Genomic DNA, 144,179 nt, shown 5'->3' on the forward strand with positions numbered 1-144,179 from the left:
CACGTCTGATACCGACTTGGAGGATTTGGAGGGGTCCCCAAGGTCCCCCTCCGAGGATGTCTCTTTTTCAGACGTCCTTGATATCCTTAGGCAGAGGAGGAACGGGATTGCCCTTAATCCTTCCGAAGACGTGTCGGTGTACCTGGACACATTTGGTTCTCGCCTTCCACCTCCTGGGTGTCTCCACCTTTCGACCCACTCATGGAAGTGGTGGCTCAGAAGGCGTGGACAGCCCCGGACACAGTGGAACCAACTCCCCGCAGGCCCACTTAGTTCATTACAGCCCCATCTGACAAGCAATTCCTGACAAAAGGTGTTCCTGTTGATGCCATGGTGGTGACAGCAGCCATTAAGAAGGAGTTGGCTAACCCGTCGGTGCCTGTCCGTCCACCTAATAAAGAATCTAGGACAATGGACAGGTACGGGAAGCGGATGTTTTCTTCAGCGACCTTTTCCATGCAATCGCTGAATTATCTGTGCCATTTCACCCGCTTTCAAAGGGATCTTCTCAAGGAACTGGGTGATACCCTTCAGGATCCATCAGTTGCGGGGTCTCAGGATAAGATTAACTCCTAGCTGGCGACCCTTAACTCTATAGTCAACTCCTCCATGCGGCTCATTTCTTATGCAGCCGATGGGGCGAGTTGGGCCGCAGGTACAGGCGTGGCTTTGAGAAGACATGCCTGGATGCGGTTATGTAACTTTGCTGACCCCTTTAAGATGTCCTTCACCAATACCCCCTTTGACGGTTCGGCTTTGTTTGGACCACAGGTGAAGGATACCCTTACCAGGTGTGAGCAGGAAGGCAAGACTCTCTCTGCCGTGGGAGTCAGTTTTTCTACTCTCTCTAGACCATACCCTAAAGGTCAGAAGAGTGGAAAAATGTGGTTTCGGAAACCCCAGGGAGTCGTGCCTGACACACGTGGCGAGTTTCCCTCCAGGGGTAGAGGAGGAAACAATAATAGACGCCGCCCGAGGGGCAGAGGGGGTCCGCAAAATCAGGGTAACAGAGAATTTTTCTCTGACAAACCCTTTCAGCACCCCTGAGGGGCTGCCTGACTGTCCACCTTCGGAGGCAGTCGGGGGAAGATTGTCACTGTACCCAGAAGCCTGGCAACTCCTCACACAAGACAAATGGGTACAGTCTATCATATCCAAGGGTTACAAAATACCCTTTGTCCACACCCCTGTACAAACAAGCAAGTCCCTTCCAGATGTTCCACCCGGTCTAAGGGAACAAGCAGTACTAGAAATTTCAAAACTGCTAAAAAAAAGGGGCCATCCAGCCAGTCCCAGCAGACCAGCAAGGATCCGGGATTTACTCCAAGTTCTTTTTGGTACCAAAATAGACAGGGGACTGGAGACCCATTTTGGATCTCAGCAGTTTAAACAAATCTGTTCAAAGAACGAAGTTCCGGATGGTCACGCTTCAGTCTATTCTACCCTTTTTGGGTCAGGACAATTGGATGTGCTCCATAGACCTTCAGGATGTTTACTACCATATCAAAATGGACAAACGCTCCAGAAATTTTCTCCGCTTCTGGCTGTGAGCCAGTCACTATCAATTCAGAGCCCTGCCCTTTGGTCTCACCACAGCCCCCAGGGTGTTCACCAAATGCATGGCAGTGGTTACAGCTCACGTGAGACGGCGAGGATTCCAGGTGTTTCCATATCTAGACGACTGGCTTCTAACTGCTTCCACCAGGCATCAGCTACTGCGAGCCAGGGATTATACCATCCAAACTTGCTCTGAGCTAGGTATGTCTATAAACTTTGAAAAGTCTGCATTGTCGCCTTGTCAATCTATAACCTTTATAGGCGCAAGATTAAATAAAAAAGAGCTGTCCGCAAAACTTCCCTTAGAAAGAGTATCAGACATTCGCCGACATGTCCAGACCTTACTACAGTGCAAGAGAATTCAGGCCAGATTTGTACTGAAAACCTTGGGTCTCATGGCAGTAGCAATCACATTACTTCCCCTGGCTCGTTTTCACATGCGGATTCATCAATGGATGCTTTTTACCCAATGGTCATTTCAACAGCTTCCGATGTTTCACAACATAATAATCACCCAATCATGCAAAGACCACCTTTCTTGGTGGATGGTCTCCTCTCAAGTACTTCAAGGCAGACCGTTTGTTCTTCCTCCTCCTGTTGCCACGGTGACAATGGATGCCTCCCTGATCAGGTGTGGGGGGGGCATTTTCAGGCAGGACTGTCCAGGGCACTTGGCAACCTCTAGAGTACCACCTGCACATAAACGTCTTGGAGATGAGAGCGGTACTTTTAGCGTTGCAAGCTCTTCAGGACTCTCTACCCACCAGGACTATTGCAATTCAGATGGACAGTATGTCTGTAGTGTGGTACATCAACAAGCATGGCGGAACCAGGTCCTATCCCTTATGTCGAGAAGCACTCAGACTCTGGCAGTGGGCGATCTCCTCTCAACGGTTTCTGATAGCAACGCACATCCCTGGGAAGTCCAACATCATAGCGGACAAGCTGAGCAGAGCTATTCTCATGCCTCACGAGTGGTCTCTCAATCAGTTAGTATGGACAAAATTTTCCGCAGATGGGGTCAACCTTGCTGCGACATTTTTGCGACCCCTCTAAACACCAAGTGCGATGATGTCTTCACTCTCTTGCCCCCTCCCTGGCCACCCCCCCAGAGATGCTGTAGTTCACGATTGGCCCCAGGGTCTTTTGTATGCATTCCCACCTTTTCCCTTAATTCCCAAACTGATTCAGAAAGCGACCGCATTGGGATCCAGGATGATCCTCATTACCCCTTACTGGCCTCAACAAAGTTGGTTCCCATTCCTGCATCGTCACCTGCTGGAGCAGCCCTGGAATCTGGACCCAGTGCCAGACCTCTTGGTCCATCAATCGGGCGGGCTGCACCAATCCCTTCAGTCTCTCAACCTCACAGCTTGGTTGCTCCACTTCCAACCTTAGCCAGGCTTCCACATATTTCTCAGCCAGTGCGTGAAATCATCCTTTCTTCGCACAAATCTACTGCTAGAAAGACTTATGCTAGTAAGTGGAAACGTTTCTCTTTCTGGGCGGAGGCTAGAAATATAGACCGTTTTACAGCCCCTGTCCATCACGTTCTAGATTTTTTGGCAGAACATTTTCGAGCAGGTTCCTCATCTGCCACCATTAGAGTCTAGTTGGCTGCTATCGCTAATTTCCACGCCGGCCTGTCAGAAACCAGCATCATGTCCCACAAACTTTGTAAAGCCTTTCTTAAAGGGACTATTTTACTTAGACCCCCGATTAAAGATCCCCCGCCTCCATGGGATTTAAACCTGATATTAACTTCCTTGATTCTCCCTCCTTTTGAACCTGTGGCCTCCTGTTCCTTAAAATTACTCTCCTGGAAGACTCTCTCCTTAGTAGCCATCACCTCAGTTAGAAGAGTGTTGGAACTTCAAGCCCTATGTATTCGTCCTCCTTATCTTGTGTTTCACAAGGATAGAGTTTCACTCAGGACTAATCCTTTCTTTTTACCCAAAATACCTTCAGAGACAAACCTGAATCAAGCTATTGATCTTCCTGTCTTTTTTCCTAACTTTTTGAATAGAGCTGAACAAAAGTTGCACCAATTGGACATTCACAGGCAATTACATTTTTATTTGGATAGGACTAAACAAACTAGGAAATCGGACCAACTCTTCCTGTCCTATGCTGAGGGCAAGCAGGGCCTGCCAGTTTCTAAAGTAACCTTATCCAGGTGGTTGGCCTCTATTATTACTTTGATTTATCAACTGAGACATAAAGAACTCCCTACAAAATCAAAAGCTCATTCCACCAGAGCATTAGCTACGTTGGTAGCTTTTCAAGCAAGTCTACCAATGGATTCTATTTGTGCTGCAGCCACATGGGCCACTCATACTTTTATTTCACATTACAAGTTGGATATGGCCTCCAGGAGTCGAGCTGATTTTGGTTCCAATGTGCTCAAGAGTCTGTTCTGATGAGCCACCCAGGGCTAAGGTGCTAGGGACGCTGTCCCATCCAGCAAGAATGAAGGCAAGATAGACAACTTAACATTAAGAAGTTATGTACCTACCATAACGTTTCATGTTAGTTGTCTTCTTCTCACCTTCTTTCTTGCGTCCCACCCTCCATCCCTCTAGCCTGGACAGACCAAGAAGAATCCCTTTTGAGGCCCTCTTCCTCTGGTTGACTCTTTTTCTAGGTTATGTCCTCTGTTTTTAGCACTGTAGGTAAACCTTGTAGTTTGGACAGGTGTCTCCAAAAATTTGTTTTTTCCATGGTGATAGCTCTGCCAAACGAGATCTGGATATCTGACGCCTAGCATTGTGGGATATGGGGAGGCCTCGAGCCGGTAAATAGCTCACGAGCTTTAGTAGAAGGCCGACTCGGAGCCGAGGATCTGCTCCGAACCCATCCAGCAAGAAAGAAGGCGAGAAGAAGACAACTAACATGGAACGTTATGGTAGGTACATAACTTCTTATTCTATCAACTTTCTAAGTTTGTAAGAGCAATATTTAAAATCTGTCCCCCCACCCATCATTTTAGGCTGTGCCCAGTTTTTTTTTTTTGCTCTAAGAGGCTGAGAGGTATGGATAGATAAGTAAATAACAGTAATAGAAATTGTTACTGAGGAATGAGTGCAGAACAAAAAAAACTTTAACTGTTTACATGGTAGCTGCCATTTCATCAGCCTGTATGCGAACCTGGAAAAATGTACTCCCCTGTATGAAATGGCCCCACTTATTTCACAATCAGCTACTTTTGTTTGTTGTGGCCCTGTGGACAGGAGGAGTATGGTTAAGCAGTTCCTTAAGGGAGTTCTGTGGTTCTGACCGCTTTTGAAGAATCACTCCTTTTCATGGGATGTGAACTTGATTTACAGGTCTGCATGCCTTCAGTTTGAGCTTGCAGGTTAAATAGCATTAAATGCTTTTCTTTGTAGCCAAATCGAATCTTAGGCCAACTGAACCTATTTGGTCCAATAAGGTCATGCTCCCAGAGGGGGGTCCCACTTGAAGTTATGATAGTCATTTGGCCTTATGTGACCCACAAAACAAAGTTCAATGTATTTTCTATTTTTTTGCTTCTGTAATAGCTACAAGACTTGTTAGTGGAGCAGACTACATTTCCACATGCATTGTAGTATTGGCTAGACTAGTATTAATATTAATTGTACTATAATTTCTTGCCACTTATGACTTTCACTGTTAACTGCTCATGTTCCCAAAGTTTTTAGCTGCTGTTGCCAAGTGCTCAACAGGCTATTCATCCCAAAACTGTGGCTGGGGGTAACCAACTGGTTTTGTGTATCACTGCATTTACTGTCGTGGGAGGTAAGACTGTGTGAATACGGACAATGATACTGTGTTTTCCTTTGCTTCACTTGCTGATGTGGGTTATATGCTTGTGTGCTAATGAGTATAAAAATATATAATGGTGAGGTAGTCAGCCTCAGCCACTATGAAAACAACACTAGTAATCACAAACGTGAAAATGAAATGGTATTGTGATGTGAGGTAACCTCTAATCACCACAACCTGTGACATAATGGTGCCAGTTCAATGATATGGCAGAGGAGACTTGCAGTAGTTTCAGACAGAAAGAAAATGTGCTGTGTGTGTTGAGTGGTGGAAGGTAGATTTGGATGCAGAATTACTCCAGTTGTGTAAAAGAGATAAAACAGTAACAAATGGTTTGATTCTTAAATGATAATACTATAGTTCGACAGGCACATAATAGAATGTAGTACAAATTATGTGGGTTTTGCATTTTTTTTCTTACAGCCACGAGTTTCCTTTGGGCATTCTGATTTCCTCACATCTGCCAAAACATACTGTGTAGTGGCTACTCTAAATTATCCCTTAATGTAGTCTTAACGGTTACTTCTGTGGCCTGGGATATAGCTGGAAATGATCTGCAGTCATTAGTCTCCTTATTCATTTTTTAAATAAGTACATACAAACTTACTGAATGGGCTGGTGTGCTAACAATGCCATTTCTAAGGAGTGGCTTGAGATTATTGTTGTTATTGTTTTTTTGAGTATTGTGAGGAAGTTCAACATTTTTATGTGGATTTGTGGAAACCCACTGACTGTAAAAAGGTATTAAAACTAACTGGGTAAGAGACTTTAGGAGCTACAGAAAGTGATGAAGCCCATTGGAGGAAAATAGGAAAGAAGTAAAGCAAGTAAAGCTTCAGCCATAACATTTGAAGGCTTTTTTTGCAGCATGTGGGGTGTCTTTCCTTTTTACTTAGATATTCAAAGTCCACAGTTACACAACAGTTAAGAAAAAAAGAAAAGCCACAAATCTTTGTATCACTGCCAGTGGGCAAGTATTCTGACAGTGATTCCCTGCGGAATACCACTGATCTGAAAGTTGGACATCAGGCCTAGAAGATCAATGAGTTTGAGCTGGTCTACTTTGTCCTTCCACATGTAGGCGAATCATCTTTTGTCATCATGGTGTTGGTCAGGCTGCTCACTGCTCATTCCACCATACTAGAGATGTGGCATTTTCCATTGTTTTAAAAATGTCTTCATTGTAGACATTTGTGCTGTGACTCCTTAATCGTCATTTCATACCTTCATCAAGTTTGGACTACAACTCCAAGAGTCAGGTTTAATTTGGTACTTAAGGGCTTAGTTTTCTGGTTCAGTTGCCTTGTAATTATCTTCTACATCCTTCCAACTTAGTAGATTTACTATTTGGGATTCTGCTTAGTCATAAACCCACTAAGGAAGCATTTCTGATGTTGGATAGAAAAGCATTGTCTCCCTGTGCTTGGATGGCACTTCATGTATGTTAGTCAGTTATGTATTTAAATTTTACAACAGTGTAGCTGTCAAACTTTCCCTTTATTTAGTATTTGTAGATTTGCAGGAAGTATGATCATTAAGATGGTAGTGAACTGATAAGCTCGAGGCTTGGGCACATTCTCCTACTGTGTTGTGTGATGTTACCATGGGCATTGGCATAGGCATACTTAAACATTGGTGTTTTGAAGTAAAAAAGGTGAACGGAAACAAAAGAGAAGATGTACTTGTCTGATCCATAAAAGGAGAGGCCCTTCATAGATCACTGGGTACAGCAGGAAAAAGTTAAGAAATGCTGTCAATGGTCAACTAACAGAAAATACAAAGACACTGGAACACAGATATGATGCAATACCTTTTACTGGACCAATATAGGTTTTGCAATTACTTGACCTTTTGAGCTGGAATGAACTCTGATGTGCTTCCTTTCTAGGCACAAGTGTATATTTAAGCACTGTATATAATATTAGTAACTTAACATATGACGAAGGATTCGTGCCAGCTTGAAAGTTTGATTAACCTCTTTTGCTCCAATAAAAGGTATGTTCTATTGTCCATGTTTTTTGATACAGTAGGAAACTGTTATTATGGAAGCTGGAGGTATTTTTTTTTATAGTTCTTTGTTCTGATGAGCTTTAGGGGAAACCCTTCCATCCTGGACCCAAGTGATCTCCGTGCATTTGTGGTATACAAAGAAAATCAGGATGCCTCCATTTCATTCGCTTTTATTTTTTCTTGGTTGTGGGAGTGGTTTTGTACTCTGGATCTCGAAAATTCTTTGCACGTTCCAATCCTGTCTTCTCACAGTTTGTAAGATTTATCGTCAGGATGGGTGTGTTTTCAGTTTCATGCTTTGTTGTTTGGATAATTCACAGCATCATACATCTTTACTAAGTGCTTGGCTGTCAAAGTGGCTGTCTTGTGATGAGAAGGTACTTGGTGTACCTGTATCTGACAACCGGTCCATCATTGTCCTTTCAGAAATAATGTTTCACTGCATGGTGGTGTCCCTGTTGAGTTTCTTTCAGATTCTCATTAAATCCATTCACATTAACTCTGATCCTGTAGTGCAAGTGCAAAGCATCTGCTTGCACTATTGGTGACTCAGTATTAAGCGCCGACATACAGGAGAAAAAATACTCAAAAGTCAGGAGAACGAATAATGAACATCACTCTTCTCCTTTAAACTACAGTTTTGCAGGAGGGCACCCTTCTATACCAACTCTGAAATCATCATACCTCAGAGAAAAGTGCCTGTTCCTGTCATTTCTTATAAAAGGGCTTCAGTTCAAAGGTTCTTCCCAAGGTATGCTTTGAGTCTGTCCTCACTCAGACCATCCATTTTCTAGTCTTTTATCCTTCTGCACATACATGACAACAGGATGGCTATCAAACAGGGCTTGGCTTGTGCAGCTTCAATGAGGCAAGCCAAACAGCTGTTTGTCTTGTTTGCTTCATGTGGACATTTTTAAGCAAAGCATATCTCCTTTATTATCTCAATTTTCTAGTTGTATAAATACTTTCTAGAAAAGCAGAGCTAAAATGTTTTTTAGTCCTTTTCTACCAAGGATGTCACAGCATCTACTATGCTTCAGAAGTCTCTATGAAAGATGTTTGTGACCACTATCTAGTCCACAGCTTCATATCTTTTTTAAACATTATAGCATAGATGCTCAATCTTAGAGTAGGAACATTTCTGAAAGGGATGTGCTCCTATGACTGCAACTTAAGCCCCTCTGCCCTGTAACTTTCTTGGGTGGCATAAGTCAGGGAACCTTGTTGGCTAGGCTTACTTAGGCCCTTGGGCCAATAGCCTAGTACCTACCTATGGTATACTGCTTGTGGCTCATTCAGAAAATGGTGAGCAGCTGGTCAGGAGGAGTCCATAGAAGATCTTGAATTATAGTAGTGCCTACATAACAGGCATTTTTTTGAGTGTCTGATTTCTTGTAATTACCACATTTATCCAATTTGTAACCTGGTACATATTTCATTTGCATACTTATGGCTGTGTTCATTCATACAGAAAACACTGTTTTCATTTAATAGCATATTCACCATTACAAAGATTCAAGCTCAGTACTCTGTAATTTTCAATGGCGTGCAGTGGCAGTGGGTAATTTTCAAAGAATACCCCCCCCCCCCAATACACACACACACCTTTTAAGGACCATGCTTAGAGGAACATATTCTTTTGGCTTTACTTTCCTGATTGTTTCAAATTATGTTTATTGTTTTAAATTTGTACTGTTGAATATTTTTCGTCAAGAAATGAAATAAAATGTCTAGCCATTAATAAAATTATCACAGTTCAGCCATTAAAGACCAATTGAACTGCTGTTGCTGCAACCCATCAATGTCCTTATTTATCAGTTAGATAAACTTTTAACAATGTATACAGTGGATATAAAAAGTTTACACACCACTGTCAAAATGCCAGGTTTTTGTGATATAAAAAAACGAGACCACAATAAATAATTTCAAAACGTTTCTCATCTTTAATGTGACCTATAACCTGTACAATTCAATTGAAAAACAAATCTGTTAGGGGAAAACATATATAAAAAATAAAAAACGTGCTATAAGCTGGTTGCGTAAGTGTGCACACCCTTAAACTAAGATGTTATTGAAGCACCTTTTGATTTAATTATAGCATTCATTCTTCTTGGGTGCACACCTGCCATCAATTAAAAAGGCTCTGATTAACTCCAAATAAAGTTCAGCTGTCCTTGTAGGATTTTCCTGATATTTACTCAGTTGCCTACTATAGCAAAAGCCATGGTTTGCAGACAGCTTACAAAGCATCAAAGGGATGTCATTGTTGAAAGGTATCAGCAGGAGAAGGGTACAAAAAATTTTTCACAGCATTGGATATACCATGGAGCACTGTGAAGACAATCATTAAAAAGTGGAGGAAATATGGGACAACAGTGACGTTGCAAAGAACTGGACTTCCTTCCAAAATTGAAGAAAAGACAAGATAAAAGCTGGTCAGGAGGGCTGCCAAGAGACCTACAGCAACACTGAAGGAGCTGTAGGAATTTCTGTCAAGTCCTGGTTGTGTACTACATGTGACAACAATCTCCCGTATTCTCCATATGACTGAACTATGGGGTAGGGTTGCAAGGTGGAAGCCTTTTCTTACACAGAAAAACATCCAAGCTTGGCTAAAATTTGCAAAACAATACATCAAGACTCCCAAAAGCATGTGAGAAAATGTGTTATGCTCTGATGAGACCAAGGTTGAACTTTTTGGCCACAATTCCAATAGGTATGTTTGACGCAAAAACAACACTTTGCATTACCAAAAGAGCACCATCCCCAGGATGAAGCATGGTGGTGGCAGTGTCATGCTTTGGGGTTGCTGTTCTTCAAATGGAACTGGGACTTTAGTCAAGGTGGAGGGAATCATGAACAGTTGCAAGTACCAGTCACTTTTGGCCCAAAACCTTCAGGCATTTGCTAGAAAGCTGAAGATGAAGAGGAATTTCACATTTCAACATGACAATGACCACAAGTATACATCCAAATCAACAAAAGAATGGCTTCACCAGAAGAAAATTAAAGTACTGGAATGGCCCTGCCAGAGCCCAGACCTAAATCCAATAGAAAATCTGTGAGTTGACCTGAAGAGGGCTGTGCACAAGAGATGCCCTTGCAATCTGACAGGTTTAGAGCACTTTTGCAAGGAAGAGTGGGCAAATATTGCCAAGTCAAGATGTGCTATGTTGATAGACTCCTACCCAAGAAGACTGAATGCTGTAATTAAATAAAAAGGTGCTTCAATAAAGTATTACTTTAAGGGTGTGCACACTTATGCAACCAGCTTATTGCACATTTTTTATTTTTTACCCTAACAGATTTGTTTTTCAATTGAATTGTACACGTTATAGGTCACATTAAAGGTGGGAAAAGTTTTGAAATAATTTATTGTGGTCTAATTTTTTATATCACAAATACCTGGCATTTTAACAGGGGTGTGTACACTTTTTATAACCACTGTACCTAATGAGTGAATGTAATAAAAAATGGCCACAGGAAATTATTCTAACTTGTTTTACACAAATGCATAGTAGTCCTGAAAAGCCAGAATAATTAATGTTTTAACCTGGCAGTGTGATCAGTCATTTTCATCAAAAGGCAGCACCTGTATGCAGCAATTATAGCCACATTGTCTTCTATGTGCATCTTCAATATCTGATTTTGCTAAAAGAAAATAATAATGAACACAGTAATATATTTCAAGCTAGTTTCACACAGTATAATATTCCAAATTACTTCACATAAGTTCAGACAAGTCCTGCAAAGGTAGATTGTAGACTGTTTATAATGAACAGATAACTTGCGGGCAAGTTCACCCACACACAGACCCTCCAACCACACCGACAGTGTTATAGCCACTCTGCGTATACAGTACACATCATATGACTGATTATGATAAAAATAATGTCCACAGTAATGTATTTCAGATTTGTTTACACAAACACAGTATAACTACAGAGTATGTATTCTGTCTTAACTTTGCAAGGCTAGCATGCACTTGTGTAAAGCTTGATTAAGGACTGTTTAACATGAGCAAATTACAAGAGCAAAAAGTACATTCATCCACAGACCGTCCCTTACTCAGCACCTTTGGCCCCTTGGTTGAGTGTGTACACCTCGTATGTCTGATGGTGATACAAATAATGACAATGGCAATGTTTTTCAGGTTTTAGACAATGGCCATAGTGAGATATTCAGCTTACTTGACAGAAATAAACACTAGTCCTGCAAAGGCAGATTAAAGACTGTTTTAAAATAAGCAAATGGCAACAGGGTAAGTTGCATTCATTCAATGATTGACACCCCCACCTCATTTTACCTTGCAGTTATAACCACCTTTTGAGTTTGTGTACCACAAATGTCTGATTATGGTAAACAATGGCAACAGTAATAGTATTTCAGCTTTGTTTTACACACACAGTAGCCACAATAAAAGTATTACCACTTGATTCACAAAAATGCCATTAGTCCTGCAAACTCAAAAGAATGGCCAAAAGGTAGAAGTCACTCATTTTCATCTGCCGATAGTCTCTGAACCCAGTAGTTATAGCTACTTTGTTGTCTGTGCACATCTCAGAAGTTTGAGTGTAATAAAATAAAATAATGACTGCGCAATGTATTTCATCTCTATTTTTCACGACCCCCTCAGAAAAGTACTGGCCTAGTAAAGCTGGCTATAGCCCATATCTCATTGCCTGCTGAAATACAAATGCCCTGTACTGTAGTCATTGCTGCCATTCCTGGACTTTCTGCTCCTTGCTGTCTCATGATTTGTGAGTTGGAAAATAGAAAGTTTATGAACTGATTAGCCAAATGCACCACATCCCCATAGGGAACCTTAGCTGAAACGTCTTTGATTAAGGGTGCTTCAGGCTGATTGTTTATTTTTAAAGTAAAGAACTGTGACATTTCTTTATTTAAAAAAATGAAATGGATAAATTGCTCATATTGTTCTTGTTCAAAGTAGCCTCATATGTGGATCCCTACTCCTGCTCTGGGCACTGTGTGATCACACAAATTGCCACTGTTATGATCTACCACTTATGGAGAAATACATTATAGACAAAATATAAAATGTAAAACACCAGTAGCAGATCATGGATGTGACACTGCACTCGCATGTGTGGTTGGGAATCCTTTTCCCACTTTCCAATGGATGTCTTCACACCCCTGATATTACCAGCAGGGCTTATGAAATGGCAACATCACTGGCATGTCCCCATATCTTCCTCCCAATAGAAGGCATGCAGGCAATTCTTCAGCATCCATATTCCTCCAAATCAGTTCCAGCAGGTGTCAGAGTCACTAATCAAACCTGGATCACATGGTTTATTGGGCTTTATCCCTCTACTCCAATTGAGCTGGCAAGTAAGCTCCCATTTAATGTTTGCCCCCCCCCTTTTGCGGTTGTATACCTGCTGCTAAGTGCATTCATAAAGAAGTGTTATATTTTTCCCCATCTTAATAATGTTTGGGCTTGCCAGATCCCTCTCCCCCTACTGTCTTACCTGTATTTACATTAGTACTTCTCTACAGAAGATGAGTCATAGCCTTTGGGTGGTGATGGTTGAAGGGATGTTAACCTTAAAGGTTTAGCAGTCTTGAGTGCTGTTTTTCAGTCTTGGATGAAGGAGGCATGCAGCAAGCCATCCGGCTTTGGGGTGTGATGTGTTTATACAGCATTATAGGCACATATGTGAATCCTCATCCCTACATGGTCCCACAGGTAAGATGACAAAGGAGGTGTTGCTTTTGGTGCACTGGACATGTCTTTGCTCACTGAGCCACTGATTTGGGCTTGGAAATAGATTTTGGTCATGGGGGGAGTAAGTGTTTCATGTTCCAGAAGACAGTACTTCACTGAGAGAGATGCAGGTCAATGAAGTTATTTATTTTACATTTGTTTACTAATTAGTACAGCCGAGGGGGTCTTATTTTAGGTGGAGTCAAAGGGAAAACTCTATCCAAATAATAATAAGTAATGTAATTGCAGTCAATAAAATGACAGACATTATGTATATCAGTATGTATTTTTCAACATACAAAACAGTAATAAGGAAGAATCAAGACAGAAAGTGCCATGAAAGTGACATTAACAATTAACAGTATGGCAGTTTGCTGCCTGTCCTAACTTGTAGATTCTCAGCTTAGATGAAAGTCTGAATAAAGCACCATTTTTGCACAGATTGTAGGGGTCTATGGAGTGTACTTGTAACTCATGTGGCAATGCATCATGCCTGGAGAAAACATCCTAATGATATGATTCAAACACAATGGGAAGGAAGGTGGGTTTACAGATTCCTATATCACTAGACCACAGTAAACAGAATTTCTGTCTGGATTGCCACATCTTGATATAATACCCCTAGTTAATTTAATTTGTGACCATTTCATTATGACTTTGTTGTAGCAGAGTATGATCAAATAATGGGGTAGGGTGGGCAGGGGTGATACTGAGTCCATAATGTTCCTTGGTGAAATCCTCCTGAGTGAAGCATATGATGATGGAACAGATGGAAGGGAAAAATCCTTGGTAGAAAAAAAATTAATGCAGTGGTTTCCAAAATGACTTTCTGGTCATTCTCTCACACCATATCAGGCTAACACTGCATGAATCTGTAGAACACTAACAGAAGTCTAGTTTCATTCAACTAATTTTAAGTTAAGTTAAACTCTGTGTTACGAACATTTCTTCACTTGGAAAAGTTTTTCTAAAAAAACAAGAAGCCTGTAAATCATTTTTTTGTCGAACCATTTTTAATTAACAGTGTGTGTTTTAGTGAACATTTAAAACATACAGTTAAAAGTAAAATACAAATATGTTTATTTACATAGCAGCATGCTGAACTTTCTTTATACAGAAAGAACAATTATTCTCTCCTGTCTGTGCTGGAACCCTGCTTAATTTATGTATACATTTATTTTTGTCTATGCAGACACTTTAAAACAGTGTTACATATTTCTGCAAAAGCAAGAAGTTGGTTAGATTCCACTTTTATGTGTTGCAACCTTTCACAAGTTCAGTTTTGTGCATTTAGACATTAGTCCACATTTCTGCTTTGTACAATTTGCATAAGATGCTTTAATTATTTCATGATGCAAGTCTTTGGAAGGATATAATTTCATTTTTTATGCAAAGACTGATGCTGTTATTCATATTTGTATGTACAGTTAATGATGTGTACATATAGCAGCGCTGTTCCATTTCTGTTGTGATGAAATAAAAATCACTTGACAGTGCAGATTGGTACTGTGGTCATTTTGCTATTTCAAGTCCTTCCAGAAAAGTCACTCATATATAGTACACCCAGATCAGAAATGGGCAACATGTAGCAGCACATTTTTTAAGCAATGCGCTCCTTTAACGCAGTTCAGTACTTAAACAGGCAGTCCCAAATCAGTGTGTGCAGTGCTTTTGGGGATGGGGGGGGGGGGGGTGTGACTGTGATTGGCAGTCTTATTGCTGTATTTGCCTGGAAATGGGGAACAACACACACATACTGATCAGAATGTATTTGTATCCATGGAACTGGATCTTTGCTGTCTTCCTCTGGGTTGTGATTGCCGCAACAAAAAGTTAAAACAGTTTACTTAGTGGGTGAAGTTCTTTTTAACTGGATAACCATTGGTTCCTACTTTTACTGACAATAGAAAGTGATGGCATTCTGTTGGTTTCCTCGAATGAGTAGCACAGGTGGATTTAAACCATGTGACAATGTCTCAAGCCAGGCCATGTAGAGGGTGCTTGGGCATGCATCTCTTCTTGCAACTGGTAAGCTCCTGCAAGGAGTGGAAAGAAAAAATGGAAACAAAGTTTATATATTTGTAAACAAGTAAATCAGCTTAGATACATTCATATTTCAGTCTTTGGAAAAGTTTCAGTTTTATGACACAGATTAGTAAAGCAGTGTATTTCAGCATCCGAATGCCATCAAGTAGCAGAACTTAGTCACTACTGGCCTTGACTCTCCAGTCAACAAGCTCTAGGGGTTGGAGGCATTTTATTACAGAAGGAAAATGTTTTTCATTGACTGTATTAAAACAAAAATGGGGAATGGTATCAAGGCAGTGGTTTAGTGCAGTTTTTCATCTTGCCAAATTATCCTGTTGTCTCTAGTAAATCAAAGGTATTAGAAGTTCTATGATGTCCAGTTTCATGTCCTGTCTCAGCACTGTATCTGCCTACAGTGGAAGTACGATACTGTACACTTAAAACATTTTTGTTAAAATCAAATGTTTTGACATTTCCCCAAAAGTATGCTTTATAACTTGCTTTGTTTCCCACCCCACAATCTGAAGGATACTCTGTATGGCCTTTGAGGGTGTCAGTTATACCTCTCTCTAAGTACTTTCTCTACTATGATAGTAATCGACCTTGAGTATTTCTTCATGTGCCTGTTGTTAGGACAGCACTGCTGTTTCCATCATGTGGTGCTCTGTTTCAGACCACATAATATGCTTTCACAATAGTGATCTTCAGAGCTGCATATCCTTTGCCTAGGCTTCAAATGAGAGCTGCCATTTATAGTTAATTTTACAAGTGTGAAACCTTTTGTAATGTCTTGAGTCATGAGTGTTACATTTAATAGTCATATATACTGCAAGCTTTGTTAAGAATTAAACAGGCAAATATTTTAGAAGTAACAAATATTTTAGTGTTCTATTTACAGGGCAGATGTTTGTCACATTTTAAGTGGTAGGCAGTCTTGATGTAATACAAAATATTTTATCACCATATAGGAGTCTGTAGGCAGTCCCTGAAGTTGTTTTCATCTTGTATCTCATTAATATGGGAGTGTTGGTTGTAGGCATTACTTCGGTGACTTCATAAACACCTTGGTAAGCCTTATGAATGCAGTACTTGCCTGCTATTCTGCAGTAGTAAGTCGGTCTTGTCAGTGTCAGAAAACAGACTTGTCTTCATTTTTCTGTAGTTGTGCATCAGTCTTCAATACCACCATATAAGCTAAGTTTTCTTAAAACAGTACCTGTACTGTGGAATATACTACAAAGTCTGACTTTCATATTTTATTTATATATAAAGGTTCATAGGTCGGTACTAGGCTATTGGCCTTAGGGCCTATATAGGCCTAGCCAAACGGTACCCTGGCTTTTGCCACCCAAGAAAATTATTTTCCTGTGCCCCTGTCAAGCAGAGCCACAGACGTGATCCCCGGGGTGAATTTCCTATTTCCCATTTAATCTTCAAGATTTTTCTTGAAGAGTGCTAATGAGGAGCTTTGTTTGATATAGATAGGTAGTTTGTTCCACAGTATGGGAAGTCTCTGGGACAGGAATCTATCCCTCCAGCATGTTCTCTTTATTGTAGTGACAAGGTTTAGGTCCCTAGAGCATGTAGCTCTGAGGGATTGGGATTTCTTTAAGTGGAGCATGTCTAACAGCTCTGGGTTTGACATAGCTTTGTATGTTAGGCAGAGATCACCTCTGAGTAGGTGATATGCAACAGAGTAAAGCTGGAGTTTTTTGAGATGATCTGAGTAGGGCATCTGTTTGAGGCCGGTACTTCTGTGGCCTTTCCAGTTGTAGATGCCTTGTGAGGTACATACCAGAAGGGGGCATTGTACTTTATAATGGATCTAATGAGTGATGAGTAGAGGGGAACAATGACCTCTTTTTCCTGAATGAGAAACCTTTTGTGATGAGCTGTGCCACGTAGAAGGATTTCCTGACTACTGTGGCAATGTGATTATCAAAGGAGAGACTACTGACCACCTGTGTCCCAAGGTCTCATCACACTTTCGGTGTTAAGTAGACTGCTGCCTATGTGGTAGTTCATGGGTACAGAGTTTTTTACCAAAGGGGATGACAATGCACTTTTATATATATATATATACATATATATATATATATATATATATACACACACACACAGTGGATATAAAAATTGTACACACCCCTGTTAAAATGCCAGTTTTTATATATAAAACAATGAGACCACAATAAATCATTTCAGATCTTTTCCCACCTTTAATGTGACCTATAACCTGTGCAATTCAATTAAAAACAAACAAATCTGTTAGGGGGAAAAATATAAAAAAATAAAAAAAACGTACAATAAGCTGGTTGCATAAGTGTGCACATCCTTAAACTAATACTTTGTTGAAGCACCTTTTGATCTAATTACAGCATTCAATCTTCTTGGATACACACCTGCCATCAATTAAAGAGACACTGATTAACCCCAAATAAAGTTCAGCTGTCCTGATAGAATTTTCCTGACATTTACTCAATTGCCCGTTACAGCAAAAGCCATGGTTCACTGAGAGCTTACAAAGCATCAAAGGGATCTCATTGTTGAAAGGTATCAGTCAGGAGAAGGGTACAAAAAAATTTCCACAGCATTGGATATACCATGGAACACAATGAAGACAATCATCAAAAAGTGGAGAAAATATAGGACAAGAGTGACTTTGCAAAGAACTGGACGTCCCTCCAAAATTGATGAAAAGGCAAGATGAAAACTGGTCAGGGAGGCTGCCAAGAGACCTACAGCAACACTGAAGGGGCTGTTAGAATTTCAGGCAAGTACTGGTTGTGTACTACATGTGACAACAATCTCCCGTATTCTCCATATGTCTGGGCTATGGGGTAGTGTTGCAAGACAGAAGCCTTTTCTTACACAGAAAAACATCCAGGCCCAACTAAAATTTGCAAAACAATACATAGTCTCCCAAAAGCATGTGGGAAAATGTGTTATGGTCTGATGAGACCAAGGTTGAACTTGTTGGCCACAATTCCAAAAGGTACGTTTGGCGCAAAAGCAACACTTTGAATCACCAAAAGAACACCATTGCCACAGTGAAGCATGGTGGTGACAGTATCCTGCTTTGGGGTTGCTTTTCTTCAACTGAAACTGTGGCTTTAGTCAAGGTGGAAGGAATTATGAACAGTTCCAAATACCAGCCACTTTTGACCCAAAACCTTTAGGCATTTGCTAGAAAGCTGAAGATGATGAGGAATTTCACCTTTCAACATGACAATGACCCCAAGCATACATCCAAATCAACAAAAGAATGACATCACCTGAAGAAAATTCAAGTATTGGAATGGCCCAGCCAGAGCCCAGATCTAAATCTAATAGAAAATCTGGCCAAGTCAAGATGTGCCATGCTGACAGACTCCTACCCAAGAAGACTGAATGCTGTAATTAAATCAAAAGGTGCTTCAACACAGTATTAGTTTAAGGGCGTGCACACTTATGCAACCAGCTTATTATACATATTTTATTTGTTATATTTTTCCCCTGACAGATTTGTTTGTTTTTCAATTGAATTGCACAGGTTATAGGTCACATTAAAGGTGGGAAAAGTTTTGAAATTATTCATTGTGGTCTCATTTTTATATCACAAAAAGCTGACATTTTAACAGGGGTGTGTAAACTTTTTATATCCACTGTGTATGTGTGTGTGTGTGTATATATATATATATATATATACACACACACACACACACACACACACAGTCTGGGGATTGGGCATACGTCCTCAGACCTTCCATTAAGCCTCAAATTCCATTTGATCACCCTTTGGAGAAACAAAATAAAGACTTTTTGAATAAGCAGTTAGCCTCAGAGGAATCCTTCAGCCAGCTGTACAGTTTGCAGTAGGTACATGAAGTTTTGATTTTAGGACAGTGTAAAACTGTAAACTTTCAAGAAAGTTTTGAAAATTATTTTCTGTCTTTCAGTCACATCTTGAAGATCTTATTTTGAGGATTACAATCACCACCCTCATTACTCTTCAGTCTCAGGTCTACTTGTAGTCTCATTGTTGCTAAATTTCCTGTCTTTAGCTTGCTTGATTCTTTCACAGGTTTCATTAACACCTTGATAATTCCTCACTTCTCTATCCAGGTTTCTGTAGGAAGTCTCATTTTAATAATAAAGGCATAACTCTCAAACTTTTAGCGAAGGAAATTTAGACGTAGGCTGAAATAATGGGCGGGGCGGGGCAAAGGCCTAAACATAGGGACAGATTTTAAATATTGCTCTTATAAGCTTAAAAAGTTGCTAGAATAGGATTTGTGTTGGCATGCATTTTCTAAAGCGTATGAAGTCTGAAACTCAAATGTATGTCATTATTTAGTGACTTCAATCCTCTGTGATTTGCCAGAAAACCACAAATTTTATGAAGAACAGATCAGAAATATGAGGCAAAAAATCTGGACAGTTGAGAGGTATGATTAAAAGCTGTATGAAGCACTGTCAAGAATAATGACTGACTTGTTAAGTGACACACTCAAGAGTCGCATCATAGGTAAAACCACTGAGGGAATTGAACCAAATACTACAGGAAGAAGCTCTTTAGCAGCTCACAACCTGACTTATCTGTGAAAAACTGGAAGATGTTATTTAATACTTCTTTAGTCACTGATCAACAAAACATTTGTTGTTAGAGTTCTCTATCCAGCATGTACTTTGAAAGCCTTCAGCAAGTGAAATTACAGTACAAGGATAAGAATTTCATACCTGTTAGCTTTGTTAATACGCACACCCCCTAAAAATAATACTGACTCCGGTGTCACCAAATCAAGACCGCAAATTCATATATAGTAGGTGAAAGTATCTGATCATACAAGAAGTGCCTAATATATATAGATATATATATAGTGCACATACATTATCAGATTAATTCTATCTCATGTTTTATGGAACGTTATGTGAAAAACAGAAATACTTACATTACAATGAGGGCAGCATCCTGGGAGTTCTCTTTCATAATCTCATTAAGTCTGGCCTGCTTTTCTGACTGTAAAGATAAAAACAATTGTTCATAGATAAAGAGGTACTGATTTTCAGCTGCTGAAAAGTAAATCTGGTTCGTATTACTAAAGGATATTATTATTTCAGGTCGTTTCTAACCTACAGCCTGTTCAGACATGTTTCAGTAAGAAATCATTTTGCACTTGCATACTCTGTTCCTTTTCTTGTATTAACCACCTAATTTTAACTCACTGTGCTCATGCTGGTGGACTTGCATTACATTTATCTTATTTTTTACAGATGGGTGCACCTTGGGGTTTGTTGTATTTAAGCTGAAGATAAGGGGAGGGGGTTCTGCCTGGCAGTTTGTGTGTTTGGGGGGTGATTTAACCTCCATAAATGAATCTTTTTAATTTATAGCTTTATTTTTTGGATAAATTATGTTGCTGTGCTTGTTACCTTCTCTGGACAATACCACATAGCTTTCATAGCTTGGCATTTATGAATCAACATCCAAGTCTTAGTCAGACTCATGTATTCTTGTAATATACTCCCATAATAACTTCTCATTAAATATATTTGCTGATATTACTTTCCTTCTTCTTAATGAACCTCACCTCAGATATGTGCGTCTCACTCAGTCACTCTCCCTCTGTCTATATATAAATGTATATATATATTTATTATTTATTTTACATTTGTTGACCGGGATAGTCCAACTGGATACATGTCCATTTTCAGCGAAGGCCCGGGGAGGAAAGCTTCAAGATAATAATACACATTGAGCATTTAGTAAATGCTAGTTTCAAGCAGATTACAATCATAAGCAATACCAGCATTTAGCAGATATAGTACTTACTTTACAAAACATAACATTGTTTTCAAAGTTAGACATACATAACATTACATTCAGGTTTAAGATGCACTGAGCAGCAGTTATACAATTGACCCTTCCTGAAATGGAGTGGTAGAAAAAAGTTAGAAGTAGTTGAAGGTAAGGCACCTAAGAAATAGAGAGGTCACTAGTTGGGGTTAGTGCAAGGACATAACCAATGAACAAAAATGGTACAATGTATGGTACAACATCAAAGTGGTGAATGTTATTTTATAATTTGTTCTGCTAGAAAATGGCACAGTGTAGGGCTTATGGACTGCCGTGATCTAGATTTCTAGCTGCGGGTTCATGTTCACAGAATGGACATCATGTCTCCACAATATTGTACCATTTTTGTTTTCTTTCTCCAGCATTTTCTTGTTCCATTATCTTAGGTCAAGATTCATGAAATGTTGAGGTCGGCTCCTCCATAATAGTGTTGGCCTAATGGGCAGTGAGGGAGGAGTCTGGACAGGGACTGCATTATGGTAGGCAGCTTGAACCTTGCTAAGCAGCCAGAACAATGTTTTGAATGTGCAGTTCCTGAACAGAACCATTAATCACCTCATTAACATAGGGACAACAGATCACTGTTGGATGTCCAGCATGGTTGTCCTGCATTTAGGAGATGACTGACTCTATGGGACCAGTTACAGTAGGGTCTGAACTTCTTGCCGACATCTGGAGTAGCCTGTGTTGAAGGTAGTTGCAAACTGTCAGTGACTTGCCATTTGTGGATGGAGAGAAGGAAATCACTGTCCCTTCACAGGACAGTACTTGCAGGACTACATTTTGAATATAGCATTTGGGATACTAACAGGGCAGCTAGTCTGAGAGAAAGGCAGTGTCTGTTGTGAGAGGAGAGTGGCAGGCATGGCGGGATCTCTGTTTGCAGTTAAGAGTTATAAGGTGGTGGATGCTGTGGTGCAGAAGGGAGCAGCCACTGATTACTGACATGCAGGTGGAGGGAAGGCAGAATGCTTAGATTATTACTTGGGAGTTAACAAAGTTAATGACTGCCTCTAAGCACCACCTGGATGTATGGAAGTAGGGGATCTGACCTCTTTCAGGTGAGGGACAGCACATCAATCAATGCTGAGTTGATTGGGGTACTAGGTGTAGTGATTATTTTAGTGTATGTCCTTGAGGATCATCCAGCACATGCTGTCACTGTGAAAAGGAATGGTTTGCACTGGATGCAACTGATTACCAGGATGTGTGTGTGTGGGGGGATGGAGTAGAGTTAATCTAAGTAAGTTCTACCATTTTTCTCCATAAACAAGACCTAACCAGAGAATAAGGGCTAGCATGGTTTTCCAGGGTGGTCATGATATAAGCCTTACCCCAAAAATAAGCCCCAGTTAAGATCGTCAACATCACATGATGGACGTATTGAATTATAAAATAATAATATTATTGACACCTGTTGACTGAGGTTATCGTACTCTGCTCGCCATTTTCAGACCATTCGAACACCCAACTTCTTCTCTTTGCAGACAGTCGTAAGATTCTTTCCCCGGGAGTCCTCCATGATTCTTACTGTAACCCTAATCCTCACTCACACTTGATGGTTGAGATCCTTGGCCCATAAACATTGGAAAGTGTACTTTGATTGGTCAAAGTACAGACAACGCACGTAAAACATGCGCACTTGCTAAAACGAACGGGTGTGGTTGTGTCTTAACTGTCGCCATTTTGTGTTGCCACTCCTGTCTCGTAAGTCTTCAATTAACCCCCCCCCCCCAAGACAAGATGAGTGCTAAAAGAAAGAGCTATTCCATCAAGTACAAGAAAGGAATCATGGAGGACTCCCGTGGAAAGAATCTGATGCCTTTGTGAAAAGAGAAGAAGTTGGATCTCTGAGTGGTCCGATAATGGTGAGCAGCGTACAATAACCTCAGTCAACAGGCAGATGAGGGAAATGCTAAAAAGTGCAAGTGTGGATCAGGTCAACAACCATTATTTCCTGAGCTGGAAGACATCTGTGAATGGATTGCTAACAGGAGAGCAAAGGCTGTGGTTGTGTGATCTAGATGATACACTTTTTGGCATTTAGCTTGAGGCCATGGCTCTGGCACCAGTTGTCTGTTTCTATGAGGCCCTTTTGGAGGATGCTTGTTTTGGCTGGAGAGTCTATTATAGTGCCCAGTTTGCAGTCATCTGCAAACTTGGTCAGCCACAGTCCTTCTGTGTTGGCCTGTACCTCCAAGAAATATATACTGAACAAGAGAGGTCCCAGGACTGAGCCTTGTGGGATGCCACTTGTAACTGGTTTGGAGTCTGATATGGCTCCAGCAATTCTAACCATGTGGGTTCTGTTCTTGAGCCAGTTTGCAACCCATCTAGTGACATAGGTGTTTATATTTAAGCTGGTGAGCTTATCTATAATGCCCGAGTGGGGTATTGTATCGAAGGCTTTTGCGAGGTCCAGGTAGGCTGTGTGGACCACCTTCTCCTCGTCAATGGCCATGGTGACTGTTTCAAAGAAATTGACCAGGTTTAAGAGGCAGGATCTGCCCTTAACAAAGCCAAACTGGGTAGGATCCAGTGTCTGTAGGTCCCCAATATCTTTATTTATGAGGGCCATGATGATCCTTTCCATAGCTTTGCAGACCAAGCTAGTCAGGCTTATGGGGCGATAGTTTCCAGGATCCGTTGAGGCACCACCTTTGTGGAGAGGGACCACTGTTGCTGTACGCCACTCTTTGGGTACATATCCTGTAGTAAGGCTGAGACTGAACAGTAGTTTTATGTTTGGGTTTAGCTCTTCTTGGAGTTCATGTAGGATGCAGCCGGGACACTGTCTGGTCCCATTGATGCTGTGTTTTTTTTGCTTTGGAGAGGGCGTCTCTTACCTGAGCATCTGAGATGTCAGGGGGCAGCACTCTGCTGGGATAGATATTTGCCCTTTTGGTGGGGGGGGGGGAGTTTGCGCTGAACCCGTCAGCTAGGATTTTGGCAATGTCTGTGGGTTCAGAGTATTTTTTGTCATTTTGGAATAATTCTGAGAATATCTGGGAATTCCCACCCAGGTTCCTAACATAACTAAAGAAAGCCTTGTGATTATCCTTAGTGTCCTGTGCAATTTTCTCTCGAAGCTGGCCTTAGACGATTTTATGAGTGCCCGTAGTTTTTGCTAATACTGATCAGAGATGCCTTCCCTTTTTGGGATTTTGCTCTATCATGTAGTAGCTTCCTCCTTCTATTGTATAGTTTGTTTATGGCTGGGGTCCACCAGACAGGACGTCTGCCTTTGGAGGATTGGGTCTTGGTTTTATTTGGGATTGCATGATCCATGCATTCCTGAAGGTGTTCATAGAATGCATTTATAAAGGATTCTGCAGTCTGAGCCGTATTTTCCACAGGCCCAGGGGCTTTGAAGGATTCCACCTTGGTTTTGAGGAGTGTGAAATTTTCTTTAGAGAAGTTTTTCACTGTGGTTTTCTGGGCAGGGGTGGGGTCGGGATGTGAATATCCAGTGAGATTAGTTTATGGTCTGATCTTACCAGTGAGGGATACACTTCTGGTCTGGAGCATAGAGTCCCCATGTTGGTGATGATCAGGTCCAGTATGTTTTCCCCTCTTGTGGGAGTGGTAACAAGTTGTTCCATAGCATTTGAGTTTATAAATTCTAGGAACCTTTGGGCTAGGGTGTTGGAGTTAGAGTAATGCTCCCAGTCTATGTTTGGGTAGTTGAAGTCGCCCAATATAATGGTGTTTGGAGAGACCTTCATATTTTTCAGTGTTCTCAGGAAGGCTGAGTGGGGTTCCTGGGTTTGGGAGGGTGGTCTGTAGCAGGCTATAAACTGGAAGGCAGTTTTACCCACTGTTAGTTGCACATGGATAGTCTCTGATGCTTCGTGCTGTGCCACCAACCTGGAGGTGTGGGTATCTTTGACGAATATTGATACTCCCCCCTCCTTTTGTGGTTCGGTCCAAGTTATGGGGCCGAAAAGCATGGTATGAGGTATAACCTGGTAGTGCTGGGGTGCTCTCGGGAGCCTTGAACCAGGTTTCTGTTACTGCACAGATATCGATGTTCTCCATGCTAAGGAGAGTTTCGAGTGTGTGCATCTTGAGGTTTAGACTTCTGGCATTGAGTAGCATTACTCTTAGTTTCTTATCCCTTGTGATACCTATGGAGGTGGGTTTGTCTTTTGAGCCTTGCCTAAAAAAGGCACTATGGGGGTAGCAAGAGCCTTTGCCAATATCCGAAAGCCCAGGGGTGACAGGTGCAAGCCGTCCGTAACGAAGCATCGTGGCTTGTCGAGCATGTCATCCCAGGCTGACAGGCATTGGATCCCCTTTGAATGACACCAATATTTAAGCCAATTGTTGAAATTGATCATCTTGTCTTCATATTGTGGTATCAGTCTTGGTGAGGGTAAGATGCTACTCAAGGTCAGGGTCATACCGGCCTGGGCTACATGCTCAGAGAGCTCCTCTATGTCTCTTTTCATGTAGTTCAGGCAGGTACGTCTCAGGTCATTCACACCAGCATGGACAATGACTGAGTCATATTTGTACTTGCCTTGGAGTGACCTGAGTGCTTGTGTTATGTGGCAGATCCTAGCGCCCGACAGGCAGCTCACCGTGACCTTCTCCTTGTTCAGCCTGGTGAGCGGGATGTCAGTGTGCCTGACGATAGAGTCACCTATTACAAGTGTATCAGGTGTGTTGTTTAGCCTTAAGGGCTGTGACTGTTCAGCACACTGGCTTTGTGAGCTATGTGTTGCACGTGTTTTGTTTTGGGGTAGCGGTTGCTTGGGTGTCTGCTTTGGAGGTCTCTGCTGCTTAGGCAGATTTTTATTTAGAGCCTCCGAGTATGTTTTTGTGTGTTTATGTGTTTGGTTTGCTGTCGTGGTAGGTCTATGTGAGACTGGAATTGTAGTGAGTGTGGTTTCCTTCTCCTCTTGAGTGGTTACACCAGTACTGAGTTGAGAGAGCTTAGCCTCCAGTTTGGCTATATGGTTGCATCTCTCACATATGTTGGAATTTGTTGGGAGGAGGAGAGGGTTGTCTGTGTACATGAGGCAGTTGTAACATTGCCTCAAGATTCCCAGATTCACAAGCTGGACTGGAGAGGAGATTGACAACTGACCTTTGGACATGCTAGAATAGTATTGGGAATTCCTTTATAATTGAAAAAATGGCCAATGGGGAACAAGGTACTCAAGGGGAGTTTATGAGGGTGTAGTGCTTTTAATTTTTTAGTGCTGACTTAGTGAGCAAGTGCCAGGTAACTTAAATGCAATGTGTTACAGGTAACTTAAATGCAAAAATGACAAACAGTAACTTTCTTTCAAGTGAAACAAAGAAATAAGTACAGTAAGCAATTTAGATATCACTAGGGATCCACAGAAGCGCTGAAAAGCCGTGTTTTAGGTGGAATTAGCATTTCAGGGAAATAACAAGCAAACAAACAACAAGCATACAAACAAAGCTAGATTCAGCTGGCCTGGATCTAGTCTATGCTACAGCAGACAAGGTGTACCAATTTCAGTAAGAAACAGTTCAAATATGCAGGCACTATAAGCCTATAACCAGAAATTCCCAGCTCAGAAGGGCAGAGTCCAGCCTCTCCTCCCACAAGAGTGCAGACCACGAACCTTCTTAATGTAAAATAACTGGCCTGAAGCCCAAATGCTTAAACTAGAACTAATACACTTTTAGAATAACAGACACTGAGCCCTCAATCAGCAGTTCCCAACTTAGAAGGATGTAAGCTACCTGTCCTGCCACCACAGTGCAGGCCACAAACCTTCATAATGTAAAACAACTGGTCTGAAGCCCAAGTGCTTAATCCAAAAGACTTAGAATGTTAGCTACACTTTAATCAAGTTACTACCCAGCAGTAATAAATACAGTTGAATACTTTAAAGAATGCCTGGATTAGTGCTCAAGTTATACAAACAAAGCTAGATTCAGCAGGCCTGGATCTAGTCTATGCTACAGCAAACAAGATGTACCAATTTCAGTAAGAAGCAGTTCAGATATGCAGGCACTATAAGCCTTTAACCAGAAATTCCCAGCTCAGAAGGGCAGTGTCCAGCCTGTCCTCCCACAAGAGTGCAGACCACGAACCCTCTTAATGCAAAATAACTGGCCTGAAGTCCAAGTGCTTAAACCAGAATTAATACACTTTTAGATTAACAGACACTGAGCCCTCAATCAGCAGTTCCCAACTTAGAAGGATGTAAGCTATCTGTTCTGCCACTACAGTGCAGACCACAAACCTTCTTAATGTAAAACAACTGGTCTGAAGCCCAAGTGCTTAAACTAAAAGGCTTAGAATGAGTTACACCAAGCAGTAATACTCAGAAAGAAATACCTAGTGTATTTTCTTCCTTTTTTTTAATACTCAGGGAAGCTATGAAGCTCCTGGCTATTTTAATTGTAAATCTTCAGGAATAATTTATGCGGCATCATGTTTATCTTATGATGCATTCTGTACAGGGCATATTCAGTGAAGTCTATTTAAATGTGTTTATGAAGAAAATTATGCCATAAACCCGGATAATGAGAAGAGCACATTATTCAAACATTCTGTTAAGTGTCAGGAATTTAAGAAATTTATTTTTTATGTTTTAGATTCTGTGGAACTAAATCCAAAGATGCAAAAGATTAAATTCTAAGGAATATTATTGGCAGGTTCTTCTGAATGCAAAATTATGCCATGTAATAAATAATCACATTAATTTTAAAGTAGTTTTAAAAAATGAGGAAGATTCTTTATTAAAATTTAGTCATGATATAATGAAACTATTTAAATTGTTTGTTATGCCAGTCTGATAAAGTCACAGTTGTGGAGACAAAAGCACTATCTGGTCATTGTAATATAGAAATATTTTACCAGGTAACCACTTAAAAGGTCAGGACCCACTATAGTGAATCCCAAAACATGGAGACTGAATGACTAAAAGAACAGACTTGCATATACTAAGTCCGAGATGGCCATTTCTCAGAGTATTCCCCTTTTCTCTGAGGTGTGGTAATCTCGGAGTTGGTATGTATACATTTTGGGGGTGGTGCTTTTCCCCCACATTGGACCTGCAAAAAAGAAGTTTGAAGGAGAAGAGCAAGCTTTAAGATTCGATCTTCTCTTGAGTTTGCAATCCTTTTTTTTTTGTCTGTTGGCACTTGGCGTTTCAAGTGCAGACATTTCAGTTGGGAGCCATTTCAGCACTAGCTTCCATTTATATCATTCAGTTTTTTCATGAGTGCGGTAACTGTTATTGAAAATGTTGGTAGGTGTAAGCAGCAAGTTTTGTGATAATTACCTTCTTAACAAATGGGCGCCGGGCTGGCAACTCGACACCGTAAAACTCCGGGAAAAGCCGAAAGAAGAAGAAGAAGAACAAACGGTGGTGGTTACCTTTTTTATATTTATAAGAATGTGTGTACCTGTGACTGAGAGCTTGAAACTCTGGTGGAGAGAATAGTATTTGCACAATCCTGACTTCTCTTACTCTGTGTTTAGCACTATGTCTGACCTAAACCTTTAATAATAATCACTTCTAAATGCAATAATTCATAAATAATTCACAGATACCTTTTTAATGTGCCATAGCAACTCCTGATCAGAAATCTTCCAGGGGTTCTCACTCTTCAGCTCTTGCACTGTGCTATCTGCTTTCATCCCATCATTCAGTCTGTAAGGGGCTACTAGGTCTTCAAATACCTTCATGCTGTAGGAAGATGGGAGGGGAAAAATAGAAAGTTAGCAATCCAGATGAGAACAGCAGACAGTCATTTTATCTGTATAATGCAGAAGAAAGAAAGATGGGGTGAGTGCATCTTAAATTTGATATGTATGTTTGTGTAATAAATTGCTTCTATTAATTAAAACAGTAAATCTACTTCTTACTGCTTTATACAACATGCATTGACTTGTTTGCCAGGCAGTTGCTGTTCCCTTCAGGTCTGCCTGTTTCCTCTGACCCCACCTCCCCACTCCCTTACTGCCCTGTTTGCTCTGACCCCACCTCCCCACTCCCTTACTGCTTTCCTATTTTTATTGTTGTTACTTGCAACCTGGATTCATGTCTTATGTTATAAATAAAGACAGAATGACAATCGGACCTAAGCTTGTGCAGTGTTCTGTTACACAGCCATCTGATGCCACACACTATAGATATGCCAGCTTGCCCTATCCTTTTAATCTGTAAACCACATTTCCATATGCATGCCTTCTCTAACTTCTTGTAGTGCATTTGCTAGATGTTTGAGGGATACTACAACATCCCAAACATTTCTAGTCACCTTTTCAATATTTACTGCAGACTTCCTTTCTCTGTTCTAAAAGTTCATGGTCTGGATTGTTCCTATCACATGCTCCTTAGATGCAAATATTACTGTTATATGCACTATTACACACTATCCATGGTTTTCTGTTCTGTAGTCCTCCTGTATGTGTCATATGGAACTAAATCAAAGGCTTTAAACTGTCGGGATAAACTGAATAATTTGATTAAAGCATCTCCCTGTAGGTAAGCAGAGGGCTATCCCTATATATGAAGATGCCAACAAAAAAGTCTTGCAATCTTTTGATTACACATGTATTGCAGTTAGCCCTTATATGGCTATACCACCCCTTTCTCTGTTCTGTCCCAGAGATCTTTGAATCTCCTCGAAGCTGATAGCTAACACAGTACCCCTGTCCCAGATAAAGTAATTAAAATAATGTGTAAGAAGCAATCCCAGTTTGTGAACCCAACAATAACATTAAAAATAAGCACCCAGGTAAAATACATGGTTAAAACCAAACTTCAAAGCTCGGTTTTAAGTTAATTCTTGAGTCCTACCATCCTCTCTTTCAAGTAACATTTTCTCAAGTCTCTCTTGATATGTCCACTTTTTAGCTGCCTTCCAGATTCACTTAGTCTTTTTTGTCCACTTCCTTTCTGCCGGTCATCTGTTTTATTCTATGATCATCTGCTCTGAACTGATGGGGTTTTAATGGTGGTGATGTATTTTGAATGGTGGTACAAAGACCTACTAAATGAAAAGTATCAGATCAGAATTGCTTTTTAAGTGGACTGCAGCTTGAGTAGCTTTTGCTTAGGATGTTACCAGTCCATGTTGTACACCTGATACTTAACTCTGTTCCATGTCCCTTTATAAGCTTCAGAAGTAGAAGTACTTTTCATGACAAGTACATATCATTGACAAAGTATATTCTTTCCCTGACACAACCTAGGTGCTGCAAAACAAAATGGAGTGGGGAGATGTGCTACATATAAACAGAGTGCACTCCATGCACTCCAAGCAGTTAATTCATACTTTTATGAGTTCAGTGTTAATCTAATAAACACCAGCAAGACAACAATTTTCTTCCTGGATCTTTGTGAAAACATTGCTAATAACTTGACAGTACTAATATGAGATTGTGGTGTGTCTGGAAAAAGGGGGCTTCATAAAAATACTATTCAAGTATATTTTCTTTTTTGTAAATATAGAAATAAATAAATTAAATTCTCTGTGTGTGACACACACACATACATATGTGTGTGTGGATTAGAACAGCTGTTCTTTTAGGGGCTTAATGGGAGTTTGAAGGTCATAGGCAGCTTTATAAACAAACCAAAGCTGGCATACATTATATTCTTTAACAAACCAAAGTTATGTTAATAGTTAGTAATAATGCTGTTTTCATTTTGATTTGAAATTACATGCTGCTCCTTCAGACATTATAATTTCCACTGGGTCAGACCTTGGCTGCCATTATAGTCTGGGGCTTAAGTGGTCATATTTCCAATGTTGGGCACTATCTGTCTTTGATAGGGCCTCGTATTTCCTTCATTGCATAGTATGGCATTATTTCATGAGCATTCAGTCATGAGGCAACCTCAAACAGAGTCAGCTGTGTCTTTTAAGTAGTTGAGATTAAAGAAAAAATCATACACTGAAAGAGTGTCACAGCAGCTAGTCCTTGGCTAAAAATTAAGAACATTGCTACTTTTTGGCTGACTGATGAATCAAGGGATTCCTTTTCCTTTGACGTGCAGCAGCCTTAGTTATAAATAAGTCTAGGGGATATTGAGGTCATAGCTTCCATCCTGGAGGGTGGTGTGACTTTACCACTCCATGAAATATGGGAGTTGGTATGTTATATGTTCAGTTTTAGTTGAAACTTAATTGGAGTCTTGCTGTATAGTGTCACCCTTTCCAACTGTCTTAGAAACAAACTGACTTCATACCTAGAAAGGATGCTTCTTTGAATCAGTGCCATCACAGGTAAACAGTTTTGGCAATGTACACAGAGAAGCCCAAATCATGGAGCTGAAAACCACATTGTCTCTTACCTTTCAGGATGAGGCTTTTGATCAGTGTCTGTGAGCACCACAATTTCCTTGAACCGAAGACGGAACTTGCTGAGCAAGGATTTCATGCTGGGAAAAAAAGAGAGAGGTAAGATGTGAAACTTTAAGAAATTATTTTTTTTTATTATTATTATTATTTTAGAGTATCTGCAATTTCATTCTTTTCTGAGTGCTGTATATCAAATGTATAAAGAGAACTGGTTGTGGTAGTTGATTATCCATTTGTAAAGGGTGTCTTTTGTAAAGATAAATATTCTTTCTTTTTTCAAATGATATTCCTGGGCTGATAAAATGGTAACTCCCCCAAAGTAAGACAACCTAGAGTGACAGTGTGATCTGCCCATAGAGATCTTCAGGAAACATCAAAATATCCCTGATTAGCTGATGAGCAGTGGGACGGTTTAATCTTGCAGTCTGACTGGCAGCATTTGGAAGTTGTGTGGCTGGTTTGTGTAAGCTTCAGAGTTATTCCTGCAGTATATGAACATTGGTGCAGGTAAGAGTGGGATACACTAATACATTACTGGCACTGTTATAGAATGTAGTTGGCAAATAGCACAGAAGTACTGGTGAAATCTTCTATAAACTCGCTAGGGTTGTGTCTGTAGGAAATGGACAGAGTGTAGGACAGAGGCAGGGATGGAACATAAAGTGATGATATAAAGTGTGCACGCAACAATTGCCCACTGTGCTGCTGTGATGTCAGGAGTACACTGCATGAAATATGTAATATTACACAAACCCCCCCCCCCAAATGTATTGTGTGCTGCTGTGATGCAGGGGCACAGAGGTACTGTAGTGTGTGTAGTATGTCGCTACACACACACACACACACACACACACACACATCCCAAGTGTGTTGTATGCTGATGTGATGTGGTGTGCTTTCTGACTTTCTAACCCCGTCCTGAGTGCCTGGAGTTTACCTACAACTGTTCTATAATCTGTTCCATGTGACAGGAGTGTAGTTATACAGTACAACCCACAGTGGGACAATAGTTACATGCCCTACTGTTACTCCTCTCTAACCCCCTCCTGAATGTACTCCAGCTCAGACTGCCACACTGCTGTTTGCCCTACTACTGCTCTGTAACCTCTTGTGGGTGTTTGGAGTGCAACTACACAGTACAACACATGATGTTACACCACTCTCCCCTTCTACTAATGCTGTGTAATGCCTCCTGAATACCTGCACTGTGATTACTTTGTACAGCACAGTCTGTTGTTTCAATGATTGTGGTGTGTATTGAGCACTGGTGGACAAGTGCAAAGTTGTGCATGTCACAAGCTGCAGTGCTGTTAGTTTGGAGTGCACATGGTAACTCTGAACCTTGTCTCACTGTAAAAATGGCAGATTTCCTTCATCATGTCCTGAAGTTCAATAAGTAAAAATCCTGCTGAATCAATAAACTCAAGCATTTAGCTTCAGTCATAGCATAATAAACAATTGTGAATGAACATTGTAGGCAAGAATGACAGTTTGGTTGAAGACTGACATAGATGTGGTAAAAATTTAAAATAGTAAAACTGTGCAGTATAAAAAAGTGACACCATATACCTAACCAAAAAATGTGGTAAGCAGTGTTTACCATGTATTAAACAATATCCAAATGATGATAGAAACTGCAATTAAGGAATGAAAGAAAAAAATGACAATATTGTGAGCAATATCAAAGACAGTTGCAGATAATTTAATAAGTGTGTCAGATACACAAATGAAGGAATTTTGAAACTTAAAAACTGTTCATTCTATTTTCTACTCATTTTTAAAAATAATAGTAAAGAATACCAAAGCCACAATAGTCAAACAAAGACTACATTGCTGCAATATTGAAAAGTAGAAGCATCATTGACTTTTGTGTTCTAAATCACTGTTTAGTAGAAGGGGCATTCATTATTCAGAGTGATTTTATTTTGTTCACTTAGGAAGTCCAACACATTCTATGTAGTCCGTTGATTGTCTGATGTAGACAGGTTTACTTTTTTAGACAGATGTACCAGTTTGTACTTCCATAACCATGTGTCATTTAGTCTTGTTATGGGGCCCTAGCACCACCGTGTGTCATTTAGTCCTGTTATGGGCCCTAGCACCACCGTGTGTCATTTAGTCCTGTTATGGGGCACTAGCACCACCGTGTGTCATTTAGTCCTGTTATGGGGCTCTAGCACCACCGTGTGTCATTTAGTCCTGTTATGGGGCCCTAGCACCACCATGTGTCATTTAGTCCTGTTATGGGGCCCTAGCACCGTAAGAATTATTATTATTTTTGCCTATTTTTCATCCTCTACCGTTGCAGGCTACCATGGTGGGGCCGGGTCCACTTTCACCATTTGTTCCCCTTTTTTGGGTAAGAGGACAGCTATGGTATGGCAGTGCTCCAGGTACTGATCACTGGGGTTTTCTTTTATATTGAAGTGTGTCATCCACATATGTGAGTGATAAAAACTGTGAAAGGCTCTACCCTTGCAGCATGCACCTGCATGTGATCTCTAGTCTCCACTCGAGATTCACACATGGAAAATGCAACTCCGCCCCCAAGAGGTGAGCCCTTCCCTCTTCCGCTGCCAACTGCTATCCTTAAGTTTAACTTGTTCCTGAATGCTAGAAAACCGATGACAGCGATGTGTGTATTTTTAAAAAGAGACAGATGATCCAGGGCTAAATAGATACAGATTATGCAAACATCTTTGGTAGGCAAAGAACTCACTAAAGGAGAAATTAATGAGAAGTCCTTGCCATCTTTTTCAGTCAAATATAGTTGAAGGACCACCACTAGTAAAAGGATGAATAGCTTTTGACTGCCAGGATCTCCACTGAACCCTGAGACTGGTTATATATGATTTGCAATGCAGGGGCTGTAATCTATTCCTCTGCTTTATTTATTGAGTAGCTTTACTGAAATTGCAGTGGGACAAAAATCGCTTGGATGGTGAATGCTGGTCATCAGACTTCTAGAGCAGGTACAGGAAGATGAGCATGGTAGAGTTCTTTTCTGACATCAGCCATTGCATTTCTTTCTGAGGCATACTTACGCTTCTTTCTCCTGATCACTCTTTTCTGTGCTTGTGCTGATAAACACACGGACCTTACAGTTGCCCCATCTCTTCCTGCGGGACAGCAGGTATGGAACCAAAATGGTGAGACCTGTGGGTATGAAACAAGCACAGAATCAATGTGTGTAAAACCACATGTGAACAGCTAAACAATACAGAATCTCCTGCTAATCTCATCTACTTATAAAACAGCTTTTTCTTTGTAGATATCATTCATTGTAATGCAGCAAACTTGGTTTTCAACACTGCATGCAAGCTCCACTTAAAATAAGCAGATGCACAGGTACTGATATTCTAGAAATCTCCTAACCTTGGGTTCTCCCTCACAATTTTGTTTATATTTTGTACTCAATTTTACATGCAATTATCAAATGGAGGTAATCTATGGTGCAACTTCAGAGGGGGAATATATAAATAGGAGTACCTTTCAACTTCTTTGCTTGAGAATTCTAAACATAGTCAAAAACAACAGGAGGACAAATGTCCAAAAATCAAGGACAATTTTTAAATATTGCTATAATTCACCTAAAAGGTTAATAGGGCAACATTTTTTGTATCAACACACATTTTTGGAACTCTAATATCTGCAGTTATTGGTTGACTGGAATCCTCTGACTTTTTACCAGAAAATCAAATTTTTTATCGTGGACTGGGAAAATATGAGGCGAACTCAAGAATATTCTGCAAAATGAGGGCGTTTAAGAGGTATGTAAGTAGGAGATGTGGAGGTTACAAAATCATACATTTCTAGTTGGGGAGCTTAATTTCCTTTTAATGTAATATGATTGTTTCATATTTACAAAACTTAATATTAACACCAAACTACAACACATTACTCACACTGGCTTTAAACAGGTAAACTAGAATTAAAGTATACAAGCCAGTTATGCAAGTCCCAAGATGCAGGAAGTAATCACTTTAATAGCTAAAACTGAAAATAAAAATCCTGATAAGCACTTTTGTCTTACAGCAACTTTCATTAAGACTTTATCAGAACCTCTTGACACAATTTACCATTTCCTGTTTTAAAAGGATTAATCACATAGCATGAAATCAGCTGACACTGGTTGAATGTTCTTCAAAGCTTTTTAAAAGTACAAGTCTTAAATGTCAAAAAATGTGGTTAATTTAAATTCATTAAAAGACAGTACTTATACATAAAATAAAAATATATGATACTCATGATGCACTGTGGTTTTGGCTCAGATGATATGTAATGAGACACCTAGTGGTGAGACCCAAGAGGTACTTTGACATGATATCCTGTATAAGGAGCTGAGTGGGTGTAAGTGAAATTATGTAACACAAAACAAGACGCTTGTGCAGATGTTAAAGGTACTTTTTCCGTGTGTGACAAAGCATATTTGAGTGGAGTGATGCAGTGTGGGGTGGAAGTCTTTTCTGAAAGGAACTCTGAATGGATTATATGGATGTTATATAATCTGCTGTCAACCACTCTGAAGTGTGGAACAGTTTGTGAGCAGGCAGAGGGACACAGAAAGCTGCAGTGTGCTTATTCCTGCATTGAAGAGACAATACTTTTGTTTATAAGCACTGTAGGACCTTGCCTTATGAGGAGGCAAATACTCTGTATCACTAGCAAGATAATATCCCAACTTCTTGGGGAATTTGGAACATGCAGGTCCTTATTCTGATATGTGGGTGGTCATGTTGTCCGTGTTGGAATGGGTCTGTAGCATGAAAGGGACATACTGGATTTAGAACTGTTTTAATACAGTACAGGCCTCTGCAGTATCTTATCCACATGCTTGACTGCTGTAGGTGGTAAATAATGTCCCAGCTGTGATACTGAAGAAATGTACTACTTCCACTGCAGAGAAAGGGCAGTATCCCTTCTTTGTTGCAAAGCTAACACTCTGCTGTAATCAGAATCACAGCCTTATGTTTTGGGCTATTTAAAACATATAATGCCTTACGTAATTTTGCCATGTTTTGGGAATGCTTTTCCTGAATGGGAATAAGTAAAGGATTGTATTTTGTTAGGGAGCACACAAAGGAGATTAGTGTTGCAGCATTGCAGAAAGATTCTGGGAGAACATGATGCACACTTACCTCCATCATCGCACAGCCAGTAGATGTCTATGTATTTCTTGGCCTGTTTACACTGGAAAATGCTTCTGCTCTCTCCATCTACAACTGGGTATTCTGGAGCATCTGTAATATGGGTAGGAGATTCAGCAGTAAGAATGTGTTTCTCAAAAGCTGCGGTAATAATTGCACTTTCACATACTCATTTCAAAACATATTTGCAGGGAGCATATTTTTAAATGCTTGTGAGCTTGTAGTTCAGTGTTTTAAGTTAATCATTTAAATAATTGGATGGAAAATTCCAAATCCTGTGAGGTGGTTTTCTAAGACTTTGGCTAAATAAGCCTTCAAAACAGCTATTCCTCTACAACAGCAGGGTGACAGTTCTGGTTACGCTGATTTTGTGCTGTTGCCCACATAATTAGGTATTTTTCCACTGAATCTCCTTCATCTAAGGGTTCTTCCCTGTCTTCCACTTAGCACATGCCCTTTGGCTCTATTCTGTCTTCAAAGGCTGAAATTTATTTATTCATATTTGTTTACAGGGAAAGTCCGACTGGGTCAGAAGCCCCTTTTCAGTGGAGGCCTGAGGCAAAAAGCTCCTCAGAAATATAAGCAAAATACAATAATTAGGTAGTACAATAGTATACATACAGTAAGATGGAGAATACACATCCTCTAGCAAATCTTATTGGGGGTAGGAGCCCACCATCATTATTATGTGATCACTGGTAAGCCTGCAAATATAGATTAAAATAATTTATTTTTATTTATTTATTTTACATTTGTTTACTGGGAAAGTCCGACTGGACACAGATCCTTTTTCAGTGGAGGTCTGGGGAGAAAAGCTCCGAGAAATTGTACACAGTGAAAAATTACAGTGAAAGAAGAAAAAAATACAATAGTTGACAAAAAGTACAATTGTATCTTAAAACATAATAGTAAGGTGCAAAGTGCAAGTAATATAATCAATGATAATATGAATAGTTGAAAAAGCTATGGAAGACTTTAACAAATATGATGTATCTATAAGGAAGACTTTAACAAATATGATGTATCTATAAGGCTGAATAAAAAAATCAAAGGTGAAATACAATATATTTATTTTATTTTACATTTGTTGACCGGGATAGTCCGACTGGATATATGTCCATTTTCAGCGGAGGCCCGTGGAGAAAAGCTCCAGATAACACAGATAGAACATAACAGATATGAGTCCAACATGTTTACAAAGCCCTCTAGTTGGTACTCACAATATACACAGTGTGTAATAGTATACAAAAACAACAGGTTGCAGCAAGCTATTATGAGCAAGAGATGTGTACAATATTAACTTAAATAAGGCATTGAATAAGTAGTACACATTTTCTGGATGATACAGGTGAAACTCTTCTGTGTGGAAGCCCACTTTTAGGGCAAAAACAGATCTGTACCAGTGTCAAATACAGCATAGATTCCATTTGCAGAGAGAAGACAGTAATAGAACATTTATGGTGTAGGCTTCTTAGATTATGTTTGTACAAGAACTAGCCAGGACAGGAACATGAGCAGAGCCAAGTTTTGTGTGATTTTAGAAGTTTTTTGAAATGGTACTATAATACTGCTACTAATAATAATAAAACCGATCTGCCTTGCAGCACTTCCTAATACCTTATCCCTCTGTAATGCTTTACTATTGCTGCTCTAAATGATGCTTTTGCAAACATTTTTAATGTAAGGAATCTAACTACAGACACAGTGCAGTCACTATGTAGATGGGTGTGGTACTCCACAGTAACACACCACAATATCTCAGGATTATACTGCCTGTCCTGAGCTCAACATAACAAAGTGTGTAAAGAAGTCCACTTATACAATATTTAAAAAGATAACACTTTTTTAATAATGCCACTGTATAATAACAGCTGACCTATCTGGTCAATCTGCTCCTACTGATCATTGGGGTCAGTTATACTAGTACCGTTCCAGATAGGTGTTGGCTTTTCAGCTCATATTATCTTTCTCAGCCTCTGTTTAAGCCTCTCTTGCTTTCACTGTCTCTTGCATGATGTGTGGTTAACTTTTTATTTCACCTCACATATAACGGACTGCTTTGTGTGGATTAAACTATTCTTATTGTACTATCATCAATTTCACCACTTTTAAAAATAAATACGTCAAATAAACCTTTGTACATGTTTTGCTTGTGTTTTAGGTATATTAGTTCCAGTGTGTGCTGGAGCATATATGCATTTATATATATATATATATATATATATATATATATATATATATATATATATATATATATATAGGTCTACTAACTTGCATTGACAGACTCAAATGCCGACAGTCATAACATTGACCACAAAATGTTGATAGACAACTCAGTGCATGCGATTTAAAAAAATAAATAAATAAAACCCCCACACCCCCTGCTAATTATATGTACTAACTCCAAGATCACACAACCCGCAGGGAAAGAAATACCCCCCCCACATTTGAATTGTCTGTTTCACATATCTGTTTACCATCATCATACATGTGTTATATATACTGGTCTATGTCAGATGATTGACATTTCGGAAACTCGAAAAAAATATCAGAGAGGCCGACCATATGATCAAGTTTCCAAAAACTCGAAAAAAATCTCGCTCTCTATATACACACACACACACACACACACAGACATATATATATATATATATATATATATATATATATATATATATATATATATATATATATATACACACACACACACATACATATAAAATCTGTGTGTATAATAATATAGTGTGCAGATAAATAATGAATATTATGCCACAAATACCCAAAACTGTAATGAGAACATCAAACACATTTGGTGAAATATATTTTTTTTTATTTGAGGAGCTGTTCCCCTTCACCCCTTATAACTATCACTTCTTGAGACAGCTATCACTTAAGCAAAGGCAATTTTTTTTTTCATAAACTATTAAATATTTGCCTTTCCTGTTTGTTGAGCAAATTGAGAAGAACACCATTTTCAAAACCTGGTATTGAATTTTGTCCAATTCAAACACTTGTGTTTTGGCAAAAGCCACAATTCTAATTCTATCCTCTGCCTTTGTTTGTTGGTAAATTAAACCATTCTACAGATGCCTATGTAGAAGGGTAAAAAACTGAGTGCCTATACATTACATTTCAGACTTCTCACCTTCTTTTGTCTGAAAACCAACTCACCTGCAGTGCACCGAGAGGAACTCTCTTTGTAGCTGTCTTTTGAGAGATCTTCATCAGACTGGAAGGCTTCATTCACTGAAATGAGACATTATTTAGCATCATTGTAGTAGAACATAATAAGGATATTCAGCAGTCTAGAACATTGCACATCATTGCCCCTATTTGTTTGTTTTTTTGAGGTTTCAGATATTTTATGAGTACCCCTCCCTCCCCTGGAAAACTAGATCTGTCCTTGCTTTTTATAACAGTTTGTTTGCGATAATATCTCATCAGGAACACAAGTCTGTAGAATCACTTTGAATCAACATAAAATAGCTGGTGGTCTGTATTAAAGTTCACAAAGTCTATTTTTTGCAAATAGATGAAACTAACTGAGACAGTGTTGTGCAATGCCACAGGAGACACCAGTGTACTTACTGAAATTAGGTCTCCAGTGGTGGCCTTAGTAGCATTTAGAAATTCCTGGAAAATGAGGATGGAAAGCTAGATTTTATTTAATGATTTTAAACCCCAAGTTTGCTGACAAAGAAGGGACAAACTTGCATAATATCATATGAGCTGGTGGCATATCTATAAGGGTTGCTGTTTCCCTACAATGCCTAAACAATAAGAATTCTGGTGTGGTTAGTATTCTGAGTAGATATTATACTGTAACATTTTTTAAAAGGGTTCATAGGTTAGTTGCCCTTGCGAGCCATTGGAAGCCTAGCCAATTATCCCTTGTGAGACTCAAACCCTGTACCTTGTGTTTGTAAGGCAAACACCTTAACCATTAGGTTACCTTCCCAACCCCTAAGTAAGTGAGTTGGTCCGTAGACCCTTTTCAGCTATGACCTAAACCACAAAGTCAAGGGTAAATATAAAATATAAATCTATGGATAATTTAGTGAGGCCAGTCAACCAGCACATTTTTTGGTGGTGGGAGTAAACCAGAGTACCCCCTAAAAAATCCATGCAGACACAGGGGAACATGTAACCTCTACAAAGACATTGCCACCAGATAGGATTGAATCTTGTGTTTTCTAGCTATGAGGCAAAGATTTTCCCACTGAGTCACCATGCTGTCCAAAAACCCATAAATACTTGGACATCAAATTAAACTCATTTGGAGCCCGGGATCACCCATACCATGTTTTACTGGGTTGAAGTGATGCTTACAGTAAATATATTTTTCCTGTTTTTAAAATGTGAAACAAAACATAGCAATCTAGACAAACAGCAGGAGTCTGTTTGCAAGACTATTAGTGTAGCCTAAATGGAAAATATATTACTGGAAAAAGGATTTGTGATCCATCTAGCATCCTGTATCAGCTACTCTTAGATCCCACCACTTGCTAAACCCACAGGTGAATGCACCTGGGTTCTTTTACTTCTCATCTCCACCTAACCTGAACCGCAACCAGGTAAAACAGGACTTGGGTTCACCACCGCCATATCCTTTCTGATAGCTTACCATGAATCTCCATCATTCTGGAAATGTACAGCCCTTCCTTCATCCTCAGGATACATACAGCAAAATTACAGTCAAATGCATCCCTGTAAAGAAACATAAGAAACATCAGGAGATTAGAGGTGTTCATATAAGAACAAGTATGTTCAAAACAAATGGATCATATTTTTATTAAATGATTCATGCTTTGATTACTGTGATGCATTCTGGATTCAGATCCATTGTTGGTGAAGGCCAGGAGAGAAACACTCCACATAGTAATCAACATTTCAACATTTCTAACACAAGTTAAGCAAAGGCTAAAAAACGTCTGAATATGAATTCAAGCATGAAATTGCTATGAACATTCTCAGTTGCAAGAACTATATTTCTTCTGTTCCTTATGAGCATTTTAGAATGTTGCCCTTGCCAGAGGCATCATTGATACACCTGTAATGACAATCTGCAACAAAAATAGATACAACAAACATTCTTGGACAAAATAAAAGGGAACCTACAAACGATATTTAAAAATGTTATAAAAAGAGTGCATTAGACAAAATGGACTGTATAGGTTCATAGGTTGGTACTAGGCTATCGGCCCAAGGGCGTACGTAAGCCTGGCCAACAAGGTTCCCTGGCTTATGCCACCCAAGAAAGTATAGTAATCAATTGCTTTTGAAGCTAGAATTACTACAAAGCATGCCTCATAAAGTACATGTATATTCTCTTGATGACTACTCCACAATACCTTTCTAATAGTCAAACAAGAATGCCACATTATCATTAGGCTTGTAGGTCAGCTATTCAAAAATGAAGGGACTGGAAATTTGCTTCATCACATACAAATGTCTTTCACCAAATAAAACAAAACTGAAATTGCATTCAGTGAATAAAAAAAAAGCTAAATAAAAACTCGTTTTATGTAGAAATCACTCTTCTTCTACCCTGCAGAGGGTTAGGGGGGTTATGCCTTGTGACCTCCAAGGTTGCTGCATATTGTAGAAAAGGGCAAACTTCTAACATACAGTGACAATGGATTCTGTGCAACTTTGTAATCACACATTCTGTTCTTTAACAAGGCTAAGCTGCCATAAAACATTTCAATGCAAACTTATAGTGGTGAACACCAAGGTGGCTTGTTGCGGAATCAGCTATTAGAACTTTGACATTGCATTACAAACTAAGTGGAAGCAAACAAATCACTATGACAACATGACTATATAAGAGATTTCTGTAAAAAGTTCCTAAGTGCCTTAAAATTATTTTCGTGACACAAACAACAAATGGCATGTCACAGCAACCAAAAATTCCACTGGTGGGAAATGAATTCTGTTATGGGAAGAGGGAGACATATGCCAGCAATTGTAGTATGTCACAGTAACAAACTGAACAGCAAGCAACCATGTGCACATTTTCTAGCAGAGACATTTTCTGTAACATCTACCACAAAAAGTCCAGTGCACTGCCAAAATAAAGACCCTACCAGAATATCCCACTCTTCAATGACTCCCCCTTTGCAAGCTATTATTTTAAGTAAGATGTATAAATCATCAACTAAATATCAAGAAAAAAACATTAATGACAGCTGAACCCAAACATTTAAAAATCCCAGCAGACTTTGTTCCAATGATAATCACACATATTCAGTCTTTCTATAATGAGTAAGAACCTTCCCTCATAATTGGAAGGAAGCTATTGTGGTTCCTCTACCATAATTACAAATGCATAGCCCCATGGTGTACTACATACGAGTACAAATGTAACCACAGTAGTAAAGCTACATGAAAAACAGTTCTTAACAGAAATGTTAAGAATACCCTGATAAATGCAACATTGTTACCAAGAAATGGCATGGCTTTAGGTTGTGCAGAAATACAACAGTGGTTCTCTGGCTGATTCTAAATTGAATGTCTTTTGGCTTTTCTCGCTTAGGGGTCGCCACAGTGGAACTCCATCCGCTAATGATTGGCAGTGGATTTTTGCAGTGCCAAGGTGCCAGCCCGGCACCCAACCTTCAAAGAAGGCACACCCATTCACGCACGCACCTACGTGCTTGTCTTGGTTCTCTGGCTGATTCTAAATGCTGTTTATAACAGAATACCCTGATAAATGCAACATTGTTACCAAGAAATAGTATGACTGTAGGTTGTACAGAAGTACAACAGTGATTCTCTGGCTGATTCTAAATGTTGTTTATAACAAACACATACTTAGGGCTGATTACAGGACACATCTCTATGACTCTAACAAAATCTTCTGAGACATTGAGTCACTCGTATCTAATTAAAGTTTTAGCATCTGCTTGCATGGCTCACAAGTAAAAGAAGCCATTTCCTTCCCCAATAATACTAGTACTGTTGTGTTTAAAACCATTCTTTGACCCCAATATTTATTCATTCATTCATTCATTGTTTGGTGACCTGCTTTATGCAGTTCAGAGTCATGTGGGAGATAAAGCCCAAGGTAGCACAGAATATGTGGACGGCAATGAAACTAATCCTGGAAAGTGAATCAGGCCATCACAGGACCTGCACTTATACTCAGTTGCCCAAATATGGCAAGCACACCTGCAGGTAGTTCAAATGATCTTTAATTCATCTATAGAACACTTCCAAGATGTGGAAGAAAACAAGACCACCTAGGAAAAATCCACACAGACACAGTGAGGGCATGCAGACTCCACATTGAAGGTGCCCCAGACAGTGAGGGCATCTAGGCTCCAAATGGAAGGTGCCCCAGACAGTGAGGGGATTTAGACTCCACTTGGAAGGCACCCCAGTTGAGAACCATACTGGAGAACCAGGTGTTGTGAGGCAGCAATGCAAGCCGCTACTCCAAGATACTGCTTCTTTTTTTCTGTACAAGTGGTCCTTCACAATGTATACTCAGGTGATATTGCTATGGATACTTTATTCATTAGGCCAATGAAGGGACAGGATCCAGAAGGGTTAACCTACCTCCTTAGTCAAAAAATGAAATACTGAAAAGTAATGGAGCAATAGAATATGTATTTTGTCTTAGAGGTTAACATGGGAAAAAACAATGGACTGAAGAAGAAAATATTGTATAGTACTAATTCTGTACTCACTGGATGACCCCAACGTAATTCTCCAGGTTTTCAAGGGAATCTTCTTGCCAGTCATTCTTGAATCCCATTACAATGGTGTTTGGCTTGAGCTTTCCAAGTCCTGATGCCTGCAGAAGAGAAAAAAAAAAACATTTGGAGGAAGCAGAATATGTAATCTTTAAAGAGCAGGTAGCCCTCTATATTTTCTTATGAATGAAAAAACATATTATTTCTAGGGTAGTCATAGCTAGACGGTATAATATGGTTGCTGTTTAAAAACTGTGTTCATTTTAAAATGAAATTTCAACATAACTGTTAAATCTCAAGCATGTGACTCAAGAATCTTAAGTATGATGTAATAATTGCCATGAATGTGCTTGTTAAACCTCAACCATATGCCACGAGTCTTAAATACAATGTATCAAATTGCCAGTAGTATGAAATTATTAAATCCTAAAGATACAGTATCTGCAAGAAATATATCATCAAACCTGAAATATATGCCTCAGTAGTCTAAAATAGGACAGTAAACTGGACAAAGAAAAATAATGTTAAACCTCAAACGTACATATGGCATACATAATACATTGTAACAACTGTAAGAAGTATGACATTGTTAAATCTCAAACACACACATTTATATATGTGGCATAAATACATTGTAACAACTGTATGAAGTACAACATTGTTAAACCTCAAACATACAATTACGGAATCTTAAGTACATTGTAACAACTGTCACAGTGCTAACTGCTGAATGTGCCTTTTGTTTTCTAGTAGAACAGTCAGATATTTGATTAATAAAATTGTGAAAATAAAATGTACATTAAATTACTAACAGTAGTTAAGTCAGATAGGCACCAAATAAATAGTAAATCCATGCTCCTCACATGATAGCGTTTGGGAGCTGCCCCAAAACTATCCAGTGACCAGAATAAACTCAGGGATGGAGCTGGGCCCTGGACTAAATAGAATTATTTCCTGGGTTTCATAATTATACAATAAACCATGGCAGGATGTGAGTAATTCATATTGTACCCACTATGAGAGGCATTGTTTGGTAACACATACTGTGTAGAAGTCCTTCACTACAAGTATATACATGACTTGCCCATGACCTGTAATGGAGCATTGCTATTGTGGAAGGACAGTATATTTTAGAAACATTGGTCTTACTTTTATAAGTAATGTCATTGTTTAAAGTGAAGTCCATACAGTGCCCTTGTATTTGCAGTGATACAAGGCTGCCGGGATGAATTAATGATGTTCTCCTCATGTGCACACCAAAGAATCTGGTGGTACTTTTGCAGTACATTGTGCCGAGGCAGTTTGTGCTATTATTTTATTTTTATTTAACATTTGTTTACTGGAAAAGTCTGACTGGGACAGAGCCCATTTTCATTGGAGACCCACGGAGAAACACTCCAGACGTATTATGTCTGGAATGTAGGAGGAAACCGGAGCACCTGGAGGCAACCCACACGAACACAGAGGGAGGACATGCAGACTTTGCACAAAAGGCATCCCAGCCAAGAATGCAACTGGAGAACCTCTTGCTGTAAAGCGACAACACTAACCGCTGCACTACTGTGTCACCAATTTGAAGGTTGTTTGCTTGTCTTTCGGTTTTTCCCGGTTAGGGGTCGCTACAGCGGAACTCCAGTCCGCTAATGATTGGCAGTCGCTTTTTATGGTGCCAAGTTGCCAGCACGATGCCCAACCTTCAGCGAAGGCATGCTCATTCACACATGTCTTTTGGAGGCCACTCAACCGCAGGGAGGATATGCAGATTCCACACAGAAGGCACTCCAGCCAAGAATCGAACAGGAGAACCTCTTGCTGTGAGGCAACAGTGCTACCGCTGTACCACAGCAGCTACAAGATATGATACCAAAAGGAAAGGTAGTTATGTTGTTTTCAACTTACAGGATAGCTGTTGTGAATTAAATAAAGTAAATTCCTAGTGTGAAAATGGAGATGGAATTAATAAAAACAAGTTTTACACATATTTAGAGAGAAGAAATGGCCCCCATGGGTACACAAGTGATTACACTAATCAACATTTCAGTGTCACTACCAGACTTTCTTTATTTTTTGGAATGGACTACTGGCTGTTATCTCTTGTTTAGTGTGTTGTATATTTTACTAGGAGGTAAAACTTGTGCAATGTATAATTTCACTTCAAGCCACTTACTGTTTATCCTATACAATTCCGTAAAGCCACTTTTGTTTATATGAATGCTATTCTTTAAAATGGCTTTTGAAGAGTCACATGGTAGTCTTTTAAGACAGTATTCTTGATGTGAAGAAACATCAGAATAATGAGAGTTCAGTATGACATCATATGCTTCATGCGCTAATAATGTTGGTATTATGACAGCACTGTAAAACAGGGGACACTAAGATTATTGTTTCCTCTTGTACATTACTGTGTGACGTATGGGTCTCTGTGTGTAAGTGTGGTATTACAGGTTTAGGTGATTACTGTGAGGGGGTCAGCCTATATCACATGGCTTACATAATTAAGCTAGGCTGTTGTCATGGTGACCACAAGTGCTGAAAAATAGCAGTTAAGTAATTCCTGTCTATCATTTTTTACAAACATAGGTATTAGTTTGCTCACATTATCAAAAACAGTGTTTGTTTCCATATGTTATAATGAGCAACATTGCAGTCATTTGACTCGAATGAAAATTCTGTCTGCTTTTGCGTCAGACCAAAGTTAGTGGAGCACGCAGGTCATTTTGGTGCCATGATGTACCCCACTTGGTGTAGCAACAAAGTGACTTCACAATTAGTGTATAATACAATGTTGTGTCTTTTTCTTTCGGCTTTAGCAGGCAGAACACAGCAGAACTCGGTCTGTAATTGATTTTTTAGTGATTTTTACGTGCTGAGTTGCGCACAACCTTCAACAACCTTCAATGAAGGTACCACACATTCACACACATGTCGTAGATAGTTAGTTTGAGAGTTGGTCAGACTGACAGCCACTTGTGAGGCGGCATCGCCACCGCAGCACCACCACCGTGAGAATTAGTGTATAATACAATATGAAAGATAAATATTTGGGGTTGCTATTGTCAATCTAGAATTATTTAAAAATATGTTTCCAAACATAGGAGTCTTGGTCAGCAAACCTAAATGAAACTGTTTTGATTTTGAGATTAGTTGTAATCCTTACTCTGAGCCTTCTTTGGAGGCAGACAGATTGGTTCATAAACCTATTTTCATTATTTATAATCCAGAATGAAAGTGCTTCTCTATGTGGTTCTGGGATCCCAGATTTTGCGTTTGTAAGTAGAAATGGTTTGTCTACCTTGAGACACTTTTTGGAGTGGGTATAAACTGTGCTTTGTTGGAGTTACCTTGAGACATTTTCTGGAGTGGGTATAAGCTGTGCTGTGTTGGCATTACCTTGAGACATTTTCTGGAGTGTGTGTAAGGTGTGCTGTGCTGGAGTTTCCTTGGGACACTTTTTGGAGTGGGTATAAGCTATGCTGTGTTGACGTTACCTTGAGACACTTTTTGGAGTGGGTATAAGCTGTGCTGTGTTGGAGTTACCTTGAGACACTTTTTGGAGTGGGTATAAGCTCATGAAGACTTCGCTGTGTTGGTGTTGTTTGCCTTCATCCTGCACACTTAATGAGCTGATTGAGGAAAATCTGTTCTCTAGTTTAGGTTGACTAAGATAGTTTTATGATATGATCTTCCATTTGAACTCTACACTAAAGCTTAAACCTGAGCTTCACAAAAGCTGGACTTTTGGTTACTTCTTTTAAGATAGTTTACTCTGGAAATTTCAAGTTTTCTCCCTGAAAGGACCTTTTTTTTTCTTTTATCTAGGACTCCCAGTCAGAAATTTGCCTAAGTGTTTTGCAAGAACGAAGTCTTCATGAGACAACTGTAGGGTAGTCTGTGTGGTCCCCTTTGAACAGTTTATTATTCTTCAGTCAGTTCTGTGGAGATGTAAAGTAGAATTGAATGGCCATTCCGTTTTCTAGATTTGTACCAGACATTCTGGTTCATATCCAATAAGTAAGAAGGATTTCTGCAAGTCTGTTAAGTTGTTTATATTACTTGCTCTGGGCAGAAATTGCAAGCAGCAGACAGACAGAAACTATCCAAGTGACTCACCAGCTCTATCATTCTGTCACAAAATGTTGTGTCAGTCTCTTTTTTATGTGGCAAAGGTAACAACCCTGAAGTGATGCCTGCCTTTAGTTTCTGTTTAAAGAATTTGCCCATGACAGGAATCTGTGCTTTGGCCATATAGCCACTGGTGCAGACATTTATGGGGCATTCAGAGATCAAAGCATTGTTTGGGAGGACCACTCGTTCATTATCTTGGCAGGTCTGTTGTTTTCTAGAACTTTTATTTAACATTTTAAATTTATTTATTTGTTAAATGGGTAAGTGGACAAATTGTTCTTGCAGTATTTCCATACACAATTCAGGCCACAAGGGAAGAATAAATTATGTATCTATCTATCTATCTATCTATCTATCTATCTATCTATCTATCTATCTATCTATCTAGCAAAACAAGTAATCTTCGTGGTATCCCCAAAGTCTCAAACAACCCACTAAACAATTATAGTGGGTCCAAAAAGCAAAACAGTGTAAGAAACTTCTCTGTGTGGAAGATTTTCAGTTCATATATATCTAGTTAATCACTGTATATTAATAAGATCAGATAATGGTAGTAGAAGCAGCGAACTTAAACTCGTATTAAGTCAAAAAAAAATAAAAAATATAATTGAAATATTATACAGAATTACTAAGTATTCAAAAGTAATTCAAGCAGGGTAGACGGTCTGTTTCCAGTGTGCTTAATAAAAGATTTTTGACTGGGCACAGATTGTCTACCCTGCTTGGATTACGTTTGAATACTTAGTTTTTCTGTATAATATAATATTTCAAATTATATTTTTTTACTTGGGATGAGTTTAAGTTCACTACTTCTGCTAACATGTCTGATCATAATTAATATACAGTGATTAAATAGATATGAATTGATTTAAAGCAGAGGTCTTCCCTAACCCTATTCAAGTGTATCCAGGACCAGTGGATAGGAAATTGGAAATTCACCCCTGGTTTGTCACCTGTGTCTTTAATGGACAGAGGCAGCCTGTAAATGCTTAACCATCTTGTCCTACCTTACATATACCTCTTAAAATAACATCTAGTTCAACAAAATTTGACAGATACATTTGGAATGCATGGCTAGACTTGAAAGGCCCTTGTGGTCGTTAGTCTGGTATACACCTATGGACCTATACTAAACTATCCTATACTATACTGGGTCTACTGTAAAACACCAAAAATCCACTTGTTCGAAAACGAACAGTGGATCCTCTGTTACGCGAAAGTGCACTTAAGTGAAAGTGCACTTTTGCGAAGTACGGTTCAACGAGCCGTTAAGGAACACAGGTGCCAAAGCACACTACAGTGGGGAAAGGGAATTTACATGTTTCCCCACTGTAGTGCGATCTCGGAGTTGGTATATTCAAGTGGGGGGTGTGTGTGCAGGGGGGCTTGCCCCCCTGCAAAAGCAGTGTTTCTCTGTTCTTTATTGGTTTGTTGAACTGATATCCACAGAAGTGCACTTTTGCGTAACCGTGGGTCTACTGTTTATTTTCGAAAAAGTGAGTTTTCAATTATATACAGTAGACTCACTATACTATATCATATCATATCATACCATACCAAACTATACTATACTATACTATACTATACTATACTATAGAAACTGCCCCCAGTATTTTGAGGTATGCACATGGTATGTTGCATACATTTCAATAAAATAATGTTATAGTGTAGTACAGTACAATAGTGCAGTAATACAACATTGCCATTAAGTATTGTTGCTAGTGGCAAAGTGTCATCATTGCTGGGATGCTGGCAGTGTTTTATGAAAAGTGGATATTACCCAGCTGTGTAAAGCATTTTATTGTAAACTTATATAGTTGCAGGACTGCTGCACCTTCTGCAGGTACTATGAGAATCTCCACATGCTTGGTTGGTACAAGATGGGCATCTTGCAACTTTTCTGGAATCAGATAGTGCCATGACAGTTCATGAAAGAAGGGGTTTGAAGGAAGTTTCTTACCTGCATCAGGTAAGCTGCTCCTCTTCTCAGATTTGTTGCCCTTATATCAGTGTAAAAGGAACGTATCTTTCTCTTCTCCAGCCACTTGGTGTGCCCCTTCCAGCTTTCAGATGCTGTTGCTGTGATTTTACTAGTTTCCTGTAAATTAGAAAGCATTATCCACTTAGTCACAGGGTTCAAAGCTTATGGTATGATTGTAACAAACCACAGATAATGAAGCAAACATCCCTGAATGCAATTAGCTAACAATAAATAAAATGAAACATAATGAAATTGAAACAATAATGTGCTACACAATCACACTATATAAATAACATTTACAGTAAGCCCCCCGCACTGTTTTTGGATGAGTTTCCCACTCACCTTTGCTACTAATAACTCCAATATCGTAGAATTGCATAGCTGATAGCGCTCAACCTCTTAGAGCAAGAAATCTGGACTAAGCCACAAATAATGGTGGGGCAAAGGCCCAAAAATAGGAACACTTTTTAACTATTGCTCTTACAGACTTAGAGAGTTAATAAGAGTAAAATGTTTTGCATTAGCATGAATTTTCTAAACTATATGAAGTCTGAAACTCAAATGCCTGCCTGTATTTTCTGACTTCAGTCCTCAATAATTTGCCAATGATTAGCTAGAAAGCCACAATTTTATGAGAAACAGGCTGAAGATACAAGGTAAAATTTTGGACAGTTGAGAGGTATGCGTAGAAGCTCAAAGAAAATAGAGTAACGTGTGTGTGTGTGTGTGTGTGTGTGTGTGTGTGTGTGTGTGTGTGTGTGTGTGTGTGTGTGTGTGTATAGATAAATATAATCTGTTTCTTGGTGACTAAAGTGTCAAAATGTTATTTCTTAGTGTTGAGCTAACATTTCTGACAAAGGCTGGTGCAGACTGAACTTTTCTTTTTCTCACAGTAATAGGTGTATATTTACAGTATGTATTTTTTTGTTGGAGGATGAGTGACTTTTTCTTGATTTGTCTGGTCTACATTTAATCACAGTTTTATGAAGTATGATTTGAGCATTAGTTACATATGCCCTTTCCACTCCTTTCTTTCATGGTATATTCCATGGTGCACCCAAGTGTTAAACCATTATGGCTACATTGATATGCCAAACACCACAGTGTGGCGTAGCATACTTCCACATTGCCATTTCTTCAGTGATAAGGTCATCCGCATAATCCTGTCCCAGGACCAGCGCAAAAGTATTGTCATAGGTCCTTCATTATAAATGCTATTCAAAATGGCATCATTTCTGTCCTACTTTTCTGTGGTTAGCTTGCTGCTGGATTACATTGCAGATAGAGCACTTAAGAAAGAGGGTAATTATCTCCTTGCTTCCACCACAGTGAGGTGGTGATCCACCTTTTTAATAGGTCTGTCCTATCCATGTTCAGGTTACAGTTTCAGCCCCTCCTTTGTGCAGTACATAACAATTCTTCTGTCACTTAAATTATACATGTATGTAGAAGGTCACATGCTCCCAGGAGCTTAGAACAGTTCAGAACAGTTTTCCTGTTACTAGCTCAGCAGGTCGACTGTTACCAGCCCTTACTCACCATTACAACATTTCCGCAGATCATCAGGCTTACTTTCTTGGTAAAGGTGCCAACAAAGTCGACCAAAGCTGGACGCAGGTTAGGTGGGCCTGTTAGTACCAAGCACTGAGGCCTAAAATCATGAATGAGAAAAGAACAAATATATCAGCTTAAGAAGAAGTTGAGAAAACATTTGAATGCAATGCAAAAATCAGTGTAGAGGTTTTTTTTGTTTGTTTTTTTCTGGTCCCATTTCACCCCTTTGTGGACTTGAGTGCATCCTAACTTCTGTCTGCTAATGCTAACACTGCCATTGCCCCTGATACCAACTTTACCCATTCTCTTACCCAAAGCCCTTTCTCTAATACTGCCACTGTTAGGCAAATTATGTTTGAAGGGTTTACTCTCTTTTTGCAATCATCTAAGTTTCAATCTTTTTTTGATGTTGATTTTTGACATGTAGAAATCAATGTAATGTCAATTTAAATGAATAGATGAGGGTGTTTTGTTACATGTTCTGACAGGTTATTTCTGTTGTTAAAATGCATTCACAGGCTGTGTTGTTTCATATCTCTAGTATACTAATTACTATGAGTTTTTTTGGCTTGTCACCGATAATACCAGCTTTCATGAAAAAAAATCTCCTCATACAACCTGAGACAATACTGACAAACCACACCAACTCTCATTACCCCCAGAAACAAACTCCGCAAAACTGTACATGCATTCTCCTCTCACGCATCTACTCTGAGCTCCCCCCAATCAACACTTACTCCAAGTTCAGATTGCAACTCAAAAAGCACTTCATTACCCCTAGAAAGAAACTCCACAGCATTGTGCATACATTCTTCTCTCAGGCATCTACTCTTTGGTAAGCTCCCCTGAATCAACACTTATTCCAAGTTCAGAATGCAACTCAGAAAGCACTTCATCAAAAAGCCAGGATGCATCACCTAACCTATTTCCTTTCTGAGTCTCTCCTCTAAAGGTTCACTGAAGATTGACCCACTTTAGAAACTAATGTATATATTGTACATTATACTCTGATTGTACATTGCACTGTGCTTGTTCACTGGAATGTATATACTTACTTTTTCTATGTTTTTAGTCTGAACTACTCTGTCATTCCTTAAATTTCTGCCTTTTTTGTGAAATGTATTATATTTCACCCAGGCTGAGCTTGAAATTGGTCAGTATTGATCACTACATTACCCTGGTAAACAAATGTAAATAAATTAAATAAATAGAATGCATCTTTCGTAATTTGTCAGTATAATGAGTGACATGAATCATTTTGTAGTTGCATGTGCCAACAGATGTTGAAGAAACAACACAGTTGCACTTTCCAGACTAGACTCTTAGCTACACTATGAACCACAATGCACTCAGTTATTTTTCTTGTATAGAGGACCTTCAACAGCCCAAAAAATCGATAACTTATGCTGGCAAACATGCTGATGTCTGACTGTTAAAGTACTAGTGCAAGAAACTCTTTTGAAAAGCATCTGTTAACCTCACACAGTTGTACTTTTGTTTTTTGTTCCTACCTTCTCACACAGCTGTACTTCTGTTTTTTAGTTCCTTTTACTGATTGCAGTTTTCCTATACCTCTCATAAAACTTGGAATGATGGCGTTGCAAAGAGAGTTGCATCTGACTCCTGTAGCAACCCCGTGAATAGCTGTTACTATGCACAGAATTTACTAAGCAAGTAAGGAATGTTAGTAGATTGCCAGACTTTTCTTCAGTACAATCTGCACGTCAGATGCACATGTATGGACAATTTAGAATCGCCAATCCACCTACTGCATATTTTTGAGATATGGGAGGAAAACGCAGTACTTGGAGAAAAAACATGTGAGCACACATGGCGGTCATACATATTCCACACACAAAGCTTCACGTGTGAAAATCAAACTGGAGACAGTCTTGCTGTGAAGTGACAGTACTACTCACCAGAGTATTGTGACTCCAAAGAGAACTACGCTTTAAGAAATAAGTACTACTGAAGCATTATCTTGTATACGTTCCCTGACTACTGCTGTGTAAGTGTCAAGCATGCAGCGAGAATTATTACCTGAAGTTCTTAACGTGGTCTTCCACTCCACTAAGGCTGAGAGAGTAGGTCAGAGCCATGTTGTAGGAGCCAGCTTGTACCGATGAACCCCAATTCACATCTGTAATTAAAATATACAAAGTGTAATGCTCTCATTAACTAGTTGCACTATAGTTCTGACGTTTAATTTTATATTGTCAGTCCTTTCCTACCCTGTTTGAATAAATCAGATCATGACCCCCCCCCCTCCCCCAAGGTAATGCTTTTTGCACTCTATGGCTGGAATTCAGTGTTCTGAATGAACTGGCACCATATATCTGAATTGCCGTGTTATGGGAAGAAGTATTATTACCCTGCCCATGTAGGTCGGGCACATTCTTTTATGTACCCTGCTGCAGTGTGAGTACAAACCCAGCAATCATGCTAAAAGCAGTCTCTGTAGTTCATCGCTTCTTCTCTCTTAATAACCATTATATTATGGAGGAAGATTCCTGTATGTGGATGGAGGGGAGAAGGAGAATCATATAAGAACCAGGCATTTGAAGAAAGGGAGGAGCTTTAACTTACTTTTCCAGGTGATTTTGTGCCACTAGATAACATTTCTGGTGTGAACCATAGCAGAATAGTCAGTGTTAGAGTGGTGTGTAAGTGCTATAAATTATATGATTGTGGCGCAAGGCTGACTACTTATCACCACTGTCCTGATAAATGTGATAATGCTGAAAACAAATAAATAAGTGTAATAGAAGATGGATCTGTTAGTACATACTGGGATTTACAGAATCTGCACAATGTGCACCTTACCAGGCTTTAGTTAGTCCACCTCTGTCTTTCTACATGCAGTTTATACATTAACAGATGACTTTAGCTCAGTGACACTCCTTCATTAGGGTGAGGTGTAATTCTGATTCATTAACCTGTCCTCAAATAAGTGATGAAATCAGCTCTAGTTGTTATGTGGTTAGCTAATTACCCACAGACATAATTCCTGTATGTAATGCTGGCAACCCAGATTGGATTAATAGTGATGGAAATAACTAAAGTAGACAGAAGTCAATGGATTCTTCCATCCCTGGGAATAGGGGGGTGAGATTCGTACTCTGTCTGACAGATCACTCTGAAAGAGACAGGAAGGGTCTGTAGCAGTCAGTCAAGTGCTGAAGAAATATATTAATGAATTACTAAGGCAGGACATATGTATAGCATCATTAATGTGAATGCCTTCTATATATCTGGGGGACTACATAGTATAATATAAAAAAGTCTCCAGCCTCCCCACTTTGAAACTGCTTAGAACCTGCAATATGGATTTTCTTCCCTGTGACAGGAGGAAATGGGTAGCAGGAAGTGTTGGGGATTTGAGAAATTTAAGGTCTGTCAGAAGGGTGACTAGCAGGGATACACATACCTGCATACATATATTTATACATGCAAATATATATATATATATATATATATATATATATATATATATATATATATATACACACACACACACACACACACACACACACATACATATATAACATCTACACACACACACACACACACACACACACACACACACACACACACATATACATATATAGGGTCTATGTTAAATGTTCAAACATCTAAAATGTCGAACATTACATGGTTGAGACCAAATGTTCGACATTTGGATGTTCGAACATAAAAAAAAAAGAAAACACAGAAAAAAACACTTTAACAGTGTAGGCGGGGGGCAAGCCCTACTGCACCCCACACACCCACCCTACTTAAATATACCAACTCCGAGACTGCACTTCAGTACAGAAAAGGGAAATTCTCCCTATTTGCACTGTATGGTGCCGTTGAAAGTCCATCTTCGAGCACTCAAATTTCAAATGTTTGGTCTCGACCACATAACGCTCGAAATTTTGAGCGTTCAAAGATTTGACAGGTACCCCATATATAACACATACTACACCAATAGCTGTAGCAGTACAGCATGCTTGCTTCTGGCTTCCACCAAATTCTATTACATTATATTACCAGAAAGGCTGCCTAACTTCTGCATAATTAAGGAAAAGAAACAGTCTTGCAGCTGAAAAGGCATAGTTCAGACAGCTCAAAATATGATATGGCACTTTTCTTTGTTTTCTTACCTGGTTTCTTGTATGTCACATAACCCAGAAGGAAGACAATGATGCCCACAGCAATGACAGCCGCCCACCAAGTCAAGAGAAACATGATGACCACCGATATTCCTGCACCAAGCAGTGCTATCCACTTGTTGTAATAGTGGAATGAGGGCCGCCAACCTGTGAGGGGGAGGGGAGAAGGAGATATGACAGAAAAAGCAAAGGGCATAAACATAACACAACAAACACATCACTGCCATACAACAGTTCTAACTGTCATCATCTGGCCACTGAAAGTATGTTTTTTATTCTTGTGAGAGATTATGAAGGCTTTTCTTAACATGTAGGACAGCAGAACAAGTCATTGCCAGCTGCTTATAAATAGAAGCAAATTATAGTATACAAACCTGTCGGAATGCATGTACTCTCATAAGCAGATCTGCATGTATGCAAATATTGCGGAGAGATGTAGGAGTGTGGGCCAAGATGTGAACCCGATGTATTAATAGAGTTCAGGTGGTAAAAGGCAGGACAGAGGATGATGATGATGCAGATAGTCGTTAGAAGTTCAAGTATGACCTGTGGAAGCTTTTTTTTTGTTTTGTTTTGTTGGTGTGACATCTGACCCCATTACAAAACTGGAAAAAGGGTAGTAATCCTGATGGTGATGCTAATGAAAAGTGCAATGAGTCTGAGTGCATAACATCTTGTTACACATAATATACAAAAGGAGATCATAGTAAATTGTTGATTTAAAACTAAATAAACACAATTTAAACATATTTGAAGGAGGAAGTTTCTATGCATTCTACAGTGATGCTAAATCTAATGGTTTTGAGGTCATTCAGCTATGGTTATCAACAATGAACTTAGCATGTTTAATACATGTATTAATACATGCATGCAAACAGCAACTGATGCTATGAGTTAGACAAAACTGAACTTAATACAAAGTGCTGAGGATGACAAGCTAGGCTGACAAAATTCAGTGGGGTTTGAGATGGGTGAAATATGGGGAAGAGAGAGAAAAAGTGGGGCTGTTTGCAGTAGATGTGCAGATCTGCTTGAGCTTTGGTCGCCTTACATTGACTTGTTCATGGACACAGGATGAGCGCTGTAAGATGTCTAAATGTGAACATTTCGGCAATATGCAAACACTGAAGTAAGTTTTCCATAACTACATTCAGCAGTAGTGGAGTTTGTTTTTTTTCCTCCACTGTTGTGTGATTCAGAAGTTGGTCTATACAAGTCAAGGCATATGGGGGTGTCCTCCCCAACATGGGAAAGTCCCCCTGCAAAAAATACTTTCCTCAGGACATTTACTGAAGGCAGTTTCAGCAAACATATTTCAATGTTTCTACATTTGCAGATACTGCCTTTGGTGAACTGACATGAATCCATCTAAATTCAAACAAGAATGTGTACATACATACATACATACATACATACATATAGACTTTACAGAGGATATGTGAAAAATAGTGTTATATGCTAACTGTGAATTTATAAAATGAGTTGCAATTATTCCTAAGAGACTTCATCATAAAGCAGTGCTCATTCAATAACTTGACCAGTTTATCATATGACCTTTAGTGATTTGTCTCTCTCTCTTGTCCCTGAGTAACGCTGACAAGTATAGAGGGCAGACTTTCCAGGAATTCTGTAGCCTGACCTTCCTGTAAGATCTTTCACGTCAGCAGTATTGGCTAAGTTGTGTACACCATGTGTACCCTCTGGGGTAACCTTTATGATTCCAGTGTGTCTGTGCTGCCAGTGGCAGTTCAAGAACAAAATATTTTGTTATTTGCTTCCCATATTTCCCAGTCAGAGAGCCAGGACCTCTGGCCAACAAAGTTTGCAGATGATTACAAAACTAGGGGTTGTTTTTAAGTCAGCCTATGATAACCAGTCTACCATCTACAATAAAGTCTTGTATCAGAAATGGACTCAAACGAAATGCTAAGACTTGTTTTATCATTGCTTTTGATATACAACCTCTCCATTCACCATGCAGTCTTGACTACACACCTCTACATAATGAAAATATAGAAAGGGTCCTAATTATTTGGGTTGATATCTCAGTCTCTCTTGACCTTTATGTAACAAAGGTCATCAGGAAATCCTTACATTTATGCCAGTAAATTGCCAAAGAGCTATAATCAAGGTCTGAAGAGGTAATCAGTTCTTTATACAAAGCACTAATGAAGTCAATTATGGAATGTAATGCCCCCTTTGGGTTGTAACTCACTAATCATATCAAACAGTTGGAAAAACCTCAAAGGTTCCTCCCCAGTAAAATCATAGACCTAAAGTCCTCAAGCTACCAAGAGAGGCTGGAAGCTGAATCCTTTAATTCAGTATCTTACAGACTTTTGAGGGAAGACCTCTGTCTTGCTTACTGTGTCATTACAGACCCAGTTGTCCTGAGCTTCTGGTTTCACCACAAGTCCAGTATTTCTACCAGTAGTAGAACCAGCAACTTAGATACATAAAACACAGTGGAGGGGTGGGTTTGTAACCACTGTGTCCCAAACCTCTGGAATAAACTTCCCCTACATGTTAAGCAGTGTGACTCTCTATCTGCCTTTAAACATTAACAAGATGACTGGATGGGTATCCACAAAGTTAGTCTGGGATTAACTGGTACTGCCCTCTTGGAGAAAGGAGGTGTATCCTGAAGGAGGGTACTGGCAAGCTGGGAATGATCATGAGACTTAGTGGCCTTGGAATATCTATGCATCTATGAATCTAAAATCATTTGTCACTACTTCTGACCTAACCAGATAGGTGGCTATATAGTCATTGGTCTTTTTTTCTGCTATCATTATATAAGGTGATGTTTTCTCCACCGTAGTGCACTCTGTCCAACTTATTCACTCATCTAGAACTTCATAATCTCTCTTTTTCACTTAACCATTGAGGATTGCAGTTACTAAATAATGATAGACATTTTCAGATTCAGACTACATATCCTTCAGAAAATGCATACTAAGGCAACAACTGATACTCTAATATCTTTCTAAGTTGATAAGATCTAATTTTGGGACTTTGTGTGTCCACTCCCCATTACTTTTGGCTTTGTCCAGGACTCTTGTGTGAAGGGGTTGAGAGATATGTGTCTGTGCTTATCTGTGCTTATATTTTATATATTAGTAAAGTACTAATATAGACATAATTCTTTTTAGTTTGTCAAATTAATTTAGCACTTGCAGCTAAACATTTGAAATTTTGGATTATGTGCTTGACATAATTAAATATTCTCCATTTATCATATTTGCCTTACCTTCTTATAGATAGAAAAATAAACTATTAGTGTTTTGATCCAACAATTTCATTATCTGAAATTCTTCCTCCTGCATTTTTCTGATCATGTGGTAAATGGGCTGACTGCATAAACTGATAACCAGTGGAGTCTCATGCTGCAAAACATCTGCATACACTGACAGGAGTGCATCATGACAGTAGAACTGAACCAAATTTCGTAACGCAAGTGAAAAAGGAATATAGCCAGAGACAAATTACTGATTCGGATAGTTAGTACGTAACAAAGATACAACGGGGCATTTGCACAGACTAACAGACAGACCTTAACTCATCAAATAAATAGCAGAGTGGATTAATGTGATTTTACATCACTTATGTGAGTATTTTTGTTGAACTGTATCTTTCCCATTACCCATATATCTACAAACACAGTATAAAATTAAACTGTATGTAGAAGTTATGATGCAACTAAGTAGCTTAATCCCGTTAATGGTGCAAAAGGCAAATGAAGTACTCTGCATCAATTTTACCAGTTTAATTTCTCCAAGTTTTTTGGGTTTCTAATACCATGATGGGAATGGACTCCATTCCTAAGTCAAAGCATGATTAAAGTTTGTGAAATTAGTATTGTTTCAGTATTTGATATTAGCCAAAAGTTCTACCTATAGGAATAAGTTTCATTTTATCAAGTTTTTCAATCACCATTTATACTGAACAGTGAGTGGTTGTACAGTAATACCTAAAGCAACTGATAATTTTAAGAAATACCATTATTTCCAGGAAGCCATTCTGTGCCTTTATGTGTCTTTCTCAGGATTTGCTTCCTTCCCTCATTTTTCACTGTGATTGACCCCCCCATATAGTAAATAGTTATGACGAGATCTCATTGCATTGAGGCCTTTTTTACAAAAAAAAAAAAAAACAGAGGTTATCTGTTTAGGGCATTTATACAGATGATCAGGAGGCTGTCTGTTTCCTGTCGTTCTTAATACAGTACAATAATGGAGTGATAAATATCTACTAATGCATAAGTATCTTTTATACTGTAAGAGTTTCCTTTATTTCATGTGAATGTAATCTAATTATCAAAAGAATGTGTAATTGTTAATGCATATTATTTAATGTCTGTTCATAAAAAAAAAATACATATTACTGAATGTCTGTTTAAAAATGTTCATAGTATTTTGTAGCTTTTCTTCCCAGCCCACCGCTGAAAAGTGTTTTTTTGACAAACCCCTTAAACAAAATCAAAATAATAACAAAATAATAAAACAATATGTAGTTGTCCAACATACCTGGGGAGTTGGTAATAGATGCATGGAAACAGCTGAAGTTAATGAGGGCGTAGGAGCACAGGAAGAAATTGGAGATGATTGGAGCAATGGTGTTGAGTTCCGCTGGAAAAGATAAAAAAAAGTCACATGACTGTCTGGTCATTTGGGTTTTACGCACAAAGCATTAATATAGCAGATCATTATAAGTAAAAACTAAGAGCTCATAAAAATCATCCAAGGCAAATTTTGAGAGAAAAAAAATCAAGGAGGAAAAGACAACAATCATAAGGCCTCTTAGCTATGTTAGAAACCTAGGAGAATCGTCTCAAATCAAAATGAAAATTACTGAAACTACACACATTGCTAACATACTGGCTGACAGGTTCAGTGCAAACTTCCCCCTCCCCCAAAAGGAGAGGATTAGCCCCCCAAACATCTCCAACGCCCCAGGAGAACTGCCCTCACTAAAGGCAAAAACACAGCATCCATGGGACGTGATGGTGGTGTGCTGCTGGCTTCTTCATGAACAAAACGAACGAGGAAACCCACAGTTAAGCTGTTTTTAGCCTCACCTCCCTCAGGATACCTCACCCCAAGGTGGGGCTAGGTGGGCGACTGTGGTCCCACTTCATAAGGGCGTGTGCCCCCCAGACCCCTGAATTTACCGCCCATTAGCTTGACAAGCCTTATCTGCAAAAGCCATGGGAGGATCATAATGGAAACTCAAATAAAAGACATAGGAAATACATCACAAGATGGGGTTGCAAACAAACTGGCAACAGACAGGGGACAGTCAGAGTTGCTGGAGCCAGAGCTCCAGACTCAAAACAAAGTGGTGTCCCACAGGGCTCAGTCCTGGGTCCACTTGTTCATCTTCTCTTTTTGAAGTTTCTACAAACAAGGAAACACAGGAGGTGAAAAAAAGTTTGCAGATGACTGCAAACTGGGCCATAGTCGAAACACATCATCTGACAAGATATCCTCCAGACCATGGCCTGAAGCAAAAAAAAAAAAAATAGTCACTTCCTCGGAAAAACAAAGGTTACCCTAGCTACCATATAGGTGACAAGTAGTCTTGACTTGACACACATGTTAAGTAGTTAAGTAGAAAAAAGGAAAACCCTCTTACCTGATGATCATGAAGGGATTCACACATAGATCAAGGGAGAGGTCATCCTCTGTACTCATCTCACATTAGGACCTATGATTGAGTACAATGCCCTGCTCGAATGTTCTAGATCCAGAACCACAAGGCGGGAGACTTAAACCTTGGACACGGTTATAAATACCTTGTTCAAGAGGAATCTTGACCAATGGATGGGAGATCAGATAATACCCCTAGGATTACTTCAGTGTCACATAAATGCCCTTGGGCAGATAGCCTAGTATGAACCTATGAACCTATGAACCTAATACAAAGACTACAAAGCCCACTGTTTCTTTCCAACAGCAACTCATAAAATGGCATGCAAGAAAAGCTATATAAAGTTATTGTATCATATTCTAAGCATATAAATATATTGATCAGACATCTCCACATTTCCAGAACCCAGCATTTCATTTTCTATCTTTTAAATTTTACTTCTGCAGTTAGCATTTCCTCCTTGGACTAAAACATGTTAAGTTGAATAGCAGTTTAAGTTTTACCCTTATTTGTTTATATGCCAACAAACATTATTTTCTGTTTTTGAAGTTATAGGCTTAGTTTGTTAATTCATTCATTCTCTGAAACCCACTTTATCCTATTAATGGTTGCAGAGCCCGAGACTATCCTAGTACTCAGTGGACGTAATGCAGAACTAATTCTCGTTGGGATGTCAATCCATTGATGGGTGCATTCACACATATACATGTTGCAGACACACCTATGGGCAAGTTGGAGTAACACCAATTTATTTGCAGCATTTTTGGGGATGCAGAAGAAAGATGGAGAAATGCAGCAAAACGCCAACTGGTCACAGGGAAGGTATAAGACTGCAGAAAAGGTGCTCCAGTTGGAAAATGAAGCAGAGAACAATGACACTAACAACTCACTAATGTGCTGTGCTGGTGTGAACTTATTTTATTTGTTTAATTATTTGTTTGTTTTTATAAATTACAACAGTCTATTGGCCATAATTATCCTAGGTATCTGCTAAACCATCAGTTTCATCTATCCACAGAAGCTACAGCAGCACTGAGTTCATAATATTATCATACCTGTTAAAGCATTTATACGTGATCAAAAAGGGCAAATCAGTGTGAAAACATAAAATAAGAAAAGCAAACCCTATGGCTAACAGCTCTGAGAAGACTTCATTAATGAGTTTTACCAGTACTCAGGGCTTCCATAGGTTCATGGAACCAGGGTTCACATAGAAGGTCCAGTAACTAATTTGAACTGACTGAGCAGAAGGGGGAGTGAGTGCTTAGTGAGTATCCCCCACACACACACACACAGGTCAAGTATTGCGAGGCAGAGGTTATGGCAGCAGGCATCTTGCTGGGCAGTATGGCACAGCAATAGGTAATGCTGACATTTTTATAGAGTAAACATATACACATACAGACAAGGACAGTATGCATTGTACTCTGTGTCCCAAACTTTTCACCCATGAGTGTACTTAGCATGTAGAAAAAAATCCCCAGCTGTCATACATGACAACCAGCTTATGACAGCCCTCCCTTTACACTCCCTGGTAATAAAACTTATCTGGCCAACAATAAGGTAGACTTCCATCATGTAATGTGAGGTGTTTCTCCAGGGTAGTATGGAGAGAATACATTGGTCAGACTCATTCAGGCCAGGAAAGCTATAAGGTCAAGTTGTTGGGTATGAACAAAATATTCACAGAGTTGTACTGAGGTATGCTTCTTTTGTTTCTTGTCATTTGTGGCATCTACTTTCTCTAGTGAGCCATTAAATGTCCAGAGCATGTAAAGAAGTGGACAGTCACAAGTTGTTACTGAGCTGTATGTCATAGCAAGGACATTCTAAAACTGCAGGGCATGCTACTGAGATCAGTAACTACCACTCTCATCTTTTTCTACATCCCCTTGGATGTTTAAGAGTGAATATATTCTGTGAGATTCTGACAACTTTTTTGTTGAAATATATCACCTTCCTTGTTTGATGTTAAGCACACATTTATTAATACTTATAGTAAAACAGATAATTATAAGCCTTGTAATATGGGGTCATATTTACTTTGTTACATTGACTGAAGTTTGAGTTTTTTTTGTGTAACTTATATATATATATATATATATATATATATATATATATATATATATATGTATTTAGTTTCTTACACCTAAATATACACAATGGACAGAAAAAATATAATTTGCAGGGTCATGGGGTTCTGAAACCTGTGTTGGCACTCAGTAGGTACAAGAAGTGAAGCTCGTCCTCGCTGGGATGCCAGTGTATCACAGACTGTATATACACTCTCAAATACAACACACACACATCTATGGGTAGTTTGGAGGAATAACGATCTGCAAAAAGCCTCTGGGTTGTGGGAGGGAACTATAGTACACGTACAAAGTGATGGGGACATGAGAGGATAAACGGATTCTGTACAAAGGGTACTACTTGTCAGGAACCAAGCAAATGAGTACTATGAAGCAACAAAGTTCTGTTTCTTTGTTGTCATATTTGTTCTACTTAACAATGACAGTAACCTAAAGATGGAAAATCAACTTTTTTTCATTGAGATAATAAGTGATACATTTCTGGTTCATAAAAAGCAATAGCCTTCCTTCGAGGCAGAATTTTTATTTATTTATTTTTTTGAGAATGCACTCTTACACTTCTGTTTTCCTCCTCTTCTAGTTTACCTGAGAGTTTATGCTAATTATTTAAAAAAGATATTGCACGTATTCTACAGTCAAATGATAATCACGAGTCTGGCATTATTTGCTGACTGTATAAGGCTTAGTAATTTTTTTTGAGAGATTTCGGTTCCATTACTACAAGAATCTACACAGAAGTAGTTTGAAGACAGCAGGAGACATCAGCCTTAGAACATCAGAAATCACTTAAGATGTTTTAATATGCTCTTCAGGAACTACAGTTTTAACAACAGTATAAAACAGCTAATTCACAGTATTTATAAAGTACAATCGCTAGGCACACAACACATCTACCGTTTGTTTTAGGGGCTGTCATTGTGTAAGATAATTCACAGGAAAAAAAAAATGAAATGGACTTACCAATCAGAATGAACCCAACTGCAATGAGGAAAGCAAGTATGTAGCCTCTGATTGGCTCCTTATTTTTCCCATAACCTTTTCCAAAGAATCCGATTACAGGATACAGCTTGTCCTCACAAAGACACTGAAAGAAAACATAGAAGACAGCAAAGGAGTGTCACTTCTCATTTGGGGTAGTCATTGTAAATGCTTACACTTCATTTGGGGTAGTCATTGTTAATGCTTACACTTCATTTGGGGTAGTCATTGTTAATGTCAGCACTACCTGTACAAGTCTTTCTGCCTTCCTTTTTTTGAGATGAGGTTAATGGTTGGAAAAATGTGAAGGAAAATGCAACATTAGTAAAGAAAACTGCTTATTTCTAGACCACATATGGTTTATGCAAACAATTTAAGGCTCCCCACACTGTGATGCGCATCTTCTCATGAAGAATGAATGGTTTGCAATGCAGAAGACTAAAGTTTTATTTAAAGAGAAACAATCATTGTTAAAACACACAGCTGTAGTAATCTTTTTACTAGCTTGCACTGAAGGATGGGGGATTAGCAAGTACAGAGTGTGAGGAAATATAATTCAGCCTTACAGGTTTCACAGTGTGACACTGTTAACACAAACAAAAGATAGAAGTGTCACAAAACTGAATTACGATGTTTATCTCCATAGGAAATAGCAGTGAGCAGCAGACATCATCACAGTTTTTATACTGTGACTTGATTAGTGCTTGTGAAAGGTAAGGGCACTGCAGTTTAGAAAGTCCATGTACACTCGCATGCCAGGTAGTACTAATAATACTGAAAAATATATGGTACTTGAGTTAAATAATTTCTGTAATCCCATTGATATGGTAGTATATACTCATTGTCAATGTAGAAGTGTGAACATCTTTCAAGGGGGAAATTGCACATTCCAATGTCTCAAAGGTGCAGTGGCTTATTAAACAAGGTTGTACGGAGGCAAAGTTCACTGCATAGGGAGTTTGAGGGTGGGGGTGGGGGATTGCCCTCCATGGGGGTGGGTAGATTGCCCTCCGGCTGAAAACTAATCTTGCAATTACACTTTGAATTGTATTTATTTATTTGAGCAGAAATTGAAAATACAACATTCGTATCATATTATAAAACTAACCCATTGAAGGTAGGAAAGAAAACTTGCCCTTTGTTTAACAGACTATTCTTCTTCTTTCAGCTTTTCCCAGTTAGGAGTCACCACAGCAGATCATCTGTCTGCTCATGATTGGCAGTGGAGTTTTATGGTGTTGAGTTGCCAGCCCGGCGCCCAACCTTCCACAGAAGGCCCACACATGCACACACACTCACATCTAGGGCCAATTTGGAGAGTCCAATCCACCTACTGCATGTCTTTGGGATGTGGGAGAAAACCGGAGCACCCAGAGGAAACCCACGCTACCACAGGGAGGACATGCAGACTCCGCACAGAAGGCACCCCAGCCGAGAATCGAACCGGAGAACCTCTTGCTATGAGGTGGCAAAGATAACCACTGCACCACCGTGGCCACCCTTAACAGACTATTGATACCTGATAAAAAGTGAGTAGGGAGACACCCAAATTTATCACATTTGAAAGATTTCATAGTAATTCTGACAGTTAAGGTAACGTGTCTTACCTGGAACACTTTGGGGGCAGAAACAAGGCAGGCCAGAGCTGAGGAAAGTGTAGCTCCAAAGATTCCCGCAGTGATGAGAGGAGCGAAACCAGACACCATACTCATAGTCTGAGGACAAGAAAAGAAAAGTACTCATAGTAAATAAGCCAGTTTCTGTTATCACAGGGAAAATTGTGCATTTTTGTTCTATAAAATGATCAGAATTTTAACCCGAGAAACACACTGATAATTACGGCCCACAAATGTATGAGTAGTCTAAAAATACATTATGTCAAGAATATAATAGTACTATACTTGTCAATTCTTAGCTGAAACAGTAGAAAGGATAGACGTTTTCAAAATAAAGTGCTAAAAATTCAAATGGATAGTATATATCTGAAAGCTGTTGCTGTCTTTCACCGTTCATTGGAATTGCAATATAACACATTATGTACATTTTTTGAGAGCCATTGTGGAATAATAAATTCAGATATTTAGAAATCATCTCTCTTTATCAAGTAGATAGTGAAATATAAAAAAAAAAGTGAATGACCTTTGAATACATTATGGTGTAATGTTTCAGAAGCTTTTGGCAGAATGGGAAAACAAATTGCTGATGACTTACTTTTTTTAAAATTAACTTTTTAATTTATTAACAAGGCACTAATGTCTGTTCTATATGCACTTTAACTTAATCCATTTTGGAAACACAGAAATTGTATCTCTTCTTTAACTAATGATCACACATTTCCTCACAGTTTTTATTCAGCCATAGCCAAACAACCTGCAGTTACACAGCTATTTGACAGTTTGACCTTTTCATTTCAGCTTTACTTAAAAATGCTTTCTGTGTTCAGACTTGAATATTTTACAGCAAAAAGATGTCTAAATTGGCTGTAGAATATTCCAGACTTATACAAGATGCAGTTTAAAAATAAATCCCAAAGTTAACTACATTAGTACTTTATGTCAAGATTCTGACTGTCAAATAATTTGATCTCAGGGTTTCCATAAAAAAGTGACCTTTAGCTCAGCACAACACAGCTTGCGAACAAAATGGAAGTGATCATTCAGTTAGTCAATAAATCAATCTATAAGTAGGTCATTGCAGTTCTGCTGAATAGATAGTAGCCTAGGGCCTGACTCATTTATCATACATTTACGTGAGTTGAGAGACAGAATTACAGTCAGTGGTAGAACCGTCTAGCTTTAGTATGACAGGTAAGTACCTACAGATATGACAAAGGTGAATGACTAATGACCGTTTCTTGTACTATCACCACAGGCAATACAAGAATAATCAGTGCCATAATATGGACAAAAGTTACCTGATAGTAATTCATCAGTCCATACTGACAGTTCTCATTTGTTCGACAGTCAGTGAAATTCCAACCATAGTTGCACTCCAGTCCTTCACAGTCTGATGTAGCGTTGCCGATCGCTATGCCATTCAGCTCAGGTACCAGTGTCTCATTTAATGCAGCTTCCAGTGTGTCATTAATGTTCCCAGAGGCATCCCGCAGGACACATGAACCTTACGATAAAAACAATTCACTGTCAGTAACTTGTCAACCATAAATTAGGTAATTACGAAAATCATGTTAGGCGTGGGAAAGTAGTGGGGTACAGATTAAGGAGAGATTTCAAGGGAGCTTAGGAGAAGGGATATAGCTTTGCAGAAGAAACTACACAAGGGGCTAACTTCACAAGTAAGGCAAACTCAATAGATCCTATGTCTTCTTGTGTTGACAGAGATAAATGCATATGTACCACAGAAACTGCCATGTCATATCTACAGCACAGAAATGTTAACAGAGAATCTAATTATTTCATACCCCATCACAGTCATGCCAACTATCCTGAATGAGTTTTCTTTTATGAATCATCTTTCCTTTATCATCTTTTTCATGCTGACATCTTTAGGGATATCTCGGTCTTTTTTTGTCCTGACCCAGATGCATTAAACCCATTTAGAGTACTTCCTTAAGAAGGTTTGTCATTAGATTGCTTGCTGCATGGCTCTGTTAAGCTCACAGTGAGGCAAAATATGTTGTTCTGGGTCAAAAACAATGGCATTTTCAGTGGGAGCCCACACCAGACTCAAGCCAGTAGCCGGAACTCGCTCACTCTCCTAAAACCCAATGAAGGCTCTCACCACTGAAATCTACTGTGTGTACACTTTTTTATATTCTGTTAATATTAGGGAAAGAGATTTATAATTTGATCATAATGCATTGGTTTAACCTTATTTTATTGGTTTAACTGGATAGCTGACCCAATCCTTATTTTGTTTAACTGGATAATTTGTTTGAACCTTATTTTATTTACTTAACTGGATAATTAACCTGATCTTTATTTTATTTAACTGGATAATTTGGCTGAAATTAATTGTATTTATTTAACTGAATAATCAATCTGATAGTTGTTTTATTTGTTTAACTGGATAATTGACCTGATATCTTCCAAACCATTTCAGCCATGACCAAACCCACAAGACTAAATGCAATACATATGGAGAATTTGGGGCAGCCAATCAAATGGCATGTTTTGGAGAAGGGTGATGAAAGTAGAGCACACTCAACACCTAGAGAAAACTCAGACCTAGAAAAAACTGCAGACAGACAATGGAAGGTCAGTATTGAACCCCAGATCCTAAAGGTGCGGGACAGAAACTTTAACCAGTGAACTGGGGGTGACTTTGTGTGTCAAGTGGTAAATATGAGAAGGCCAAGTTGAATCAGATTTTTCATCTAAGTCAGTCACAACTTTGTTTCTGATCTGATAATTATTCGTACTATGCCAGTGAATATTATCTATACCCAAATGGCTAACTGTCCCCACATTTTTGTCCCTTTTAAGGTATGCTTTCAGTGCCTTCTACAATCCCTGCAGTCAGTATCACACCTGAGTAGGCAAAAATACAACTGGAATGACCTTCTCAGTGACTGGACTAACTAGCAGTTTGTATGCTAGTCACAATGGAGACAACTTGGCAAAATCTCCTGGGATATAAATACAAGACCTCTGTGCTTCTGCTGTTACACCTTGGCTGGCTACTATTATGGACTATGGACTATGGATCTTGTCTTGATATTTTAAAGTACTTATTTTCTAATTTCCATTTTCCTCATGGTTTCACATGTGGGCTTTGTTCATGAAGTCTTGTTAATGTATTGGTGAGTTTTGGAATTTACTATACAGTTTATTTTGTGTGTAGCACACCAAGGTGTGTAAAATTTTATAGCCTTTATTTTTGGGTCAGCTGCTCCTTGTGCTGGATCAATGCCTTGTTTATTGTAATACATCTATTAAAAGTCTTGTATTTTTTATTCATCCATGGACTTTCCATGGACAAGGGACACACGTGCTGCTCCCACTGAGTCATGTGACCAACAAAGAAAGTCTCTTTGTGCTGGGTAGTACAGCTAACAATTAATACTGTAATTTTTACAAAATGGGCTCTCTCTTTTCTGATATGAAACTGGTTGTTGTCATTCTGTAATGGGTATTTCTTTGCTACCTTTTAAATAAAAAGTACTGTTGATCTTTGCTCTGTCAGCCCTAGGCATGAAAAGCAGTCACATTCAAGATACAATGAACATTCAGCATAAAGCTGACCATTATTGTCACACCTTAAACCAAAAACATTATCTGGGCCCGGCTATAACATCTTTTCAGTTAAAGAAAGACAAAAAATATGATCACCTTTTTTCTAATTTTCACACTGATCCTTTTTTCAGATAAATTGGAAATACTTGGTAATGTAAACAGTATTAAATGCAACTGCTTTTTGATGAGTAGTTAAAAATCCTCTCATTACATTGTTATTGTCATCAAATTAAGACGGGGAGAATATGTTGTTATTCTACAAGTGGAATTCAGCAGACTTTTGAATTCATGCTTCCCTTTGGCAACTTTCCACACCCCAAAAATAAAGTAAACAGAACTGTATAACGTAAATGTAGATTGAGGATCAATTAAAATACAGTAGATTTAAATTATTATAAAAAATAAAGTAACAGATAGCATAGGAAAAATCAAACACAAACTGGTCCGAATCACTTCTAGTGCACATGAAAGCTAAATTTATGAATATTATGTTCTTGTTTTAAGGGAATTTAGTATCACCACATTCATACATCAGTATTACCACTTTAATACCAAACTGCTGTGTCACCTATTGATGATATGAAGTTGCCCTCATTTTAAGTGCCCATGAAGTAAGACCGGAGTGACCAGACTCCATAAATGATAATAATGATAATTATAATAATAATAATTTTGCATTAACAATTTCAATGTTTTATATGATAGCTCTCATTTTAGAAGTGGCATAACATCTTCCTTGGTCAGCTGGCACTGAGTAATAGATGACTTTCCAGGAGAATAACATCACTGAAGTGGATATTATTCTTCAGTACAGCCCACCCACTAATCATTGGTGCATATGCTGCAATTGAGAAGGCTTACACTCACCCTTCAAGCCATTATGCACATGTTAGCATACATTCTAAGACATGCAACCTTGAAGCCGTTATGCACGTGAGCATACATTCTAAGACATATGACCTTGAAGCCTTTATGCACATGTGAGCATACATTCTAAGACATACAACCTTGAAGCCGTTATGCAAGTGAGCATACATTCTAAGACATATGACCTTGAAGCCTTTATGCACATGTGAGCATACATTCTAAGACATACGACCTTGAAGCCGTTATGCACATGTGAGCATAAATTCCAAGACATACAACCTTCAAGCCGTTATGTACTTGTGAGCATACATTCTAAGACATACAATGTACATTAATGCACTATGCTTTTTGAACATACCTATTGTAGCTGAAACTGCCAGGTAGGATATTGTTGTCCAGAAGATTGCCAGTAGAGTTCCTTTGGGAATAGCAACTGCAGGATCCTAGAATATCAATAAACATAACACATAATAAGGGACCTATAACAGCAAACAAGACTTAAAATGAGGGTCTGTCCATGGAATAACAGCTTACAGAATATGAGTCACAGCCTATACCATTGGGGAAGCATTTTTGGGAAGCATCCTTACAATAAAAGAGAATGTAAAGGCCTGACAAAATAATGGATGTGAACATACATTTGCAGACTGGAAAACCTAGAAAATATATGTACAAAGAATTAAATGTGACACAACAATATCAGTTATTTTCAATATATAAACTGCACAGCAAAAAATTGCCATAGTTCAGAAAATAAACAAATTCATCTGAGGACTACCAAGGGATACTCAGTGCATGGCTATTCTAAGAATGCTACTAATACTTGTACATAATTTTAAAATATTTGCAGACAATTGTCGACTTCAGCTGTTAACCTAGTTCTAAATCTAGCTATATACACAGATAATAATAAATATCTCCATCACCTACAAGCAAAAAATGGAGGTAATCTTACTTGGACTATATCTTTGCATTATAAGGTGTGTGGTTACCAAATGTTTCATATCCTGTTGTTTCAGAAAGAATTTAACTTCAACCCATCATTGCTTTACAACAGTACCCTCATAATATAATGCTATAAACCAAATGGCCCACTTTAGTTTTTTATTTATTTATCCTTTGTTAATCGGGTTAGTCCTACTAGGCTAATGGCCTCTTTTCAGGGGAGAATTGGAGGTGGTATTTATGCTACTAGGGGAAATTTGGCCAGGGCATTGAGGAACTTTCCCAACTCTTTTCAGCAGGTGCCGTGGGTTCTTTTACATCCACCTGGGCTACCTACTACTTAAGTAGATGACACCTTGGTTTAACATCTCACCTGAAGGATGGGTTTCATTCCATGCTATAAGGAGATACTGTTCAGATGTTTAGCCATCTTATTTCCATCTTTAAAACATTGTCCAACTTTTAGACCTTTTGTCATTCGAAGAACTTGCTACACTTATCTTGTGCAGTGATCTGTACCTGTCCATATTGACACAATGCACTGTTACTGTTGTCTGATACCAATGAGCTTGAGCAGCTCCAAAGTGCCTCTGATTTTGTGGACAGCATGCTGACAGGGTCATTACATTCTGACCATATTAACCCATGTGTTGCGGAATTTATGTTGACTGCTGGCTACAGTAAGGTTGTTATTTACATCATATTCTTAACTTAGAGTCCTTCAGGACTTGAAGTATACCATATTTTATTTGTTAATTAAAAAATGGCAAGACATATTTTATTTGGTTGTCATATCTTTGATTGCTGAGACCCTCCATGCCCTTTGACCCATTCATTCCACTGGTTGACCATCATCACATTGCTATTAGCTGCAAGAGTTCACTTGAGGTGAGCTAGTATCCTTGAGTGTTCAGTTTTTTTAGGCTCTGCCCTTTGTTATTGTCCCACTGTCAGGATGTAGCATTCTGTAGAGAAACTGCTGGGTGCAGCTCCCATTGTTTGCAGAAAAGCTGACACCTCCACTGTCTACTATGGGTCGTGGCCCTTCTGGAAATCTCCTTCCCATTCTCCTGTGACAGGTGAGCTGGCAACTCATTCCTAACCCTCTTGCCACTGCTCAGAAACTCTAGAATCACGATTCTGCCTCCTGTGTCACAGTCTGACCTTCATCTTTATGGACCACAGAGTCACCCAATCTTCTGTCTGTCTTAAAAATATATTGATTCTCTGTCTTCTTATCTGTCATCTCCATTCATTGATGAGGGGCTGTACAAGTTTGGAGACCTCTGATTGGCAATCTCACTACCATGTGATGGTCCTATTGAATTCACAGCCTCACTGACTTTGCATCTGTGGCTTAGAAGTTGCTTTTAAGAAATCCCTTAAAACATATCTCTTCAAAAGGGATTATTGACTAATCTAAGACTGCTTTCAGCATATGTTTTCTAAGCTACTGTGTTGTCTTTATTCACTCATTATCTGGTAACTCGCTTAATCCAAATCAGTGTCTTGGGAGCTAGAGCCTATCCCAGCACTCTGTGCATATAAAGTATAGAAACTTATCCTGAATGAGGTGACAGCTCATTGTAAGATGCCCACACACTCACTTCCAGGTTATTGTTTTAATTTTTGTACAATATTTGATTAATGGCGAAACAGAACAAGCTGAAATACAAGTACATAACTGTAAGTGCCTTCTGTATCTACACAACAAGACAGCCTAAGCACAAAAAAAGAGAAAAAAATGTTTTCTTAGATGTTACTTTACCTTGAGGTCTCCAGAGATATTGGCTCCTGCCAGAATTCCAGTGGCTGATGGGAAGAAAATGGAGAACATGCCAAAAAAGGATCCACTCTCTCCTTGCCAGTGAGGGATGAAGTTTTCAGCAAAAATACTTGCTGTTAAATGAGAAATATAGGGTTAGATAATAGATATGGTTTAAAATTCATTACTTGCCACGTATTATTGTATTCTATTATATATTACTGGCAGAACATTTAAGGATCTGTGCTTTCAGAACTGTCATTTGGTCCTTTTTCTGAGATAATTTTTAGTTAGGCATATAGGTCAAAACAAAAACACTAAGGGAATTAAAAATGCATAGAAAAGACCTAGCATACTCACTTCAGGGGAGTAGGAACACAAATTGTAACTTAACTATGATTTGTAGCTTATACAATATGTAAGGGAATATGAAATGTGACTTCCTTGCAATCAAAGAGGCTGCAAGAGGAGACACAAGAAATCAAACCTAGAAATAGGACATGGCACCTCATTGCCCTAACTGAGCTAAAGTGCTTATTTTTTGGTAACTATAACTGTGAGAGTCAGCTGATTCAAAAGAACATTTCCAGCTACAGCCTGAATGCTTCAGCTTGTTACCTGGGTAGCGGAAGAGTCATTTTGGAAGATGGGCTGGGGCAGCTACTGCAGCACTATCATCACAGGTGAAAGGTGTGGGTTCTGGGTTTATTTCTCTGCACTACTGACCACTAACAGAAGCTGAAGGGTCAGTAATATGCAGTGATATAATGGAAACACAAACACTCTGAGCCCAGCACCATCCTTAGCCTGAAGGATGGGGTGGGGATGGACAACCATTTGACTGAGGTCATCACATCCCCTCCGTGGTCATGCCAGTACAGGCTCCAGTCTCAGAGTGGATGGAAGACTGTGCTGATGAGGTTATGTGGCAGGAGGGAGAAAGAGCAGGAATGCTGCAAATAAGGGGGCCAGTGCTGAAATGAAAAAATACACTTACATAAAACCATGGCTGTTTCAATCTGTTTAAATAGCACATACTTTGAATTAAGTAATACACTGATTGACATAAGATGGGAATAAAGACAAATGGCTGCTGCAGACCATCATCCCAGCCACCTTCTCCAATGCTAGAATTACTAGCTAACAAATATCACCACCTTTCCAGACTGGAGCAAACAGTGTAGCACCAGTGGTGCTGGGCAGACAAAAACGAATTTCAGAATGTCTGTTTTATTCATTTACTTGTTTATTCTGATTTCTGATAAGGCTAGAATGTAGTACAGCGGTGATTTCAAAGTGCATGTTTATGTGTGTGTGTGTTTGTTTGAATCTGTGAGATGATTCACTGTGTTTATGTGTGTGTGTGTATCTGAGTGTATGTGAAATGACTTGCTGTGTGTTTATTTGAGTGCATGTGAAATGATTCACGATGTTTATGTGTGTGTGGGTACGTGTACAGCTGAATGGGCCTTCTTAGGCACTTACTTTATGAGGCACAGTGGAATACCAGCATGCACCAACACAAAAATTGAAATCATTCCACTCTGTACCTATTTGTAACTTATTAAATATGGGCTGCAAATTCACAGCCTGTATTCTTCCCCGGCAATCTTTTTTATATAAGTGTGGCTAATTAAAAAGCTGTGGGAGGTGCTGATGAGGCTGTGGTTATTGTGGTAATGTTGATGTTTCATTTTTTTTTTCCAACATGCACGTTTGCCTGTTTCTTTGCTTTACCTTTGTAGTTGAAGAATCCCATTGACTGTTTCTCTTCTGTTGCTGGGATGACTGTGCCGATGGCATAGTTAACCAGGGATACCAGGATCACAAGGAAAAACACAATCTGAGCCTGTAAGAGAGGACAGATAGCAGGTCGTGAGGAGGTTTACACAAGTATCTAAGATCAGAAAGATAGTTTCAGATGGTGCATGCCTTGAGGTAAATGATTTTGTGTTATTGTCACTGAAATATCGCAATCATCATCAATTCTGCATTGTCTGACCCACCCAGTGCATCTATGTTTATACAACCACACTTACTGCCATCCAGGCTGCTTTGCCCTCTGGTCCTAAAAACTGCTCCAGGATTGACATGGTAATCTGTTTCTAGATGTCTGTGCAAAGTAATTTAAAAATGGCATGTGTATGTAACAAGGATCCCTTTGAATAATCTATTTTATGAGTACTTGTTTGCTGACTGTCTTTTATTAAGGCTTCCTTGAAATGAGTCCATGAAGACTGGAGTTATTCATGTATGTGTATGTCTGTGTCTGTCCATTATGCTCTAGAGGGATTAGGTAGGGAATCAATAGTCTTTACAGGTCAGCCCTTGTATATTGGTGTGACTGGTTAGAAAAAAATGTTTCTGCTTTCACATAGTTTCAGAATGAGTCACATGTTCCAGTCATATTCTCAATTAAGAGCCATACAAAGGAAGGCGCATGGACAAATAGTAAAATAAATGCCTATTGAAGCAGATCCAGAATCTCCAAATTCCTTTTTCTTCTTTCGGATGTTCCCATTAGGGGTTGCCACAGCAGATCATCTGTTTCCATTTCTTCCTGTCCTCTGCATCATGCTCTTTCACACCAACTGCCTGCATGTCCTCTCTCACCACATCCATAAACCTTATCTTGGGCCTTCCTCTTTTCCTCTTACCTGGCAGCTCCATCCTTAGCATCTGTTTCCCAATATACCCAGCATCCCTCCTCAGCACATGTCCAAACCAATGCAACTGCGCCTCTCTTGCTTTGTCTCCAAACTGTCCAACCTGAGCTGACCCTCTAATATACTGATTCCTAATCCTGTCCATCCAAGTCACACCCAGTGCAAATCTTAACATCTTTAATTCTGCCACTTCCAGCTCTGGCTCCTTCCTTTTTGTCAGTGCCACTGTCTCCAGCCCATATAACATAGCTGGTCTCACTACCCTCTTGTAGACCTTCCCTTTCACTTTTACTGATACCCGCCTGTCACAAATCACTCCTTACACTCTTCTCCACCCATCCCACCCTGCCTGTACTCTCTTCTGCACCTCTCTTCCACACTCACCATTACTCTGAACTGTTGATCCCAAGTACATAAAGTCATCCACCTTTACCAACTCTACTTCCTGCATCCTCACCATTCCTCTACCCTCCCTCTCATTTACACACATATATTCTGTTTTAGCCCTGCTGACCTTCATTCCTCTCCTCTCTAAAGCATATCTTCACCTCTCCAGGGTCTCCCCAACCTGGTCCCTACTCTCACTACATATCACAATGTCATCTGCAAACATCATAGTCCACGGGGCCTCCTGTCTGATCTCATCTGTCAACCTGTCCATCACCACTGGAATCTCCAAATTCCTATTCCTGCAAAACCTTGCAATATCTGACCCCAAACAAATAACTTAAATGTACTACAAAATGAGGCCGCAGGTCATCCTAAGAATGGTAATTTATTTAATTTGTGTAGCTCAGATTTGCACATTAGGTAAAGAAAAATTAGTCGAAATATTATACTAGAATGTAGCAGCATGGCTGTGTAGATGTAAGAGAGCTAATGCGTTAGGTAGCACATGCTGTGCCTGTCATGTCTCCCAACAGAATATACGTTTAAAGAAAAAAATGTTCCAAAAGCTTTTCAGTGAAAATCTCTATCAGAATGAGATGGGAGTGGGGGGCATATTGAAGACAGAGAGTAAGATGCAGTGGACCATAAATAACTTATCTTTTGCATGTGCTGTTTGTTATACACTAAACTGTACCATGAAAAGGAATGTCAAGTTATCAAGTTATTAAAAGGCACAGTTGAATAGTAAACAGCCAAATCTTGTGTGAGACATCAAGCATCTAAACTTTGAGGAACTAGGCATGGAAATGACTTTACAGCTGCAGAGGCTGTCATTGGCACTAGAAACAAACCTCCTTTAAAGAATTGCTACAAATATCAGGATACTTCCAGATAGGTCAAAGCAAATATAAATGCACTCTGGACAAAGAGTCATGTCCTGCAAGGCAAAGACTGCTGTTTAATTCATCTTATGGAAAAACACCAAAACTAATTCAAATCTTAATGCAATGCAAGAAACAAATTCAAAAAAGTATAACCTAGATAGCTTGCTTGTGGAAGAGGCAGGAAAGTGTGATGTGATAGCAAAATATGCAGTTCTCAGAACACTCATGTTGATGTAAATAGAGGAGGAAGAAAGTGAAATGGATCCATCACTGTAGAGGTGAAGCAGTACTGTGTCAAAAATACCGGATACAGAAAAGGTAAGGGGGTATATATTCCCCCAAACTTATGAGATATGAATGCTGCAAAGATGCCATCACCATTTCAACATGAGGAAGATACAGTTTTAAAAGCACAATGTTGTTAATTTCTGCTTCATTGTTAAAAGAGCCAGAGAGGTAGTAACTGAGCTTCAACAAGTCATCAAAAAAATAAATAAATAGTAAGAGTAACAAAGGTTTCAAATACAGCACTAACTTAACCAGACTGCTACCTCATTTACATTGTTTCTGCAATACAATGTCTGTTAATGCACACACTTTGTGCTCTGTAAGTTAAAAAACTGCCGATAGTGTTACCATAAAGGAGATATTTTATTCTGTTCCTCCATTCTCATTCTAGCTAAAGTAATTTGATTAAATAATAATAGATATGGTGGCACACATGGCACCATTACACTGACCTTGGCTTCCCACTCCATTCCTGCCAGAGAAATGGCCAGCAAAACAGTGACGGTGATCACCCCGATGATCCGGATATCATTGACTGGATCAACTATTGTGCAGTTGTATTCCTTGAAACAAAAGAAAGCAGGGGAATGTTACTCAGTTTATTGTAGAAATTTACAGCATTGTGGAGACAAAACCGCTGAAATCAGATTTCCCAAAACACACTGAACATATGCAAATATAGAACTTCCAAAATACAACAGCAAACCACTCAGCACGTATTTGTTACAGGGAGCTGTATCAGCTAAACTCCTGCCTTCATCACATATACACACACACACACTCTCTCCCTCTCTCTCCTGGTCTGCTGTACATTCCGGTACTCTGTTAGCTAATCCCTGCAACCCTCCCTATATTATTATGGCACTTGATTTTTATAGGAAATGGTAGTTGGTCCAATAGCATCAGAACATTACTGAAAGTATATCTAAAGAACCCCACAGGCTAAGTTGAAGACTTGATTATTGCACTGCTCCTTGCTAAAACAAACAAAACAAACACAGTCGGGACATAGTCTAACATGCAAACTAAAAAAAAAAAGTCTGGTATCACTACCAGTATCAAAAAGTAATGCAATACACAAAATAATTCTCAACAATGTAGTTAATAAAAGTTTAATAAATAAATTGAGTAAATACTGAATAACAACAAATATTACTTGAAAGTTCTCTCATATTTTTACATTTATTAAACTTGTAAATGACTAGAGTATTGAATTTTCTATATGAAAATACAAATATTGTGAGGATGATTTGATATTCACATTTCACATATCAGGAATTTTCTGAAAATGGGATTTAATAAAATACCACCAGAAAGGTCAGTGTATAACACAGCCCACTCATGGTAGCTAATAACACTGATACTATTGCTAAAGACAGAGATGTTGGTCTGAGCCCAAGATGGGGCATATTTCCTTACCATCATCAAATCTCGAACAGTCTCAGCAAAGCCAACTGTATGCATGGCAACTGCTACAGCATTGGCAAAGGCAAAGATAAGGCCAATGGATCCACCAAGTTCTGGGCCCAAACTTCGAGAGATCAAAAAGTAGGTTCCACCTGCAGTAAGTAATCAGATGTGTTCATCATGAAAGGAAATCTTAGAGAAAGAGTAACATAACCACTTAGCAACTAGCAAAATGTGACATTTTCTTCAAATGGCAGTATCATTTCAGAATAATAAGTAAAAGAATAATGTACTAGGCAGAACTAGGTTTGAGTCCCACATTTTCTACTTATATCCTGTTTAACCTTGAAGAAGTTACTTAGTCATAGCAGTTTTCTAACAATGCTCCTGAGAGTCTCGAAAACAGGCAGCAGTTTTAAAGAAAGCAGTGATTAAATGCTGTAGATATTTTTTTAACTGTTGCATATGAAAATAGTAATACATGAAACATTAACCGTATTTAAGTTGGAAACAAAATGCAAATGATCAGGATTCCTATGAGGGAATGATTTTACCCATTGTGAGGAGGAAGACAGCTCTGATCTCTGCATTGATGACACCAACAGGAGAATTGATACATACCTTCATCAAGGAGCCTTGCATGCCCATGATGTACAGCAGTGCACTGCATAGTTGGGAGACTGTGATTGTGCACGTGCCCATGATGTACAGCAGTGCACTGCATAGTTGGGAGTGCACTGCATAGTTGGGGGGCTATGGTTGTGCACATGCCCATGATGCACAGCAGTGCACTGCATAGCTGGGAGGCTGTGGTTGTGCAGCAGTGCACATGTATCTCCTGAGAGCAACTATGCTGGCAGGGTGCAGATAGGGCAGTCTATAGGATCTGCAAACTGACCCAGTCCCTAACACCTGACTTTCACCTTCAATAAGGAACTTCTATAGGGTGCTCAAACCAAATGAGGAACAAATGAGTCAATTGTGTCCAATAAGGGAACCATTAGACTGATCCCGTGGACAAGGAGAGAAACATTTTAGAGGGCTGCCATGTCTATAAGACAGTAAAAGTACCCATTTAATCAGGAGAGAAACAGGCTTGAACCCCTGGTAAATGACAGGAGTGACAGGACTGAGGTAAAAATGAAAAGGGGTCCCTCTTTCCTGGGTGACCTCAAGCCACCCATTATATTCCTGTTTATTCCCTTACATATTAGATATATTAATTAATTGGAAGGGGAGTAAGGACTGAGTAGTATATATTATCCTCCTGCAGCCTGCACAGTGCAGGTAGGTGTTGGAGCTTCTTTAATTATGGCATAATCACATACCCCTTCCATTTGGTGCAAAGGAGCATTATTGGCAATTCAGGAAGTATGCAAACTCTTCTGCTCATGCTCATACTGTACAATATCTGCTGGATGTCCTCCTGACTGTCACCTGCCTTTCATGGACTCTCTGGTTTCCACTTAGAGCTGCCAGGAAGAAGAAACCTGACTCTGTAGATGATACCCCTCATGCTACCTTAGCCAGTGATTGAACCCAGGTTCCCAGCAGTGTACACAAGGACCCTGCTGCCTGAACCAGTGATTGAACACAGGTTCCCGGCACTGTACAGAGGGACCCTGCTGCCTGAACCAGTGATTGAACACAGGCTCCCAGCACTGTACACAGGGACAGTTTGTCTGTCTGTGCTGCCAGATCAACATTTGAGACAAAGAATATTTAGTTCTTTAGCTACATGCATGAAAGCAAGTAGCAGATTCACAGTCCATATGGTCTCTATGGATTCACAGTGTGTGGCTGTCCATATCTGCATTCCCCCAGTACCATATCATCCTGTTCCCCCTTTCTGCTTCCACATCCCATTGCTGTTTCTTTCACCAGGGTATTCCATTCCTGCTGATAGCCATATGTTCCCTTTATGGAGACATCATCTGACAGACATATGTTCAAAATGCCCACTACTCTTTCTGTAAAAGTGCTTTCTTATGTGTCACTAGATAACACAGACTCAGGACTGGTGTTGCGTCAACTGGTGCCCTAGGCAAAAGGTCTCCCCAGTCCCTCCCAGCACCTCCCTGTGCCCTCATCCTGGTCTACCTACACCATTCAGATTACTGGAAAAGCTCCCCTGTTAGAGCAATGCCCTAGACAGCTGCTTAGTTGGCCTATGCCTAAGGCTGGCTATGCATAGACTTATGTTATACAATGCTCTTTTCCCAACTGAACAACTCTGCATGAGAGAACTCTCCAGGTTGCTTATGTTAATCAGAGTTCAAGTAGCTGATACACTGGGAATAGCAGTGCAGTAACTGGTCAGAGCAATGCCTACTAGTTATCTTGGATCTTCACATACTTAGCTCTGTGTTCTTAAATTGAGCTATATAATGCCTCCCTCTCTCTGTCCCCCCGGTGACTGGTCATACTTTACTCATTATTGCTGCAATAAATTAACTTATCTGGCCTTTGTAAATCACAGATCATTAATTTACTGTCTGAGAACAGATTATCTGCTTTGCTGCCTATTGCCCCATCCACTGACATCTACATGGTACTTCCTTGAAAGCATTGTGCTGCTCTAGTTCTGAAGCATGGATGGAAATGTAGTACCTGATTTAACTTTTCCATTGGTGGAGATGGCTGAGACAGAAAGCCCAGTGATGGTTGTGACAGCAACAGAAAGAAGAATGATGAGCCAGGTTAAACCTGCAAGGAAAAAGGAAGATACTCCGTTATCATTTACGTAGGTCATATCATTTCACATTTTATTTTATTTATTTATTTATTTTATTTTACATTTGTTGACTGGGAGAGTCCAACTGGATTACAAATCCATTTTCAGTGGTGGCCCGGGGAGAAAAATCTTCATATTTTCATGTTAGGTGACAGTCTAAGCAGTAATGGAGCTATGTCTTCCTACTACAAAAAGTAAACACACACACACACACACACACACACACATGCACACACATACACATACACACACACACACACACACACACACATATGCACAGTGTGGTACTACAATCAGAGTACTGAAGTGGATAAGGTACTGGTACTAGACTGCTCACACTGCACTGCAGTGATTACATTGGGTGACGCAGGACTACAGTGCAGTGATGCAATAGATGTACTCCTTATAGTACCACTGCAGCATCTCCACTGGTTATGGTACTATACAAACAGTGCTGCCCTTCAGTAACTTGGCTCACCATGGGACAGCCCTACTGCTAATGTGTTGCTGTGGCTGTAGTGGATAAGGTACCACACCATGAGTGTTATGCAGCAGTGCCTGATATTCAGTGGTCAAGGAACCTTATACCTAACACTATACTGCATTGTTTCACTAACTGTAGGCAGGAGCGGCCTTAGGTCAACTGGTGCCCTAGGCAAAAGTGCTCCATGGCACCCCCACCACACCACCCAGTTCCCCCATCCTGATCTACCTACATTAAATAAATACTGAAAAAGTGCCCCTGCTAGAGCGGCGCCCTAGGCGACCGCCTAGTTGGCCTATGCCTAAGGCCGGCTATGACTGTAGGGCCACTTATATAGAACTGTGCTGCATTGTTTTACTATCTATGGGACTACGTTTCTAGCACTGAACTGTATTGTTTTACTAACTATGGGACCACATAGATAGAAGTTCATTGCCTTTAGTGGCAGTGAAACTACATACTTAGTTCTGCAGTGCACTGTGTTTAGTGTCAGTGGACCACATATCAAGTACTGTAGTGCACTGTCTTTATTGGCAGTAGGACATACCCTTGAGCTGTCCAGAATTTCACAGAACGTTAAGATTTTCCTCTCATATTTTGATCTGTCCTTCATAAAGTTTTTGGTTCTCTGGCAAATTATTGAGGATTGAAGTCATTAAATAATGACAGACATTTCAGTTTCACATTTCATAGCCTTCAGAAAATACATGCTAATGCAAAACATGTTATTTTAGTAACTTTCTAGGTATGTAAGAGCAATATTTAAAATCTGTTCCCAATTTTGGGCCTTTGTGCCCATTTATTTTTGTCCGTGTCACGAATTCATGCTCTAAGAGGTTGAGATATATGCAGTGGGATCACATACCTATTGTACTGCACTGTCTTTATGCCTGCGGGATCAGTGGAACAGTGGACTACACAGGACCACATAAGTAACTGTAGTTTCTTTAGTGCATTGTCTGTAGTGGCTGTGAGACCACACACTGAGCAGACCACTGCTCTTTCTTTATCAGTTATGATATTGCATATTTGTCACATGACTTTTCATTCTTTAGCTATGAGATACCATGTTTAGCTCTGTATCACATTGGTTATTGGATCACCTATGCAGCATTGCATTGTTTAATTCTTACTCGGTATAAAGATGCATACCAAGCACTTTTTTCCCACTGTTTCTGCTACCTATGGTAATTTGTGCACAGCACCACACTGAGTTATCTTCACTCGCTGTGAGACAATATAATAAGTACACTGTGCATCGTTACCCACTGTGAGACAATATAATAAGTACACTGTGCATCGTTACTGGCAGACTGAGGAAGCATACGTACAATATGATCTTCACTCGCTAGGAAACAATATAATAAGTACACTGAGCATCATTACTGGAAGACTGAGGAAGCACATGTACAGTATGAAGTAAATGCTGTTGGCTGGTCCTGTGACCAGTGCACAGATATTACTGGCAGACTGGTGAAGCACATGTATAATATGAAGTAAATGCTGCCGACTGGTCCTCTGACCAGTGGACAGTTGTTACTGGCAGAATGGTGAAGCACATGTACAATATGAAGTAAATGCTGTCAGCTGGTCTTGGGACCAGTGCACAGGAACTACCCTGCACCATCCACCATCAGTATTTTAATACTCTTCTGTTACAGCAGTGCAATGCAGTGCCTTCATTGCACACAAGTACAGTGCAGTGAGTCTGCTCAGGTATCTCACCACTAAGCAAAACACTGAAGAGTTAGCATCACCACCCATGGACTCACTGAATATGGTTCAAGACTGAATTACCCATATGGGTGGTGGACGACAAATCAAAGGAGACATCCAGAAGGGAAGAAACAGTTTCAAAGGAGGTTGGAGGCAAGTAGGGATAGAGGGGAGGTAGAATGATAAATGTATTTAAAAGGCAAAATAGATGGTCTTATTTTCTGATTCTGCTTTAAGAAAATGAAATATAATCCAACATGATACCTAAAACCTAAACCTCATGTGCCAGGGAAAAAGACAGTTAGAAATGGCTGGTAAAAACAATGATACTCTTCAGGGGGAACAATCTCAATGGTGTGATTTCTTTTTTTAATACATTCAGTCAGTCATACATTGTCATTCTACTCCTGTGTCTATTATGGAAGCAGAATGCTCTGTTATTTCTCACCTTCATATATTAGAAATACAGTCAATATTTTGAATAACTATGTATGAATTTACTTGACATAGGCTATCCACTTCTGTAGTGTGTCTTGTTGCTTGCAGTCCATGTTGTATTCTTGATCACAATTTATCCTAGTAATATTTATACAAATATATTACAATGTTTTTGTTTTTATCTGATGCTGAGCTTTTCTCCCCTTGTATATAATTACTCATCAACTACTCTGTGAATCTGTTTTGGAGCTTTTCTCCCCCCGGACCACCTCTGAAAATGTGCCATTGGCTCAGCCGGACATTTCCAGTTATATAAAGACAAATAAAATAAAAGAAAGTGAAATAAAATGTTTAGAATTTGCATATTGTAGTTTAAACAAGAAAATACATACCTATGCCAGCTTGGGCAGTGATCCATGGTAACCTCAGGTACAGAATGACTCCCCAGATATTTAACATGCAGCGAATCTGGCACACAAGGAGAGAGAATAGCAAGATATGGGTCACAGTGTTAAACTTACGATTGGGCTCTAAACCACAATTTGTCTGTGAAAAAGAGCATTACTTCAGTCAGCACATTTAATCAAGGGTTAAGAATTTCCTGAAATTATTTGCATCTCTCTTAGGTTTCCTTCTGGGGCCATCCACTCTGCCTGCTGCCATCCTGTTGATCCTGTCTGTTCATCTTACACCTTTCACTCTTTGCCTACCTTAGCAGGGCATTTAGCCTTTTATGTACAACTAGACTTGCAGCAAGAGAGTTTAGTGCCACAGGCAGCACACCCATTGAATGCTGCCCCCTACTGCTTATAAATGTTCACAACCCCTTAATGATATCTTGTAAACTGTTATACCGTTTTTAAGGTAGGAGTGAGTTTTTATGCAGGAAACTAATAACTCACAGATACCTTTGAAAGTAAAGAAAAGTTTGATGGTTTACAAGCTGTCAGTATGTGATAGCCTATTGCATAGTGACAGCTTATACAATGTTGGTGCCTGGGGCAGCTGTCCCCTCTGTACTGCTCTTCTTATGGTTCTGAGGCATATCTCTTGTAACCTAAAAGCATTCATTAATTTTGCAGTAGCTATTACACACAAGGCATGGAGTTGTATCAGACATAATCAAAAATTTATCGTCAGGTTTAAGTGAACTGAACAGTGTCAGACCCATTTAAAACATAACATGGTCCACAAAGGTATGGGTAAATGTAAAATGTGGGTATGTGTGAGCATGTGTATAAGCATATGTTATATAAATTTACACACACACACACACACACACACACACATATATATATATATATATATATATATACACACACACACACACACACACACACACACACACACACACACACACACACACACACACACACACACACACACACACACACACACACACACACACACACACATGTGTGCAGTTTAATAAATTGCTGTCAGTATGTTTAACACTTTTTTATTTTACTTTAATGTATAAGGATGCATTTTGTATATGTATTTGTGGAAACAATTCATATAATTGAACTTTCATAATCTCAGACGTATTTAACACCAGCAGAAGTGATCGAAGCTCATTTGATTGCTTATGCCAGTGTTAACTCCATGCAAGATTGTCCACAGTGGGGACTGGGAAATTGCCCTTTCCCCACTGTAGAGTGATCTCAGGGTTGGTATATATAATTAACAGGGGGTTTGGGGGGCTTGCCCCCATGCAAGAAACGTAAGTCTTTTGTTTTTTTCACTGGTTTGGATTTTGATCTTTTGGGATCGCTCATTAGCCGTTTGAGATCTGTGTACTTTGATGCTTAGAAGTACATCCATATTGTATGTATACATACCTTTACACATTTTCAAAGGCAGACTTTATCTGTTTTTCATCAGTTGTACAATTTATCCTTGTAGCTACCCTTATAAGCCAGTTCTTCTGCTTTCTTTGAGGAAACTGGAATAGTAATTACTTCCTTAAAGATACAGTGGGCCCTTTAAGATGTATATTCATCCCTGAAAGCAAATGATTCAGAATTTCTGATCCAACAAAATTCATCGAAACATTACGACATGCGTTTTACTAGACATACCATGACTCCCTTTACCCAGCCAAAACGGACAGGTTCTTTGACTTTGGGATCTGGAGGTGCCTCCACATCTGGGGCACCTTCTGGTGGAGCTGTGCCTTTGGGAACTGCCTCTGGATCAGTGGGAGCTGTTTGTTTGTTCTCCTGAAATAGAAAAAAAAAAGTATTAAATGGACTATATGAATCCTGATAGACAAAGTGCATTTTTACATTTCAATAAATATTCTGCTTAGCTAATGTAAATTATAAAAATCCCCATTAGAAGGGAGCTCTCCTATCTCTAAAATACAAAGAAATGTTTGTATGGTGTTGTCTTCCTTTTCATATCCAGGAAATCTGTTGCTTAACAAAGATGCCTTCCTACATTTTGGCCTTGAACTTATTAACTGACTTCCCCGGAGAACTGGCTTTGGTCCAGGGTGCTACTAAGCTGACTTGCCATCCTCACCACTGTATACTTTTTCCTATATTTCTTGGTATTATGAAACTTATAAAACTTGATTTCTAAAACTCCTTCAACTTCACTGGTAGAAACATCACACATCTTTGTACAAATTCCTGAGAAAGCCAACTGCAAAGGTCCCATTTCTGACAGTTTTCACTTTGTATGGTCTTACTTTAGTGCCAGTGATTCAACAGGTAACATATTCATCTTTAGTGCAGGATGATCAGAAGGCTGTGGGTTCTATTACAACTTCAGATACTTAGATACATTTTTCCAGTACTGGCACTGCAGTACAGTGCAAGGGGAGTTGGGTGGGGTGGGCTGCTGCACTCCTGAGGGTTCCCTGCTTTAGAAGAAAAGTTAATCTGAGGTTCCATCTACCTGAGTTGGAGGTAGCTCAAGTAGATGTAATGATCATGGCACTTATAAAAAAAAAAAAAAAGTAGGGAAAGTTTCCTGGTACACGAAGTATGAATATCACATCAGGCCTCCCCTGAAAGGGGCTGTGGCCTGGTGGGACCAACCTGACAAGAAAGAGTAAATAAATAAAAATAAATATGTTTATGAATATCTTTAGAAGTACTTCATTTTTCATTTCACTAGTGCACATCAGGTAATGTGTGCCAGTGTGATGGTGTACATCTGTCTCATTAAAGGAGCACATCATGTGATATGTGCCAGGATGATGTGTTTATGTACACCTATATTATTTAAGGCACACATCAGGTAATGTGTGCCAGGATGACATACATGTGTACACCTGTCTCATTAAAGGAGCACATTCATGGATTTTGACAAACTGTGCACAAATGCCACAATAACACAGAATTATTCAAGTGAGGAACTAACAGCACTGGAAACCAGAGTTACTCTTTATAAATAAACAATGCACTTCCCATACTTTTGCATAATGTGATTTCACAGTGTACTCCGCTTTCTTCCCACATTCTAAAGACATGCAGCAGATGTAAAATGCATAACAGAATCACATTAATTTAACAATTTCCATGACAGCTACTTTGAGGTCTACACAAATGCAGTATAATAAGAGCCAGTTAGTGTTATCTGATATATTGCAAAACAGAGAATTTCAATATATGTGGTGTTAACTGATATATTACTAAAACACAGAATTTCAATATATGTATCTTTTTTTGTTTTAAGGTAGAATTTTCCTTTAAGGTCCTGAGATTTCTGTGTAATCAGATGATTGACTTTGTTTTTTAAAATGGTTCAAAGACAGCTATATCAGCAGTTAGACGACCAATGTGGCATCACTCCAGCATTGCTCTCTGTCTTGCTAGCAGGCATCCTAGCCCTTAATAGGGATATATTTCTCACTAGAATAGAAGAAAATACGGACTGGCTTTAGATCTTTAACTCCTGGACACCTGAAGTCAAAAAGCAATGTTTCTAAGGTATTGTTTATTGAAATCCAGTATGCAGATGAGCAGGCATCCTTATACATACCAGCAGTGAGCTCCAGAATGTACTAGAACACTTTGCAGAAGATCAGTGAAGTCTGTAACTCCCAGCCATCCTGAAGAAGGTCCGTATGGTTCATCAGCATGTTAAATGCTGGCTGGAGAAAATGTGTCTCCGACATGTGTCAGTGAGAGGTAAAGCCTGGACGTCTCTAGCTCTTCTCCATTTTTGGTACCATCATCTGTGTACAAGTCACTGTGGGGAGGACCATTTCCTTTTTTTTTTTTTTTACAATTTATCCATTTGCTCACTGGGTAGGTGAACTAGTTATCATGGACCCTTTTTGTCCATGACCAGGGTCAAAAAGGCAAACGTAAATGTGATATATAAGGTTAATTTTTAATAGCCAATCAACCAGCATGTTTTAAGGAGGAAAGCACAGAAGTTCAGAAAAAAAGACTAATATGGGGAGAAAATGCAAACTGTATACAGGCAGTTGCTGGAAATCAAGATTGAACCATATCCTAGAACCTTAAGACAGATACCTTAACCACTGATCCATTGTTGTAGTTCAACTTTACCAGTACCTCAATGACCGGACATTAGGGCATTTAAAAAGAAGTTCATTCTTAACTTGTAGGACTCATGAAGCCAATTTTGAGTCATATAGTGCAATACAGGGCTTCTTGTTGATTACATTTTCTGATCACATGGCCAGTGCTGATCATGTTCTAATATTTCCCCTAGTAGCAGAGCACCAAAACATATTTTGTTTGCCAGTGCAACAGAACATAACAACAAATATATTATACTTAAATACCAATTATTAATATCAGAACTAGGCTGTGGGTCTAAAGTGGGGCAAGAGAAAGTTTATGATGTGGATGACTGTGAAGTATTTCTAAGGATTTTATTTTAATTCTGAGACTTTAGACAGGCAAAGTCTTAGAAGTTGTGCAAAGAACATTACATTGCAAGCATTACAGGAAAATTGGGCCAAGAAGAAACTTTGTGAGATTTTCTTGTGCCTCACAATTAAGAGACATAACTAATCATAATTAACTTGCCTCACAATTATGAGTACTAGTATTATCAAGTGAAAAACAAATGATGCTTATGAAGTTCTAAGTGGAGACCTCTCTACAGCTGTACTTTTTAGTTATAAGGATCTAGGCTGGTTTGCCAAAAAAACACACTGCTGAACGCAACTTCATCAAAATGACAGATAAAAAGAACTGACACTGAAAGCCATTTTTTGAATAAAAATGCATAAATAGAACCACAAATACAGTTTTAAACACTGGAGTATACCCCCTTTATAAAACACAATGCAAATTATACCTTCTAACCCAAAGCATAGTCCCTAAGCTTAACTCCAAACCTTGAAATCTAACTCCTGATCTTATCACCCTCACATGCTTCTACAAATATTACAGAAAGTAATTAAACCAAATAGCATTTAATTCAACATGATGTCCAACCAAATTGAATCTGACCAAATGATCTTAATGACACAGCTTTTGATAACATTGTTCCCATTGCAGTAAAACCACTTCTTATAGGATATAAATGATGAAATGAATGGAGGAAAAGTCCATTCTGTATGAGTGAATCTTTTCCATGAAAAAAAATATCATAAATATCAGAATGCTGCATCATTGGGATTCACCACTGGTGTTTTTATGTTTCTAGAATCTTTCAGCTTTTCCCGGTTAGGGGTTGCCACAGCGGAACTCTGGTCCGCTCATTATTGGCAGTGGATTTTTACTGTGCCAAGTTGCCAGCCCGACGCCCAACCTTCAAAGAAGGCACGCCCATTCACGTTCACACCTACCTGCATGTCATCATGACTCGACTGCGGGGAGAGCATGCAGACTCCACACAGAACAATGAATACAGAGATTCTTGTCCAGACGTGCTGATCACACTGCTGAACTTGCACTTTCGAAACTTTCTCAACAGGTGGCAGCAGTGGAACACTGTAGCTGTCTGCACAAGTTACTTAGCTTTTCTTGCCCTTGATTCTCACACCTCAATAATTTCTTTCTTTGGAAATAGCACTTGTTGCCCGACAAATGTCAATCACTCTGATGTGGACTTACATCCCTTCAACCAGCACTAACAGGCCTTTACTCTTGTCATTAATATTTGGATTTTTGCTGTCGTCTGATATGCACTGAATCTGTCATCTGTAAGTGGAGAGGCTCATCAGATGTTTTTTAGGCTAAAGTGTCAGGCTGGAAGGATGCAGTTTTCCCATGCTGTACTTTTGTTAGCTATCGAACCACCTTCGGTATCATATCTACTTTCACTGTCATGGGGCCAGTGTCTATCCTGTAAGACATGGATGAGATTCTTTTCCATTAAATGACATATATCCATATCAAGCTGTACTCCAAGGAACCATTTAGCATTGCTGGTCAATCTGCTTTCATGTCTTTGTACACTCATATGAAAGAATGGACCATAACATAACCCGTGTAAACATGGTGAGAACATGCAAACGCCTCACAAAAGGCATCCCAGATAAGAATCCAATCAGGGGTTGAAGTATTTTGAGGCAGCAGTGCTAACCACTATACCAATGTGCTGCCTACGTTTATTTACTTATTTTGTTTAAGCAGGTAGGTGGACTGGATCACAAGATCATTTTTAGCTAAAATGTAATTATATAAAAGAAAATTAATGTCTAGGTTGGCATTAATGAAAGTAAAAAGTGAAAAATCATGCTATTTCTGATAAAAATCACAAGAACAAAAGCAACAAAATGTCCTATTTTTTACATTCTTTTAAAGTCAGATGTTCATGCCACCTTTATAATTTTACAAAATTGAATAGTGCACAATCAGATGAAAGTTCCATTATTACAAATCTACATCTAAGTCCCTCCTCCTCCAGCTCCCCAAATGTACTTACCAGAGCCACATTCCGTAGGATGTCTAGCGAGGGCCTACTTTTCTTCAAGCGACCTGGAGCCATAGAACTGGCATAGAACTCATAACAGGGCGGAGCATCTAGAGTGTTGTAGGCCAGACCTTTTTTGGGCAGAATGAAGTTCTCCAATGTAATGTCATTGCTGAATTGGGGCAATGGGGTACCAGATCCATCTGTGCAGCTTTGCACCACAACACTGTCTGGTGCTGCAGTGCTACTCTCTTCATTTGGACTCACTGGTGTCATATATGGTACGTCACTCAGGTCTCTGCTGAAAGGACCCTGATCTGTTTCAGTCGGATTTGTTGATAGGTTGACATTTGTGAGGGGGACATCTGAATTTTGTGAGGTGAGGGATGTGACTCTTGATTTCTCATTGGTAGTTGAGAAAGAAGTACACTCCAGAGTGTCTGGCTGAGAATAACATGAGTCAGTTGATCTACAACTGTAGCTATCTCCGGTGGAATCCTTAAGTCCATCTTCTGTGTTGTTTGAGTGTACAGAGTTGTAGCTGTTGTCATGTGACACCTTGTCACAGGTCATAGTGATGGGCGACTCACTCTGTGTGTTCTCTATATGTGCAGTTCCTTGGATGGTGCATTCACTGCTATGAATGAAGAATCTCCCGATGAACACTCCACCCTTTGATGGCGAACCAGGTGACACGGCAGGTACTTCAGACAGTGAAGGCATCACCACTGTAGAAAGTTCTCAGGATGATATCAGCTGAAAAACAAAAACACTGAAAATGCTGAATGGGTCAAATGATATTATTATTATTATTATTATTATTATTATTATTATTATTATTATTATTATTGCATTGGCTAATAGGGACAAATAATATTCATGACAGCTCAGTTGAAAAAAGTCTCAGAAGTGCCCTGTCTGTTTAAAGGAGAACCGTATGCAGCTATGTTGTTCTTTTTGGAAAAATGAAACCTTTAAACTAATTTCTTAGTGCTGTAATGTTTTCAGTTTTTGGATAAAGCAAGACTCACCCTGTCTAGCATTTGACTAGTCCAGTACAGTTGTGATTATCAGGTAAGAGCATGAAAATTACAAATTTCATTTCCTCAGAATAAGAGGTTAACATTTGCAATGTTATGTCTTTTTTAATGACTGGTCTGTGTAAACTGTGCAGGTCAATGTCATTTATTTATCTCCAGTCTATTTACTAGTTAAAGATCACTAATTCAATTGCCCTAAGGAGCTGTACTCTGCAAGATACATAAGAAACAAGATTTATAAACACACAGACACACACACATGAAAATGAAATTTATATTATCAACTGGTTATCAGTATAAGATAGGATTCATAAAGAATAATTTCATAGGATAGAGCACCATATGTCATTTGCACTAATGTGCACAATAAAATGCTATTAGTGCATTTCTTGAAAATTGTATCACAAGAACATTTATACAGGACTGAAATTTATGAGAGACTTGTGCAAATTTCAACTATGAAGATAAGTGCAGCATATCAGAAAGCAAATCAGTATTGAGCTGTGCTATATTTCACTTACATAAAGAATGTTTAAATGAAGTACCATGCAACTCTGGACCAGTGTAATGCCATACTGTTATGGCAGATAACCAAGCAATGTGACCCTGTGTCACAGGATCATAGGAAGTTAATAGGCTAATGGCCCTAGGGCCCTTACAAGCCTAGCCAAGTTCTACCCTTATTTCCATGATAAGCACCTAATGCCCATGTCCAAGAGGGACACAGGTAGTACCCCCTAGGTGAATTTACAGTTACCCATCCAATCATCCACATTGCGTTTGAAGAGGGCCAGTGAGGTGCTCTGTTTGACATGAAGCGGTAGTCTGTTCCAAATGTGTGTGAACCTCTGGGAGACAAATCTGTCCCTTCAGCAGGTTCTATTAATGTTGCATACCAGGTTAAGGTCTTTAGAGCAAGTGATCAGTGCACCATTTGACTTGAGGATATACTGCATTTCCAATAAAGCAGGGTCAGAGATTGCCTTATATGCAAGGCAGAGATCGCCTCTGGGTCCCTTGTTCCTTCTACTCAGCATTTCGTGGATCGCTTATTGGTCAATACTGTTGTAGGAAGGAGACAAATGTACCTCTGAGCATTTCAGCATCCAAATTAATCTATTCCAATTGACTGAAAATCAGTTTCTAGAAAAAAAAAACAGGATCAAACTCAAAGCAATCAACTTTAGTTTTGCAATTGGTTACTGTTCTTAATATAATCAATTCTGAGGTCAGTGCACCTTCCGAAAAGCGGTAACCCCAAATAAAATTATTTCCTTTGCTGAATTTGCATCTGCCCTGACACAGTTAGGACAATTGAACTTAATAAGGCAGGACATAGATGGAAGGAAGAACAATATATCCATCCATTTTTAAATGACTTTTTCTAGTAAGAATTGAAGTGACAGAAAGCTGTTCAGGGTAGTCTAAGCTCTGTTTCCCCTATGTTTATAGGTTCTTTGGTTCATAGTTGCTTACTAGACTACTGATCTGTGACTATCTTAAAAAAACCTAGCCTTACATTCCCATGGAAGTATAATTTGCATAAAAAATACCCTAGAGATGGGCCAAACAAGGATATGTTGGGCTATTTATATGTTTCCCCTATCCAAGGACAGGGGTGCTAAGTCAGGGGTGAATTTGTGGTTACCCATTCATTCTGCTAAATTACATTTGAACAGAGTAAAACAAGTACTTTGCTTTATGTGGAGTAGATAACAATTCCACAAAAGTTGTATTTTCTGTGATACAAAACTATCCAAACAACTTGTTCCATTTATTTTGCAAAACAGATTGAGGCCTTCTCCTGTCTACTATATCAGTGATTAGATGGATTCTCCCCAACACACACACACACACACACACACACACACACACACACACACACACACACACACACACACACACACACACACAGTGACTAGAGTCTCTGGCTGGCCTCCTCACATACACTGTAAATGATCGGAGGAAACTCTATCCGTCACCAGTCCTTGTGGTGGCCATCTCACCCTTTCCATTTCTACCAAACTTCCTATCCTATCCTATTATGCAAACAAATAAGTCATCTTCCAACCCATGTAGCTCTGATTCCCAAAGTTATGATTGCTGTTTAATACCAGCCCAATGCTATTGCAGTTCACAGTGATTATTTTTAAGAATTGGTTGGCACAGTTTACAGTGTTTGGACAGGGGTATCAGTCACCTACCACTTTCCTGCTCTGGCTAGATCTCCTCCTTCCTACCCTTAACCCACCCATGACACTACACCAGTATGGCAACATAGTGGAGTCGTACTGCACAGGGCATGGTGCTGAGTTTCCTGACTATACAGATCTACATGTTTGAGGTGTAACAAAAAGGCTGAGCAACATTTTCTTTGGCCAGTAAGGGGCACATATGTAGCCATTTCCTTTTCCCTTGCTAAAAAATGGAATGCCCTTCCCTCCACACTGAGGACCTGTGACAACCTACACTCCTTCAAAACTAAACTCCTCTCCTACTTGCATACTCACTGAAAATGTAACTGCACGCTTCACTCTATACCTGCCAAGCTCCCCTCTTTGTTCTCACCTGGCTAACCTTCATACCTTCCATATTTGTCTTACATTGCTGATGTAACTAACAATTTCTCCCATCCCTATGCAATTTGCCTATCATCCTCCTGGACTGTTTCTATAATCATCCAATGTTTAATTTGTATGTAAATCAATTTATCTTTTTGTAATTGTGTGATTATTATGTCATGTAACATTGTATTATGGAGCTTTTCTCCCCGGGCCTCAACTGAAAATGGGCTTTTAGCCCAGTGGACCTCCCCGGTCACCAAACTGGAATAATAATAATAATAATAATAATAATAATAATAATAATAATAATAATAATGTATTTGGTGGAATGAAGAACCCAAGAGACTTATACTCTATCCTATTCTACTACCTCTATGGTTATAATGAAAACTTAATTCAAAGTATGAACTATGAACCATAGTGAATCACACATTAAGAACATTGATCTTCTTAACTTTGCTAATTCTGTAGCAGATGCCTTGTTTCTAATTACCAAATTGAGGACCCTGATTCCTTAATTCTGCAAAATGACCCAGAATTGATTTGTATTATATGGGACTGCCAAGTCTGTGAATATTGTTGGTTGTAGCCAGGTTTGTTTCTGGAAGAAAAGGCATGGCTAGTCTATGCAGCAGGTAAAATTTCTGATACATTATGCTATTTTTTTTTAGCATGTTTAGAAAAAATTTCTTTGTACTGCATTAAAAAGATATTAAACATTGAAAGCAACCAAAGTACAAGCTATTCCCTTTTTTTTTTGTACAGTCTTTTTTGTGTGTGAAACCGTGGCATTTTGAATATCTTTTAAACTGATTTACTGAGCTATTTACACACTTAAAATGTATGACCTCAAGGGGTTGTGAGTGTGGCTTAGTGGCTAAGGTGTTTGCCTTACAAACACAAAGTGCAGGGTTTGAGTCTCACAAGGGATAATTGGCTAGGCTTAAAATGGCACGCAAGGACAGTTAGCTTAGTACTAAATTATGAACTATGAACTATTATGCTTACAGATGTTGTAATGGCGCTTTTCTTTTCATTTACTTGTGGAAAAGGGTTTGATACCAGCCAGGCCTGTAGCCTGACATTTCCATTTTGTACTTTCAACCTTGCATCGCCTCCCTCCTTATCTGACTTTGCATTTTAACAAATATTCACATTCTTCAACTGTTGTCACAATAAACGTAATAAATGAGTGTGTAATAGTTTAACTATTACCCCTTACAAACATAAAAAGTGTTCATAATTGAATAATTCTGACTATAACGAAGTTATGCACATATCCCTTTCCTAGAGGTTAATTTAGGCATTTATAAACATTTTCTGGCCTCCTTATGTCAAAGTATTTCTGCAAGGTGCTCTGCAAAAATGTAATCTGTTGAGCACATAGAACATGCGTGCCTACATCCATACTCTTAGCTGGATATAGCCCTCTAAAATGAAATACATAAATTAACACACACAAACCAGTGGCATTTAGTATACTGGTTTATGAAAAAACAATTATGCCCTACAGCTCTGGGTTTGACTTCTGTGTCCTCCACTTACATATTGTGAAATCTAGCCAGATCAATTAGGCTCACCAAAAGAAGATCCCATGTGACCCCTATAAAATGTCATTTTACTTTGTTAGCCTTGCAGATTAATAAAGCATGCAGAAGGTATCACAATAATTTTCACTGAACTCCTTTAGTGCAAAAAAATAGTTTGGTTACTTCGGTGCATAATTCAGCATCCTGTCACAAAGCTCTGGCAAAAGTTAAAGCTGCCTCTTTTCACTGTATTAAGTTATTAAGTCACAACATTTTCCCCTTACCCTTTCATTAACCTTCATTGACTTCCATGGTTACTGGAATATATACAACTTTATTTCTGTTTATATAAATGTATTTCTCTGTAGAAAGTGCAGGGAATATGACAAAAGAAAACTTCAATCTTTCTCCTACTCTCTGTATTGAATATGTCTAACAACATATCTGTATGTACTCAGATGTATGCAGTATTATTGCAGTACAATTTATCAAATGTTTAAAGCTTTACTTTTCCTGAGAAAAAGAGGTGTCAGGTTTATAACATAATTATCTGTCATTTTCTGTCCATTTGTAAGCTGATGACAGTTGGCAGCAGTTCTGCTAACATTTATTACTTTGTAACACCACTGTACCGAAGCATTCAGCTACTGAGTCCATGTTTAATGGGGGGAAGGCAAAGGCTGAAAATCAGGGACAATTAGTAAATATTCCTCTGATTTCCTTAAATAGTTAATAGAATGACAGGTTTTGCATCAACATGCATTTTCTGAACAGTAAGATGTGACACTGTAAAGACTTGCATTATTGACTGACTAATTCTTGGTAGTTTACTAGAATATTAAAATTTTGTATTGGACAGGGCAAAAATAAGATGCAAAATCAGGGATCTATTCATCTATCCACAACCCTTTTTCTCATTTTTACACATGGGGACAGGATGTCACTTCAACAGTGATACTCATTTAGATCCAAGGTATACACTGCCAGGTGGCTAGCCCTGCCGAGGCAAAATTGGGGATGTTTTGCAAGAAAAAAAAAGAGAGGAAGAGAGAGTTGTGAGGTATGTTGGGGATGAGCATGGTTAGTGGTTGTATAAATATGTTATTAATGTTTAATTCAGTCAGAGACAAACCTCCCAAAAATGAGATAGAGGGACACAGTTGAAGAGGTATGCCTAGATTAAGTTATATTCAGAAAACGGGAATAAAAAGCATTATATTTATAACTCTGCTTTCAGCTACATTTTCTGGAGTGATGTTCCTAGATATATATGCGGAGTTACATTTAAGCTTCATGCAATCTTGTCCTTTTGCAGATTGATCTATGGAAATATTCAGCAAACTAGAAGAACAGCATGTGTAGTATAGGCTTTGTTTCATAGTCTGGCTATAGTAACTGTTCAATCAGGCAGCTCACACCTATTACAAGCTTTATCTTTTAAGTGCAGTTGAACTCAAGGGGTGAAAAGCTTCCTACAGGCCTCTGCAGGACCTGAAAGTTTAAAGCTATAAATAGAATCATTGTCCTGAAGATGAAGTGTTTGTCTGATATGTATGTGTGTTTGTGATTTTTATCTGCTGCCTTGAACAAATAGTGCCAGATATAATACTTCAAAAAATACATTCAGTTGATAAAACTAACCATATTCTCTAATTGTTGAATACCTGAGAAACTTTTATTTTTAAGTACTTTGCGTGTTTATAAACAAGTTGCTGCCACATGGCATGCATCTCATCTGTCCCTAGTTTGCAGATGTATTTCTGATTTTGGCTCAGATTTCCTAAAGCATCTCATCTGACTCAGAACAATATGATTACATTAAACAATACTACTAGACATTGAAGACTGCTTATTATTCAGAAAATGCTGGTTAATACAACTCCTATTATCCTGTCAATGTTCTTTATTAATAATACCCCAAATTAGAAAGTTTCCCGGGTTCCTGTATCTTCTTGGCTTAGTACTTGTCTATTGAAGTGATATATCGAGAGTTATGCTGCAGTTTTCCCACATGTGGCATAACAATTGCCTATTCTGCTATGGTACTGTTTTGGAACCTGATTTTGTAGCTACAAGGGGCACTATATCATTGTAATCTGCAGGTTGCTTTCAAGAGCCCATTAATTGTTATGTACCTACACAGAGTCAACAGCAGCCCTTAAAATAGGACTTAAATTATTTCTGAATAGCATTTGGCATCTGTGGAGTAAAAAGCATCCACAGTTGAGATAATCTAACTTCTGCAAACAGTTTTGCAACTGCTGCGATACATCTATTTTAATACCTTAATATTCTTAAAACAGGACAAATACTACAATATTCACTGCAAAGGTGCTGAAAAAGTTTTGTTGCTAAAATAAAAGACATAGTAAATGCTGTGAGTAATCAAAATCTGCAACAAGTATCATGTGGACTACTTATCCGATGGGAAATCACAAACAAGTACATGATATCTGAAAACTGCTTATAAATTAGTTGATATCTTGGTAAATGACAAAGCCATAACTGTATTGTTCTAACCATATTCTGATTGCTGCTGGCTATGTAACATTTGAAAACATTGTGCAGGATATAAACCAGTACTCAGCAGTTAACCCTTATAAACAAGACATTAACACAATAATACTACCAACCCAACTTCTTACAGTTTTTCCACCTTTGCAACTTCAACCAGTTTTCTTTCCAGTTATACAGTCAGTGTATTGCTACAGCACATAAATACGAGTAGAAAACGTCAACTCCAGTAATAGCCTCTGCGTTAGCAAATACATTCTTCTAAAATATACTTTAAACAAAACTTCTGAACATATTTTTATATATGCATTAGCAAATGTTGTGAACTTACCCTAAGCAATTCTTTTGTATTGCCTGCTTGCAGTCACAAACTCAGTGAAGCATCCTTTACATTTCCTGTTATCCCAGTACACAGCTTTTGAAAATTTTCATTATTTTAACTCACAGAAATAAATGAAAGTTATTGCTTACCTGAATAGTTTGACATTTTAAAGGAAGACAAAAAAATCTCTATGTACAGTACCTGTGTCAGATGGCAAAGCAGACTTGCAGGTGCTTTTACTGAGATGCAACACACTTTATTTTCCTGTTAAGTTCTGAAAGGAGCATCAATGCAATGTATGCCTTCAAGGGGCTCTGTATCTCCTTTTATATCAAGTTAGGAGTTTGTAAATTCTAGCTGTGAGACTGCCAAGACATAATATCATTATGGGATCAAACAGAGAGCAGTGACCACTCCCAGGAAAAGCTATAATCATCTACTTCTAACCTCCAATCATCATTATTTTGAAATCGTTAAGTATTGAGAATGGAAGAGTGTGAGACTATACACCCCCACCCCCAAGACGGGGGAAGGGTTGGCACAAACGTAGCACACTTCAGAAACACACAAAAAGACAATTGAGAACCATAAACTCACCTGTTTATCACCTCTGCCTGTTATTGCATTGTAGGCACAGCTGACCCACTGGGTAGGAGGCAGTGATTTGGACATTTGCTTTGGTTATTGCATCCACCCACTGATGAATATGGGAAGATAAGAGTTACAGCTGACCTAATGCTTATTGTTCTGCTGATATGCAAACAATGACAACTTAGGTTATGTCTGCTGTCATACAACAAACCTTCCAAACAGGGCCATAGTCCCTAAGGCTGACAGTTATCCAAGTATTTCATGCCTAAAAGTTGATGAAACTTTTTTACAGGAATGGCGTCCACTGTCACTGTTTGGTTCACTTCTGTTAATGTGAATTAGAAATATTAATTGGAAAATTATACCCTACAATTGCAGGTATATGGAGAAATATACATTTACCTTTCCACCTGACGGCAGCGTGTGTCAAATGCCCCAAACAGTGTTTGTGTGTGTGAGTTTGTGTTAGGTTAGGCAAAAATAACAGTGCCAATATATATATATATATATATATATATATATATATATATATATATATATATATATACACACACACACACACACACACACACACATATATATACCACAGCCACAGACACATGCACACACACATTTTTATTTCACTTTTAATTAATTTAGCTTATGTTCTTTCCCTTAGAAGGAATTTCTGTTCTCAGATGCACCTGATCAATGACTTATGACAGCATTTGCTTTGCATTAGTAGGTTTATATGTGCCTAAGATTATACTTAAAAGATCGCACAGTCATTGGACAGGGTATCTTACTAGGATGAGGTCATGCACAGTTTCAGGCAGCTGTGTGCCAATGTCTGGTGTCATGCAATACTCCTTTCCCTGCAGTACTGAGTAAAACACCCAAGAACTAGATCCTGAACTTGTGGGTGGTCACTGGTGACCTCGAGTTTACTATAATGCAGCTGTCTTCATGATCCTCACTGTTTCCATAATGGGTGAGCGAGCCAGTAACCAGACCACCTTTCCAAATTTGGATCATTAACACTCAAACCTGGGGCATGTCTGAAAGTTTTAAGCAGTAATAACTGATATATATATATATATATATATATATATATATATATATATTCTTAATTGCTTATCAAGTCCATGAGTTATTTGTAATGATTCACAGCAAAGAGGTCTACAAAATGTAATAAATTCAGGTTTTGTTCTGCAGCCATGAAATCTTTGCTTTTAAAACATTTCTGGTATTTGAAGATATTACCTGGGATTTTAGGTCTACTGGTGATGCCTGAATGGTCTACTGGTGATGCCTGAATGATCACAATAAGAATAAACGAAGGGTAGTGACACGTAAAAGGCTGCCTTCTTTCTATGGACAAACAGGAACCTACATCTGGCACTCTGCAGGCATCAGACAGAGACCTGCAAACTGGATCATCATGGGGTACATAATGGATGGCACTGACTGAATCACTTTTTGTATTATCGTGGCATGGATCATTACAACCATTGCACAGCATGGTGTATCATCTAAGGCAGAGAACATGAAAAGCACCAGGGCAAACAGTACTGTATTAAAAGTATATTTAGTCTGCCTAAACTTTGTGTAAATGTCACTCATTGCCGAATTTTATTTGATATATCTGCCACTGTTGGTTTAATGCATTTGTTTGCTTTCTGACCTAGGTTGTGTCTGAAAAGGGACAGCAGACCAGTCCATTTAATTATTTATCCAATAAATAAACAAACCAACAAACAGATAAATAAATTCAGGCAAAGCTATTGCTGTATCACGACAATTATGAAAGTGCACAGCATATTTCATCAGAGTCATGGCAGCTACAGTGCTCCTTTCTGCCATCAGACAGATAAGAATAATTGTGGCAATCTCTTTTCCAAGAAATGATTTGTCAATCTAGGAATGCCTAATCTTTATCTTTTTTGTGGTTATTAATAACATGACAATAACATAACATGTTGTATCACAGCAAGAGGTTCTCTGGTTCGATTCTCAGCTAGGGTGCCTTCTGGCTGAAAACAGGCTCTGTGGAACCGGTCAACAAATGTTAAATAAATAAATAAATAAATGACTTTAGGTTTCATAACTACTGCTGTATTTTCCTTTATTCCCTCGAATTCTGTCAAAAGTGTGATAGGCAAGTAGGGAGAGGCAACTTCATGGAGGATAAAAGAACATTAAAAAAATGCACACGCTTATATTTATGTGTGTGTGCATTTGTACATGTGTGTTTTATGTACACAGAGATGTGTGTCTGTATATATATATATATATATATATATATATATATATATATATATATATATAAAATGACTCATCACCAATAAGATTGTTTGAAACAGTGAACAGTCTCATCTATGATTGCATTCATTACTACTAAAGATAATTTAAAGTGATCACAAATGTAAACCAACAGGTTACATTTGCAATCACCAAAAAACAGCCTTTATGTGCCCCCACACCACCAACAAGGATGCTCCACCCTCACAGCCGTGGAAATTAAATATACTAAATCCAGGGTCGTACAACCACAAAGGGAAAAATCCTGAATTATGTAATAATTGCTGTCCTGCAGTTTGACCATTGCATAATTTGACTAAATGTATCACTGTTGAATATTACTAAAATTTAAAACACTTGATAAATGTGTGCAGTGACATACTCTCTCTCTATATATAAATATATATTTATATCGGAACACTGATTATTGTCAGTGCCACCGTTGTTTGACTCCTGTTTTGTCTCAGAAATTTGGTCGACTAAGAAGGTGGCCTTTCCCTGATATTGTGTGATCTCGTTAGTATATATAATTGACAGGAGCTGTGGGAGATATAGAGTGGCTTGCCCCCTCCCTGCAAAAAACATTGATTGTTCAATTTTTGTGTTTTAATTTTGTATGCATTGAGGCTGTTGCATGTGTGTGAGTGTGTGTGTGTGTGTGTGTGTGTGTGTGTGTGTGTGTGTGTGTGTGTGTGTGTGTGTGTGTGTGTGTGTGTGTGTGTGTGTGTGTAGGGGAACTGATTTAAGTCAAATCTATGTATAGTAGGCATCTGTTTAGTTGACAAAATTTGGTCACTGGTGTACACGATCTCACAATTCTTGGGGTTGGGAAAAATGCCTTTTCATCAGCATTGTGTGATCTCAGAGTTAGTATATATAATTAGCAGGGAGTGTGTGTGGGGGGCTTCAGGGGTGCTTGCACCCCCCCTGGAAAAAAACTTTTTTTATTTTATTTTACTGTTAGTTTTTGCATACGCCAAGGTTATTACTCAGTGTATACACATTAATGTGATGACATTCACATATTCAATGTTTTCTGGTTGACATTATGAACATCAACATTTGGGTCTTTCAATTTAATTAGGTATGTCCATATATATATATATATATATATATATATATATATATATATATGTGTGTGTGTGTGTGTGTGTGTGTGTGTGTGTATATATATATATATATATATATATATATATATATATATATATATATATATACACACACACACACGTATACATATTTGACATACAGCGTTATCAGGCAGAAGTAAATGTACACAATACCTTCTCAGTATACTTGCACATGTTGGCCATATGCTGTCTGTTTTCCAGCACACAGAGATGGACACCAGGCTGTACTTCCATCCTCACTAAGAGCCAGTCCTGGAGCACATCACCCCTTACCTACCCAGTGGTCCAGTTGGCTTAATCACAACAGGGTTACTACTCAGAACTGGCTGGTAACAGACTAGACACATGCCTACTTTGTATCACTGGGCTAGTTCTTACTGTGAGTATTAGCAGACAATCCAAGGGTTTCAAAAAATCATGGCAGTTTCAGCTTTAACCCCTGGCAGTTAGTGCAGAGGACTAAAGCTCTGACTTATTAACGATCTGCTTCCTGTGCCAAGTGCACAGGGTTTGAGTCTTTCAGCCTTTATTTGCCTGCTGTTTTGCTTACCCACACAGTGCTTTGGGGCGATTGGGAATTTGAACTAGGATCTTTAGTGGCCTTCTAGACTGCTTGCCTAGTAACAACCTATGAAGAATGAACTTCCCCAGTTCATCAGAGTAATCTAATTTCCGTTTAGCTTCTCTTCTTTGCTGCACCTGATTATTTGTTATTTGAGCTAAGCGAATTTTTGCATTCAGTGAAGTATGTGAGTACCTCTTATTTTGTTGCAAGAAATAAACTCTGGCTAAGAACCCGGACTAAGATGAGACTCTGCAAACCCAGGGGCTGTGGAGCAGAGAATGTAGGGAGAATGCAAAGAATAGAATATTAAAAGTAAAACTATGTGTGGAGATTACCAGTTTTCCCATTGTTAGAGTGGAAACATTGACCTAGCACTTTAATCTTGGCCAATGCTGACCATCGGAATCTTTGTAAGAGCAATAGTTTCCTTACCTTTTTGTGAAATAAATATATTCCAGTGAGAGAGGGCAGGAATATGAAGTAGGGTCAGGGACTTCAACAAGAACTTCAGCTTTATTTTAGGTGTTTTTACCAAAACATCTACATCACACAAATTTGTTTTGAGAAGAATTACACCATATAAAAATAGAATACCCTTGGAAAGTCCAGTTAACATTGCAATTCATCCTACCCTCTTATACGTAAACTCAAAAAGATACATTTTTTTGTAAGCTACAGAAGATTGTCAAAGAGTGGCACTCCCACAGCCACTCTGCTTGAAAGTTCCACAGGTGTGGGGCCTGGAAAACAAAATTGCAGACACCTGAATTTTCAAATCGCGCCTACAAAATCCCTGACTGAGCATAGAACCCTAGAAGCGGCATGTACGGTACCACTAACTCTTCCAAGCAGCAGAGACCCCCACATCATGTATAGACAAAAACACCAATATCAAAACCTTAAAGATAATCCTAAAGCAAACTAGTATAGTAGCCAATGCAAACTATGCAAGATAGGAGTAATGGGTTGATAATGTGTAGTACACTAAGTAACCTGGCAAATAGGAGTAATGTGTCGATATTGTGTAGTACACTAAGTAACCTGGCAGATAGGAGTAATGTGTCGATAATATTTATACACTAAGTAACCTGGCAGATAGGAGTAATGTTTCAATAATGTGTAGTACATTAAGTAACCTGGCAGATAGAAGTAATGTGTCAAAAATGTGTAGTACACTAAGTAACCTGGCAGATAGGAGTAATGTGTCGATAATGTGTAGTACATTAAGTAACCTGGCAGATAGAAGTAATGTGTCGATAATGTGTAGTACACTAAGTAATCTGGCAGATAGGAGTAATGTGTTGATAATGTGTAGTACACTAAGTAACCTGGCAGATAGGAGTAATGTGTCGATAATGTTTAAACACTAAGTAACCTGGCAGATAGGAGTAATGTGTCAATAATGTGTAGTACACTAAGTAACCTGGCAGATAGAAGTAATGTGTCATAAATGTGTAGTACACTAAGTAATCTGGCAGATAGGAGTAATGTGTCGATAATGTGTAGTACACTAAGTAACCTGGCAGATATGAGTAATGTGTCAATAATGTGTAGTACATTAAGTAACCTGGCAGATAGAAGTAATGTGTCGATAATGTGTAGTACACTAAGTAATCTGGCAGATAGGAGTAATGTGTTGATAATGTGTAGTACACTAAGTAACCTGGCAGGGTAACCTATGAAAACACCATATGGTCGATATTTCACATGCTCAATCATTGTAAAGTGATAAAAAAAAAAACAACACACATGAAGACGATATTGCAGGGGGACAAGCCCCCCTGCACCCCCCTACTTAAATATACCAACTCCGAGATTGCGCTACAGCAGGGAATAGGAGTAATTCTTGTTTCACACTGTATTGTTGGTGTAGCGATCTCGGAGTTGGTATACTTAAGTGGGGCGGATAACGTCTTCATATTTTTTTTTTTTTTATCATTTTACAGTGATCATGCATGTGAAATATCAACCATATGGTGTTTGATATTTCACATACACAATCTTTTCATAGGTAACCCCTGGCAGATAGAAGTAATGTGTCGATAATGTGTAGTACACTAAGTAACCTGGCAGATAGGAGTAATGTGTCGATAATGTGTAGTACACTAAGTAACCTGGCAGATAGGAATAATGTGTTGATAATGTGTAGTACACTAAGTAACCTGACAGATAGGAGTAATATGTGGATAATGTGTAGTACACTAAGTAACCTGGCAGATAGGAGTAATGTGTCGATAATGTGTAGTACATTAAGTAACCTGGCAGATAGAAGTAATGTGTCAATAATGTGTAGTACACTAAGTAACCTGGCAGATAGGAGTAATGTGTCGATAATGTGTAGTACACTAAGTAACCTGGCAGATAGGAGTAATGTGTCGATAATGTGTAGTACACTAAGTAACCTGGCAGATAGGAGTAATGTGTCGATAATGTGTAGTACACTAAGTAACCTGGCAGATAAGAGTAATGTGTCAATAATGTGTAGTACACTAAGTAACCTGGCAGATAGGAGTAATGTGTTGATAATGTGTAGTACACTAAGTAACCTGGCAGATAGGAGTAATGTGTCGATAATGTGTAGTACATTAAGTAACCTGGCAGGGGGTTAGCATTAACTGTAAGCATCAAGTTCAGTGTTGTGGTGTCCTAGTAAAAGAACTACAGTAATCCAGCCACAAGGAGACTAAGGCATGTACCAGTACAAGAGAGCTGTTTCAAATAAAAAGTGATTAATCTTATATAGGTTTCTCAAATAGAAACAAAATTATTTTACAACAGCTGACACATGATCTCTTAGAGCTGGCCTTTGTTCTAGGATAACTCCTCCTAAGTTGCACACTTTCCCAACAAGCTCAAGCTTATTTCCATCATATAAAATATGGTTTGGGAGAGGGGAGTACAGGAGTTTCTCACAGTAGCATGTATTGTCACAGCCTTCATTTTGGAGGTGTTCAATTTCAACCAGTTATTAGAAAGCTGTAAGTGTATGGCCTCGGTGTGGTCTACAAAGGAATACACAAACCACTGCATGTTGAGGAATGGAAAGATATACTTGGATGCCATCTGGATAACAGTGGTAAGCAACTCCCCGTTCACTAATAACATCTCACAAGAGAAGCATATATACAGTGAAAAGCAAATGGCCTTAACGGTAAACCCTGAGGGACTCCACAATCCAATGAACTAATCCCTGATGGGCATCAGTCCAACAAACTAAACCTTGAGGGACTCCACAATCCAATGAACTAAACCCTGAGGGGCTCCACAATCCAATGAACTAATCCCTGATGGGCATCAGTCCAACAAACTAAACCTTGAGGGACTCCACAATCCAATGAACTAAACCCTGAGGGACTCCACAATCCAATGAACTAATCCCTGATGGGCATCAGTCCAACAAACTAAACCTTGAGGGACTCCACAATCCAATGAACTAAACCCTGAGGGACTCCACAATCCAATGTGTAAGATAAAGATTTGTTCAGCCTTGAACATACCCTTTAGAAATGACCAGGATTATAGGATGAAAAACAGTCTAAAACAATACAGAAGATCCTGCAGGAATGTTCTGTTTGATGGGGGTGGGGTGGGGGGGGCAACATTATAGTAGAATGTAGGGGATCATTTTGGAGAATGTTGGAGTAAACATATGGGTGATGACTGGAGATGGTCTGTTTTGGGATTGAGGAGGATATGATTGTAGAAAAGGACCAGGAAAGTTCTCTTTGAGGGAAGAAAGAGGAAGAAAGATTATGAAGGATGGCCAGGGATGTTCTGTTCTTCCACAGCAAGAGGTCTGTCAGATATCACACACAAACATGAAGTTCTAGAACTGTACATTAAAAAGTTATAATTCATGTTGGGGATGGATAGAAAAATAGCCAGTACTGCACCATGGGTAGTTGCTTGCAGTATATTGATATGCAGTGGGTGCTTAAATTCCAAGTGGCATTGATGTCACATGACAGATGAATGCTAGGCTATCAGTCTGCAAACTATTACAAGCCTAGCCAATAACCAGAGGTCAAACTCAAACTCAAACTCTGTACCATGTATCTCTGGGGGTAAAGACCTTAACAATTATGCCAACCCCTCCCCTGTCACTTAGCCTGCTTCATTCACTGCTGAGACTTGAAAACCCAATTATTTTTTCTTTTAAGTGGAAGCTGCTATAAATTAGTTGTCAAAAGTAAATGAGACTACAACGGCATTAATGGTAAAAGGGAACCAAGCTTGTTTTTGAAACATTCACCATCATTGATTCTGCATTACTATACTATTGGAACTCACTAACTTTACTGATGCTATACAAGACAAATGGCTGTTTTATGCTTACTCATGCTGGACCTTAGCAGGATCTGGCATTACTGGAACACCTACTGATAGAAGGTAAATGGACTCACATCTAATGTGGCACTGTCTGCTATCATAATAATCAAATACAGAAGAACAATTTTGTAGCAGAGCAAGAAATGGGCCTGGAAACCAAAATCTGAGTCTAATTTACTTGGTTCTCTTTCTTAATGGACAAAGAATATGTGCAGTTGTCAAAAATGTATTCTATGAACCATGATTGTATGGCAATTAACTGGCTTTGTGCATCTAAATGTCAGCATTCAGTAGGGAAAGTGTCTTGAGCTACAGTTATCCATCCATCCGTCCAACCATTTGTTCATCAAGTCACTCACTGTGTCACTCACTCACTCACTCACTCACTCACTCACTCACTCACTCACTCACTCACTCACTCACTCACTCACTCACTCACTTTTCATTCATTCTCTAACATCTGCTTTATCCTATTCAGGGTCATGTGGAAGCTGGAGTGTATAGTGGCCCTTGAACTACAGCTCTGCAAAGACTCTGGCTATACATTGTAAAGATGTAGTTTATAAAACAATTGGGACCCCCCAACATTTTACCCACTCACCTAGATATATGAACTGTAAGAGTGCATCACCATCAAGGAAGTGAAAATGTACTAAGCATTGGCTTTTAAATTCAAAACCAATACACACTGAAAATAAAACTTGAAAATGCTTTATTTTTAGAGAATATGCTAGTCTACTAATGGTTTGGCTTTAGAAATCTTCTGGTTTTTGCCTCTCTACCTACTTACTAGGTTACTATCATCAGTGCTACTGTTCAGGGTCCAGAATCTTTTTTTTATTTAGTTAACTGGGGTAGAACATTGGAATCACCCGACCATTTACAGATTCAGCCCTGGAACAGAAACAAACCAAAATTACAGAGCAAATATCATAAAGTATAACTGCATATATACATAAGTTGAGTAAATTTAACACAGAACGATACATATTTAATAAGGAATCAGTTAAGGAGTCATTATTTACAGAGAATAATAACTACTTTCCCATATTTGCACTCGCTCACTTATTCTCTAGGGAAATAATACATCTAGGACAAAATTGCCTTTCACCTTTCCCATTTTTTTTCGTTTTCTATTAAACAACACAACTGATTCTTTACACGGCTCAGAAAGGCTTCATCCAACAAGACATTAAAGACCCATGTATATTTATTATAAATCTGGTATGAATTTGTTGATTTAAGTGTGAATTTGCAGTGTCTACATTTACATCTCTTGCAGTTTTATTTTGTATCTACCCATTCATGTCTTGTTTGCTTTCTTATGTTAGATACCTAGGACACAGACCTTTTAACATTTTAACACATAAATAAACAAATAGAAAAGAGGAGTCTAGATGTAGCAAAGCCATCTATTTTCTCTCCTCTATTTACTGATACATTACTTGCCTTCTCTTATTGCACCCAAAGTGCTGTTCTTAACTTTTTTATCCATGTGTATAAACTGATTTCTGTAAAGTGTGACACACATTTTTTTATGTAGCAACTTCTATTTTAATGTATGTATTTGTTAAAGGGTTGTTATTTCTGAAAATAAAGTTAGTGTTAGCTTTTACTCATTTGCCAAGCTACCACAATGGGCTAAGAGAGGTGCTAATGAAATCAGTTAATGTACTGATGAAGGTTTAATTCCCACAGCCTACATTTGTGTATTGTCTGATAATGAGGAAGTTACAAAATTAGACCAAAACTGACAATCATTCATAAGTAAATAATGAGTCATCTCAGTTAACAAAGGCTATCAATAACATGCTTTATCTGCTCTTTAAAATACTAATACAAAATTAATTGATAAATAACGCCATACTTTACATACACTAGTTGTTTTTCATGACAACATAAGCATTTCATAGTGTCATACCTTTTAAACTTAAAAATGCTCTTCAACAACAAAAATGCATAATTCTTATTATCCTAAACTTTTTGCTGCAATTATAATAATAGCACATTAACAGCAGAATCGTATGGCGAAAATCATCTGTCCCTTCAATGATTATACCTCAGATATTATAAAGAGGACTTCATTAATGCAGGTCTCACAGTACAGCCTGTACTTTTCTCCGGTTTTGTGGCATCATCTCTTAGGACTTATTAGGTTCCTATACAGGAGTTACACAGGAGTTTCTTTACGTGTTATCTGGGTAAATTATCTGGTCCTGGGATTATAACATTTAGGAATCACAAAACACCAATGAAGATAAACCAAGACAACCAGGAATGAACAACAGTCAGGGAGTCAGCTCCTTGGCTCAGTGCCAGCACCAGTCCACAAGTAAAATCACAAAACCATGCTTAACACACAAAACCTTTCTTTTCACACTCTAAAAAGGCAATGTGTTTAAATAAAATTTAAACTCATGATTGGGGTACCCCATTACATGCTTAGCCAGAGTATTTATCAACTTTTGTTTATGAATGTCCTACACATACTTGTAAATTCTCTTTTTTAGGGCATGTTCAGTTTTCCCTATGTAATAGTCCTGGCATGTCTCGCATAAAGCCACGTACACCACCCTTTTTCTCTGATAATTGTATCTACCCTTTATGACAAAGGGATGATTGTTAATCTTATAACACTCACCTTCTTGTATAGGTTCATAGGTTCATAGGTTCATACTAGGCTATCTGCCCAAGGGCATTTATAAGCCTAGCCCATAGTTATGTGGCTTTCGCCACCCCTTTAGTTTGAATAAAACTATGCCTATTATTTTGCTGTGCCTCTGTCAAGCAGTGACACTGAAGTAATCCCTGGGGTATATCTGCGATCTCCCATCCATTGGTCAAGATTCCTCTTGAACAAGGCCAGCGAGGTGCTCTGCCTCACATGTACCGGGATTTTGTTCCACAGCATAGGGAGTCTCTGGGTGATGAATTTGTCCCTCCAGCACATTCTATTAATAACCGTGTCAAGGTTTAAGTCTCCCGCCCTTGTGGTACTGAGGGATCTAGATTTTTTGAGGTGAAGCATATTCATCAAATCTGGGTTTGACATGGCCTTATATGTCAGGCACAGGTCACCTCTGAGCAAGCGGTATGAGACTGAATAGAGCTGAGTTCTTTCAGTCGGGCAGCATAAGACATATTTTTGAGACCCTTTATCCTTTTGGTGAGGAACTTTTGGGGCCTTTCCAGCTGCTGCAGGTGTCGGGTCAGATACATTCGAATGGGGCATTGTACTCAATCATAGGTCTAATGAGTGATGAGTACAGGGGATGATGACCTCCCTTGATATAGATGTGAATCCTTCATGATCAGGTGGGCAATGTAGAAGGTTTTCCTAACTACTTTAGCAACATGAGTGTCAAACGAAAGGCTACTGTCAACCTGGGTCCCCAGATCCCTGATGACTTCTTCTGTGCTCAGTGGATTGCCACCTATATGGTAGCTAGGGGTAACCTTGTTTTTCCCAAAGGGTCTGGCTATGCATTGCTTGGCGCTTAACTTTAGGCCATGGGTCTGGCACCAGTTATCCCTTTCTGTGAGGCCCTTCTGGAGGATATCTGTGTCAGATGTGTTTTCGACTATGGCCCAGTTTGCAGTCATCTGCAAACTTTGTCAGCCATAACCCTCCTGTGTTTGCTTGTACTTCAGAAAAGTAGATGCCGAACAAGAGTGGACCCAGGACTGAGCCCTGTGGGACACCACTTGTGACAGGCTTTGAGTCTGACATGGCTCCAGCAACTCTGACCCTGTGGGTTCTGTCACTTAGCCAGTTTGCAACCCATCTTGTGATGTATGGGTTTACATTCAAGCTGATGAGTTTTTCGATGATACCTGAGTGGGGTATTGTGTCGAAGGCCTTTGCCAGGTCGAGGTAGGCTGTATGGACTGCCTTTCCCTCATCAATGGCCTTGGTGACTGTCTCGAAAAAGTCAACCAAGTTTAAAAGGCATGATCTGCCTTTGACAAAGCCAAACTGGGTTGGATCCAAAGTCTGCAAGTTCCCTATGTCTTTATTTATGAGTTCCATTATGATCCTCTCCATGGCTTTGCAGATAAGGCTTGTCAAGCTAATGGGACGGTAATTACCAGGGTCGGTGGAGGCACCGCCCTTGTGAAGTGGGACCACAGTCGCCATGCGCCACTCCTTGGGTACGTATCCTGAGGTGAGGCTAAGATTAAACAGCTGTCCTAACTGCGGGTTTAATTCTCATTGAGTTCATGGAGCACACAGCCGGGGACACCATCCGGTCCCATGGATGCTGTGTTTTTTGCCTTGGAGAGGGCAGTTCTCACCTGGGCATTGGAGATGTTTGGGGGGCTACAATCCTCTGGTATAGATATCTCTCCTTTTGGGGAGAAGTTTGCACTGAACCTGTCAGCCAGTATGTTGGCAATGTGTGTAGGTTCAGTAATCTTCACATCATTTTGAACTAATTCTGAGCATATCTGGGAGTTTCCTCCTAGGTTTCTAACATAGCTAAAGAAGGCCTTATGATTGTCTTTTGAGTCCTTGGCGATTTTTCTCTCAAAATTTGCCTTGGATGATTTTATGAGAGCTCTTAGTTTTTTACTTATAATGATCAAAGGTGTCTTACCTTTCAAGGATTTTGCTCTATCTTGTAGTAGCTTCCTCCTTTTGTTGTAGAGCTTGTTTATGGCTGGGATCCACCAGACTGGATGCTTGCCTTTGGTACAAAGAGTCTTAGTTTTGTTTGGGATTGCCTGATCCATGCAGTCCTGTAGGTGCTGGTAGAAGGCATTTGTAAGTGATTCAGCGGTTTGAGTAATGTTTACCACTGGCTCAGGGGCCTTAAAGGAGACCACGCTAGTTTTTAGAAGTGTGAAGTCGGCTTATGAGAAGTTTTTCACTGTGGTCTTTTTTATTTCAGGTGGGTGCGGGATGAGGACCTCCAGCGAGATTAGTTTATGATCTGATCTCACCAATGAGGGGTATATTTCCGGTGTTGAACATTGTGATCCCATGTTCGTGATGATGAGATCAAGTATGTTTTCTCCTCTTGTGGGGATGGTGACTAGTTGTTCCATGGCATTTGAGTTTATGAACTCCAGGAACCTTTGGGCTAGAGTGTTTGGGCTTGAGTAGTGTTCCCAGTCTATATTAGGGTAGTTGAAATCACCTAGTATGATGGTGTTTGGAGATACATTTATCTAATGTTTCAAGCCTGTATAAGTGACATTACAATTAACATTTCCTATTTGCACTGTGTCCATTCTTGCACAACTTGAAAATTGCCTTTATTCGATCCTCTTTCTAGTGTCTGGATTTTAACTAGAAAGTTAAAGATTAAACCCTATTATTTAAAGGTGATTGTTGATTTAAGTGTGAATTTGCAGTATCTACATTTACATCTCTTGCAGTTTTATTTTGTATCTACCCATTCATGTCTTGTTTGCTTTCTTGTGTTAGATACCTAGGACACAGACCTTTTAACATTTTAACACATAAATAAACAAATAAAAAAGAGGAGTCTAGATGTAGCAAAGCCATCTATTTTCTCACCTCTATTTACTGATACATTACTTGCCTTCTCTTATTGCACCCAAAGTGCTGTTCTTAACTTTTTTATCCATGTGTATAAACTGATTTCTATAAAGTGTGACACACATTTTTTTTATGTAGCAACTTCTATTTTAATGTATGTATTTGTTAAAGGGTTGTTATTTCTGAAAATAAAGTTAGTGTTAGCTTTTACTCATTTGCCAAGCTACCACAATGGGCTAAGAGAGGTGCTAATGAAATCAGTTAATGTACTGATGAAGGTTTAATTCCCACAGCCTACATTTGTGTATTGTCTGATAATGAGGAAGTTACAAAATTAGACCAAAACCGACGATCATTCATAAGTAAATAATGAGTCATCTCAGTTAACAAAGGCTATCAATAACATGCTTTATCTGCTCTTTAAAATACTAATACAAAATTAATTGATAAATAACGCCATACTTCACATACACTAGTTGTTTTTCATGACAACATAAGCATTTCATAGTGTCATACCTTTTAAACTTAAAAATGCTCTTCAACAACAAAAATGCATAATTCTTATTATCCTAAACTTGTTGCTGCAATTACAATAATAGCACATTAACAGCAGAATCATATGGCAAAAATCACCTGTCCCTTCAATGATTATACCTCAGATATTATAAAGAGGACTTCATTAATGCAGGTCTCACAGTACAGTCTGTACTTTTCTCCGGTTCTGTGGCATCATCTCTTAGGACTTATTAGGTTCCTATAAAGGAGTTACACAGGAGTTTCTTTACGTGTTATCTGGGTAAATTATCTGGTCCTGGGATTATAACATTTAGGAATCACAAAACACCAATGAAGATAAACCAAGACAACCAGGAATGAACAACAGTCAGGGAGTCAGCTCCATGGCTCAGTGCCAGCACCAGTCCTCAAGTAAAATCACAAAACCATGCTTAACACACAAATCCTTTCTTTTCACACTCTAAAAAGGCAATGTGTTTAAATAAAATTTAAACTCATGATTGGGGTACCCCATTACATGCTTAGCCAGAGTATTTATCAACTTTTGTTTATGAATGTCCTACACATACTTGTAAATTCTCTCTTTTAGGGCATGTTCAGTTTTCCCTATGTAATAGTCCTGGCATGTCTCGCATACAGCCACATACACCACCCTTTTTGTCTGATAATTGTATCTACCCTTTATGACAAAGGGATGATTGTTAATCTTATAACACTCACCTTCTTGTATATATCTGCAATAATGGCAGTGACCACATTTTTTCATCCTTCTGTTTACAGCTTGGACCATATTTATGGGTCTCTCCAATATATTTTTAAAGCTAGGTCCTTTTTTATACACCCTGAATGGCTTGTCCTCCATCTGTCACAAACCTCACATTCACCCTCAAAAATAGCTGAATTCTTCATAAGAAACCCCCCAAATGAGCTCACTTCCAATATTAAAAGTACTTATAAAAGTGTGCTTATAAACATGAAGCAAACTGTTTCCTATACTATCTTGTTTTTCATACATTCCATGTTCTAAGGATAAAATTGGGACAAAATGCTTGGTCTCCCTCTTAAAAATAACTTATTTCTTTAATTCTTCTAACATCATCTTAGCGTATCCCCTTTTCAAAAACATTGATTCAATAAGCTCACATTCTAATATAAAGTCCTTAAATTTCATTACCATTCTTGCTGCTCTTACAAATTGTCCTTTAATTATAGCTCTTTTTTGTGAACCTGGATGACAGCTTGTATAATGTAGGATGGTGTTAGAATACGTAGACTTCCTATAAATCTTAGCGATACAGGTTTGCCTTTCAAAATATTTCATGAGCAATATATCTAAGTAGGGATTTTTTTTATTTTCGATTTGGAAGGTAAAACTGTAGCTTGGTTGATGTATTCTATAAATTCATACAACCATTCCCTAGAGTCTTTCCACATGAGAAGCATATCATCTAAGTACCTAGTGTAGAACCTAACAGATTGTTTGAAATCACTTTCCAACAAAAATGCCTCTCCCAATAAACCATAATAATGTTTGCAAATAATCATTGGAGGCCATAGCTATCCCTTTTACCTGTAAAAATATTTTTTTTTCTCAAAATAAATGAAGTTGTTCTTTAAAATTCATTTGAGTAGTTCTTCATAAATGTTCCTTTTATCCTATTTAATATTTTTATTTTTTAAATATTCACAAAACCACTCAATACCAGTTGTGTGAGGGATAACCATATACAGGTCCTTTATATCAATTGTTACCAATAGGTCTTTCTCATTAAATTACACGTTATTAATTTCTTTCTAAAAAGTTCCAACTATCCTTACAAGCTTGTGTTTCATCCTCCAAAAGTGAGTGTGTTATCTAAAAATTTCACAACAGCACTGGTTAATGAACCTCTCCCACCCACATTTGCCTCATTGGTAGATTCTCAATACTTTTATGGATCTTTGGGATCCCATATATAGTGGGTGTAATTGGGGAAGGAACTTTAATATAATTAAATTCTTCAATTGTTATTCTTCCATCAGTAAACATGTCCTTCAATTGTCTTTTAACATTATTATATGCTTTGTTAAGCTCATTAATGCTAACATGTGTATGCTACATCCTCAAGCATTGTTAACATCTTTTCATTGCAATCTTCTATTTGCATTATAACCATACCTCCCTCCTTATTGGGTTTCCTTGTGCCTTTAAGGCCTCCAATTTTTCATATTCCCCTGCAGTTAAATTATGTACCTCCCTATAGATGTTCTTAGAATTATTTAATGAGGTCTGGAAGTCTAATTCATATAACCTTTCAAAGGTTTGCAGTAATGGGTGAAGGGGGGATAAACGTACTACAGATGTTTAAATGGTTCCCAACAGATATTAATTCCTTAAACATAAGTTTAAAATTAAGCTTCCTAGTAAACAATTTTAAATCAGAAGTAATATTAGCTTTCTTATCTGGTACAAAGGACACCCCTCTAGATAATAAATCTGCTAATTCCATATCAACATTAAAAGTAGAAAAATTATAAGTTTTGAAATCGCCACCACTATTGGTGGTGATCACAGGATAGTGTCCCTTATTTACAGTTTCTTTTTCAACAAAAATTCCATTTAGTGCCATTGTGTTTGATTTGTTTGATGGGGACGTGTAAAGTTTGCCCCCCCAATTGGTTCCTTCCTGAGGGGAGTTGTCCATTCCTGTCCTGCCATTAATTCTGCAGAGTTTTTTCTTTCAATTTCTCAGATCCCTGCAACAGTGGAAAATCCAAGGGGTTATTGGAAAAGGAGTATTAAGGATTATTACTTCCGATCCATTCTCTTTGTTGATAAGATGTAGATATATGAGTTTGTCAATGAGTCACATAATTTCCATTATTGCTATATGTCTTATGTTACTTTAAACCAGACCTGAACTGCTTCTTACCCCAAGTCTGAGATGTAGGTGGGTCTGGGTAAGCGGTACCATTAGAGTATTCTCTACGGACCCTTTCAAGTTTTTTTTTTATTTTCCTCTCACATATATTAATAATCTGAACATCAGTATTTTTAAAAAAATATTTGCATGTTCAAACTGAAGTTTGGTATAGTTAAGAACATGCCTGATAGCGTTGTCAACAACATTTATTTCAGAAGTCAGTTTCTGAATAGCCTTAGTGTTATGTTTTACAAGGCACTCTAAGTATTCCAACCCATGTATGTTAAAAAGCACAATAAGATCTTTGTACAATGCAGAATCCTTCTCCAAACCAGTGGGGTACCTGCAATTACGCAACCCTTTTGGCTATATGTTAGAGTTACTGGATTCTAATAAATAAAAATTCTCCAACTGAAGTTTTTTTACTTTACCATTTATATTGTTCATCAAGGTGATCACCCCTGCCATTTACTGAAGAAAAGACCATATGAGGTATGCAGTCCCAAGTAAGGCTAGACCTTATTTTTATATTTATTCAGACTAAGGGTCTGGTCAACAATGAATCCACGGCATTTAACAAAATCAACCACTTCACTAAATTGCTGACATTAGTAGAACACCACATCTATTTGTCATGTTGAAGGTTTTTAGCACTAACTAACATGCATTTTGAGCAAATATTCCTTAACAGCCCCAATGCCAAGAGTCAGGTTTTGAAGTTCATCTTAATTCTCTTGCACTATGTTTTGAATGCCTCATAACAGCTGTGAAGGGTGCAGGACCTTGGAGCCATCTGCAGACTGTACAAAGCATTATCTCCCATAATACTTCAACACATCTTTGATAAAGATGGAGCTCAGAGGGATATGCACAGATCTCCATGGTACACTGCCATGTGCATCAGAAGGTGGTACTACTTGGTCACATGTGGTAGGTTGCTTCCTACCATGAGGATTGCTTATGCACAAGTCTTGTTAGAAAATTCTTTTCAGACTTTCTTAACTCTGATGATAAGACAGAGGTTCACTGTGCCATGTGCTTTCTTCAATTCAGGGAACACAGAACCCTAAGTGAATTCACTGAAAAGGTGCCCAGAGACTGTCTGTAAGATAGTATCAACTTTTCTTGCACGGAATAGAATTTGTTCTGTGTATGTGTGTAAGATGAGCACTACTGTATGGTCTCAGAGATGTTTAACACCTTTATTTAATTATCACTTGTGGCACAGTCAAACATACATTTATATAAAAAACAAACCATATTAACATGTTCACATAAACACACATTATACATCACATATATTGTTCTGTACAATTATCATCAATCCAACATTACATAAATTGATCAATTTGTGCCTTCCCTTAATTATTCTCTATCTACTGTTTCCACAATTTTCATTTATTTCAATGTAATTTGCGCCTTCATTTTTCTAAAGATCCCTCTTCCAGTATTTTATCCCTGCTACAATAGTTACTACTTCAAATTTGGTTGGTTTAGACATTGATTTCCATTTTCTAGTAATTACTTTTTTTGGCAGCACCAGAATTAAACTAAACAAGGCCTTACTGTGTCTTAACAAGTCAGATCCTGTATCCCAGCTCAAAAAATAACAATCATTTCCTTAGTTACACCATTTCTTTCACCCAATATGTCTGACAGAGTACTCTGTAGGGAATTGTTAAGTCTACCAACTAATTATACTCCCAAAACATATGTTTCCAGTTACCTCCCCTTCACACCTCCAATGTTTGACATCTACCTGAGAAAAAAAAAATAGCCATGGAAACATTTCCAAGCAAAACGCCTAAATCTTCTAGATGTTGTTGTATATTTGGGAACCATGCATATGTCCTCACATTGTTTCATTGTGAATTGCTTATCCAGTCCCTCTTCCTAATCTTTTCTAAACTTCTTGATTGATTCCTATAGTCAGTGTGCAACATTTTATATGCCCTACAAATTATTAATTTTTAACAGTAACTTCTACTCTAGATTCAACTAAAAACTCTAACAGAGCAGTTCTTTCACTTAGGATTCCCCAATTCCTTTCTCTTTGCCTATACTCTGATATCAATCCCTGATAGGGAAGGCAGTCTCTAGCCTGCAGTCCAAATATCTTCTTGACTTCTTTTCATTCTATTACTTTTCCCTCTCTAGCTATTTGCTCCCAGTACCTTGGTTTCTTTGCCAGTTTTCTCCACTGAATTCCATCTGCCTCTTGCCTATTCTCTGTACTCATGATTGCAGTCATCCCTATCAGCAGAATCTCCTTTCTCCATTCTCATGTTGGCATAGTTCTTAGAAAACTTTCTGCTATTTAATTAATATAATATTCTGTATGGCTGTTGTTTTTCTTCTTAAGGATCTGCATCCAAAATGACACCCTCTCCTTGTTTCTTGAATTTCCCGTTGCTTTATCAATATCCATTTCCACTCTGAATTACAACTTTCTGCTTCTGTTATGTATACGAGTCTTAACTGCGTAGCTCTAAAATATTCCTTCAGATTAAATAATCCTAAACCACCTTGTTTGATTTGAAGGATACATTTATCCACTTGACCTTTGTCCTCTTCCCCTCTCAGATAAAATCTTTCAACTCTTTATTAATTACTATCCACAACTTCTCCTCTGGTTGATAAAAATATGCCTGACCTGTGCATAAAGCTGTAGAGACTAAAAATATTTTCACTGCTTGTATCTTGCTATCCATATCTATAAACAAGAACTTCCAGTTTCTTGTTTTTTGGATTATCTTTTGTTTAGTCTCTTCCCATATAACAGAATCCTTTTTAACCCATACTCCTAAATGCTTTATTTTAGCACATCCACATAAATATAGATACTGCTGAACCAATTTGTGTAGATATATAGTTTACAGCTATATCCTTTGTTTTATCTTTAACTTCATATCCTGAAAAGATTTGAAGCTCTCTCAGAATGTTCTACAACACTGAGATGCCATTTTCTGGTTTAATCAGGTACAAAATAATATTGTCTACAAATAAAGCCAACTTTTCTTGATTACCATACCACTAATATCATTGAATTCCTGTGTCTCTTATTTACTTTACAAATAACAAAGGGGAAAGAGGACATCCCTGCCTGGTTCCTTTGTTCAGGCACAACATATCAGAGAGGAACCTTTCCACTTTAGTTTTTTGCCTCCAGTCCCTGGTATATTCTCATAATTAACCTTATTATTGTATCAGGGAGGGATCACTACATAATCTCGAAATACTGGAATACCAATAACAAAGGGGAAAGAGGACATCCCTGCCTGGTTCCTCTGTTCAGACACAACATATCAGAGAGGAACCTTTCCACTTTAGTTTTTGCCTCCAATCCCTGGTATATTCTCATAATTAACCTTATTATTGTATCAGGGAGGGATCACTACATAATCTCGAAATATTGGAATACCGAATCCCAAAATCTCGAGACTATATAGCTGAAACCACTAAATACCGAAAGACCAGAAGCACGAAATTCAAAATCCCGATGTTCGGAGATATTGAAGTAGTGCTTCTGGTGTTGCGGTTTGTTGATGGATAGGTGAAAGTTCAGGTAAGTATCTATGTGTAAGTGTGTTGGTTAGGGGCTATAGTGTGTGTCAGTGTATGTTGTGACTGTGATGTGTGTGTGTGTGTGTGAGGGACTGTAAAATGTGTGGGTGTGAGTTTCCTTTGTGTGTCTGTGTGATCTTGGAGTTAGTATATTTAAGTAGGGGGTATGTGGAGGGTACAGCCCCCCACATGGGGGGTGCAGGGGGCTTGTTCCCCTGCTTATCTGTAGTGTAGGATTATATGTTTGATTGTGGGGGGCAGATGTGTGTATGTATATGTGTGTGCTGTATGTGTATTATACGTTCGGGATTTTGAATTTTGCGCTTTTGGTCTTTCAGCATTTAGGGGTTTCGGCTATATGTCTCGAGATTTTGAAATTCGGTATTTCAAGATTTCGAGATTATGTAGTGAATCCATTAGGGAATGCAAATGCTTCCATTGCCCTACTCATAACATCCCAGATTCTTCTGTCAAATGCTTTCTCTGCATCAAGACCCACCAACAACAGTGGTATTTTCTTATATTCTGTTTCCCTCTGGATCATCAGTGTTCTATTAATGCTGCCAATTGTCAAATGTTTGCATCCCCTCTGCAAAACCACATTGATCTATATCTATCAATTTTGGCAATACATTTGGCATTCTTTTAGCTATTATAAACATAAGCACTTTGTAATTATAGCTTAAAATTAAAAGTGGCCTACATGAAGCTGGGTTTTTGGGGTCTTTACCATCTTTAGGTATTGCAGCCAACACAGCTTTCTTCTAGGAGGTTGCTGCCTGCCCTCTTTTTAAAATACTGTTAAACAAAACCTTCCAGATCTTTACTACTTTCCTCCCTCCTAGCTTCCAAACTTCCACCTTTTCCATCTCATCTCCTGCTATTTTAACCGTTAATTGTTGAGGCTTTAACATTGGCATACTTAAGTCTTTCACAAATATTTCCATTTGTGCTTTTTCTTGATTTCCACATTTTTCTACTTTATACAATTTTTCATAAAATTTATGAAATATGTCTAATATTTTTCTAGCTATAGGCTCCATAAGTTGGGCAAAAAACATTTCTATTTTCTGTTGCCCAAATCATTCTGCTAAAAGTCTTTGTGATTTGCAGTTATCATAAAAGCAGTTGCTTAACAGCAGTCTTTCTAAACTCCTGCATATTATCCAGATACTCCCTTATTTTCTCTTTAGCACTCTGCAGTTGCACCTCGTTTTGTAATGTGAGATCCCTCTTATTTAGCAATACTTTAATGTTTCTCATCCCCTCTAAATAGTTCTTGTTACTTCTTAACCGTATCTCTTTTCTTTTATTTCTACCCTATTTTTAAATTATAATTTCATTTTACCCTACTCATTAGCTATAACTTCTAAAGAAATTTCTGTCTTCCCTAATAACTCTCAAATAATTTCTACTACCCATGCCATAAATTCCTCTCGTTTTAACAGGTAGGCGGGGAAGCTCCATTGTTTTATTTTCATTTAATTTCCTTGCATTTTTATCATAGCTGTTATTGGTGCATCAGCTGAAATAGTTATTGGATGTGTGTGTTGAAGCTTTCAATTAAATGCATGTGTTCTTGTGAAATATAATTTCTGTCTAGTTTAGCCCAGTTATCGTTCATTCTGGAATGATATATAAATTATCTCTGTGTTCTTACTACTGAATTCATGTCTTCCATACCAAATATTTTCATACATTTCTTCAGAAATTAAGCCTATTGTGTTATATTTTCCCTTCTAGTCTCCTAGGTATATCTTGACTGCTGCAAACCAAGTTCCAGTCAGCACCTATAAGTAACATATCCTGCTGAAAGCTGATTATTTCAACTAAAAAATTATTAAGTTTCATAATAGCAGTTTTAGGTGGAATATAAATGCATGCCAGTATAATCCTCCAGCCTTGTCAGTAGCCCCTTACTATCATGACTCTACCATTATTAACTTTTTTACCTCTTCTATCACTTATTTTTTTAAAACTGGACGTATAAGAGAATTTAAGTACCTTTATCTGCACTTTTTTTTTTCAAAAAAATACAGTATTTAAATTGATTTTAACTGTGTGGAAGGAATATTAACTGAACTGGAAGTTTTGACTCTGCTCTTCAGTTAGTGCCACCCACCCTCCCTGTTTTTGTCTTGGTGTTAATCTTAGTGGCCTTGAAACTGCCCGCCCCTCTTGTAAATTTGTGTTTGGATACTCCTTCTGGGCCCTCTCATTTGCTCACTCAACTGAGTGCAGTGAGATCATATTCTGATTTCAGGCACTCCTACTGTGTACAAAGAGAGCATCTGGGAAACAGAAAAAAAAAAAAAAAAAAATAAGCTTGTTTCCTGCCTTTCCTGTTAAGTGGTATAGACTATTTGTAGGCTTCTGAGCCCCCAAGCCCTTCTGTGTTGGAGGGAAGCCTTCTAGCTTAGTTTTTTTTTCTTATAACTAGCCAGTTTTCTAGTTTCAGCACTCAAATCTGTTTCTTTGATCTCAGCACTTGTTCAGAAAAAAAAAAAATTTCATCTGCTTTTACTGTACTTGTGTTTCTACCTACTTTTTTACTTTTGCATCATCTTAAAAGTACTCAATTGTATTTATTACTGCTTGGTGTAACTCATTCTAAGCCTTTTGGTTTAAACACTTGGGCTTCGGACCAGTTGTTTTGCACTGAGAGGGTTTGTGATCTGCACTGTAGTGGCAGAACAGGTAGCTTACATCCTTCTAGGTTGGGAACTGCTGATTGAGGGCTCAGTGTCTGTTATTCTAAAAGTGTATTAATTCTGGTTTAAGCACTTGGGCTTTCAGGCCAGTTATTTTACATTAAGAGGGTTCGTGGTCTGCACTCTTGTGGGAGGAGAGGCTGGACTCTGCCCTTCTGAGCTGGGAATTTCTGGTTAAAGGCTTATAGTGCATGCATATCTGAACTGCTTCTTACTGAAGTTGGTGCCTTGTTTGCTGTGGCATAGACTGGATTCGGGCCTGCTGGATCTAGCTTTGTTTGTGTAACTTGAGCACTAATCCAGACATTCTCTAAAGTATTCAATTGTATTTATTACTGCTTGGTTGTAACTTGATTAAAGTGTAGCTATCATTCTAAATCTTTTGGATTAAGCACTTGGGCTTCAGACCAGTTGTTTTACATTAGGAAGGTTTGTGGCAAGCACTGTGGTGGCAGGACAGGTAGCTTTCATCCTTCTAAGTTGGGAACTGCTGATTGAGAGCCCAGTGTCTGTTATTCTTAAAGTGTATTAGTTCTGGTTTAAGCACTTGGGCTTCAGGCCAGTTATTTTACATTAAGAAGGTTCGTGGTCTGCACTCTTGTGGGAGAAGAGGCTGGACTCTGCCCTTCTGAGCTGGGAATTTCTGGTTAAAGGTTTATAGTGCCTGAATATTTGAACTGTATCTTACTGAAATTGGTACACCTTGTTTGCTTGTAGCATAGACTAGATCCAGGCCTGCTGAATATAGCTTTGTTTATATGCTTGTTGTTTGTTTGCTTGTTATTTCCCTGGAACGCTAATTCCACCTAATACGCAGCTTCTCAGTGCTTCTGTGGATCACTAGTGATATCTGCATTGCTTACTGTACTTATTTCCTTGTTTCACTTGAAAGAAAGTTACTGTTTGTCGTTTTTGCATTTAAGTTACCTGTAACACATTGCACTTAAGTTACCTGGCACTTGCTCACTAAAGCAATTATATTAAAATTAAAAGCACTACACCCTCACTCCCCACTGGCCCTTGTTTTCAATTATTAAGGAATTCCCAATATTATTCTAGCATGTCCAAAGGTCAGTTGTCAATCTCCTCTCCGGTCCAGCTGGTGAATCTGGGAATCTTGAGGCAATGTTACAACTGCCTCATGTACACAGACAACCCTCTCCTCCTCCCAACAAATTCCAACCCATGTGAGAGATGCAACCATATAGCCAAACTGGAGGCTAAGCTCTCTCAACTCAGTACTGGCATAACCAGTCAGGAGGAGAAGGAAACCACACTCACTACAATTCCAGTCTCACATAGACCTACCACGACAGCAAACCAAACACATAATCACACAAAAACATACTCGGAGGCTCTAAATAAAGATCTGCCTAAGCAGCAGAGACCTCCAAAGCAGACACCCAAGCAACCGCTACCCCAAAACAAAACACGTGCAACACATATCTCACAAAGCCAGTGTGCCGAACAGTCACAGCCCTTAAGACTAAACAACACACCTGATACACTTGTAATAGGTGACTCTATCGTCAGGCACACTGACGTCCCGCTCACCAGGCTGAACAAGGAGAGGGTCACGGTGAGCAGCCTGTTGGGCGCTAGGATCCGCCACATAACACAAGCACTCAGGTCACTCCAAGGCAAGTACAAATATGACTCAGTCATTGTCCATGCTGGTGTGAATGACCTGAGATGTACCTCCCTGGACTACATGAAAAGAGACATAAAGGAGCTCTCTGAGCATGTAGCCCAGGCCGGTATGACCCTGACCTTGAGTAGCATCTTACCCTCACCAAGAATGATGCCACAATATGAAGACAAGATGATAAATTTCAACAATTGGCTTAAGTACTGGTGCCATTCAAAGGGGATCCAATGCCTGTCAGCTTGGGATGATATGCTCGACAAGCCACGATGCTTCACTAGGGACAGCTTGCACCTGTCACCCCTGGGCTTTCGGATATTGGCAAAGGCTCTTGCTACCCCCATAGTGCCTTTTTTAGACAAGGCTCAAAAGACAAATCCACCTCCATAGGTATCACAAGGGATAAGAAACTAAGAGTAATGCTACTCAACGCCAGAAGTCTAAACCTCAAGATGCACGCACTCAAAACTCTCCGTAGCATGGAGAACATCGATATCTGTGCAGTAACAGAAACCTGGTTCAGGGCTCCCGAGAGCACCCCAGCACTACCAGGTTATACCTCATACCATGCTTTTCAGCCCCAAAACTTGGATCGAACCACAAAAGGAGGGGGAGTATCGATATTCATCAAAGATACCCACACCTCCAGGTTGGTGGCAAAGCACGAAGCATCAGAGACTATCCATGTGCAACTAACAGTGGGTAAAACTGCCTTCCAGTTTATAGCCTGCTACAGACCACCCTCCCAAACCCAGGAACCCCACTCGGCCTTCCTGAGAACACTGAAAAATATGAAGGTCTCTCCAAACACCATTATATTGGGTGGCTTCAACTACCCAAACATAGACTGGGAGCATTACTCTAGCTCCAACACCCTAGCCCAAAGATTCCTAGAATTTATAAACTCAAATGCTATGGAACAACTTGTTACCACTCCCACAAGAGGGGAAAACATACTGGACCTGATCATCACCAACATGGGGACTCTATGCTCCAGACCAGAAGTGTATCCCTCACTGGTAAGATCAGACCATAAACTAATCTCACTGGATATTCACATCCCCACCCCACGCCCTGCCCAGAAAACCACAGTGAAAACTTCTCTAAAGCAAATTTCACACTCCTCAAAACCGAGGTGGAATCCTTCAAAGCCCCCGGACCTGTGGAAAATATGGCCCAGACCGCAGAATCCTTTATAAATGCATTCTATGAACACCTTCAGGAATGCATGGATCATGCGATCCCAAATAAAACCAAGACCCAATCCTCCAAAGGCAGACGTCCTGTCTGGTGGACCCCAGCCATAAACAAACTATACAATAGAAGGAGGAAGCTACTAAATGATAGAGCAAAATCCCAAAAAGGGAAGGCATCACTGATCATTATTAGCAAAAAACTATGGGCACTCATAAAATTGTCTAAGGCCAGCTTCGAGAGAAAAATTGCACAGGACACGAAGGATAATCACAAGGCTTTCTTTAGTTATGTTAGGAACCTGGGTGGTAATTCCCAGATATGCTCAGAATTAGTCCAAAATGACAAAAAATACACTGAACCCACAGACATTTCCAACATCCTAGCTGACAGGTTCAGTGCAAACTCCCCCCCCTCCCCACCAAAAGGGCAAATATCTATCTCAGCAGAGTGCTGCCCCCTGACATCTCAGATGCTCAGGTAAGAGCCGCCTCTCCAAAGCAAAAACACAGCATCAATGGGACCAGACGGTGTCCCGGGCTGCATCCTACATGAACTCCAAGAAGAGCTAAACCCAAACATAAAACTACTGTTCAATCTCAGCCTTACTACAGGATATGTGCCCAAAGAGTGGCATACAGCAACAGTGGTCCCTCTCCATAAAGGTGGTGCCTCAACGGATCCTGGAAACTATCGCCCCATAAGCCTGACTAGCTTGGTCTGCAAAGCTATGGAAAGGATCATCATGGACCTCATAAATAAAGATATTGGGGACCTATAGACACTGGATCCTACCCAGTTCGGCTTTGTTAAAGGCAGATCCTGCCTCTTAAACCTGGTTGATTTCTTTGAAACAGTCACCAAGGCCATTGACGAGGGAAGGTGGTCCACACAGCCTACCTGGACCTGCAAAAGCCTTCGATACAATACCCCACTCTGGCATTATAGATAAGCTCACCAGCTTAAATATAAACCCCTATGTCACTAGATGGATTGCAAACTGGCTCAAGGACAGAACCCACATGGTTAGAATTGCTGGAGCCATGTCAGACTCCAAACCAGTTACAAGTGGTGTCCCACAAGGCTCAGTCCTGGGACCTCTCTTGTTCGGTATATATTTCTCGGAGGTACAGGCCAACACGGAAGGACTGCGGCTGACCAAGTTCGCAGATGACTGCAAACTGGGTGCCATAATCGACTCTCCAGCCGACACAAGCATCCTCCAAAAGGGCCTCATAGAAACAGACAACTGCTGCCAGAGCCATGGCCTCAAGCTAAATGCCAAAAAGTGTATTGTCATCCCCTTTGGCAAAAACAAAGTGCCCACAAATTACCACATAGGTGGTAATCCATTAAGTACAGAAGAAGTAATTAGGGACCTGAGGACCCAAGTTGATAGCAATCTCTCATTTGACAACCATGTGGCCAAAGTGGTTAGAAAAACATTTTATATAGCCCACCTAATCATGAAGGGATTCACATCTAGATCAGGGGAGGTCATCGTGCCTCTTTACTCATCCCTCATCAGGCCCATAATTGAGTACAATGCCCCTTTTGGGATGTACCTTACCAGACACCTGCAGCAACTGGAAAGACCCCAAAAGTACCTCACCAAGAGGATGAAAGGGCTCAAACAGATGCCATATGCTGCCCGGTTAAAGAAACTCCAGCTCTACTCAGTGGCATACCGCCTGTTCAGAGGCGATCTGTGCCTGACGTATAAAGCCATGTCCAGCCCGGAATTAATGGACATGCTGCACCTCAGAAAATCCAAATCCCATTGAGCTACGCGCTTGAGAGACTTGAACTTCAGCACTGAAATAAATAGGACATGCTGGAGGGACAGATTCATAACCCAGAGGGTCCCTTCACTCTGGAATAAAATCCCAGTCCAGGTTAGGCAGAGTCCCTCATTGACTCTATTCAAGAGAAATCTTGATGAGTGTATGGGAGATCGTAGGTTTACCCCGGGTATCACTTCTGTGTCACTGTTAGACAGAGGCACAGTATATTAACCTCGAAAAAGGGCATAGTAAAATAAATTTAAAATGGGTGGCGAAAGCCAAACACATTCTGGCTAGGCTTATAAATGCCCTAGGGCAGATAGCCTAGTATGAACCTATGAACCAAACACACCTTTATTAAAATTTTACTTGTGACATAGACAGTTTTACATTTATACAAAAGTATTCAGACTGCATCAACAAATTAACATTAACAAACATTATACTTTACATATATTGCTATATATCATATATCATAAGCAAAATTACATAAATTATTCAATTCTTTATTAAACCATCACTTACAACATAAGCAATCATACAGTTATATAAATGAAAACAAACTACACCAACACAATCCTAGTTGCAAGCATTTTACATCACAAACCATACTGACACACTCCCAGTTGCAAACATTATACATCACTTATAATCTACCCAATCATTTTCAGTCAAACATTGCATAGTTCATTTAAGTCCTGCCTTCTCTTAAACCTCATTCCTCCCCATATGTATTGTTCCCACAATTCCCATTTTTTCCTATGGAGTTTGTTCTTACTCTTTTCCTAAAGATCTCGGTTTTAGTTGTATTATTTCTGTTATTATATTTACTACTTCTAATGTAGTTGGTTTAGATTTTGATTTCCATTTTTTAGTAATTGCTTTTTTGGCATCCATCATAATTAGACAAGCAAGGCTTTACCATGTCTAGGCAATTCTGATTCTGTATCATTATTCTATCACTATTTCAGCTCATATAGAAATTTGTATAAGTATTCCCCTTTTCCTTTGTCCCTGATATTCTGCTGAATATCCATCCTGAAATCCTTTCTTTATCAAATTCACATGCTCACTTCCTTTCAAATGTGTCTCCTGTAGCATTGCAATTTGGACTCTGCATTTCTGCATATAATTCAGTACTCTTACATTTTTGTCTATACCTATGAGGCCATTCATGTTCCACTGTAATATGGATCCATTAAGATAAGAAGTTAGTATTCCCATCTATGATAAATGACAGCTTATTTAAATGACTATTTCCAGCTATTGTGTTACATGCATCCACTGTTTGGCAGGTTGATCCTTTATTCAGTTGTTTCTTGTCATCTCCATTTGAATGTATATCCCATTTTGCAAGACCTTTTGTTTTAATGAAAACCATAAAATAAAATCCCAAGAACACCCCCATAACCTATTAACTTAAAAAACATACAAAACTATGTACATCTTCAAATAATGAAGTTTAGCCCTCCCAATAGGAACAATTGTTCCAAATCAACAGCCACACTCACATGCATTAACTAACCTAAAATTAAGGTTATCTACGCTAAAGTGCATGTTACTGCCTATGTTCCTGCTTGCAATAATTGCTGTCTGTTTTTGTTTTATTTTTATTCCCTTCCCAGATCTGAAAAAAAAAAAAAAATGTTTGTATGCTTTTAGAAGACATTAACATTTAGCCTTAAGAAAATGTACACTGACTGTCTTTAAGTAAAACTAAATTATACATTGCTCTAATAAATGCTTTGAAGAATTTAGGGATCAGAAAAGCTGCTATCTCTTATTCACTTCCAATCATTTAAAACTTTTTTTACTAAGCTGCTTGCCCTTGTGCCTTTTAAATTTACAGTTCTCTCCAGAAACAATGTCCTGGTGTCTTGAGATTTATTGCCTTCACCTGTAGTCAGATTGTCTCCATGGAAATAAAAGAACAGATTGCACATCTGCCCTCAGCTACAGACTTCTCAATAGACACTCAGCATTTATTTGCTGAAGGAAAACTATTCATCGCATTCACAGTGGTCTTTAGTTTTTAAAGATGACACACTTACACAAAAAATATGTTATTAAATTAAGCCAAGGGCGTTAATACAGACATTCACATATGCAAAAGGAAAAGAAAACATCTCAACTCTGCATATATTATAATCAGTGCACTTTTGCCCCATCCCTGATGCAATAGCCCAGGATTACAGCCTATTAACTTAAATGTGCTTTTGTCCAGTCTTTCTTCTCTTTTTACATTGTAATAGCTATATTTCTTAAAACTAACAAAGAAAGAAATACTTGTTTACTTTAGTATCTGCATCATATACAGCAATTACTGAAAAAGCTTTACTATATAACATGCAATTTATATATTGAAATGTTTTATACAAATACTGTTACGAATAAAAATTGTTTTACTTACAGTTAATTTTTATTTTTTCCCCCTTTTAGTGACCGTACAAACATTTATGACATGAAGTGGGGTATGTATATATATATATATATATATATATATATATATATATATATATATATATAGCTTTTAGGGTTCCTATTATGTGATTAAAGGCACATTCTTTTGAATGCATCTTGATCAAACTTGAAAGCACAAAATGGCAAAATATTGAAACGGCATATAAATGATTTCTTTCCCTGGGAAATAAATCACATGACCGCTTCTGTTATTTTGCCATTTTCATTACTGTAGTGGGATTTTGCAGTTGGTATATTTAAGTGGAGGGGGTGTGGGGGTGAAGCCCCCCACTTTATGTAATGTTTTTTTTTTCTTTTGTGGAACAGCGATTTTTTTTTTCCAAGGGAAAAAAATCGCTGTTCTAAGTGTTCAGGATTGTAAGCTTTCTCTTACATGGGGTCGATAAATCAGTGTTTGCTTTTTTAAGCATTAGCTGATTTAATATAGACCCAGCTTTTAGCCCCCCCTCCACAAGTTTAACAAAGTCAGCAAAAGTCCAGTCTTTCTCAGCCACTTTTTCTTGTAGATATTTCACTGATGTGATTGATGCCTTATGGTCTCATATTTATTCACTAATTTCAGTGCTGCTGGTCTTCTTCCTGATCATCTCCATCTCCCAACCCCAGACTCCAGTTTAAGTCCTAGGTACTCCCAATTCTTCTAGTGAACTCCTGTGTTTTTTTTCTGTCTTTCAAGCATTTTCCTTTGGAACATTGGAAAAGGCTTCACTACCAAAGTTTCTCTATGAGCTTTATTTTCAAAAGAATGAGAAGAAGAGCCCCCTTCTGTTTGATGGCTCACTTTTTGTTAAGCAAACTTATGTATTTCCTCTTTAGCCTGTTCTGCATCAAAAATTACTTTAATCATTTAGGAAAAGATATCTGAAGACAGCTGGGTACAGCACCTTGAATCTCACACCTGCCACTTGATATTCCCTGATTGCTGGGATACATTTGTTTCTTTTCTGCCTTGTGTGCAGTGACTAATCATTTTCTGCAAACACTTTGCTGTTCACAGTGTTTAATACTTTGCTCTTCTGCCACAGTCTTATCAGGATCAACTCTTTCTGCTGGCATGATTACATCATTACTAATACATGTTTTTGGCTGCTTTCTCATGGCCTAGTTTGGAGTATACATATGATGTGTCCTTTCAGTTAACAACTTCTACTGTGGAATATCAGTGCAGTTACTTATTTGAACTTTTATAAAGTTAATATATTCTGTTCCTTACAGTTTCTCTGGTATGGCAGAAAATCTTAGGTTTTCTCTATGTGCTCTGTCCTCTAACTCTACCATTTTTTTAAACAGCTCTTCTTTACCAGTCTTATACTCAGCCAACCCTTTCTTCATTTCAGCCTCTGATTTTTGCAGTTTTCCATTTTTTTCCCGCCTTTTATTATTTGAGTTGATATACTCCTTCACCCTCAAATTGAAATTCTTGGCATCTATGTCTCAAACATATAATAAGCCAGTAATGATTGGAGAATCGATCATAATCCATTATTGGGGACAAAGACAAAAATAATGGGTGGACAAAACCCTCAAATTAGTGGCAATTTTTGTTCACTTAAAAGTTAATAGCAGAACATGTTTTGCATCAACATATTTTTTTTTCTGAACTATAAGTATGAAACTCTAATGTGTGCCATTATTGGCTAACTGTAATCCTTAGTGATTTACCAGAAAATCTAAACTTTTTTGAGGGGCAGGACATAAATATGCAAAATTGGGGACAGTTGAGAGGTGTGGAACCACTGTTATTACACATGGCTGAGGAAAACATCCAAAATATATAGAGGGATAGTAGAATCAAGACACATATGCAGAGGTACAAGAAAAGTGTGCAAGTCAGAAAAGAAGTGTATGTTCGTACACCATGGTAATCAGGGCTATAGCACAACAAATGTCACAGAACACTACCTTCTTTTCATTTGCAGGGACAATGGCACAAGTGATCTGGAAGCAGATATTTGCCCCTTCCATGATACAAGAGAGTATTGACCATCCAGTCTGTGCATCCTTCTGTTATAGCCATGCCACTCAACACCCTATTGCTGGAATGACAAGATGAATGTTATTGACATACAGTCTGATAATGTAACAGCATGTTTCCATCCACTGGACATACTCTGAAACATCAACACATAGTGTTCAAATGTATGCTCCAGTTAACTATTCCTGCTGTAAGGATATATAAGTAAAATTTATTGAGTGTCAGGTTGACAGTGTACCTGTATTTGGTTATCTGCTCTTTAAATGTGCTCACCAGAGGCAATACAGTCTAAAAGTGGATAGTTACACAAAGTGGGAAGGTGCTGGGCAGAGTCCATATCTACCAACAAGTGATTAATTGTGACAACAGAACATCTGTCATTCCATCACAGGATAGAAAATGGAAGCAAAACATTACTGCAGTTTGTTTAGATTGAGAATAGCATCAATGTAAAAACAGCCAAATGAAACAAACTGATACAAAAACAAAAGCATGGAGGGAAAGACCACCCATTTCACACAAAAAATCGATGGTAAGGGGACAGTTTCTTAGGGGAGCATGTATGATATCAGTGTTTGATGATTTTTTAACTGAATGTGATACTTTGAAATCTTTGTTTCTTCAGAGAGGTTACCCTAGGGCAGGGGTCTGCAGCCTTCACTATCAAAAGAGCCATTTTGGCCCCTCTCCCACCAAATAAAATTCATCGGGAGCCACAAAAACTATTTGACCTCTAAAATGAAGATAACACAGCGTATAAAGTTTTGTATATAGTTATTATCCTGAATATAAAAGAACTAAGTTTATAAGAGCAATATTTAAAATGCTTCACTATTTTTGTTCCTTTGTTGGGATTGCTCAACCAGTCTGTGTGTGTGTGTGTGTGTGTGTGTGTGTGTGTGTGTGTGTGTGTGTGTGTGTGTGTGTGTGTGTGTGTGTGTGTGTCTGTGTGGAAAATGCATGTTAACTGAAACCATGTTATTCTAACAAGTTTCTAAGTTTATAAGAGCAATATATAAAGTCCATCCCTATTTTTGTTCCTTTGTTCCCCTTGATTTGTGGCTCTGTCCAGATTTCTTGTGGTAAGACTTTGAGAGTGATAGAAACCTTTCAAGAGATGCTGCTGCTGCCAGGGGATCACTTGATTGCTCTGTGTGTGTGTGTGGAATGAATGGCAACAGAAATCATGTTATTCTAGCAAGTTTATAAGTTTATAAGAGAAAAATAAAGTCCATCATTCGATCACACTCTGTGTGTGTGTGTGTGTGTGTGTGTGTGTGTGTGTGTGTGTGTGTGTGTGTGTGTGTGTGTGTGTGTGTGTGTGTGTGTGTGTGTCTGTGTGTGTGTGTGTCTGTGTGTGTGTGTGTGTGTGTGTGTGTGTGTGTGTGTGTGTATTGTGCGGTAGAGTAGTCATTATTTTTCAAAGCTACAGGGAGCCACTGCCAAGGGGTGGAAGAGCCACATGCAGCTCCAGACCCACAGGTTGCAGACCCCTGCCCTAGGGGTTGTGTAGATAATCTTATATACGAAGTTATTCAAAAAAATAAATAATAAATATTTTCTACCTATTTTAAACTCAGCGAGTGGGGAAATAATACTTGAAGGAAATCAAGAAGTAGGTGACTTATATGAAAATAGGCATTATAATATTATTAATAATAACCAGAGTAATAATTTTAGATAATCTTTTATTATTACTTTTAATACTGATAATTATTTGGCTAGGGAGATAGTATATAAGAATTGGACTGTTTTAAAGGAAGATAGAAGTATTAAAGATAAGATAGGTGATAAACCTAAAATTACGTACAAGAAAGGCTCTAGCTTTGAAAATTTATTAGAACAACCTGGCAGGATTAATAGTGGCAGTGCATATATGGGAAACTGTGGTAGTTGTAATTTATGTAAGTATTTAATGTAGGTGATTTGTTTTTAATTAATGGACATCATTTTAGGATAAGAAATAAATTTAATTGTAATAGTAAGGACATTGTTTATGCAGCCCTTTGTCAAAAATGCCCTGCATTTAATATAGGAATATCAGAGAGAAAATTAAAGGACAGAATGTATGAATACCAGTATGAAATACAGAAAGGGAAAATAACTAATGCCTTATTTAAACACATCTTGAATGAACCAGGGCATTATTTTAAATTTATTGTAATAGAACAAGTTGAACATAACATTAGGTGTGGACCATGGTCTTTACATCTGGAGAAATGTGAATTATTTTGGATTTTTTATTTTAATGCAGTAGGATGGTCGGGGTTGAATAAGTTAGCCTCTATAGGCTGTCTCTAAAAGCTTAAAGCCCAAGCTAGATGAAGAATTTTAATTGGTGTGTGATTACTTTGAATTGTTAGTTGTTTTATTGAGCTTGCTAATTAGGTATCATGTGATTAGATTTATGTATTTACAGAATTGATTTGAACTGTTTGACTTTATCTAATGAAGTCTTACATTTGAGAGATGAAAATGCTTATTATTTCAATTTTATAATAAAATGTGGTATTCGTGGTCTTTTTCTCTGTGTTTTTTGTTTTTGTATCAGTTTATTTTGTTTGGCTGTTTTTTGTAGTTTAAATTTACGGTTGGAATATGTCTGTGGCTTCAGCCACTGGGTTGCAAAATTTATTTCCTGAAATTGACCTGAATGAGTTAGCTGCATCGGTTGGGAATCTTACTCTACTTGTCTGGCAGCTTTCACAAAGACTGGAAGACCTTACCTCTAACCTGCACATCATAAATGGTACTGATAATACATGACTGGAAATTTGGATTTACCTTTAAGTCACCAAATATTGCTACTGGGGTTAGAGATACAGATACTTCGACTGTTTCTGGTCCCGTTTCTGGCATTAATTATAATGGCAACAATCTTCCTAATCTGAATGATTGGCTGCATCATAAAGTTGATTTCAGCCATAACAACAACCAAGGGGGTGCAACACTAAAAGAATCTGGATAATTTTCAGTATAAACTTATAAAGGTATGCAAATTACAAGTAGTGAATGTGTACCTAATTGAATGCATTAAAACAAAGTGCTGAAGGGCTTGCAGAGCTGGAGATATCCCAGGGGATTGATTAAGAACTCAGCCCTGCATAAAGAACTGCGCACATTCTTCATTAAGCAAGGGTGTGAATATATGGAGGTATTAGTTAAACATAACTCTAATCTCATTGATGAACTAGTTAAAGAGCTTAATATTCTTGATAATATTATTACCTCCACTCTGAATTTTAGCCAATACCAATTAAATTATTCTACTATTTTTTTCAAAAATCGACCAGGAAATTAATAAAATTAGGGAGAAAAAAGCCAAAAAAGTAGAACGGGATGAATATGCTGAAAATGTAGCTTATCCCAATCCCCCCACACTTCTCAAGACTGGAGTCACAAATTTGATGCCAATCCCAATTTTAATTCTGTCAGAAGTGTCAACAACAACCAAGAAGCTGAAAATGATGATGAATGGGAATATTATTCAGATGTATCCCCCCTTTAGGTGTACCACCCTTGCATTGGTCCAAAAGGATCAGGGCGAAGTATCAAAATGCAAACAACCAATGGATGGACAGGAACAGGTCTATACCCTCTTTTCCACGTCATGCAACAAGATGAACCAGAGCATTATTTTAAATTTATTGTGACAGAACAAGTTGAATGTAACATTAGGGGTGGATCATGGTCTTTACATCTGGGGAAATGTAAATTATTTTGGATTTTTTTTTTATTTTAATGCAGTGGGATGGGTGGGGTTGAATGAGTTAGCCTCTATAGGCTGTCTCTAAAAGCTTAAAGCCCAAGCTAGATGAAGAATTTTAATTGGTGTGTGATTATTTTAAATTGTTAATTGTTTTATTGAGGGTCTATATCAGAAGACTGACAGCTAAAAACACTGAACACCCTTACCTCGACACTGCTTAACCGAAAGCAGGAAATGATGAATGACCAGAACAACAATTTTTTTCCCAGAAAAAAAATTGCTGGGCCATTGTTGGAAGTTTGCCATTTCCTCCACTGTAATGCGATCTCGGAGTAGATATATTTAAAGGGGGTGGGTGTTGGGGGTGAAGCCCCCCCACTTTATTTTGTCTGTTGGTTTGTTTGTTTTTTTTGTTGGCCCAGCGATTTTTTTTTTTTCCCTGGGAAAAAAATCACTGTTCTGGCTGTTTGACATATCCTGCTTTCGGTTAAGCAGCGTCGAGGTAAGGGTGTTCAGTATTTTTAGCTGTCGATGTAGTGATATAGACCCTTTTATTGAACTTGTTAATTAGATATCATGTGATTAGATTTATGTATTTATAGAGGTTATTTGAACTGTTTGACTTTATCTGATGAAGTCTTACATTTAAGAGACGAAAGCGCTTATTATTTTAATTTATTTATAATAGCATCAGTGTAGCCGAATATATTTTCTGCTCAGTTCACTACCACATTAAAGGGCATATGCATCACCACTTCTCTGTGAAAAATTGTTGGCATAAAGCGGGACACAAACATTTCTAGTCTGAAACTAAAAGGCAAGTTTTACTTTTCTCCACAGATAATTGCATTTCCTGTGCAAAAATACAAAAATCATGGAAACATTTAACCTCTTCTGCAACTTCAACAGAATGGTTTGTTGGGAGAGGTATATAGATTTATAGATTAGCACTAGGCTAACTACCCTTGTGGGACATTTTAAGCCTAGCCAATTACCCATGTGAGAATCAAACTCTGCATCTTCTGCTTGTAAGGTAAACACCTTAACCATTATGCCAACCTTCATCTCTATAGTTCATAGAGGATACCACTGCTAAGGAACAGACTCCCTAGCCACATAAAACAAAGTTTATCCCTGTCAATTTTCAAGTTTAACTTAGATCTATGGAATGGAAACTGAAAATTTACATTAGGACTATGTCCTGTACTACTAATGGACAGATGCAGCTTCTAAATGCTTTACCCCATTTATGGGTCCCCTCTGTAATTATCTGTGGTATGATCCCAGTTAGTATCATTACGGGCAATATATAATTATTGACTATAGGATGGTTAAAGCTAATCTACAACCCAATGGAATAGGTTATTTCAAGCACAAAAAGGGAAACTGGCTAGGCTTAAAATAGCCAGTAAGGGCAGCTAGCCTAGTACTTACCTATGAACCTATTTAAGGTTTCTTTGTAGCCTTTTCTATGTCATCCCACTTATGTTCCATGCTACAACTGTAATGCACACTGCACCTATAGTGCCAGTTGTAGAGACAACTGTGATCCTTTATGTAAAGTAATTGCTACTCACTTTTGGGGCGTTATTAAAAAATGACTCATTATCATTCCTCATTTCGTATTCTGGTATATGGAACACATTTGCAACTTTTTGCTTTGCGGATGGTAGAGTGAGGTTAGCAGTTACCTCAGTTCTGGTGCAAAACTGGTCTGTATGTCGGAGGTGCATGTCAGTTGCTACCTTCAACAGAATGATGATACTACACAACTACTGGTACATATGTGCCCAACTCAGCTCTGCACAGCTAAGAATACTTCACTGCAGAAAACCAATGGACTATATGCATATGTATGCATTACTTTGCCCTCCTCAGTAGAATAATAACAGTGTTTCTGATTTATGTCCCAATATCTAATAATGAATTACACCTCATTAGCATTGTTATTTTGCACTACCATTGCTTGTACTCTGTAGAAACATATGGTTGGGTTCCTTTGATATTGCCAGGTCTTTGCATCTTGTCTATGTTTTTTCCTTCATGCCTGTGCACTAGTTTTACATGGTGTGCATTGTGTTTGTGAATTTTACTCCAAACACAAATGAATGAAAGACATCCAAATAATAAACACTCAAATACAGAAATGTAAAAGCTAATTGAAAAGATATTGTGGGGTATTATATTAACATAAAGATAAATGTGCAGTAGGAAGGAAAATATGTTTAGTGTGCAAGAAAATGAACCAGTCTAGAAGGATGAACAGAACTTCATGCAGAAATGTTAAAAAACAGATGCAGAATATAGAAAAGAGGCATTTTACAGAAAAGACATACACAGAACAGCAGATTTGAACAAGAAGAAACAGAAATGAAGGATGCATATGACGAAGAAAAGGCATGTTGTTATATAATAAACAATGTGAACAAACCAGAAACAAATGTAAGGATGATACATAAAGCTGATCTGGATGGATAAATATGCAAAAGATTAGAAGCACAAGTACATTTAGAAAAGCTGTAAGCAAGCATATTTGCACATAACTCAATTGACACATTGCTAGTGAATGATATTTTTACTGAGTAAATCATAAAAGATGGACATAATAGGGAAATGTATCAGGACGACTACTGTGAGTATCAAAAATTTCAAGACCATGAAAAAAAATCTGAATATCTCAATCAAGTGTTAATATGTAGGCATGAGGATGAAAGTCTAAGACATTCTTAAGACTCGTGATCTAAGGATAGACAAGAGATTTATATTTACAGACAATGTGCTTAACTAGACAGTGCCTTTCATTTCTACTGGAAGATCAAGCAGCAAGGTTTCTCTGACACTTCCATTTTGTGACTGCAGACTCTATAAAACCCATGCGATTGCTCTTTCAAACAAGTCATCTGTAAGTATGTGTGTTTTTTTTCCATGTCTTTATGAGTTGTTGTGGACTGACTGGCATTTTTGGACCCATTTCAATTAGCATGTAATTTTTCAGAAAGTCTAATACCTCTCTAGTCCATTGCCTTCTGTGATATGTAATGTCTTCAGCATTTCCTGTGTCAGCTCTTTTCATCAATTCATTATATGCATTATAGTCGTTCCTTGATACAAACAGGGTCAGCCATTTGGTTTGCTGAAAAAAAATCTAGAGATGTAATTCTTGCTTTTTTCCTTTTGTCCAAGGCATACAATACTACAAGCAGCATAATCTACTTAGCATGATAAAAGACCATATTGAAGCTAAGATGCTGAAATAATCTCCTGATCCTAGGTTTTGGCTCTTCCGCACTTATCATGTTCTCAAGCTACTTCTACCAAAGAGCATTTTCCATTTCCAGCCCCTTCCAATCGGCATGTTACAGGCACCTTTAACTCAGGAGGTCCTCATGGCTGTGTGCTAGGCCCAATCCTTTTCATTAATTATATAACCTCATTGATTCTTCCATCTGAATTACCCTCTATGCTAATGGCATTATGTGCTACAGCTTGGTACCTGATCTCCCATACTGCAAAATGGCTTTCAGTCTGAGTTTGACTGAATCCTGAACTGGCTAACTAGTAACAGATGCTGCATAAGCATTAATAGCTGTTATCCATGAATGTCTGAGGTTATGAATGGTGCACAAGAACACATAGCCTTTCTTTGCTACAGGCATTACAAACCTCTGTGTTGTACTTCTGAGACTGATATGCAGCACAGCCCAGTAGGCACACACTTTACTAACAATCTGTTCCCTCTTGTGCTGTGATCTCCTGTCATGTCTAGCATCAATTCATAAAGAATTTCTATTCATTAGACATGATGGATGGATAAGGATCATTACCACATTATCATTAGTACTAAGGGAATCTGGTGCTGTGTGAGTCACATTATCTGGAGCTTGACAGCATCACTGTGTTATGATGGGATAGCTGTGATTTTGGGCAAAGTTTTGATTGCACTATAGGAGACTCTGCTGCTTGTAATGGTTTTCATTCTGTGCAGTGGAGGTATCGCTTATTTTATTTTATTTATTTGGGGATTATATGCTGCTAAACTCTGTATAATGATCAGCATATCAGCAAGGAAGGGGAATTGCTATGGTAACAAGCAGTGTACCATCTCTTTGTATACAACTAGAGTGCCACGAAGTAGCCAATGTCTATCCAGCCCATACACAGTGGTTTACTGTTTGTGGCTTGTGTACAGTCCTGCGGAAGGATAAATGACATGGGTGACATAAAGATGGTGTACTGTGAGTACACAATGAGGTAACACAACATACAGTGCTTGCACTGTCTTGTACAATAGTTTATGAATCTTGTTAAGGTACCAAATACCTTGCACAACCAGACAGTTCAGCAGAGAATAACAATCTCCTTTATTGCACAAAAAGACATGTCTATGGGAGTCTAGGCAGCCATAATCCTGTCTCCACAAGCTACAAGAATCAGAAGATTTTTATACTTTCTTTAAATTAAAAGCAACATTACTGTAACAATTATAAAACTGCCATGACCAATTAGAAGTGAACACTACAGCATTAATTTTGCTAAGATCTCCTGACTACTTGTTTAAGACATTCCATATTAGGCCTGCCTTCCAAATTCAGTGACTGAACATTCTACTCAGAACAGATGTTATACTTTTCTAACCCTGTAAGCACTTGCTAATATTATGCACTTAGCAAGCTAAGAGATACATACTGAAGGACATTCTGAAAATTTAATTCTTGCTGTGAAAGCATATTAGAAGGAAATGCACACACATAAACATCTTTCCCATCTCTACTTCTCACCCTTCACAATCTCAAAAACCTTTAGTAAACAGGAATGTTGCATATACATACCAGCCTTACTCCATGATGCACAATGTTTTAAGAACAGGACCCTGAAAGTGTTGCCGTGGAAGTGCTTATGTGCCATAAAGTCAGGTTTGAACTGAAAGATGACATGGCATGAATGATATTTTGTCTCAGTGGCATTTCACAATTATTATTGTAATTTAATGCATTATGTCTGTTAGATCTGTGATGGGCAGGTTACGTGAAGTAGATGATCATCGTTCGGACATGATATTTTGGCATTGTAAACCGATGGAATATATCCACCTCTGTGTTGTGTGCAAAGTGTATGTGGTTAGTTTAGTTTGTTCCCTGCCTTTAACGTACGAGTATAAAGGGAGGCAATAAAATATACTGAAGTAAAAATGCTTTAAAGATTGCTTCACAAGTAATTTACTTAAGAGACTGGGGTGAAGGGGAGAGATACAGAATAGTTTACAGCATTGTCTTTGGGCAGTATGTCAGGAATACTATAAATGAGTGAAACCAAAGTCCAACCAAGAATACAAAATAAAGCTATCCAAATACCAGTAAAACGACTAGTAGTCCATCAATAATCCACTTTATTAAAAAACGAACACAGGAGCAACTACCATAAGCGCTTTCGTCTTAGGCACAAGACTTCATCAGATACTCCTTCCTTATTTTGCTTGTCTTTTATACAAACACCAATTAATTATCATTCACAATTAACCATTAAAGCAACATCACCAAAAATAGTAAAATGTCATCCTAAAACAATGTTTCAGGAAATAGTAACTAAGTCTTAATACTATGTTGAAATTTTAAAACCTCAAAAAATATATATGTATATATATATATATATATATATATATATATAGTCACCTACTAATAATATTCCTAAATATTTAATCTAAAAAAACATTAAATCACAATTAGTAAAAACATTTTTTATAAGTACTTAATCAAATGTGCAACTATGCAAACATGTAAAACAAGTTATATAATCACACTGTGGAAGCTTTTTGTACCAAAACTGGTTTAACAGAAATATATTCATTTAACCCAGGTGGTGCATTAGACCTTAACCTGAGTTGCCATACCAGTTCTTTGTTAAGTAACATATTTTTATAATCACCACCCCCTATGTATTCTAATAACATCAATGATACCAAATGTATATCCACTAAAAGTGCTGCAGTAAATAGAATGTTTATATAACACACTAGAATCGTTCTTATTTTTTACATCGTAACAGTGTTCGTAAATTCTATCCTTGAATGCCCTTTCAGTTTTACCCACATAGTATGCGGGGCATTCATTACATACAGCCAAATATACTAACATCTTTGTACTGCAGTTACCTCTGCAGAATCTAACAACACTACCCAGGCCATTTTCTAATTTAATACTGCCTTCCTTCAAAATATTGGAACACTGTTTACAACCACCACAAGGAACTGTGCCCTTACCATCATATTTATTCCGAGGCATGTTTACCTCAAAAGTTTTTTTAAGACTAAAATCTGTCCTAAAAGAAAAAGAAGGTGTTGGCCCAACAGATTCAAACAATTCCCTGTGGGTTTTTAGTAAACTCCAGTTATCCCTCAGTATTTTCATGAAAGTCTCACAGAAGTCGTTGTGTTCTATTACACAGGCCCTTTGATATTTATTAGTGTTTTCCATCACCATGTTGCTATTACTGTTAATCATGTTAACATTATCATTCAAGGGCTTACCTAAAAGTGGTATATATTTGTGACCCCAACCTCTGTAAACCTCCCCCAATACCGTATCAATAAATACTTCAGGGTATCCCCTCTCTATAAACATCAATTTTAATTTTCTAAACTTCTGCTCTAACTCCACAAAATCTGATGTCATACGAGCAATATGGACTCCTTGCCCTTTAATTAAGCTTTTTTTTCATAAACATAGGATGGTTACTGGAGAAATGTAAATAACTATTACACCAAGTAGGCTTTCTATAAATTTTAGACTTGAAACCAGTATCCGTTTGTGAAATAGTAATGTCCAAATAGTTAATAACCCTCTTATCCCATGTATATGTGAATCTAAAGAAGGGGGTGCTATGATTGATGTACTCAACAAAATCTTTAACACTACCTTCTTCACCTTTCCATAAAATGAAAATGTCATCCAAAAATCTGACATAAAGGCAGATGTTCCCCATATACATACTAGGAAAAACAAATCTGTTTTCCCACTCTAACATAACTAAATTTGCGTAAACAGGGGCACAATTTGCCCCCAATGCCACGCCACTTATCTGTTGATAAAATTCTCCTTGAAAGTGTATGTAATTATTATCCAACACTACTTCCATAAGTTCTAAGATAAGTTGAATGTTGTCATGCGACAAAGTGGAAAATCTATATACACTGTCACTAAAATATTTTTGCCCCTCAGTTCTAGGTATGGAAGTGAACAAATCGGTGACATCAATGGTCAGAAAACTAAGCCCTTCCTCCCATACCTCATGGGTAAGTTTACTCAGGAATTCCCAAGAATCCTTGATCAAATGCTCTGTTTTTATGACTATTTCCTTCACCCAATGATCAATGTACACCGCAAGTGGATGTGTCTTAGAGCCCTTTGCTGACACAATAGGTCTAAATGGGGGATCTTTTATATTTTTATGAACTTTGGGAATACCAAAAATAATGGGAATTTTAGGATTTTGCTGTTTCAAAAAATAATAAGTCTTCCCACTAATCTGATTTTCAAGCATGTATTCTTCAAGCAGGGAATCAATCCGCCCATATGCTATATGAATCTCATTCCTAGAAACTGAAGAATAAACTTTGGTGTCCATCAAAATATTTGTAATCATGTTATTATATTTCTCAGTACCATAAAAAATAGCACCCCATCCCTTATCTGGCTTCATAATACGTAATGAAGTGTTATTTTTTAATTCATCAAGTAACACTCTTTCTTTCCTAGTTAAATTATTTTCCCCTCTATATTTTTTGTTATTTCCACTATATGCTGCATAAATTTCTTCAGTAACTTGTCTTTCAAAAATCAAAAGAGCAGGATGGAGTGGTGGATTGGTAATACTACCCCTAAAGGGTCCTACTACACTTCCTTCCTCTGCTATTTCATTATTCTTATGTATCAAGGCAAAATTAAGTTTCCTCAGGTATAATTTTAAATCAATTAAAACCTGAGCTATATCTAAACCATAATTGGTCACAAATTTAAATCCTTTACATAATAAAGAAAAGTGTTCCTTTTTTAGTGTA

At 38.5% G+C, this 144,179-nt stretch overlaps 1 protein-coding gene across 1 annotated transcript; it reads right to left on the reverse strand.

Annotated features, from left to right (window-relative positions):
• Positions 1-14,795: 14,795 nt before the first annotated feature.
• Positions 14,796-86,521, reverse strand: LOC122790342 (solute carrier family 12 member 3-like). Its single transcript, XM_044057859.1, has 25 exons — positions 86,504-86,521; positions 84,815-84,890; positions 81,661-81,756; positions 79,063-79,202; positions 78,096-78,206; positions 75,153-75,264; positions 73,419-73,549; positions 71,064-71,148; positions 67,558-67,763; positions 66,251-66,358; positions 64,626-64,749; positions 60,450-60,551; positions 55,915-56,070; positions 53,810-53,909; positions 51,755-51,866; positions 50,195-50,332; positions 44,104-44,210; positions 41,037-41,119; positions 39,584-39,658; positions 36,404-36,505; positions 34,310-34,421; positions 31,259-31,345; positions 28,507-28,642; positions 20,059-20,126; positions 14,796-15,138 (listed from the first exon to the last, which is right to left on the reverse strand). The coding sequence occupies exons 1-25, from the start codon at positions 86,504-86,506 to the stop codon at positions 14,997-14,999; spliced, it is 2,712 nt and encodes a 903-aa protein (XP_043913794.1). The 5' UTR covers positions 86,507-86,521; the 3' UTR covers positions 14,796-14,996.
• Between the last annotated feature and the right edge of the window lie 57,658 nt (positions 86,522-144,179).

The sequence above is a fragment of the Protopterus annectens genome, chromosome 16.part0, assembly GCF_019279795.1.
Source record: "Protopterus annectens isolate FY-2018-M chromosome 16.part0, PAN1.0, whole genome shotgun sequence".
Classification (NCBI taxonomy): Eukaryota; Metazoa; Chordata; order Ceratodontiformes; family Protopteridae; genus Protopterus; species Protopterus annectens.

Coding starts and splice junctions, on each gene's coding strand:
- LOC122790342 (XM_044057859.1), bottom strand. Junction 56,071..60,449: donor ATCTATTACCAACTCCCCAG/GTATGTTGGACA, acceptor TCCCCCTCACAG/GTTGGCGGCCCTCATTCCAC. Junction 36,506..39,583: donor TTCCTCTCGGTGCACTGCAG/GTGAGTTGGTTT, acceptor CCCATATTACAG/ATGCTCCAGAATACCCAGTT.